General features: G+C 38.3%; 1 protein-coding gene and 1 long non-coding RNA gene across 6 annotated transcripts; one reads left to right on the top strand and one right to left on the bottom strand.

Moving 5' to 3' along the window:
* Positions 1-68,786: 68,786 nt before the first annotated feature.
* On the bottom strand, positions 68,787-77,316 carry LOC311440748. The gene is made up of 3 exons (XR_014695557.1): positions 76,748-77,316; positions 74,683-75,427; positions 68,787-69,325 (listed from the first exon to the last, which is right to left on the bottom strand). It is a non-coding gene; the product is annotated as an uncharacterized lncRNA (long non-coding RNA).
* A 20-nt stretch (positions 77,317-77,336) lies between these two features.
* On the top strand, positions 77,337-141,883 carry ATP2B1 (ATPase plasma membrane Ca2+ transporting 1). 5 transcript variants are annotated; one of them, XM_084527905.1, is made up of 22 exons: positions 77,337-77,472; positions 105,130-105,540; positions 110,335-110,532; positions 111,401-111,655; positions 111,737-111,862; positions 112,221-112,364; positions 115,260-115,298; positions 115,673-115,834; positions 118,123-118,337; positions 119,502-119,744; positions 121,693-121,934; positions 124,699-124,936; positions 125,838-126,017; positions 126,098-126,185; positions 126,432-126,538; positions 129,369-129,560; positions 129,758-129,971; positions 130,120-130,331; positions 131,990-132,097; positions 134,177-134,359; positions 134,700-134,786; positions 138,969-141,883. In XM_084527905.1, the coding sequence occupies exons 2-22, from the start codon at positions 105,336-105,338 to the stop codon at positions 139,278-139,280; spliced, it is 3,750 nt and encodes a 1,249-aa protein (XP_084384031.1). In that variant the 5' UTR covers positions 77,337-77,472; positions 105,130-105,335; the 3' UTR covers positions 139,281-141,883. The 5 variants fall into 5 exon arrangements, with proteins under 5 accessions (XP_084384031.1, XP_084384029.1, XP_084384033.1 ...); XM_084527903.1 differs by lacking the exon at positions 77,337-77,472 and adding an exon at positions 78,538-78,692; XM_084527907.1 differs by lacking the exon at positions 77,337-77,472 and adding an exon at positions 78,538-78,692 and having other exon boundaries at positions 134,700-134,851.
* Positions 141,884-144,179: the final 2,296 nt, after the last annotated feature.

Genomic DNA, 144,179 nt, shown 5'->3' with positions numbered 1-144,179 from the left:
ATGAGTCACAATATCCTTCTTCCAATTCTCATAAAAGTGGGGTAAACTCTCCTGTGACAAAATCATTCTGTACAGGCAATTATCTATCAAAGATATTTTGATATTTGATCAGTTCAGATCACATTCTAGTTACTGTGTCAAATGAACCTGCAGTCTGGAGTTGCAATAGAGACAAATGTGTTACCTTTTGCATGACCCTTTCAGTCAAGAGCAGCTCACTCATACATCTCTGTTTTCTGAGATCACTAACTGCCTAGAGCTGAAGGGAGGCAAAGCATAATTTTCTGAAACTATGCAGTCTAGAAGGATGACAACGTAAAATACTGGATGATGGATCACATTAAATCTCTCTGAAGATAAAAGAAGTTGCAAGAGCTGCACTTCCTTCAGGGTAGTGATAAGTAGGTTATAAACAACTTTTTGTATTTTTCAGTGAAGCCAGAGCACTGTCCACACCAAAGGCTTATATGATGATATCCCATGTGTGCATGGCAGAATTTCTCTGATTCTGATGACATATTATAGAAGAATCAGCAAACTAACGCAGTAGAGAGACAAAGAAAGAAGAGTGAAAGGAAGAATCAGAAACAAAGCCAAAACAAGTTCGGGGAGCTATTCTTCAGAAAGGCCTCAAAAGACCTTTGTGGGATGAGTATTCCCACAGAATAGCTTGGAAATGTCACCAGTGAAGACGTTTCTAACAAATTTCTAGTGTGTAAGGGGGAAGAGGACTTTGCATACTCCCTTTAAATAAATAGGATAGCCACAAAGATACTCTGTTCCACAGTGACTTAAAATTTATTTTCCTGTTGGATCCTATCCGAAAACTATTTTATGCCAGGAAAGATTACCAATGATTCCCATTCCAGTGGATGTTGTCCTTAGGTCCCAGCCAGGGGTTCTGCATTGGAACTTTCTTAATGGAACACTTGCAGAGGAAGATACAGGTTTGACTCTCACTTAACAGCAGCAGTCCCCAGAGATATATCAAGGAAACAATGACATTTCCTAACCAATTTTTACCCATAGAGAGGAATCTAGTTCAAGAATTATTTTCCATACAAACTGTAAAGTATTCTATGAGACAGATTTTGAAATCAACACATCGTTCTCTTTCTGTAGCTATAATTTCGTATTTACAGCTCTATCCAGGGTATCAGAAAGTGAAGTACTTACATACATGTATATCTTTAAGCAGAATAGTAATTCCATTAAATTAAGCACATATATAAGTGCTTTGCTTGCTGGTTCCAAAAGGTAGAATATTTAAAGAGATAATATATCTAATATTTGTCTATACTTCTAATAATATACCTAATACATAAAGAAATCTAATATAAACAACTAATGACAATACTCCAAATATTTAGTCTCCAGCTCAGAACTAAGCAAACTTGGAAATCTATGAGTAAGTAATTCCTGGGCTTGACTCACCTTTCCACTGTGGATTAAAGTTTTAGTAACACAGAGAGTAATGTAGAACAAGCAATTTGGTGTCTAATTTAGGAAAAGATGCCAGATGTCAGAAAAACATTTAAAGGGAATGGTGTTCAATAAACAAGGGTAATATGACAGATGATTTTGAGTCTTTACACTTTTTTTTTTTTTTTTTTTTATACCTTATGAAACTAAATCAAATTCATAGCAATGATCTCTGTTAGCTCTCTGCCCAACAATAGAATAATCACTTGCAGGGACTCAGCAGCACAGATTGAGCTCTGCATACATCACGAGAGGAGACCCAGCAGCAGACACGTTAGCAGGAGAAAGGCCCTTGCAGCTCCAAAGGAGCAGTTACATACTTCATGCCTGGGAGCTAAGTTGGATTTACATAGTGGGACCTCATAGCTCTGAAGGATACCATGTGTAAAGACAGATCATTTCAACTCTACACACTATATGTTTGCCAAAGAGGCTATACGTTATTAAAAGGAAAGAACTGGGAAGTACTTATTGTTTTGGAGGAGAGAGGGTTGTTTCCCAAGCAGCTTTTTTTTCAAAATATGAAGGCAGACATGAAAACCTTAAGTATTGCACTAGTCAAAAACAGCTAGGAAATTCAAAGTCAAGGCTGCCACTGTGTCCTTTCTTTGATGTCCTGGGATTGAAAAAGTTTCATCTCAACATGCGCCCTTGGGTATCATATATATCACAGGACTTACTAAGATGGTGCAAATTCTGCCCGCAACTCTACTGCTTCAGCAGATCTGTATCCAACATGAATTTGGTCCAAGGCACAAGTTAATGCCAGAATCCTGGCCTTTGTATTACCGGTTTGCTCTGTCACTAACCCTTATCATATCAGTAATGCTCAGCCTGAACTGATTCAAATCTTTGTTTATTGTGTGACAAGAGATGCAGAAATGATCTGAGAAACCATAAAGCAAGTGCTTACTACGATGCCTGCTGCATCTGACCTACATTCCACCCATCTGTTACAAACCTGATTTATGGAAAAACTGATATTTAAACACTTCCTGGAAAACTAAGCATTCTTAATTTGGCCATATATTGTCTAGTCACATGGGTTATTTGATACCTATCTGTCTTCTTACTAACCCAAGATACTCTAAGATACTTCCATGGAAGACCTAGAATGAAAATATTCCTAAAATACAACTGATTATCTTCTCTGATGTCCAACACGAGAGACATGTAGCAGCTTAGAATTCAGGGAATGGTGAAGCACAAAGTGAAAGAAATCACAGGCTTTGCTGTGTTGTTGCCAACTAGGAGCCTTAACAGGTCAGTAATCTGAGTTATTATTTATTCAGACCAGATCTGTGAGGAACTACACATCTTCCTGCTAATTTCAGCGTCAGAGCCATATGATGTCCTGTCACATTAAGGAAAAGGAGGAAAGTAGCAAAAGTACAGAAAAGCGCCTGGGAAATGCATCTCTAATAAATTCTGCTGCAATATGCCATCTGTTCCAATGGGAAATCTATGCTGTCATAAATCTCAGTGTTGTGGCTAGAGAGACTGAGGGTATGCAACCCAAATTTTTAGATACTGTGTTGTGAAAACTACATAATAGAGCTGAGACATTGATTTGATGAAGTCAGATATTTATTTATTTATTTATTGGTTTAGAATACTTATTGAGAATGTTATTCTCTCCCTTAATTAGTTCATTACATAAGCTCTGTAGGTGATTATGTTTGTTACAACCAGCTACCACAAATATTGACAAAGAAAAATTTGACCTGCATTCACTCATGGTGCCTAGTTACTGGGTATAGTAATGTGTTTTTTACTTCTTCTGGTGGGCAAAACTTTTATAATGGGAGGAGACTAAAGAAAATACCAGACTTCGGACCCTCTCTTGGAGAAAAGCTAAGATGCTTTCTTGTACCTTTCAAGTCCTTCCTGACTGAACAAGATTTAACAACAAGATGCAAAATAATTATTTACCTTTTATTAATAAACTTCCTGTCGACCACAAATCACAATCATGAACAAGAACTCCTTAAAGGTAGCAAAATAGACCAAAAAATGAGTCTTTGTTCCATGGAATGTCTAATGTTATCTCTTTATTTCTATTTTCTACTATTCTCATGTGCACAAAGTACCTGCTAAATGTTATGTAGAATGGGAATAATCACATCACAGGCAAGCAAATTTGAAAGTGGTTTCTGTCTTTTTTTTGTGTCTAGCAATGCCTTGTCCAATGTAACACAGACCAGTTTTAACACAAATACCAATGGTCTGTCAGCTTAACATTTGTTTTTTGTCAGCTTAACATTGATGTATACTTCAGACACAGAAATGCTGTGGAAAATCTTGATATTCCTGCAGAATTTCAGGGAGAAAAAAAAAAAAAAAGTAAGCTAGTTTTACAGAACACTATTCAGAAAACATTGTAGCCCACCTAGAACTGGAACAGGAACTAAAGACTATAGAGCATGCAGCTACTTTTGGCAGTTCAAATGTGCAAGTTTTCCCAAGTTCTCTTTAAAAAAGGCCTTCCTTTTCACATGGTATCAGTTTTCAGAATTTATAGGCCCAGAGTTTGAAAAATCCCTTATTCAGCCATGAAGAATCTTTTATTATATTTTTTATTATTATTATTATTTTGTGTATATACTCACCTATATTTGTTGGGACAAGAAATATAATAAATAACCCTATAACCCCATTAAAAATAAATGGGGTCCAAGCTAGACTTGAATATATAGACAAGAAGTATGCTCAGAACTTGTGCATACCTAGTGAAATAAAGTAATAATGTATTATGTGCATCTTTTAAAAGTCAGATAACTGTGTGCAAATGTTTGAGCATAAAGATCCACTAGTTCTTTCATGTAGGACAATTTTAAAATAAGGAATGTTGAATGGGCTGGAGATATAAGTCATGTTCTTCAAATACTGATGTTACCAAACTTTTTTCAAACACTACATTGCTTGTAAAGAATATCCTTTCTAGACTATCCTTATGGAATAAGCAAAACAGCAAAGTGTGAGTGTGTGAGTGTTACTGATCAGAAGTGGGTGATTCTCACATACAGTGGTTCTTTTGGATCAAATTTATATATATATATATATATATATCCAGATATATAATAGGAATATATATATATATTCCTATTCAGTAGCTGCCACTTTTGCATTTATTTAACTCAGGAACTCAGTATCATTAGGTTTTACTTACAATAATGCTCCAGAGACAAAGATGTCCTCTTCCATACATGGGTCGAGAGACAGGTCACTTACAGAAATATGAAGGAGTTTTTCTAGTTGTGCTGAGACTGATATGGACTACTGACCTGTGATCTGCCTGTGTATCTGAAGATCAATGTTGACATCTGTGAGTAGATAAACAATACATTGTTGAAACCAGACATGGGATAAACTTTCTCTGTTTACCTTTCCTACATCTTTGGCCATCAGGTAGAAGAATGGAGAGGACACTGTGAGAGGTGATGGAAGAACAGGAGGCTCCAGCAGTGTTCAGAGGAATGCAGGTTATAGCATCAGGGAAACACTGTGTAAAACATTTGGGGATGTTCTGCTACAGTGATCATACAAATTTACCATCTCCTCTGAAATGTATTTGCAAACTGCACAACCTGCAGTAGCTCCATGGAGTAGTTAAGAAACAAGTTGAAAGTAATCACTGATTATCTGATAGTATCATACTGAGATGGTCTCACACTGGCAGAAGGCTTTGGCAAGCATACAGTGAGTTATGACAGAGGTGTTGCAAACTTTTCCCTCATCCTGTAGAACCCATGACCTCAAAGAAAAGGCATGCCTTCCTGTAGCAAAGGGAAGGGACTTGTACACATATCCATGTTCCCAATATACATAGGTCAGTATAAAAAATCACAGTAGAGCCACAATAATATAAAATACCTGATAATATTCATCCAGATATTTCACCTAAAGAGATGAAGAAATGTTAAGAGATGCATGCATAGAAGTGTCTTCCAGAAAATTTACAATAAGACTTACAGTTAAAAAATGAACCTTCTCTAAGAGTTAAATAACCACACAGTCATATGTCCTTCAAAATCTAAAGCTGGAGGGTATGCTATCCACTGGGCACTCACTGAATGAATGGAGGCTTTTATCTGCCACCCTGACTCAGGCATCAAAGGTCCAAAGTGCACTCTGGCAACTAAATGGCACCTAAATCTGTGTGCTTGAAGATATGAATATAAATGAATACTTGAATGTGAATGAATATGAAGGTAATTTGGTTTCCCTTGTCTAGCAAGTCACTACATAGGAAGCCTAACTGCTACCACACTCAAAGCTGTGCGCTGTGTGCACCTCAGCATTGCTTTACAGGACATGGAAGTCTTTTGCTGAATTTAAATGTCCTGAGCCCTAAACTAATACTTTAAAACCTATTTATCATAATGAAACCACAAAAAAAAAAAAAAAAAAAAAAAAAAAAAAAAAAAAAGGTTTTTTTTTGCAGGTTTAAGTTCATTTTTGGAAGTCATTATCTGGCACTGAACATGGGTACTGTTTGTCAGAAAATTATTTCATTCCACTAGATCATATGATTTGATGAAGTGATGGGACAGTGACTGTTCATGATCTAAGAAATCATTTTAGTCTTTAAGAGAAGAACTCTGAGGACACAAATGATGGCCAAGTTATTTCCACTTTGTGAGAAATGCAGTATTGACTGGAAACACTCTGCTTACTGTCTTATTGCTGTTATACAAAAGAAATTGGGCGGGGGGGGGGGGGGGGGGGGGAGGGAAGAGGGGGAATATCAAGCTTGTTGAGAGTCAACATGACAGGCTGACATCAGAAATGTCATCCACCAACTCTCTCTGTAGTTTATATAGAGTTTCTCAAAGATATGGTACTTCAAAAAGCTAATCTCTGGCTAAGTAATGAGTTAGTAGATGTTGTACTATATTCCTAAGAGTCTTTATTCCCAAAGAGCTCAAGAAAGGATCTCACTGCTGTGGGTTTTCATGTTCCTATGCTGATGCTGGACTGTTTTTCTCTTACTCCTACTGGATCCATAGTTAAAGTTGAAAGCCTGTGCATTCCCTCTTAATATCTTGTGCCAAATTTAGTCTACAACACCTACAGAGAAGGTCAAAGGGAGATTGTTACATCTGACTCAGGAAGGAAAGACTGAATCAGCAATGCAAACAAAAAAAAAAAAAATCTGTATTGGGGGTAAAGAGATTGACCTTTAGACATAGCAACTGTAACAGAATGGAATAGTCATAAAGCTGTTCACCAAATGATTTGCTCTGACTCAAAATGAAAGAAACTCAAATCAAAATGAAAGATTTTTTTTCTTTCATTTCTTAAATTCATTGTTACTGAAACAAAATTAGCTTACTTAGACAAGGCTTTGTTAGGGAGCTACACAAAATGAAAAATACTGTATTTGTCACATAATAAATACAGACCTGTTTGGGGGTTGGTCTTCTCCTAAACTTCATTTTTCATATACAAATTTTGACAGTAAATCCTAGAATAAAAGTTTTATACTGTTCTTCATTGTGGTAAATGATCACAGGTTTGAAAATGTGAACTTTAAGCTAAAATGAAAAGTTCTCTATACACATCAACAAAAAATGTCCCAGCAGTTGCAAAGCTCGATCTTAAAAATCGAATTCACAAGTTTCTAGATTTTTTAGTGTCAACAGTATTTGGAGTGGAGTGCCCTTTCCAGGTAGACATACCCAATTTTGTTCCATGGCACTAAAACATTATACAGAGTCTGACTTTAACCTATTCCATATAAGTCTCTTATGATCTGAAAACGGGACCATATGATCTTGAAGGTCTCTTCCAACCTTAATGATTCTATGAATCTACAAAAATTAACATGGAAAGTGAATAATGAAATGAAAATGAACAAGAAAAAGGTCTGAAAATTTTCAGCATTGCACACACTCTTATTAGGCAACATCTGCTGAAAGTAGTCCACAATGCAAATAAACAAGATAGGGAATGACAGAAAGAGATATAGCATTGAGGAAGTGATTTGTCTAGAAAAGCAGGAGCTGACTGCAGTATAGCACTTGTCTCCCCTCACTTCACAAGTTCACAAGTTCAAAAGTCAAGTGTTTTGCCCATTTTAAAGACACATTTTTTGTCCAAATACAATTCTGATACTAACTTTAAAAACAATACCAAAAAATGATGGTGTTTACTTTTCAGTGAGTTCAAAACACCTCTAAATTTTTTACATCTCAAATCTTTTCACCTGCCCAGTGAGCAAGCTGTTTACAGATGCTCATGCTCCACCACTGGACCACCGGAGTGTCCTGAGTGTCTCTACTTCCAAGTGGCTGAATTATGTATGTAAAGAGGTATATATCCTGTCACCTGGGAAAGCTGTGTTCTTAAAAGACACATGCCATCCATTCATTTGGATGCTTTTTTATTTGCCAGAATACCAGGGGCCATTCAAACACTGGAACTTCCTAATATAAAAAGTGTGCAGGTAGCACAATGGACTAAGACAGCTTGTATTCTCTTTCTACCAAGGTACAGTGCAGAATGCTTTCAGGAAAGGTGCCAACCTTCTCATAATAGATAATTATTTTAGACTGTTCTGTTGCCTTCCAGTTCTGAATCTCATCTTAATGGCAGCTTGCAAGATCTGTGGTCTGCTACATAATAAGGCATTATCTGAGATGTTCATTCCTCTTTTTGTACTCTCAGTAGGCTTTGGGGAATAACAGATGAAGTCAACTGACAGGCAAAATTTTTACGTCCTTTCCCCTCCCTTTCCTCCCACAAGAACTGCTGGGAAGATATCCATTATCTCAGTCAGCAAACACACAAGCTCTTCTGTAACCACAGCAGGAATGGCAAGATGGCCATCTGAGCAAGACAGAGAAGAAATGCAAGAGCAGCCCAGGAGTCTGAAATATAAACTGACCTTTTTATGGCTGGCTACTTGGCAGAGATGAGAAGCTGCCTCTAAGGGACATTGGTGATATCTCAGCACCGTGATCTTTCTGATCATTGTCACCTCTCTAATGAATTGTGTGTTGGAATGCTGCTGTCAATGATTGAACTAATAGGTCCAGTACAATGGGGCTATTTCTGAATTACTGTCTCAAATCCAGGAGATAAATATTTTGTCCTGAACTTCTCTCTCCTTCTTAGTCTCTTACCTCTGTTCTGCCTTTGATTTTCAAACTCCTTCTGGCAAAGGATATTTCCCACCAAAAAAGTTTGTACAATGCCCAAGACAGATAGGTCTTATTCCTGGTTAAGGTCTCAAGTCTCTAACTTAATAGAATATCCAGCACTGAAAGTACTATCCTAATTTAAAGGGAAGCAATAAATGCTGGTTTGTTTTATTTTTGAGCATTTTACAATCCTTAAGGAAAGACATCAGTAAATATTATTGTTATATGATCATTTTTTCTAATACTCTAAGCTTCCAGGACAGTTAAAGGTGCTAGAGATCACTGTGGGCATGTCCCAAGCAATGCCAGCAGCACCACAGAAAGAAGCACGTGGTGCAAATCAGTAGAGGCTATTAACCAAGCCTCAAGGGCTCTTAACTGTGAGGAATAAAAGGCTGGAGGCATGATGTTGGAGGTGAGAAGGCTACTATTGAAGGCATCCTTGGGGATGATCTTTTGTATTCTCTGAGGAAATGAAAGACTTCCAGTGAGAGGAAACAAAAGACCTGAACAGCAGGAATATTTTGGGATTGGAGCCAAGGAAAAGAGTCAGTAACAAAGACTGGTAATTTTGCGTGAATTGCTGTTTTGTGTTGTTGAGCACCAGGACACAGCTGGTGTACTGGCGAACCTGAGGATTTGTATTAACTATATTGAAATGATAATGAAGTTTTTATTTTATGATTGCAGATGTTGGTGGATTATTGTTATTAAGCCTATTAGTGTAATAGTACAGATATGAGTTTCTCTTTGCTTACAGTCTTATTTGTTGTAGCTTTGTGAAATTAAATTTAGATGGTTTTTAAATAATGTAAAAGAGCATCAAAGGTCAATTGAGGAGGTAGAAGCACAGAGCTGAAGGTAAAGTAGTTCAAATGATTCAAATTCTTGACAACTTGAAAGAAACTCACTGCTTTCCACAGTTACACTCAGGACATATGTTTAGCCATTCAGCGATCCTAAGCACAACAGAAGCGAGAGGGAGATCTGGGGATCCCGGGTTATTTTATGAATCTTTGAAAGTAAAAACAATGTTTTGCTTTGAAAAGCAGGTTGTCACTTTGCCTCCTCTTAAAAAATAAATTAAAAAAATAAATGATAACTTGAGCCACCTAGATTTCTGCTTCTGAACACGGAGCATCTCAAAGCTGTCTAACTTTCAGAAAAAAGTCTTGAAAGGTTCATGCTTTCAGAGAACTAGACTTTGTCTGACTATCTCAGCTGAACACCCAACATAGTAACGGCATTTGAAAGTATTATCTTACCATATGAGACATTTTTCAGTCTATTCTGTATAGCGACCAAGTTTTGTTGGTTTGTTTGTTTTTGATATAAAACACATGAAATGAATGTACAATGACACTTGATTTGTTATTACAGTTTAAGTGTATATCAAACACATTAAGACAATTCACTGCACTTATGAACTTACAGTCTCTATGACTATTAGACAAAGGACAAGGAAAAGTGATTGCCTTTCTTGCCAAGGTTCAAGAAAGTACAATTTTTACTTTAGTCTTAAAACCTCACCCTGCTGACCAGCATATATTGCTCTCACAGACACTGAACAGGACGAATGGAAGGCTAAAATATGCACATCTGAAAACATGATTATACTGTGATCAGACACTTACCACTGATTTTATTAATTGTTTAATCTCTTTGTTGCTCAACCTCCACTTGCACGGGGCTTGTCCTTATCCCGGTGGTAAGCAAGACAAAAATTACTCGAAGCTGTCCAAACAACTCTGCTGCCTTGGCTGACCTGAGGGCACAGCAGCAAGTGTAGGTCAGAGAAGCATGGAGCCTGATGTACAGTAACTCATGCTGAAGAAACCTAAGAGAGTCCTTTCCCGGTGCTGCTGAAGAAAACTAAGAGTATTGTTTCCTGTGCTACTAAAGGCCACAGATTTTGGGCTTCTGCTGATGGAAAAGGGATCCTGAAGGAGGAGGGAACAGTTGGGGACTTTCCCATCACAGTCCAGTTGTTGTCTCTCCCTAAGCAGTGGAATTTTTTGAGACAACTCTTACTGCCAAGTTATACTTATGACTTTGAAGCCCTAGTTTTTGAGCATACCTCTCTAGGCTTTGGTTAGCAGCCCTTGGCAGACACCCAGCCAGTGACAGGTGGTGGGGTGCCAGAAGGCAGTCGTGCTGCCAGCAGGGTGAGGGCTGCTCTCTCACATGGAAACCTAACACAGGAGTCCTCAAATGCAGCAAGAGTGGAGAAAATCAATCACAAGGGGATAATTCTGACGCCCTGGGTTGGTTGAAGGATCTTGGATATATACCATAGCTGGGCCAGTATCTGCTGAAAGCCCTGAAGCACTGGCTAAGATACAACTTTCAGACATGCGTTGTGATGAGCCCCTGCTTTTGCTCATGTGCAGAATAGTTGGCTCAGCCATCAAATCAAGATAAATGATTTCTCCTTGGGGGTTACGAATATTAACACTCTTTATCTCAGCTGTGAGTTAAGCCTCTGCCTGAAAAGGAGGAATACACTGGATTTGAAGACCTTGGGAAAGGACTTTAAACTCCCATATATCTATGTGCATACTTTGAGATACATAAACAAAACAGACATTGAAAACTCAGTCCTTGTTAACCAGAAAATCAATATTTTCCAATTTCTTTTAAGCATAGTAATTGCAAGATTCTTCAGATGTTCTTCACAAAAAACTCTATCATGCAGAAACTTCATAATGACAAAAAATCTAGAATAACATCTGCTCTGACACAAGGTTTTTATTCGTTACTTTTTATTTATTCTTTCTTATTTTTCTTAATTCTTAATTTTATTTCAGTGAAGAAGTTAATTGAAGTATGATAGCAGTAAGTTGCAGAGAAAGGCCAATGAAATTGTTTGTTTGCTTGTTTGTTTTATATATGAATCTCAGTAGTAAGATGGGATTGAAGTGAGTCATTTACATGTAGCCTTATATGTGTGTTGTGCATATTTATATGTATATGCATACTATATATATTTGTGCATTTATACAGAGAAGCACACACAGACTTGTAGCCATTCTTCAAGAGGCTGTAGCATAGTTTCCTACTTAAATGTAGTCAGAATAAAATAACCATTAATCTCCCAGTACAGCCTAGGCAGTGACAGGGTAAGCTCCCATATTATGCTGCCAACAAGCTTCCTGGGCTGAGAAGTCCGTTCCTTTCTTGTCATCTTGGCTGAGCCTACCTACAGACATGCCAACAAGCAGTAAGTTATAGTGTTTTCTGTTATGACACCTGACTCATCAAGGTACTAAACCACCTGCTTGATTTCAAGCATGGGAAATATTTCGTTATTCAGACGCATTCTCAACTGCCATAGCTGAACAGGCATTGGATTAGTCAGAAAATGTAACTGGCAGCAGTCACTCTCTCATTTCACACAGACTACCAAATTGTGACAGCAAATAATCTCTGCTTTCCTGGCCTCTATCAGAGCCATCAGGCAAAGAAACATTTTCTATAAGTCCTGTGTTTTCAGACTTTTTACACATTATTTTTAAGTCAGGGGAAATTTCTGCTTCCCATATGTACAGGCAAATCCAGTTGCTTTATAAAATATAATATTTGGAAATACGGAAAAGCACTATTTGGTCACTGGTAATTTCCCTGTTTTCAGCATCAGTGATATTGAAGCAATGTTGTTAGGGTTTCTTAAGATGCGACAATATCCATTTTATTTCCCTGAAATAGTACTAAAGCTTCTTGCCATTTATCACAGTTCTAGATCAAAGCCTAGCAGTGAAATACTGCAATGCTAGTGAGAAAGTCATTTTAAAATGCAAGTGGAAATGGGAATGACCCTTTCCTTCAAAATAAAGAAAGCTAAATTCTCTGACCTCTCAAAAAATGTGAACAACCTGCACCTTCTCCTGAAGTATATGTCTGTCAAGAGACAGGTCTGAAAAAGATTGCATCAATTTGTTTCTTTTGCATGACTCAGCACTAAACAGCAGTGAAATGCTTAAAATGGTATCACAATCAACAGAACAGCTTATACTCTCCAGACACTGAAGAAGGCAAAGGTCAAAAAATTTGCAAAATAAACTGTAAGTAAAAAATTAAGTGCTTCTGTTCAGTATTTAAGGTTATCCTGTATTTGTATCAACAGAGTACTGTTGATTTAGTATGATTGTGCTTATGCATAATTTAGTTGATGGTAGCTTGGAGCCAAAAGTACCTCGTGATGTCAGCACATATCAGGGATGTTGAAGTAAGGCCAACAGAAGATTCAGATACTAAGCAGTTCTGAAAGATCAAATTATATTTGTTCATTTTGGATGCCCCAATAGACGTTCAGTGAAAGTTTGATGACTACTTTCAGAAGTTGCCCTTACATGAGTAGAAACTCTATGTCAACTTTAATATCAAGCCCATGTGTAGGTTCACTGGCATAATTTAAAATTATACTGAGAAGTGTAAAAATTGAAATCCTACAAAAAAAGTTAAAATAAGCTATTATTTTAGTTATTGTTCTGTTCGTCTGTTTTGGTTAAAGGTGTTAGAACAACAGCATGAATCTCAGTAGATTGTATGTGTAATTATTCTTATGAAAATACCATATTTGTAGACATAGTTCTACAAGATCAACTTGCCTAGATACAATCTTGTCTTGGGCACATGCCCAGTAGTAACTGAACAAGAAAAGGATCTGTACAAGAAAATAACTGTCATGAAACTACCTCTGAAAGCAGAATTTCCACAACTTTACACTGTGCCACAGAAATCCATAGACCGCCCCTTTGTTACACCTATATAGTTCTGCTCTACCCTCTTTGTTAGCAATTACTTTCATTCTGCAAAGGGCTTTTGTTAGGTTTTTCTGAGTGGTTGCTTCTGACAGAGTTCACTGCATAATTAGCAATACTATCTTCCGTAACGGAAATGGTGTATACCAGAGTATGCATTATTAACTACTCATTGCCCTTATAAGACCTGCTTGAACTTTTCAGATTGATGTTACAGCATTGTCTGATTACTAATAATTACCATGGAATGATTTTCTTTACTAACACTGCAAGAAGTAATTCAGTAAATTATAGCAAATTGTATTTTCTGAAAAAAGTACTTTAGGGGTCATTAGGCATTAACACATTTTTTTTTTTTAATATGTACTTAAAACAAGTTAAGGCTTTAATCTTAGATAAAAGTCAAGATTAACCTTACTTTTGAAAGAAAAAAAATAATATACTGCACATTCAAACACATGCAAAAGGGTGTTCTGTTTCACATATTACTAACAAATGTACCAAGGCAATACATGTTAATTACTTGTTGAAGTTGCTTGAATCATAATCTTAAGAAATACTTACTGAACATCCACATAAACAACCTATCAAGGGTTGGGGAAAAAAAAAAAAATGTTTTCTCCAAAGTTTACAAGAAAGATATAAAGTAAAAACTGGTTCTGAAAAATGTGCTGATAAATCTGGGTTAGAAACTGGCTGGATAGCCGGGCCCAAAGAGTCGTGGTGAATGGAGCCAAGTCCAGTTGGAGGCCAATCACTAGTGGCGTCCCCCAGGGCTCGGTGCTGGGGCCGGTCCTCTTTAATATCTTCATTGATGATCTGGACGAGGGCATTGAGTGCACCCTCAGTAAGTTTGCAGATGACACCAAGTTAGGTGCGTGTGTTGATCTGCTTGAGGGTAGGAAAGCTCTGCAGGAGGATCTGGATAGGCTGCACCGATGGGCTGAGGTCAACTGCATGAAGTTCAACAAGGCCAAGTGCCGGGTCCTGCACCTGGGGCGCAATAACCCCAAGCAGAGCTACAGGCTGGGAGAGGAATGGTTGGAAAGCTGCCAGGCAGAGAAGGACCTGGGATTGATGGTGGATAGTCTGCTGAATATGAGCCAACAGTGTGCTCAGGTGGCCAAGAAGGCCAACGGCATCCTGGCTTGTATCAGGAACAGTGTGACCAGCAGGGCTAGGGAGGTGATCGTCCCCCTCTACTCAGCTCTGGTGAGGCCGCACCTCGAGTACTGTGTTCAGTTTTGGGCCCCTCGCTACAAGAAGGACATCGAGGTGCTTGAACGAGTCCAGAGAAGGGCAACGAAGCTGGTGAGGGGCCTGGAGAACAAGTCCTACGAGGAGCAGCTGAGGGAGCTGGGCTTGTTCAGCCTGGAGAAGAGGAGGCTCAGGGGCAACCTTATCGCTCTCTATAGGTACCTCAAGGGAGGCTGTAGCGAGGTGGGGGTTGGTTTGTTCTCCCACATGCCTGGTGACAGGACGAGGGGGAATGGGCTTAAGTTGAGCCAGGGGAGTTTTAGGTTAGATGTTACAAAGAACTTCTTTACTGAAAGGGTTGTGAGGCATTGGAACAGGCTGTCCAGGGAAGTGGTGGAGTCACCATCCCTGGAAGTCTTCAAAAGACGTTTAGATGTAGAGCTTAGGGATATGGTTTAGTGGGGACTGCTACCGTTAGGTCAGAGGTTGGACTCGATGATCTTGAGGTCTCTTCCAACCTAGAAATTCTGTGATTCTGTGATTCTGTGAAATCTACATTGTACTGTGTTTTTTCAAGACACAGGGTTTCTCAGAACAGTAGCCAGGCAAACAAGGTGCTATAGTACTCAGTGATCCCAATAAGGTCTATATTGACTCTGTGACTCTGTCTTTTTTTTCTGAATAGAAATTTCACACACTGCATATGAGTTGTGCATTTAACAAACCTCTTTTTCTTAAATGAAATTCATTTTATGGTTTGTTTGTGTTTTTTAATATATTTATAAATTAGTATTTTCCAGCATAAAAGCTTTCCACTCATTTCACAGCAGTTCTTACCAACTATACCACAACAGTGGCACAAAAACAGCCAAACAGATGGCCACTACATCTACGTGGCATCAGATAGATGCTCCTCAGACCAAGCTTCAAACAACAGCTGAGGTGAACTCTCTGTGGCTTTTAATCTTTATTCTGAAAAACCATCTTTAGTTGGGAAAAAAAAATAAGATAATGTTCTATCAATTAATTATCGATTAAATTAACTCATTAATTTGACAATGACATTGCTCCTCAATTTTTAATTCTGAAGCTTTTTTGTATAAATGTCTTATCACCATTGCTTTAGAATATCTAATTTATTTCCAGGTATCCTATACATTTTTTCATATTATTTTCCTTTCTTCCAGAGACCACATTTACATAGAAAACAGGATATGGGTGAATTTGTCCTGTTTTCTTTCAGCAGTTTCTGAAGGTTGAGTTTATTCAGTTGACTGAGAATGTTCAAATGTTCCTGTCCTACATTAGTAGAGGTACTATGTTGTGCAGCTTTGTAGTATTAAGTCTAAATCCATTTGTGTGAAGGATAGATAGAAGACAAAATACAATTTCATTTTTTTAATTCGGTGGAGAAAAATTGTTACTGACATGGAGAAAAACATGAATTCATGGGAAGCCATTTTTACTTAAGCACCATGTGGGCAATTCTTCTTTCACTACTTCAGAGCCCTGTGAGGAAGTCAACATGCACCAACATTTAATATACAATTTGTGAACTATTAACGTTTAATTTAATATTATTCAGTATAAATTCATTTCATATCAACAGTAATGAGTGGTTTTTTTTCAGATTCTGGCAGTATTTGTTCTTCACTGTACACTCACTGTAGACTGATTGACAGTTTCAAACTAAATACCAGTAGCCCAAAATAATGTACTCCTACTCTCAGCTTGTGCTTGAATATTCAAATCTGCAGATGTAGGAGTGAAACAGAAGACATAGAAGTGGGGAAAAAAAAAAGAATATGCACCGAGATTCCAGATGTTGAATGTTTGACATTGGCTCACTTCAAGGAATATTTGTTTCTTCAAAAATTGGACCCTGTTACCTTCCCACAGAAAAGTTTCAGATCTTGCAAAAACTTGTTTAATAATAATTCCTATAGAGTGAAGCAATGAACTACTGAGGTAAGAAGCTTTTCTTACCCATTTCAGCATTGCTGTATTAAATCCTGAATATGCGTTTTGAAAAGATTTATATAAAAAAATAAATTTTGATTCTTAAAATCAGAAAGCTCTGTGAGGCTGGTGTCTTCAATGTGAGCTTTTAGACCAGAACTAAATCAGCAAGATTCTTTGTGTATATACCTCCATATGTTCAAATAGTTGCAACCACAGAGTTTAGCTTATATTAGTATGTTAATACTAGGCATTGTGTATATGTGCAGAATGAGTTTAAGGGCCTATTATCTCACTTGCATAAGCAAACAATTTGCTTGTGAAACAATTTAGCATCTGGCTTTACAGCCAGAACTGTTTATTCATTTTCATTAAGGCATTACTGCTGTGGAAGCAAAAAGGAAAATCTGCTTCAAAATGAAGACAATTCATAGTTACATCTTAACAGCCTTACACTGTTTTCTTAACACAGAAGAATCTGTGATACTTAACACTTCTGTACTGTAGAATGGAGTGTAATCAGAATGAGAAATGTTCCCCCACCTTCTATATGCAGTCAAGGCTGATACCTGAAGAAATGCCTTAACAGGCTTAAATTCAGTCATTCATGCATGTGGGGCATTAGTGTCCCCACTGAAAATTAATTAATAGATATTTTTCACATATTCATGATGTTAGGCTTCACAGAAAAGTGCAAGAAAAGTATCAGATGACTTTAAAGATTCTGCGTACTCTATGGTCATGCAACAAATACGGAAAATTTGGGTCATTACAGTCCTTAGTTAATCTTCTTCCCAGGTGATAAATGCCACTCTGTAAAGACAGGATAAGATTCAGAAAGTATAGTGAGGTTGTTATGGTTTGCTTCTCTGAATTGTTTTAATCATGTTATGGAGAAAAAGGAAAAAAGAAAATATCAGTATATTTTTTTGGTTCCACAAAGTATTGCACATTTATCATTAATCCCTTCACCAGGAAAAAAAAAGATGAAAATGCTGACCTGAAATATACACTTGAGATTTACTGGCTTCTTTGATATGTCAGTATGTGAGTAGAATAAGAACAGTTTTACAGAGAAAAAAAAAAAAAAATTATTTCCTTCCCACTTTCATCCTTCATGTAGGAAAATTGAATATTCCATAGAGAACAAATTGATTACAGGTCAGATTATCAGTATGTGTAGGCTGGCATAGTTTAGCAAAATCAAGGGAGTTACTCCAGTTTACACTAACTAAAAATCTGTCTCACAAGTAGGACTATGCAAATAATCGATATCTCTGGGTCAGTGGTAGAGAAGAAAACAAGTAACACATGTCAAAAGGACTAAGGGTTTTTCTCTGACTTGAGAAGAAACACGTAAAAATGTAATGAATTGAAAAGAAAGCTATTTCAGTATAGGGATTTTTTTAGTTATATTTCAAGACATCTTTCATGTAGAACTAAATGAAATTTGGAAACCAGTCTAGAATTATAAGGGAATGAAACAGAAACTCAGAAGAATAGGGAGGGGGCAAAGCTATTGATGTGATAACCCATCCTCTGCAGCCATGATGAGACTCTAAAAAACAAACAAGCAAGAAGCAGAAGTGGCCTAAATAGCAGAATGCCAAGATTTCTGATTCACCTCATATAAACAAAGGGACTCTTCTTTTTGTAATAAACAAAACTATAGTTTCCATGCCTCACAGGTATGCCCTGATTTGGATGATAGAAAAATGAGTAGCCTGGGTAGAAAAACTGGAGAACATCCAGGTTGATTTTTCTCCGGAAAAAGCTATGGGAAACAAGGAGATCTAATAAAAATGTAATGGTGTTGCCATAGAAAAATGCCAAGCTGACAGAAAGTTAACCATGAGTCACAACACAGCACAGAGTGTTTTATGTTTATAAAGGGATGTGTTCCAACCCTTGCAGACACACCTAGCATAATTTTAAACTTTATTTCATGTCCTAATCTCAATGGTAGAAGAGACCACCAAAAGCTTAAATGAGGCTGTAAAAAGACCAACCCCCACCTCGCTACAGCCTCCTTTAATGTACTTATAAAGAGCGATAAGGTCACCCCTTAACCTCCTTTTCTCCAGGCTGAACAAATCCAGCTCCTTCAGCCGCTCCTTACAGGACTTGTTCTCCAGACCCTTCACCAGCTTTGTCGCAAGTATCCAAAGTGATGATCTGTAGGAAGATGAGCATGCATGTCTCAGGAAGGATAGTTCCCAAACAAGAAGAATGAAGATCCATGGAGGCCTGCATATATAACTTTAACAAAGAGATGAGTATTCAACCCTTAAAGTCTAGATTTTTCAGTGTACTTTAATTCTTTGGTAGGAGCTTGCATCAACAATTTTAGAATACATGACATGACAATGGGTTTGAAAATTAACACTAAAATGTTATTTTTTTCTCTTCTTAAAAAATAAAAATTTAAAACTAAAAAAAAAAAAAAATCTGTCATAGTTCTCTAGGAAATGTGACCAGATGTCTTGAAATAAACATAATTCATCCTTATTACACTGATAGGTTGACTTTCTTAATGAGATTGTTAACTCATTTCCATGAGTCTGATGTTCTAAGAGATATCACATCTTTTCTTTATTTCATAGAACAGGGGTCATCATCCAATCACTGATACGTCCCACACATGGTTAAATTAGACTATCACAGATCTTTCTTCTATAATTATAATGCAAGGTAACTATGGTAACGATAGTTGGCAAATCTTGTCTTTTAAATGGCTTCTGTTGCACAGGTTTTTTTATCTTCTTCCCCCTCCCCCTTCCCACACACATTTTCTTCTTATTATAACAGGAAGATGTGGGTAACTATTACAATATGTATGGATTCCTGTCCTCAGCACTACCGAAGATCATCCTTTCATCAAGAATGGCAATTACTTTTACCCAATATCAACTTAAAATTACTTCATTTTTAAGTTCTCAAGACACATACAACCAGGGAGTTATGCTTCCTCATAACTTTTCAACATAAATTCAGATTTCACTTTTTCAACAAATTCTAGCACTTTCTAGAAAAATTAGTGAGCTGAATCAGCTTCAACCAAGGTTAATATCATGAAGCTTAATGCATATTTGACACCTCCACATTAGAATTAAAGCACATAGATATTCTTCTCTAAACTGTGTATATTTATTTTTACTCATAGTCTATATGAACTAGTAAATAGGAAGGCTACTCAGTTGCTGTAAAAAAAAAAAAAATATATATATATATATTGTTGTTTACTATTATTTTGAGCTAAAAGGAAAAACATGGTAGAAAACTGCTTGACTCAGAGGTTTGTGTTGTCTGAAAGCTGACTGTCTGTGTCTCTCCTCTTAATGTCTTTTTTTTCCATTGACTCACCTTTGATTTTTGGCAGATTCTGAACAACTTGTTCATTATAACATTGGCAATGTGATCATGCTATCTCTGGCACTACTTGCTTTATAGAACAAAACAGTGCTTTGTTCCTTTGACTAGTTTAAGATGCATTGTGTTTCTTCCATCTTTCAAATAACTTTATTTTAATTAAGAACAAGATGGCAAGGTATGTTTAAAAACTTGGGCTGCACGTTATTTGCAGACAAAAGTACAAAAATTCAAGGGCAGAGTTAAAGGGTTTTCTGTAAGAAAAGAAATATTGGTCTTCTAATTACAATATGCAATGTTATCTTATCAGTTATCAGTAAAATGTTATCAGTTCCTTAACTATTGGAAAAATAAGGTTATAAAATAGATAAAAAAATAGAGCTAGAGTTGCAGTATGTGGAGATATGGCAAAAAATAGGAACACAACTTCATCTGTTATCTTTATATGTTGTTTTTTAAAATGGCTTTAATCACAGTAATAAAGTTCCAGCAGGTTAGAAAACTAAAATCTACGGTCTAAATACAGCTCTGATATAAATCTAGAGCAATTCAACTGTGAGCAGTGGTGCTGTTCCAGATTTACACCAGTGTAATTGAGACCAGGATCAGCATCATTTATTAAACTGTAGAGGCTGTGTTCGTCTCTCAGTATGTTTATTTAAGTCTCATTAGCTACTGAGAAGGAACTGTATACCTAATGGACTGCTATGGGTAACAGGATTAAGAGTAAGGAAAGCAAAGGGATTTTTAGACCTCAGGAAATGCAGATTGTTGCCCAGGAGAGAGACTATTCAATTATCTTATATACAGATCCAAAGAAAATAGCAATGGACACATATAGGGAGATTATGAAGTCGCTATGATTACACTGATATATCCAGCTCATGCATTGCATTAAAGTGTAGCTAAAAGTTCTAGCTTGCTTTGAAAGGACGCAATCAGAGACTGGTGCAGCCTGGACTAACTCCATCTCAGCCAGTACAAACCCAGTACAATCTGAAATTCCATGTATCACGAAAGAAAAATAGCAAGTTTATTCTTGATTTGTTTATCAACATAATAGATGTGACATGGGAACACATTTTTCCTTCCTAGGCTTAGATTACTTTCTCTCAGTATTGGTCACTCAAGCTAAGAATCATGGTCTATTTTATTCTAAGTAACAACCTGCATGACCACAATGAGGATATAAGTGTATATTCATTGTGCATGAAAATTATATGTAGTCACATAAGCCAAAATGAAGTTTTACAGTTGCAAATTCTTTAAGAAAGTTTTTTATATTTCAAGTTCTATACAAGCACCACCACACTCCCCCAAAAATAAATAAATAAATAAAAATAATAATAAAAAAATCTGCTTTTTTAAATCACTCATATTGGTAAAATAAATAGATAGATAGATAGATAGATAGATAAATAATAGCAAGGAAATCTGCAATTACATAAAAGTACATAAAAATACATACGTCTTTTCCCTCCCACACCCATTATAAATGATGTTCCTGAGCAGTCAAAGTCTCTTCACAAGAAGTGGTAGAAAAGCTACACTTTCAGTAGTCTACTAGCAAGCTCCAGTGAACAGAGAATTCCTGAAAAGACCATCTTAATTGGTCAGTTCTAAGTCCTGAGTTAGTTGGAAAAAAAAATGTATAACTTTTTTCCTCCTATTTCAAATTTTGCAACAAGTACAATTCAGCTAATATGAGAGCCTGTCCAAACAAGAAAAGTAAAGGCAAATGTATTTTTAAATACAATTCTTCTTGACAAACAGAGTTTGTCAGAGAAAATATCTTTTTTGTACAAGACTTTCTTTAATTCAAAATCAGCATCATGCTTAATGCAAGCTTCTTTTTAGACTTTAAAAGCTGAAATGATATATAATAATGAGAAAGACTACGGATCTCTGTGCGACATATAAAAATGTCAAAGCTGATATTTTGGTTTTGAAATAGCAGCATGGTATCTTAGCATAAAGTTGGTGAGTCATCCACATGCTAAACATTTGGAAAGTCCAGATGCTCTTAGGATATTTGTTTTTAATAACAAGAAAGATTTGTTATTCTTTATTTTTTTTAGAAGAGAAGATGAGAGTTATTCCTGCAGGTTCTGAACCTTGTTCACTGAGTTGTTAAGTATTTTTGAAGATATCCTAGGCACCCTTCATCATGACTTAAGCATGAGCTGAAGTCATGCTGAAGTCTGCATCCCAAGTGGATTTTTTTTCACATTTGTTTTGACAGGAATGACATCAGCAGCCAGGTTGAAATAAAACAACATAATTATTTTGCTGTCCTTCCAATAGTATTGCTGCTTAATAACAGGGAGTTGTAACAATACCATTGCCCCTGGGGAGTGAATCTTCTGGTGTTACCTGCTACACTCTCACTTCAGTAGTCTGATTGATGATTTACTGCACACCTTTCACATTGGCAAAAGTATAATTGGAATACTGCAGGACACATAGGTGTTAAGTTATACTTATTCCATTCTTGTTTTCACAGTTTAGTCAATTAATATCAGAGATGCACAGATAATGAATGGTAAGGAATGAGATAAACTTGTTAACCTTGGTACCCACACTGTACTTCTGTTACATTCATCATTAATTATTTCAGCCTTCATTAATTAGTTACTTGAAGCAGAAACATAACGTACAGTATTTCGTGTGCGCAGACTCAATACAAGTAAGTAGGCACAGCCTCATAGGACTGCACTCAAGGCATTACACAACCATTGCGTGGCCTCCTCCAGCAACTCCAGGTCTACAGCTAAGAATGTTATTATATTATGTTACATGGCTGGTATGTGACTAGCAATGCCAGGAAGATAAATAAATTTGTAACTGAAAGGATTTTTTTTTTTTTTGGTATTGTATTTACCATGGAAACTGTATTGTCTGTATAGTAAATCATTTCTTAGATTACAAGAAAGTAGAAAATACTCCAAGAGGAGGCATATTTTTGGTCATATGGAAGCAGGACACAAGCTATCTAGCTTAATTATTCAGATGCATTTTTCTCTCACTCATAGCTAAGCCTTGATTAACATTAGCTTTTAAAATGGATGAAGGATGCTTTGTAATCACAGCCTGGAGAAACACTTCAAATTGTATTTCAGGATTTACAGGTATTTTATACTATTTGGAGGACAAACTTACAACACATTATGAGCTTGTTCAAATCCATTTCAAAAAATATAATGTACAAGTCTTTCAAACAACCTTCAGACTTTCTCATATTACAAACAACTATTTTGGTTAACTCTCCAGGAGTTAATTCAGTCACCTATTTATTAGGAAGCCAAGCCAATGTTTTTTAAACTTACAGCAGATAAATTAACCATTTTTAGAAGCTTATCACCACTCACCTTTTGCATTACCAAATTAGTATTTTGGAAATCAATGCAGAAGAGATCACCACTTTTATATAGTATCATTAGACTCAACTCTTTGAATACCAAAGATGAAATTGAAACCTTATCTGCCAGAATACAGTGTAAGTGATATCAGTATATCCTCAGTACCCTTAGGATACAGTTAGAGGAAATTGTTTTCTCTGTTAAGTATGAAACACAGTAAAGGTTAAATTGGTTAGTGACTTGAGGTGACACATTTTTCAGACGTTCTGGATGAGATCGCCCCTGAAATTCTATTCTAGAGGTCAAAGTCCTTCTTTTTTTTTCTGCTATGGTAAATAGGCAGTAACTAACTGAAGCGCAAGGAGAACATACAGGTTTATTAGGTGTTTCACAACTATTTGGAAAATGTTAACAGTTCTACTTTAAGTGAGTTTGACTGTGGCTGAAGCCCGTGAACAAACAGAGCCTCTAGTAATGCAGAGTGTGCTGTGAATGAATGTACTGAGGGGAGAACAGCGCTGGCTAAAACATAAGTGAATGTTTGTGATTCCAGCAGAGGAACTGCAGTCATCGTTTAGTCAATGATGTTTATTATTAACTGTGAAGAATAAGCTTCAGGCAGCAGAGTGGGAAATCACTGTGGGTGCAGCAGAAGTAAATGAAGATTTTTCTCCTCTCAAGAGAGGTTCTTATCCATTCAAAATAGATATTGATTTTTATCCTGAGTAGAATAAATTATATTAAATTCACTTTGGCTTCCTACAAACAACATAGCTGCTGTGTAGTTCTATTCCTTTTCCCTATCAGATTTTTATTACTCACAAACTGATATGAAAAATATCACTGATATAGGAAGTATATCAATTATGAAAAAAGAAAAAAAGTCCTGTTACTGCTAACAAAAGAAGATAAAAAATTCCCTGTCTTATGATGACACTGTCAAGAATTAACCACAATAGAAAGAAGTTGTGGGATGGTATCTTTTAGGGGTTTTTTGCATCTTTCCTATGCCATCTTCAATTTATGTCCAGTCCACTCCACTAAGTCTTGGAGGGCTCCCCAAGCAGTTCTGTGGAGTAAAAGCAAACCTACAACAGCAAAGGTTCACACTTTCCTCTAGTCTCTGTCCTTAGGAAGCATGAAAGTCAACTTGTGCCTGTACCTTATTCAGAATCATTTTTCTTTTATGCTCCATTTTACTCTGAACAATTTCGGTTATAATATGATACATTTGCTCAAAGTCAAGGTGACATAAAACAGTAAGCTTGTTTCATAACAGATAAATCCTGGCCACTGTAATGTCATATTAAAATTTTGGTCATCTACCTGAAGTTCAGGGACCTATTTAAAATGAAATGAACCACCTAATGAGACATTAATCTGTGGAGAATATCTATCAGGATCAAATATCGTTTGAATGTTTTTTGTTGTTGTTGTTGTTATAACAGCATTGTTATTATAATGATTTTACTACAATGTGATAGCATTATAGTTCAGATTCACATTGACTAAGAGAGCAGATATCAAAAAGTTGCACAAAAAAAAAAAAAAAAAAAAAAAAGCAGAAATGGTAAAGGTCAGTCTTAATTACCCTAAATATCTCAATTATGCATCAGAAATTTATTTAAATTGACCCAATGCTGTAGGTTTATGTAAACAAATGTTTCACTGACAGAAGCCACAGAGTTTGCCACAAAGTGCATTAAGTGTGTCTTAAAGCAGATGGCTTTTCTAACTTGCACCCAGAATCATATGAGTCCTCACGCTGGCATGTGGTTGTCTCACAAAAGAATAAAGCTGGATATTTATACAAAAGTTGGGAATTTCTTGCAGCCTACAGTTTCAGAACTCACAAGCTTTAGCAAGTCTTAATCTTTATAACAAACACATGATGACAATAAAAATATATCAGATGTTTCTTAAGCACGTGTTTGACAGGCACCATATGGGAAGTGGGCTCACCCATGTTCTCATTAACTTCAATGGGCGTTTTGGCCCTTGATTTCAATTGCAGTAGGACAGCCTGCCCTAACAAACGTGAGGAGCACAGACACAACACGTCCTTGGGACTTTGCTTGTTGGCACAGACTGGGGCTAGGAAACTGTGACCTGCAAGTGATGTCAAAAGCAGAAACAGGAGGTTTCTCAGTCACTGCAGCTGCTAATGAAGAACCATTGAGCAGACACCAAGGGTATGCAGTGTTAACCTTCTGTAGACCCATCACACATCACACAACGTGCCAGACTGGCAGCCAACTCCTGCCTGGTGATGAAATCTTCTGTGTCCCAGTTATGCAGCACAAAGCCAAGGTCTCCATTCCACTCCAACACACTGTGCCACTGCTGATCATCATGGTCTGTGGCTTGCTGAGCAGCTGCTGGTTTCACAGAGCAGAAGTATAAGATATATTAACCAGAAATGTGCTCATGCGCAAGGAATAGTCCTTGGAGTCACATGCAATGGCACATAGACCAAAAAGACTATGTGTACTGCAAATCACACAAGCCACTCCTATGTTATCTTCCTCAGATGACAATTCAAATTCAAACAGTCCTTTTCTCTCCCAAAACAGAAGTACAAAAGCTTGAGAAATTAGTATGCATAAAAAAGCATATCCCAGTTGTCTTTTGCCTAAAGGACATGTGGACAAGGATTTCAGTAAGAGAAAGGACAGAGGGTCAGGGGAGCCCTTTTAACTCTGGGAAACCAAGACAGTCAAAACCTAAAGACACTAGAGATGTGTCCAAAAGTCTTCTGAGAGGTATCCCTTCACCCTTAGAATAACAGATTTGCTTCTCAGGCATAGAAAGGTGTCCTGCAATTAAAAGAGGACACCCTACCCCATCTAGTACACACCTGGACACTTGGACAGAGTTCCTGGCAGGCAGGTGGCTGTGTGGATGCCACCTCATCTGGAGCCACCCATTAAATACAATGAGGTTTTCATGTTATTGAAGTGGAACTTTTTTTCTGTTTTCCTTTTTTTTTTTTTTCAGGATGCACCAGAGTGCCAAGAACTCTGGATGCAAACATTCAAAATGTGCCTTGAAATGCCAGCTTTCATTCCATCCATCAAAACATTGCGTATAAACAACTTCATGTTTTTTCAAGATGTATAGCTGCAGTAAGCAGAACTTACACACTATGCCAGAAACAGCTCAAAGCAATGAGAACAAAAGTGACAAAATATGTTCGGCATGAAAAACAAAGTCAAAGACTAGAGACCCTAACAGACCTACTCCTCTTACTAAGTGATTGTAGAACATAATTGCCTTATTTTATAAATTCTTCCAGGTATCAAAAACATTCTTCCTTTCCAGGAATGGTGCTGTTGAGCATATAGCTGCTAAGCATGTCTTTGCCTTTAGCTTAGGTTCTGAGAATTATTGCTCTAAATGTTGGCTAAACTAAAAAGACTGTCATTTGTATAGGTACCTAGTGTTTCCTTACAGCTGCTAAAGAACAGTTGATTGAAAATATATTGGGATTCATTTTATCTTGAATTTCATGTGCTTAACCCTTGTGTTTAAACATTGTGTGCATATGATTGTATGGGAAGCTTAGCTTTTACTGAGGTCTGGAACTGGCCATGAAACAGTCATGTTTTGTTGTTGTTTTTTTAAAGAAAAAAAAAATATTTTTTCCACTGCTGCTTATGTATTCCTGGGATTATACAAAACAGACCGAGTCAACTGTATGGTCTCTAGCCAGTTCTGTGCAGGAAATAAATTGGTGCAACAGAGGCAGAAGGGTTAGTAAAAAAGGAACAGAATCTATAGCATTTTGAGAGAACTGAGACAGCCACATTTACTTTCTGATACCTTCACTGGCTAATTTCCAGCTTCACCAGCTCAGGTTCTTAAAAGTCCTGCTTCTGCAACTAACTTCCTGGCCTGTCCTTCTACTGTCCCCTGTTCTCAGTCCCATATGAGAGTGTTATGTGGCAGGGGGGTGGGGGTGGGGTGGGGAGTTCTGGTCCACAGGCCATTTAAGTCCTGCTGTATTGAACTAGGGTGATCCAAGGCACATGGGCCAGACTGGAACCATACTACATTCTAGCCAGTTCTGCATTTTGAATAGTCATGGAGTAGCACACTGAGGACAAGACACAGCAAACACAGCTTTTGCACATGTATGGTTGTCTGTGTCACATGGCTTCAAGTCTGCTGCAGCAGAAAAGAAGAAAATCTTCAGCCGGATGGCAAACTTTGTGGGTAGCAGACAGGCAGTTACAGTGCAAAGGAGGTTTCTGGAAGGCTGCCAGCAAAATAACTCTGAGGCTTCTTCCTGTGCATGTGCTCCGATTTGCTTCCCACAAGGCAGTACAAGCAGGGCTGGATTAAGAATGAGCAACAGTGAGTCACTAATCATTGCCAATTCACTGATAATCATCAGAGCACCACTCCATGAGGACAACCTGGCACTGCCATTGATGCTTTTCTGTTGATGAGGGGATTCTTCAAAGGATTGCAGGCAGCTTCACTGCAAAAATCAGGTAGCTTTCTTTCGATGATGAAAGAGAGAAAGAAATAGAAAGAGCAAAAGAAAGAGCAAGAGTGAAAGAGGGAGAGAGAAAGAAAAAACAAATTAAGAGAGAAAGAGAGAAAGAAAAAGAAGGACTGGAGCTTTTTCTAGCCAAATACAATCCAATTATAATGAGTTCACTTTGTGTACCATCGATAAGGGAAGGAACAGTCTGTAATGCAACACATGCTGTATCTACTACTTAACAGCTCAAGATTTCTGGTTAGAGAGTCTTCTGATTTTGGGGGGGAAGAGGGTTGCTTTTCTTTTACCATAAGTACATGATGAAAATACCTCAATTAAATAGTTTTTAACAGCCCCACAAAGAATTAACCACTCTTTTGAAACTGGTTTCCTAGGATCCTAGCCTTTATCCATGTTGAATTTAACATAAACTCTAGTCTCTCTGATGTCATCTACTAAACAGTGTCAGGCTGGGTCAATGCTTTAGTGAGAAACTTCCAAGAAAAATCTAAGAGCTGCAGTGACTCATTCTCTTCCCTCTGACTCAGTACTAAATTGCTCTCCCAGGATGCTCCTGGATGTGTTGTCTTTCAGATGAGATATGAAACTCAGGTCCTGACCACATACAGAAAGAGGAGGAGATGTATGCATCTTTTTTGCTACATACCCCATAAGTTTTGAAAGAGGCTGGAGCAGATAAGACATTATCACTTCTACCTCAGCTGTTTGTTCCCACCTCTGCTGGAGGGTTTGCAGACAGAGGGATAGTGCACATGGTCCTTAATCTACTTCAGTCAGAGTGAGTTTAAAAAAAAAAAAAAAAAAACAGGAGTAGATGGATCTTAGCTATCCCAGCTGACTTTGGCTGAGTCAGATAGGGAGAGCACTCGCAGTTCCTACCACCAAAGGAGCTGAGGGCAGGATGACCGCCAATGCTCCTGGGCTTTGATAACAGTGCAGAGCAGTGAAAGATGCTGAGAGGCATGTGTCTCTGGAGTCTCCTGACTGCATCCCAGGAGAAAGATTCTATCATTTGTATTTATTTCAAATCTGCATCATGTCATTTTTGTCATTCCTTTGTGTGGCCAATCAGTGAACAAGGAGTAGCCTGATCAACTAAATCAGTCTGTAACTAAGTAGATCTCATTTTTGACTTGTCAGCCCACATGCCTTTCTACCTTACCATTTCTAATTTTTTAACCTTTTTGTCTGTTGAGCCCTCATAATAAGTTTTGCTACAAACCTGACTTCCAGCTCAGACCTAGCGAGCAGGATCACAGAACAACATGGAGCTGGAGTCTAGTGAAGCTTCCATTTCACGTTTCCATATATTTTCTTTAGAAATAAATAAATAAATAAATAAAAGAGTTATGCTTTTTCTCCAACGATCCCAGAGAAACTCAATAAACCTTTGGCCCTCAGAATTATGGAAAACAAAACAAAACAAAACAAAAAAACTCACAGTCATTTTAGAAGTTAACTGATATCTTTAATTGTTGCTAATTGGCTGAAAAACAAATGTATTATGTATTACCCAAGCCATGACAATAAGACAGTGGTGATAACGATGACTTTTCAACCATTGTTAACTAATCATATATTGCTGCATATGGGAAGAAGGAAAAAAAAATCTAGTACATTCCAGATTTTTTTTCTGCTTGGACAAGAGTTATAATTCTTTCTGCCTCCTTAAAGTTTTACCAGGAACAGCAGTGCAAGGGGAACACCTTGGTTCCTAGAGGCTGCAGTGCTTTCCAGAGAAAAATGGATGAGATGAAAAGACACTTTTCTCAAAAGTACCTCTGAGAGTACTCTCTGTACTCTCTGCCCCATGAAGAAGCCAGAGTATCTATATACCCTGCCTTGTGTGACTCCTCAGGTAGGAAGAAAATAGACAGCAAGCAAATTTTTGGCAGGGTAACAATGTCTTTTGCACCTCTCCCAGCTCAAGCTTGGTACCTTTGGATGCTGCATTACTTCAGTGAGTAATGAAGACTGTGTACTGCAAATGATGATTCATTTCTTAAAGTCTGCCTGGAGCCTTGAAATCTTTCATTAACTATGCAATATGCATTCAACAGATTAGCTAAATGATCTAAATATTATGTAATTAATCAGCAGAGTGCAGGATACCCCATTTGATGTTTCATTGGAAGCATTTAGTTGCTTGTACTTCATGGTCTGTTACAGGCAACCCGAAACAAATATTCACAAAGTGAATAAAATATCTTGCTTAATTAAAGCAGCTCTGATAAAACTCCTCATGTATCACATTGATTTGATGTCAAACAAAAGGCTGACGTGATATAATGGTATGCCACAGAAAACCATAGGTGCAAAATAATTGATTGTATCCAATGTAGAGTGATAGGAATATGTTTAGTTAAATACAGCTATACTACATGGGTAGGTAGAGCCTTACTTCAGCTCAGTATTAAAGTAAGCTAATAGTGTCTTCACTGGTCTCCAAGGAGCTCAGGAAAAAAAGAGTTTCATCTGTCTCTACTTTTTCTAAGTACAATTTTATGAATAATAGCCATTTAGGTTTGATTAAAAAATACTAGTTCAGAAACCAAACTTTTTTTTTTTTTCATTTTATGTTTTGTGAATCTTAAAAAAAATAAACATACACACACACAAAACCTTCAAATTAAAAAATAGATATCTTTACATATTGAAACAAATATCTGGACCCTTTTCATCTAATTTTTGGCTGAGATGAGTCAGTGAATTTGACCAATTTTACTCTCACAGAAATTACCGTAGAGAAATTACACACACACACAGAATAGTAGTACTTCCTCTCCTGCATTGTCTTTGAGTGGTCTACTGCTACTGAAAAAAAAAAAAAAAAAAAAAAAAAAAAAAAAAGGATAAAATACCAAATGTTCATCATATTAGATCCAGACACTTTTTTTTTTAATAAAAAGAAGAAAAAAACAAAAACAAAAACAAAAAAAAAAAAAAACATGAAAGATTTACTTTTCTCAAGGAGCAAGTGGTAGCCAGAATTAGCTGTTCCTATAACCCCCTGAGCCATGACCCACCTCTCTGATATTAGTTATTTAAATGGCAGGAAGACTAGTAAATAGATTTTAGTTTCCAAAGGGAAGCAAATTCCTTCACTGTATTTTGTCCCCTTCATTACTGAAAGAGGCAGACACTTTCCTGCACTATCTTGTACAGGTGAGTACTTAAGACAGCTTTTCAAATAATTGGCAACTAAAATTTGTAGGTGGACTGATGACCAAGGAAAGAGGACTTATCTCTGAGGACACCTGGTTTTGAAGTCTTTGAGCCAAAGACAGCTCACATAAGAGTCATCAGAAGAAGTGATCAGCAATGGAAACAGAAAGGCCACAGGCTCCATGCGTCACTTTGCTGTGCCAGAGTCCTGGAAGTCATACTGCCTGTGGCAGCCAAAGGATGTGTCAGAGCCTGCGGTGTGGCAAGGATAGCCAAGAGGAGTGAGGTGGCAAAAGCACTAAGCCCATTTCTATAGATTTTCCATCCTTGCTTTGCTCCTTCCTCTGCTGAACACCCCAGCCTGAGTATCCTTCTTATTCACAGCAGTTTTCAAATTTGCTTCAAGCCCAGAAACCATGACCAGGTTGCGCAGTAGGAGCCATGGATGGGCATGCGTTCAATGAAGCCTTTCTGAAGGTGCATTTTTTTAACACATTTACAGACCTAACTCCAAGAAAAGGACTCAGTTGCTGAAATGTAGATATCTATACAGTAAATATCCTAAACTGAGCTTTCAGTCTAGATAATCTTTAGAATCAGGAGGGAAAAACAGGCACTTGCAGAGTGCAATTTATCTCATCTGAGAGGAAATAAGTAAAATAGGACACTTCCTTCCCTTGACTATAAAATGAGTAACATGATTTGTTCAGAGTTGTCTACAACGTGGTTGTTTACAGTTAGGTGAGATGTCTCATATCTCCAGTTAAGAAAGGAAGATAGCAGAGTCACATTGATTTCGGTTGTTGCATGTTGTAAAAATCATTGATGTTCATATTCTCTTTCCATCTAAATGACTACAATAGCATTTCTAAACGTTTTCATGATCCTGTCCAGTCTAAAACTTTCCACAGACAATTCACAATGAAGAGAACAAGACTGCAACTGCTAACATAGACAGGAAACTTGGCCATCAAGCAATCAAAATATTCTCTGACATTCCTCCATCCATTTAAAGAAAAGTTACTTTCTAAATTTTCAGAATTATGTTCTGTTTTAAGTCTCTTAATGTCATATGTCATTTTAAACTTTAACCTGATTATTCAGTATCAGTTTATTACTTGGACCATCAGTCCATTAAGGTCATAACTTGCTGCACTGGAATAATTCTTTTCACTCAATTTCATTATAGAATTTAAGCTTTTGTTAAACAAGTACACTGTATAAGGAAGAGAAGTCGTTGGCAGCTTGCAGGAGGCAATGAAATAGCAGGATTTTGCTGAAGTATTATTTATAGTAAGTATTCTGGTGTTCCTTTGCTTTGTTCTTATCAGTAGGAACTAGCAAAGACTATCTCTCATTAAGAACAGGAACATCTTTATGATAGTGCACTAAATTTAAATGTTTTTCTTATTATGATAATGCCAGAGGACAAAATAAGATTGGGTCCCCATTATTTGTATGGTGTCTAGCTAAATGGAGTGCTCAGAGTTACAGTCCAAGCAGAAAATACACAAGAGAGGAAAAGTGTATATTATGCAAGCGGAGCCAGCAGCAATAGCAAACATCATGTTTTTCTTTCCTGCCTTCCTTCCTGCCTGCCTTCCTTCCTTCCTTGCTTCCTTCCATCTGTAGTAAAAAAGAAAATAAAAGAAAATAAATGGGATAAATAAATGCTGAAGGAAATAAACCAAGGGGATATATAGCATGTCAAGAAGGTAAAAGTGAGATAAGGACTGGGAAGACAATAGAGGGCAAGTATGGATCATGTCACCATTCAGTAGGATGAGGTCTCAGCAAGCATTTGATTTCCTTCTTCAGCTGCTCCTAGCGCATGTTGTCGTATCCATGGTCCCCTGCTTTCATATTTCCACCAGAGGCTTTAGTGGGAGGGGAGGTTGTGAAGGCCCCCCCCAGAACCCCAGTGCCTCAGGTTCTGAAGGGAGTGCAAGTGGGTAACACTGCTCCTTTCCCACCTAATGGAACAGTTGCTGATTTAATTGCTTCTGAGCAATTTCAGCAGGTTAAACGTAGGTATTTAACCAGGTGCCTGTTGGCAGGTTTGAGTACTTCAGCAAGCATAAATTAGCATATCCTTTCTGACATTACTACTGACATTAACAAGATGGGACTGATTTACACTCACTAAGCAGCTGAAGCTTTGTTTCCAAGTAGCCAGTAACACTCCCCAACCTTTCTGTAGAACAAAGAAGCTTCTCTGCAGGAACTCATTCCAACAGCATTTGACAGGAAAGAATTGCTTTGGATGTTAACAGTTCTGGTTTGCATTCAGAGCTGCAGGAAAGCATGATTAAGCAAAGAAATATATAGGATTTTTTTCTATCCTTGATATTTTATTGACTCTGTGTGAAAGATGTAGGTGATGGGGTTACAATGTCCTCATTGTCATGCTAGTTCAAATTAATGAGAATTCAACTTTTTTCAGAACATATGTCTCTCTTTTTCTTTTTTTTTTTTTTCTTTTTTTTTCCCACATGTTATAGAAACAATAGCAATTCTCTTCTTCCACTTGCCTCTCACCCTTCTTTTAGCACAGAAAAGAGTTGCAGCATCTCCCCACCTGCACACTTATTCCAAAAGGTGAGGTGTAATAACTGGCAGATTTCACAGCAAAAATTGTCATTGTCAGAACAAATGAAATGTTTTCAGAAACATTAGATGGTGAACCCCCAAAAGCAGCAAGCCACTTTTAGGCACTCACAGTATGAGTGCAGCTTTTACAAGCATCTCCATGCTAATCTTCAGAGGTTGCTCTACACGAACCATGCAGCAATGCCTGCATGAGGCGAACACTGTTAAGCAAAGATTCTGTTCTTTTTTTTTTTGTGCAGGTATAAGGGTGCCTTATGTCTACATTACTGTAAAAACAAGGAAGAATAAAGTTGTCCAGGTGTGGAGATAAGACTTTTAATATATGTATTACACTAACAGTAGCCCAACATGTTCCAGCAAATAATGATCTTTAGTCTTCCACAGTAGGAAAAAAAAAAATGCAGAGTGGTCTCATACAGTTATTATATTGCATAGACAAACACAGTAACTTATTAAAAAAGGCTCCTTGCCCATTAGTGTTGGTACTACACACACAAAAGCAACATGTAGAGACATTAAAGTTTAAAAACTCAAACACTCAAGGAGTCAGAGGGCAAAATAGTGATCCCTGAGAGCCCCATCCCTGGAGGTGTTCAAGACCAGGTTAGATGAGTCCCTGAGCAACCTGATCTAGTTCATAGTGTCCTTGCCTATGGCAGGGGGGTGGGGTTAGATGGTCTTTAAAGTCCCTTTCAACGTGAGGCATTCTATGATTCTATGACAGGGGAGCACACAGCACCTCTTCTTCATACCTTGGAAGTATATATGCCACTCAGTACTTTTTGCAAGTCCCAGAGATAAGCTCAGGCCTGGCAGCATTAAAATCTGTGTCACTGTGTTTATTAAGCCACAATAGTTTCCTCTCTCTCTGTATATTAACAGTTAGCATTTGGAAAACTCTTGACCACTGAGACTGTGTGTATGTGAATCTGAAGAGAAATAAACTGAGGACTGTCACTGATAGCTTCTAATTCCTCTTTATTCATGACAATTATTGAGTTGTCATGCTTACAGAGAAGGGAGGTCTAACTATGAGTAAGTCAGAACCCACCTTACACCTTTATGCTGTAAATTATCAGTCTAGTCCTTGTCAAATGATTATTTGACACTTTTATCACAGCAGACATGAGTTCCTCTCACTTTGGAGTCCATTCAAGTTATCCAAGGGGGCTCAGTGCTATGGATGCACATGTGCTTCTCAGTCTCACATTGCTCCAGCTTTATCTTTGGTACTTGCATACACATTCCATATGTGTGCACAAAGCAGGTCAGAGCAGACCTGTAAATGAAAACATTCAGTGTTTCACACATACCTCAAGCAGATCACTGCTTAGAGGTCTTGGCAGCCAGCCTGCTCCTTCCATGTCAGTCACACATCACACAGCTGCCTACACTGCTGACACCTGCCTCTCAGAAGTTGTCTTATCTCACTTCTGTGAGCTTGGCCCGTCACTGCAGAACCTTAGCCAAGAGTGCTGCTTGAGCGAAGGCATTTGTGTTAATAGAAAATTCATGTATGGAGAAGTATTGTTCCCATATCAAGCTTTCATCATTAAATAGACAACATGACATTTCACAGCCTGTAACAAAATAGGTGTGTAAGCAACTTGTTTTGTGGTCATTTCCTACAGCAATGTTGGAAAGCTCTATCAGTTCATTCAATGGCTTTGCAAAATATTCCTCTATTGATTTAATCAAAAAAAGGAAAGAGTTTTCTTTGAACACAAGTACCATTATCATTGCCACTGTTTCAGCTATGATGAACATTTGCTATTTGTATATATGTGTGTGCATGTTTATATATATATATATATATATATATAAATTTGCTCCCTACATTTAGAATAAATCAGTCATGTAAGCTTGCATTCCTAAAGTGCATTTTTGCATATTTTAGGACACCTCTGCAATTAAAACTCCTGAATCATATAGAAATTACTGCTGGGATGCTGCAATTCATCAGTCAGTACTCACTCCACTGCATCTAGCATGCAGTGTTTGTGTCTTCTTGCTTAAATCATTGCATCATTTGGAATTTTTACAGCCCACATTAATCAAACCAAACTGTGCACCCACAGAATTTGAAACTGCACAGGACACTTCTATTAAGGACTGCCATTACTTTTATCTAACTGGGGGGAAAAAAATGGAAACTTTTTATCACTATATATCAACGTTCTCAAAGTACAATAAATGGATAGCATTTTACAGCCACACCAAATTAGCAAGTACCAGCAGAGAATGAGACTGATGGTTTATAACAGACCACAAAATTTTGCTTCATTAGAGGATCCTTGACTACCCAGTCCCGAGTGACAGATGTTGAAGAATTAGTTTGTCCATCTGCACACCATTATTTTTTTAAGTGTTCATTAAGGGGAAAATAGCTTTCAGTGACCTGAAACATTATAAGCAGAGTTCTCAACTACCACTTTGCTAAGAGAAAAGGGAAAATACTTATCTTCCAGGCTATCAAGGTGTGGTGTGGTTGTTACAGTTCAGACAATTCCATGACATCAACAATGATGTCTCCTAATCTAGTAGTCTTAAGTCTCTCCCATGTACCTTATCTACCCCAGTGAAAAGTCAATCTGTGATATTCCCTACCAACCACTTCCGTATAGCCTGACAGAGTGGAAGGGTTCTCTCTACTCAGGATAAACAAGCTGGGAAGTAGCTTCCCATTGGAATGAGACATGGAGGAGTCAGTTCGTAGACCTTCATGGGCAGTCTTTGGAACTTCCTTCATGAAAGCTTACCAATTTTATCTTCAAATATTATAAAAAAAAATTCTCCCAAACACTAAGTGCAGGTGAAATCCTTTAAAATCCTTTCCATCCATTACTGGATGTGGTAGGGAACATGACTATTGAGGATAAGGCTCAGATTCTCAATGTGTTTTTTATATTTGTTTTTAATAGTCACACCAGTTATCCTCAGGGCACCTGACCTATCAGCCTGACCTTGGTGCCAGGGAAGTTTATGAAAAAGATCATCTTGAGTGCAACCACACAGCATGTGCAAGACAACAAGGCCCAGCCAGTATGGGTTCAGGAAAGGCAAGTCCTGCCTGACCAACTTCATCTCCTTCTATGACCAGGTGATCCCTGACTGGTGGATGAGGAAAAGGCTGTTGATGTGGTCTACCTAGACTACAGCAAAATCTTTGACAAAGTTTCCCATAATATTCTCCTGGAGAAACTGGCAGCCCATGGTTTGGACAGGCACACCCTTTGCTGGGTTAAAATCTGGATGGACGGCCAGGCCCAGAGAATGATAGAGAATTGAGTGAAATCCATCCAGCTGGTTACTGGTCACCAGTGGTCTCCAGGGGTCAGTGTTGGGGTCCATCCTCTTTAATATCTTTATTGATGATTTGGATGAGGGAATGGAGTGCACCCTCAGTAAGTTTGCAGACAACATCAAGTTGGGGGGAAGTGTCGATCTGCCAGAAGGTAGGAAGGCCTTGCAGAATGACCTGGACAGTTTGGATCCATGGGCAGAGGCCAATGGGATGAGGCTCAACATGGCTAAGTGCCAGGTCCTGCACTTTGACCACAACAACCCCATGCAGTGCTACAGGCTTGAGGCAGAGTGGCTTGAAAGCTGTGCAGAGGAAAAGGATTTGGGGGTGCTGATTGATGGCACACAACAGTGTAACCAGCAGGACCAGGGAGGTGATCATTCCCCTGTTCTCTGCTCTGGTGAGGCTGCACCTCAAGTACTGTGTTCAGCTTTGGGCCCCTCACTACAAGAAGGAGATCAAGGCCCTGGAGTGTGTCCAGAGAAGGGCTACGAAACTGGTGAAGGGCCTGGAATACAACTCCTATGAGGAGCGGCTGAGGGAGCTGGGGTTGTTTAGACTGTAGAAAAGGAGGCTCAGGGGAGATATAATTGCTCTCTACAACTACTTGAAAGGAAGGTGTGGGGAGCTGAGAGTCAGCCTCTTCTCACAGATAACTAGTGATAGGACAATGGCCTCAAGTTGCACTGGGGGAGGTTCAGGTTGGAAATTGGGAGAAATTTCTTCACAGAATGAGTGGTTAGGCGTTGGAATGGGTTGCCCAGGGGGAGTCACCATCCCTGGGGATGTTAATGAAAGGTTAGAAGTGGTACTCAGAGATGTGGTTTAGTGGGTAATATAGGTGGTAGGGGTATGGTTGGACCAAATGGAGGTCTTTTCCAACCTTAATCATTCTATGACAAATGACTCCTGTTTTTTAGATCTATTTTAGATTCACTTACAGGACAAGACCTAAAGCTAATGAATATCAGTCTGCTCTAGATCAGTACAGATGTTGAAATCCTGGGATGTCATCCTACCTTCCACTAGATCAGGTTGCCCAAAGCCTCATCCAGCCTTCCAGGGATAGGGCATCCGCAGCTTCTCTGGGCAACCTGCTCCAGGGCTTCACCACCCTCTTAGTAAAGACTTTCTTCTTACTTTCTAATCTAAATCAACCTTCTTCTAGTTTCAAATCATTCATGCTTGTCCTATCACTACACTCCCTGACAAATACTCCCTCCCCAGTTTTTCCATAGGCCTGCTTTAGGTACTGGAACACTGCTGTAAGGTCTCCCCTAGGCCTTCTCTTCACCAGGCTGGACAACACCAGCTCCCTTAATTTCTCTTTATAGGAGATCCCTGATCATGTCCCTGATCATCTTTGTGGCCCTCCTCTGGACTTGTTCTAACAAGTCCATGTACTTCTCGGGATTGGAGCCCCAGAGTTGAACATAATACTCATGAGAGCAGAGTAGATGGGGAGAATCACCTCCCTCAACCTGTTGAACATGTTTCTTTTGATGCAGCCCAGGACACAGTTGTCTTTCTGGCCTGCAAGTGCACATTGCTGGCTCATATTGAGCTTCTTGTCAACCAGCACTCCCAGGTCCTTCTCCTCAGGGCTGCTCTCAATCTATTCTCCACCTAACCCATATTTGTGCTTGGGATTGTGCCAGCCCAGATGCAGGACTTTGCATTTGGCCTTGTTGAACCTCATGACGCCCACCTCTCAAGCCTGTCTAGGGCCCCCTGGATGGCATCTCTTCCCTACAGTATGTCGACCACACCACACCACACAGCTTGGTGTCATCTGCAAACTTGCTGAGGCTGCACTCAATCTCACTGTCCACATAACCAACACAGATATTAAACAGCACTGATCCCTGAGGACAACCACATGCTATTGATCTCCACCTGGACATTGAGCCATTGACTTCAACACTTTGAGTGTGATCATCAAGCCAATTCCTTACCCACTTGAGCAGTCCATCCATCAAATCCATGCCTCTCCAATTTAGAGACAAGGGTATCATGTGGGACAGCATCATATGCTTTGAGGATAGCTTTATGTAAGTACCAGGTATTATGCTTTTAGTTACTAGACAACTTGTATAATAGGTAACTTTGTTAAGCAAAAGAAACAAAATAAATTATTCTTTTTATTAAGCCACCTTACTGAAAAACTTGACAAACCACATTTTATTAATATGACTATACGAAATCTAAAATTCAACTGCAAAAATAATTGCTTTAGTGATATCAGCCATCTCAAAAACACAGGGCTGTTTAACTCATCTAATCATCTTGTCATACTTTTCAAACTGGAGCATTAGTAGCTTGATCAAGAGTTTGAATGCAGCTGAGACCTTCAGCCCTGATTTAATCTGACTCCCTGATGACATTGAATGGAAACACATAAATCTTATTAGGCTTACAGTGATTTCCTTCAATCATGAATTTAATAAAGCTGGTTGGTTTCTTTCAGCGTGCCAAAACCTGTAAAGTTCTAAAAGCTAAATAGCTTTCTATTAAGTAAACAGAAAGTCAGTATGAAGGAGTATTAAAGTACATTAAACAACACCAAGACTGGAACTTGAGAGATCATTTGCAAAACCCTGAACCCATTATGAAGTTCACTTTTTTGAAGGGAAATACTTATGTCTTGGCAATAATGTCCTGTTATCATAACTGAAAAGATATTTTTTATTAACTGTGCAAAGTTTGTTTAAGATTAGACTGTAGACCAACCAACACAATTGTGCACACCATTAGGAGGATAGACACACATATTATATAGCCTTCTGTGTTGCAGAAAATAGAAGAAGTAGTGCATTCAGTGATCCTGTTTCATTCCAGTATAATGTGGGATGAGTTTTCCTCAGCTCCAGGTCCCTAGTGTCCATGTCTGCATAAATTGGAAGGCTTTGTAGAGATGCAAGATGTTAGCTCCAGCTGAGCTGAAATTTCATCATCTAACGAAAACCATAGCCACTCTTTATGCAAGCATAGCAGTTAAGAGACAGAGAAGTTACATTTAATATTATTTTCCCCTTAATCTCAGCAGAGAGTTGCTATGCATGTATCTGTGACCACTATATCAAGTAACAAAAGAAACTGATGCCTTTCTACTGCTTTATCTGCTACTGTCAAGGTTTCTGCTCACTTTCAACTGCAATTTAGGATTACTGTTGAGGTTATTTTCTGGAAAAAAAAAGAAAAGAAAAAAAAAGTTCTGAAACAAACAAACAAACAAAACAAAACAAAACAGCAGCACAGGTTAAAGTTAATCTAAAATTCCTCACAAGAAATTATTGAAGGACTCATTTAATCCTCAGGTACATCTTTGGAAGCTCCACTGAAATCAGTCTAAGTAGTATGTTTGTCCTAGAGTAGAGCTGTATTCTTAGCTAAATACTGATTTTACTTTCCAGAAGGAAAGATTTGTTTAGAGAAAGAGATTTATTTGTTTTATTTACTGTTCTATAACATAAATGGGAAATGAGTAGCTCAGAAACTTCTTCAGACTCTTATCCTTTTTTAAAAAATATATATGTATTAGTTTTCATGATGTGTTAAGCCCACTACAATCATACAGAACTAGTTGAATGCTATTCCAAGATGCTCACAATATAACAGCCAAGAAGATGAGAATGAAAGGGAGGTGGAAAGAAGTGTGGCTTTAAAGGGAAATTTAGTGATCATATAAAAATGAAAATATTTTTGTTACAGTGATATCGCATAGCCTGTTTCACCATGTATATACATGTAGGTGTCTCAACATCTAGAATCAGTAAACAAGCATCACTGACACAGACATCAAAGAACGCAAGATGATATATAGGCAAATGTGTCTTCAAGTTACTACAAAGAAAATAAGAAAAATCTCATTTACTTATCTACTGTGAGGATTATATGAGTTGTGCTGTTATATTAGAGAGACTATATAGCCAGACTCAGGCCCACAGCTTCTCTGACACAGGTACAGTTTGAAATACTGAGAAAAAAATAATAATAATAATAGCCAGCAACTTAAATGGGAGATGCAATATGGAACATGAATAGATACAGTGTCTCAGTGATTAACAGTTTACACCATATGCACATTACACACACACACACACACCATGTAAGCCTAAGGCCAGATCCTACTGCAGCAGCCGTGTGCATACCATCAATCACCACACCATTTTATTCCCAAGGCATTTCACAAACTGTGCCCATCAGATCTGTGTGGGTAGTCCATGTGGAGGAGGTTCTTTTTCTTCCTAGTTATTGGTATGGCAACAGTTAGTTATATCTTAGTTGCATTCAGAAAAAAAAATGATAGAAATTCTTTGGCTGCATCACAAACAGGCAAAAAATGTAACAAATGTTAAAAAATGTTTTTATCAGACCATTTTTAATTGGATAATAGCCTACTGCATTATGGCAGAGAACTATGTTTTTTCTTCTCAAATGGGTTTAACTACTTGTTAACTATTGTCATCCGTGCGACAGCAAAATAAATGTCAGCTTTGTACTACTGGCTTTAGAGCTCCTGTGATAAGATTTACTTCATGTGGATTGTTTCTTTAAGATTTAAAGAAAAAGAAAATTAGAAAACTTCTTCCCCTTGAACTTTGACTCTTCTTGGAAACCGTGGAAGAGAGCATCCAAGTCAAGTAAAAGCCAAATTTCTGTTTCCTTCCCTCTTCAAACACTGGTGATGGTGTATTAGGGCACATCGAAGAATTCCAATGGTATAAAAGGCAGAACACTTTTTGTTGGCCAGCAATATCATAAAAATCTTCACAGTCATAGCAGATATATGGTTCATTAGTAAGGTCTCAGAAGGAAGCGTGTTGTGTGTCTCATTTCCTGTGCAGAAGTTCAGAGACTCTCAAGCAGTCTTCTGACTGTCCCAGTCTGAGACAACAAATTTAAACACAAGACCACTATTAATTGTGATGGGACTGAAACAAACATCCACAAACTCAGTAGAGCATTATACCTCTGTGGAGGTACAAATGCTATTATTGAGAGACAGCGATACTAATTTTTTTCCAGTTATGCACTGATATCCACATGTTTAGTTTCCTTTTTTCGCCCAATTGGGTTTATCTACTTCCATCGAATAACACTTAGGAAAAACGGACTGTTTTCCATTGATTACATCCTGAGTCTTGAGATATATCTAAGAAGCATAAGCATGTATGTGTGTGTAAGACATTTAATTTAAGTCCCACAATCTGTTCTCAAAGTCCTTCCTTAAGAGCATTTCTATCTGCAAGTAACTGCCTTTCTCTCTGATTCATTCTGTTAAACACATGTTGGCTAATCAAACTGTTGACTTTTATGATATGATTAAGGAAGCAGTTCTTTGTTATTTATGCCTAATAGCAATCTTTTTAGATGATACTGTAAAGTCTCCCCTCAGAATGAATCAGGATAGAGTGAGAAAAACACATATCTTCTGCAATGAAAATTCTTGTTCTGGAACAAGTTGTTTATAGTGCTATACTTCTTTTTAACTGTATAGCCTCCAGAAACAAAGGCAAATTTATTGTCTTCTTCAGTAACATCCAATACTCCACATCACCGTGTATATTCCAGGCTAACTGATACAGTTCCTTGCATGACTTCTGTGTTGGAAAAGATATTTGATAGATGTTATTTCCTTGAAACGGTGCCAATCTGTTGCAGTCAAAATCATAATCAATAATATAATTAGTGTAATTCCCATTTTTTTCTAGCTAATCTTTCCAACCTGTATGAGAAAAATAATAATTTTAGAGATATGTTCTTCAGCAGATCTGGAGTCTCAGAACATCATTGACTCAAGTAAAGAATCAAGCATCAACATCAAGCTCAAGTAAAGAATAATCTCATATTTCTGTAAGGTGGGTATTTAAGCCTAGGAGTAAACAAACTAAATAAAGCTATGTTCAGAGAACATTTTATTTCTTACAGAACTCTTGATAATCTGCAGTTATAATAATAATTCCACTGATCATCTGTAATGTTCTTCAAGCATGGTTTATACCGTATTTGTTGAATATATCATTGTTAATAGAAGACAGCAAAGAGAGTGGTTGGGTAGTGAACCAAAGAAGGCACTTACTCAGCTGAGTGGAAATCAAAAAGGAGATGACATTTCAGGTACGATTTTTCAGATTGTTAGATCTATACATACATAGTAACATGCATATATTTTCATGGAATAAGAAAAAGCAATTGGGCCAAAAAGCATTGGTCATACAGGATGATGTCCTTTGGGAAAAGTAAAGTGTTGGTAAGGTCTTTACATCCTTTTCACTTGGGAAAAAAATGTCCCCAGTTTACATGAACTTCAGTGACAAAACCTTAGGAAGGTTTTTAAAGTGATTCAGAAAAGATTGTTGCTGAAATTCTTGTTTATGCAACCCAAAGGAAAATCTAAAACACATTCACGTCTTATATTGTTTATAAAGGTACTCTGAGGAGCTCTACATCTGATAATGGTATCATTTTCCTAAGAGCTGTTTGAAAACAGTTTGAGATATTAGACATGTATCTGTTTTAGATATACATAGATTTATAAAATATTACTCCCTTATTCCTATTGAAACTATTCACTGATTGGTTTCTTGTAGATCTAGTTGGGAAGCAAAATTTTGTTCCACGCAAAATTAATTTCTACTTCAAAGCAGGATGAAAAATAGGAGTATCAAAAAAAAAAACAAAAAACAACAACAAAAAAAAAAAGTAGGACAAAAAACTATAAGTGTCAAAATAAAATTGTCACAGTGAAAAATTACCACACCTGTGATTGGAACAAGAGTTCCTGGGTAATTTGAGTTCTTTCTTGCTTGCCTTTTTTTTTTTTTTTTCCCTTGCTTGCTTTCTTTTTTAATTCAAATAATTATTTGGAACAGAAAAGTATCTTTATTTCAAACTGTCACCTTGAAATGAAGGGGGCTTTGTTTTGATTACCCCAACTGAAAAGTAAAAAGTACACATTAAAATTGACATTTTCCCACAGACGGTTCTTATTTCAGCAAAACCACATTTTCCAAGAGGAAAATTGTTCGTGTAAAAATATTTCAACCTGCTTTACTTACTTGCCAGGAAATATGAAGCTGTCTATAACTAGCATCTTACTAGATTTTTTCCAACATTAAAGTTATTACAGTTTTTCAGTCAAAGCTTTTAAATATTCTGTTGACAATGATAATTTGGCCACAGAGCAGAGCAGTGCTTATTATAAAACCAATGCACAGAAGTCAGTTAGCACACTCCATGACTATCACATGTTCAATTATAGTGGCAAGTTCTAAGCATGGGTCAAACACAAATAAAGCCAAGAGTTTAAATTTCTGTTTCTTTAAACATTCCAGATGTAAAAGTGTAATTTTCCATTTACTTCACCTCAGTCAACTGAGTTGAATGTGGTGGGATAATTAATCCACTCAAGGGTTTTACAAATATTTCAGTTGAGATATGGCTTTACTTCTTTGTGAATGTTGACTTACTTTCTAACAAAGATACAAGAAAAAAACAATTATAATCCAGTTGGCAGATGAGAATTAATATTTTTTAACATAAATAAATAAATAAACTAAAAATCAGAATGTAAATAACATACTTTACAAATATTTAGTGTTACTGTAACAAGCAATGATACATGAACAACATGAACAAGATTGTTACATAGTCTTATTTGCAATACTTTTCTGGACACTTATTCTAATTGAGCAGAAATTAGATGCTTTGGAATAGCTTGATATCAACACTGAGAAATTTTAAAGATGTTAGTTTTCCATAAAGTGAAGTGAAGAAGATCTTCTCTCTCTCCTTCTCTCTGTCCCTCCTTCCTTCCCTCCCTCCCTTTCTCTCTCAAAACTCACCAGTCTTTACTAACCTGTACAGGATAGAAATGCACATTTCAAAACCAAACTCTGCCATACAAATTCAAGCGTATTCTAGATTAAAAAGCTGCCTTTATGCCGTTTTTATATTTAAATACAACATTAAACAAGGGCATTTCTCATAGTCCTTTTACATGTTTCATGCAGTCCATGTAATTATACAGGGGAGTCAATCATTTATTCCTAGGAACAATATGTGTGATGAAGTGAGGTCCTGCCTCAGGAAACATCTTAAAACATGTATTTTAAGCAGAATAGGATATGAGGAAATGTTTTTCTCTCCAGATAAAGTCACTCTGTACCAATGCTTCCCACACAGCTACCTAAATTCTCTCTCTGCTATGAAGTCATTAGTCTAACCTTTACAATGTGAATAGAGGAAGAGGTGATCTTTGTTGGACACCAATAAAAAGCACAGACCTTTAATTTAAATTAGGCAGAGACAGGCATAGAAATGGAGGCGTGAAGCAACACTACAGGGTTAAGGTCAGTTAGTATCAACAGCATTCGATTTCTGCTTTCATAAAATTATGAACTTCACCAGTAAAAGGCTGGAAAAGCAATAGCAAGAAGTAAAGCATACTGAGGGGGGATGTTGGCTGTTTTATAATTGGCCTAGAAATGCTTAGAATACCCCAGTCTGGATCTTCAATGGCACAACAACCAATGTAAATTTTAGATACAGGTAAAAGAATAAGTTGTCCATTATAATAGAGTCAGACACAGTAAAATTGTTATTTAATTTGTAAAAAGTCAGGTCTGTAGCTGTTGCTAACAAGGAAGAATCAGAGCATGATCATCAACTGTGGCTTCAAACATGAAAGAGTAGGAGAACCAGCAATAAGAAGTTGAAGTATTAATGGCATCTTTTTCAGGGAAAGCCAGACACCAGCAGAACAGACACTTTTTAACACTCATTGTGTTATAAAAAGGCACTCTGACTTCTCCAAAGCTCTCCCCTGGCACCTTGCCTTCACTGAGAAGAAATGTCAATGTTTTGACATTACCAAGGGCCACAACTCAGATTTTTGACTTACACAGGAATGGCTTCTAAATATCCTTTTTGGTCTCCCCCAGTCTCAGACCATTTGGGGATTAAGATCTCTGAAATAAGTGTTTGCCCAAGGCTCCATAAGGTCTCAGAGGCAACAGATCCAGAAAGACAGCTCTGCCTGTCTAGAATCAAAAGAATCCATAAGGCTGTGGCTCAGGTTTCCTCATAACCCAACTCCCCAGTTGAAAGAGTTTCCTTAGGCAGAATCATGGGAACAAGTGCTGTAGAAGCTGTCTATTCCTAATTTAATATTTATTGGCTGTAAGGGAAATGGATTGTAAATCTCTAATAACAGAGATTTGACTGTACTAAGAGCACATTCCTAGTTGCCTTGCACTGCTTGCGGAGTTTGGTGTGATTGGACATGAGGCCAGGGACTTGACCTTGGAGAAAACTGGAATATCATATAATCAGCACTCTGTGTAGGTCCACGGCTTCTCTTCTCCCAGCTGTTTCACAAGCTTGGCTGACTAAGGAGGTACTTTGTGATTTAATATATTTTAAGGATTTAATAGGTACTCTGTCTTTCAAAGAATTTCATTGAATCACTTAGACTAACTCCTATTTATATTACATATTTACAGGTCCCAGGCTATCATCTATCTGACAACCAGTCTTCTTTTTAGAGATCATGCATTTCCTGTTGGAGTATAAACAGGTTTGCAGTTAATAAATAATGATTATTTTATAATAGATTTATTTACATAAATAGTTGTGCAAAATACATATTTTAATTACTCAGACTTTCATAGCTTTGAGCAACTAACTGAATATACCAAAGTAGAGCTTATCCACAACAAAAAGACAATCCTGGGGGAAAAAAAAAAAATAATAATAAAAAAAATAATAATTAAAAAAAAATAATAATAATAATAAAAAAAAAAAAAAAAAACAGAAAAAACAGAAATTAATAGAAAAATAGAATCAAATTTAAATTGCATTCCTTCCTACAATAAATATTTTTAACTTCAAATTTAAATTTTAATATTCAAAAGTAATAAAGAAAAAGAAAAAATAATAATAATATCAACCAAGATTATTATTAAGAATCATGCAGCATGAAAATTCAGTGTACTGCCACCTCAGTGGGTTATGATAAGGAATGTTTTCTCTATCAGCAATAGCAAAGAAACAAAGTACTTGTAGTTTGGATCTCATCATTAATTTCTCTTGATTGATAATTAAGTGTGCATATTCCACTCATCTGAGGAGATGAAAGGAGTTTATTGTTATAAAAAAATATATGTATATAAAAGCCCATTTTCCTAACAACTGCTTTGTTGCAAAATTACTAAATATTGTTATGAAGCACTTGCTTTAATTTATAAGGCTAATTTGGAGTACAAGAAGCAAAGAAACAATGAACAATTGTGGACCTAGTCAAACTTAATGAAAGTTTTGCATGTCCTAGTTAAAATCATCAGTATTAAGAAGGACAGGATGTAATGGAAGAAAATAAGAAGTGCGTGAACTAAAGGAATCTGATTCTTCTATTAGCATTCATCATTTTCCTCCTGCTATTATCAGCTACTTGTAGCCTTTAAATGATTTATTATTATTATTGGCAATGTAATGTTCTTCCCCAGGTACTAAAAAGAAATCAGAAATCTTAAGTGATTTCAGGACTAAACACTATGTGTTGAGCCACAGAGATGTCCTCCTCATGTGATCTGAGCTGTGTCACCTCTGTTGTTTTCCATATTCTCCAAAAGTGAAGCATAGAGAGTAATGCCTGGAGTACCTGTGTCAGTGTATTACTTCAGGATGTTGTTGACAGCTTCACATATGACATTTATGAATCAGTTCTCTCTCCAAAAATCATCCTGTATTATTTTTAATTATATATTTGCATTCTTCTTTCCCTTTCTTTCTGAGTCTTCAGGGTGAAACCATGGCTTGTTTTCAAATTTATTTTTTGAAAGAATGCTAGGAAGATTTGTTGTTCTTGTTGTTCTAAGAAAAACCAAATATCCCAGTCATTTTCAAGAATGACACTTCTAAGAAAACACATCCAATGTCACTCAGACCCATGATGAAATATTTACAATTGCCTTTGCTTTTATAGTAACACTAATTAGCTTCTGATGTCTCTTCTCACTTAGTCTTCCATTTCATTACCCCTGTGAGCTGAGATAGAGCTAAGAATAGGATTAAAATCCCTCTCTGTCCCCACATATCTCCTTTGTATAATTAGAAGGTATGCAGAGTAGAAATGACACATCAGTCAACTAACTTTAATGACTGATATCTCTGATCTCCAGTAGGCTACTGGACTTTCCCCAAATGATTCTTACTTGCATTACAGCATGCAGTTTCAAAAATAAAAAATATTTTTAAAATCTATAGAATATTTAAACATTTCTGATGAAGAATCCACCTTGAGAAATGATTCTGATATTTAATTACCTTTACTGAAAAATAAAATAAAATAAAAATATAAAATAAAATAAAATAATTCAAGATTGAATTTGTTCTACTTTAAATGTAGACAATGCATCTGCTAGACTGAAGACTGTTTTATTATCATATTTCTCTTTCTTCTAATCCTTTCACCCATTCTCAGTTTTCAATACTCTTATTGAACTCTTGAAACATGAAATAGACACACTGTTCCAGTAGAGGTTGCATTCACAAACACAGAGATGATAGAGCCTTCATACTCATAAGCTTTGTTTCTACAGTTAAGACCTGTATCAGTGCCTTTATCTACTCTGTCACATTGGGAGTTCATCTTCAATGTATAGTTTTCCACTCAAGCAAAGGCTCCCCAAGGAGATCAAAGTCATCTCCAGTCATTCTAATCATTTCTGCTACTTTCAGTGCTCTTAAACACAATATGTTTCTACTAGAAATTATCTTTACTTTGAACAAAAGCATCAAAAGCAACAAAATCAAAACAACAAAAGGTTTCCGGTTGTGGAAAAAGTGCATGTACATAAAAAAAAAGCTTCTAAATTGTAAGTGTTATTTTGTCCAAACACTCATTTGCATGAGTGGTTAATCTAATCAATCAGTTTGTACATGCAATTGTAACCATGAACTTAGGTAACAAATGCAATTGTGTTACGTTTCTCTTTGGTTTGGGTAGCAGCCATTCTTCAAACTGGGAAAGAAAAAATCACATTTGGTGTTTTGAATATTGAATGACATGACATATATTAGAAGAGAAACTCTACTGCACTGTAAAAACATATTAAGTAAACATTTACCTACTACCTTGCTTAGATGCCAGTAGTCACATCAGTAGAGTAAGTAGCACAAAGCTCAATATGTGACTCTTGATAGATAATTAGATTATTCTGAGCTGTGCTTTAATGATCGGTTTTAAAAGAATAGGAGCAAATACTTCCTGAGGCAAATAGAAGAAAACCTATTCCATGACAATGTGGCAATTCACAAGACAACAAAATAGAAGGTGTTATAGATCAGCTGTAATGAGAAGTAGAAACTCAACTGCAAACTAGGGTTTACTTAATCTCAACAGGCCAGCCCTTTGGGAGGAAGAGGACTTCAGTATTAAAGGTGGAAAAGAAATGGTCAGTATGCATACTATCTTCTGTTTCCTTGATGAAAGTACAATGGACAGGAATGCAGAAAAGTTGTCAGGTTATCAACCCCTAACACATGGACAGCTGAAAGAGGAATTAAACGACTCCATGTTGCAATGGGTAAATTCTTTTAGATATAGCTTTAAGAGGGTGGGAGGTGAAAAGGTTTTTTTCAATGAGTTTTGAAACCAGAAGGTAGCATGTATGAACCCAAAGTCCTCTAATGGATTAAAACCCCTAAATTCTACTCTAGTTATCATGTGTGTCTATAAGTAGACATCTAGTTAATCATGAAAACTCTTTATAGGCAAAACCATCATTTCTATGTGTTTCTTTCTACATAGAATGAGGCACCATTTCTCCTTCAAGTGCACATAATATTGTAATACTAAGCACACATAGATATGATTCTCATCCAGAACTAGAGTAATTTAAAAGCAATGTTTTGATGATAGAGCTACAGCAAATGAAATCTATGAATGATTAGCACAAGTTCTAAAAATGAATATGGTTTGATCAGCAAGGAAATTTCTATTGCAGGTTTAATCTATGTATTTTGATTTTATAAAATAATGGAATTGAAGCCTTTTCTATTAAAACAACAGATTTAGTTAAAGAATTTATTTATTTATTTATTCATTTATTTTCTGCAGGCTGTTGTGTACACCAGTGTTTATATTATAGAAACAGGGAATTCACAGCCTCTGAGTCCAGAGTCTTCACAGCTAAACTGAAAACAGACTGGGGGCCAAGAGGTCTGAACTATCTCACTCTGCCACAAGTTCATTGTGCAACCTTGAGCACTTAACGTTACTCTTACTTTTCTCAACTACCACATAAATACAGATGTTTGATCATAGAGAAATTTCCTCCAAGAAAAATAAAATAAAATAAAAAGGTACCAATGGATAAAGTTAATTTTTGATTTGGTTTTTGCTTTTTTTTCCTACGAAAATGAGGGCATTCCACATGCTTATATACCTTACATTTCTCAGTTGCCAGAGAAGTCTGTGATTGAAGTGGTAACACAAGTAAATCAGAAGGGCTCCAAGATAGTTTTGGAGTCTGGGAGCCATGAAGAAGGTCATGAGCAAATGAAATTTGAGCAAAGTTGAATATCACTCTTCAAGATATTTTATTCCAAAATTACATGTCCAGATTGGTATAATTCTTCTGCTATGAACAGGAAATTCCAGACTAACTCCAGTGAAATATAAATAAATCAACAAAGAAATAAACAAATAAAAAGTTTGTGTTTGGTAAAGAGTACAATAACTTTGCTGTTTTCCCTCTGTTAAGTCATTCTTATTTGTATTATGATATTCATTATTGACACAGTTCTATTTTAAAATATAAGAAACATGAGTTGCTTATGAAATAATAAAGATACAAGTCTTGAACATCATTTTGCATGGAGTGGGGCAAAACACAGCATGTGACCACATTTTCATTCCTCAAGGAGAAAAATAGACAAGGCAAAGCTGACCTACACATTACCAGTTGTACTGGGTCTGGCTGGAATGGAGTTAACTTTCCTTGCTGCAACCCATATAGTGCTGTGCTCTGCACTTGTAGCTAGAACAGCACTAGTATCACACCAGTGTTGTGTCTACTGCTGAGCAACACTGGCACAGCATCAGGACTGCCTTCAATTCCCCCAAGAGCCAGCAGGCTGAGGGGTTAGGGAACTTCACCAGGGCAGCTGACCGAAACCAAACAAAGGGATATCCCATACCATGTGATGTCACATTCTGCAATAAAAGGTGGAAAAAGGGAAGGAGAGGGAGGGGTAGGCTCTCATTATGAAAATATCTATCCTCCCAAACAATGGTTACGCATATCGAGGCCCTGCTTCAATGACATGGTCAAGCATCGCTTGCTGGTGGAAAGTAGAGAGTAATTTCTTTCCTTTCTCTCTGTGCTTCCACATGGCCTTTGCTTGGTCCCCCACCCCACCCCCTTTTCTTTGCACTTTAGTTAAATAATTTAATTTTCCCTTAATAATAATTTTCCCTTAATAATTATTTATCCTTTAATTAAATTATCCTTATCTCAACCCATGAATTTTTTTTCCTTTCTTCCACTCCTCTTCTGAGGATGGGGACTGAGACAGTGGATGTGGTGGAGTTCAGCTGTCTAGCCAAGTAAAACCACCTCAACAGTCTTTGTCTCTCTAATTTTACATGGTTCCCAACTACTAGTAAATATCGGGAAATTTAACACATCACATATAATATTCATGAAATTTCTCTGTGCATACTTATGCAATTAGTCTGTTCTGATATAAAGTCTGTTCTGATATAAAGTCTGTGCATACTTATGCAATTAGTCTGTTCTGATATTAGTCTGTTCTGATATATGTTTATGCACATGCAGTAAATGTGCATCTGCTCCATATCACATCTGCTGAACTCTCAAGAAATTCTTAAGAAAATGGGATCTGGTTTGTAAGGATGAGATATTCCAAAATTAACTTTAATTGAAATGCACTTTTTTTTAGCTTCATAATCACAGCTATAGCACAAATAATAGCAGAAGAGTCTCCCATTTTTCTTTAGCTTAAATAGGGCTGAATTTAAAGCTCAAGACAGTAAGTGTGTTCATCCTCAGAGAGTCAAAGAATCACAAAATTACAGAACAATTCAAGTTGGAAAGGACCTCAGGAAGTCTTTAGTCCAATTTCTCTCTTAAACCAGAGACAGCTTTTAGATTAGACCAGGTTACTCAGAGCCTTATTCCCCTGGATCTTGGAAACCTCTAAGCATGGAGACTACAACTTCTCTGGCCAGCCAGCCACTGCTTGTCTGTCCTTATGATGAGAAAGTATTTATCAGGTAGGAGCCCCTCTTGTTTCAGTTTATCCCCACGGTTTCTTGTCTACTCTTCTTCATACCTTATAGGCACTGGGCAGCATGAGGGTGGAGGGCAGCTATTAAGTCCCCCTGAAACCTTCTTTTCTCCAGGCTGAACCAGACTCAGTCTCTCAATCTCCTCTCACAAGACAAGTGTTCCAGCCCCAAATAACTTGGCAGTGCTCTGCTGTTCTTGATTAATTCACTGATTAATTGTACTGGGAGGCCCCAAACTGGATGCAATATCTAGATGTGGTCTCATGAGTCTCAAGTGAAGGGGGATAATGAGTCCATTGATCTACTGCCCATGCTCCTGTTAGCACAACCCAGGATGTTGCTGGTCTTCCTTGCAGCCAGGGCACACTGTTAGCTCGTGTTCAGCCCTCAACGGATTGAAGTTGCTGCATACATCTTAATCTGTCAGCCTGATATTTCTTCTTATATATGCCAAAATATATACGTAACTATGAAAACAAGTCTAAAGCACAGTTTTCCACCTTTCTGGTACTTGCAATATTCCTACTCTTCCCAGCACGAGTGGAGACAGTTCTGGTTCATGTAAAGCTAGGGACACACATGTAATAGGAAGTAGTTTCTGGTTGCATATCTCAACTAGCTGATATGAAACAGGATGGAGTTAGTAAATATAATCAACTGTTCTTAGGCTTGGGTAAGGAAGAAGGTAATTTCATCGGTAATAGAATTTTATTATTCCATTGGCTAGCAACAGATATCATCAACCAAGCTAGAAGCGATGAAAGCAAACATGGTTTGGTGAAACCAGTGTCCATCTACCCCTGTAGTTACAGTGTCAATCAGAGAATGGTTTTGTTGACATTTCCTGTTGACCACTTAACATCCAATCACTCACTGTTAACCCAGCCCAGTGATAACCTATCATAACATTTCTTTGTTCCTCTGGACTTGTAATTTAGGCAGGAGTGGTCAGATTCCCTTTTGGCACAGTTCCAATGAAATCAGCTATTAAGTGGGCTAAGGAATTTTTGTTTGCATGTTTAAGAGTAGTTGACACTTAATAGCTCAAAATGCAGACCACTGGAAAAAGACAGAAGAAAATCAGTAATGGGAATTATAGCTTTATATGAAACTCTAGTGCTCACACCTGTCTAGCATCGACAACATTAATGATGCTAACAGAAAAAAATAAACAAGGAAATCAGCATGAGAATTATAGAAGAGAGTACTGGGTAAGAACAAGACAAGTATTGAACTACTGTTTATACATAGGCCATATGGTGTGGACATAAACAGTGCAAGCTTACTTTACTAGCTTTATGCAGTCTGCAACCCCTCTTTCAGATAACTCCTGTCTGCCAAATGTGTTTCTTGTCTTTAATACTGTACATTCTATAAACATGAAGCCTGCATGCTTATATATACCAGATATTCAGTAGACAGATTTTCCTAACCATGCCCATTTTATGTGAGGAGTATCAGGAATATCTGGCTCGTCTTAAAACAAAAACCTCTTGCCACTTTTTTTTTTTAATAAAAAATATACTTTTACTGAACTGTAATGTGTATTAAAGGTGTAGATTTTATTCAGGGAAAAAAAAAAAAAAAAAAAAAAAAGAGAGAGAGGAAAAAAAAAAAAAAAACACCTGCAATTACAATGTAATCATTGCCAGACTTGATGCTTGCCATGGAATACAACTACAGGGACACATTAAGATTTTTATCTGGTATTACTATACCTATGGATTTGAAAGTCTATGCCCAGCTATTTGGCAGCCTATCTTTGATCTCTAGACTTTTGTTGCTAATTGGTTTTAATGGCTTCAGAAGACTCAAGGACTGCAGAATACTTTCAGGAGCAAATTACATGCCATCTCAGTCAAAATGTTGATAAATGTATAGATGATGATGAAATATCAATTGTTCTTAATGTAGCAAGCACCTGGCTTTAATTCTGCTATCTAATATTTATTTATTTATTTATTTATTTATTGTCATTAGCCCATCCTTTACAGCTCATTTTAGCAGCATATTGATACTTTGTAAAATTAACATAATTTAAAGATGTTATTTTTTTTCATTGGGCTGCTTGTACTTTTTTCCAAGAACCCTAGAAGCAGTGCTGATTTCTGCAAAAAGACTTTCATTTTCAAATGACAACTCCTCTATAAATCAACCAATTTCTATTTCAGTCAATGAGTGTTATGCAAAGTTGCACGGTTAAGGCCCTGCCGCAAAACTGTGCTTTTTAGGCTGTCAGAGAGAGGTCCTATGCTCTGTTTACTGTGCTGGTCCCCAGTAAGAATGACGGGATAGTTCTAGCAGAGTGCCATATCATTAGTCTCCCCACAGACAGGTTGACAATGCCTTCATCCCAGTTCTGGTAGCTGTACAGTTGAAGATGTCATGACAATCAGGCTTTCTCTGCTAGCAAGCAAATATTGAGGATCTAGTGAGGCTTTGTCCAGGCCAAACCCTCATAAATCAAAGCTAGTGTAGAAATACAGTTCTGTACAGAGCTCAGTACATACACACCCAAACCACTTCTATTCAGCTTTCTGGGAACAACCAACAAAGTTGTTAGTGACTTCAATGAGCATAAGAACAATCTGTGAATACTATTAGGATTTCCACAACGGCCTGTGACATTTTGTCCTGTTGCCTCATTTCCATTCCAGCTTCTGCCCCATTTGTTTCTAAATCACCAGCACATTGTTTGAAGAATTGTTATATCATCTGTTTCCAGGAAATTTTCTGAATTTTACATTACTTTTTACTCCTGTAATACACCATGGAGGGAGCTGAAATTCCTCCTTACAAGATACAGCCTTAACCACTAAACAGATGGTGAGGCACTTTTGCCAGAAAACTTAGGTTCCTCATAGTTTGAGGACCTCATCCATGTTATCCAGGTATACTCTTATAATACTTATTTTATTTCATTCTGCTTTAAAGAGTGCATGCCTTATTATAAAGCTCTAAGACTACACTACATTTTAAGAGAGAAATTTCAAAATAAATTTCTATTTCTTATATTGCTCTTTGTCCCCATTATTGTAAAGGTTCTGTCTTTATTTTCAGATAGTGAAATGCTTGTAAGCAGCTGTATTATACTTACTGCCTAAAAGTTCAAGTATGCTCTAAAGTTGTAGTGACTCTTCCTGGTAAATAAGCTCCAAGATACTAACAGTATTCAGGGACTATTCTACACAGTTTACATTTTGTGATTACAATTGTAAAGTATCTGTAGTCCCCCTCTCTGCTTAAAAATTCAGGGCCAAATCCCATTAATTCTCCAATAAAAGTACAGTAAGATGCAAAAGTTTTTTCTCATTTTCAGCATATAGAACTCTACTTGTTATTATTCCAGTAGTTTTAATGTCCTTTTTGACCAAAATCAGTAGTTATTCATTAAAACGTTGGTTGTTTATGTCTCTGTCGATCTATACAACAGTTTCTGGTGCTGTACATAGAAAAAAAATCACAAAATTTTGAGTTGATAATAACGTAAATCCATATGCCCTAACAGATATTATGTACTTGCAGCCTGTAACCAACGCAACAAAATAAGTTCAGTCAGTTTCTAACCACAAGTCTTAATTTATATTTTTAGCTTTTTTTAGAAGACAGGAAAGGTGTGGCCAAAACTGATCAAACAGCAGTTTATAGAAAAGAGTTCACACATCTGCAAAATTAATTCTCCATCAGTGTGTGTTTTCTCTGTTTTCTCCAGCACCAGAGCTGAAGAGTAAAGAAGCTATTAAAACTCCTACGTTCTTTGTATCTCTCTCTCTCTCTTATTATTATTATTATTATTATTATTATTATTATTATTATTATTATTATTATTATTATTATCAGCATGCAATGCAGCCGTGTTTTCATGGTGTTCCTCCCACATAGAAACTTGGTTTCCTCTCCCCTCCTCCATTCTGCCCTGGTGAAGGCCATAACTCGTGAAATTTATGGCTGATGTTAGACATCACAGATCTCATTAAAATCAAGAAACTGTCCTAGGTTAAATATGACTTATTGTATACTTTTGTAGACAAAGGCATATTCAACTTTAAGAGGCCACTCAAACTCACTAATCTATATTAGATCAAGTCTCATTTGTTTCTTCATAGCTTCTACTATGACAAGTAAATCATGCCAGAGAAGAGAGTAATGCTCCCCCTAGTACAGATCAATTAGAAAGAGTTTATGCCAGTGAAATGTAACTGCTATAAATATAGTTTTCACATTCTTTTGACTCCAGCACTTCTTTCCGACCACTCTTTCCTCTGAAGTCTAAACAAAATGATATGATCTCCTCAGAAATGCACACAGTAATCAGAATTCCCCTTGCCATCACAATACATGGCTTATGATGTAATTCTGAGAGCAGAGAAATAAACAAGCAATTAATAAGATATTAGATCCCCAGGACTAACATGGAAGAATACGTGCTGAATATGTACAACATTTGAAAGATTCTCTGATTTATTTGTTTTTACCAAACCTATCATTATTTAATTTGGCAATATGAGACAGTGTAAATCCAGTTTTATCAGCAAGTTTTCTATTGTTGAAAAGCAGTAGTCAGGTTGTTACATTAATTTCCACACCTTACTGCAGCCAGGGTGGTACAATTCACCTGCACACACAGAAAAATGTTTTAATTCACTATTAATACTTACTGGGGGGGGGGGGGGGGGGCGGGAGAGCAGGAGGAGTCTCTTTTTTTTTTTTTTTTTCCAGTCAGCTGAAGAGAAACTAGAGCTTCTTCAATACTCAAACACTGTTTTCAGGAGTATTCTTACCCTGTCATTGCAGAGGTATGAGTGCTGCTGTCAGACATTTCAGGAAAGCATGAGAGGAAGAAAAGCTGAGCTGCCGAGTCTGCATGTTACAGGCAGTCAGAGGGTTAGCTCACCACGAAACTGCTCATTTTAAGAAACAGGCACAAGATATCTCCCAGAAGTGTTAAACAAATAAACAGAAAGACATAATTAATGAACCAAGTGCTGAAAGACTAACAAACAAGCAAAGTAGGCACAAAAGGATGTTGGACAAAATAGATAGCTGGCTCAGTATATGATACCTCAGGTCTCATCCTGCCTTTCCATTTCCCCCCTCAAACACACACACTGAGTGGAAATAATGGCAGTGCTCTGCAGGGCATTAACTGCATCAGTTATTTAGTCCAGTGGAAAGACTGACCCAACAATCAATTCCCTCTTTGTCTGGATGCCCGGTTTTCTGTGTCTCTTGTGAAGGTTAATTCATTTATTGCCCATTTTTCCTGGCACAGAAAACCAAGGCTTCACTCAGCCTGACCTCTTCCTTTCCCTTCATTTTCTCAGGTCTGTTTACTGACACTATCGGCATTCAAACACCGGGCTTCTCGTAGCACTGATTAACTGACTGGGGCCCTGGCGATGAATCCCAAAGCACGGGCTTTTATTCAGAGGCTGGAGGAACCCACTGGCAGCTCGGCGTCACCACATGCCTCCAGGAGTGAGGGCAGTGCAGGAGAGGCTCAGCCTCATGCAGTGGGAGGCTCACCCATCCACCCTGTAGCTGAACCTGTAGCCTTGGGCCACTGCAGTCTGTTTTACAGCTCCTCGTTACACCCTTGATTTTTATGTATGGGCATAAAAGGCACAATGGAAAAACTCGCTCATGGAAAATTATGAAATAATTGCCTCACTCTATAGCCAGTCATTACCATGATAAACAAAATGAGCTGGAGATAGTAACTCACCTTTACTCTTTGTCTGAGATACTAATATTCCATATGCCTTCTTTTCTTTGGAAACAGTATTTATGATTTGCTTCTGATTCACTGCTAACCAATGCCAACTTACATCAGAATAGCTCCACTGACTTCAGGGCTGTTTTTCCAGTTTGCATCTGTACTTAGGTTTATTTTCTTTAAATTATTCTGATGTCTATCTATTATTTGCAGATAGTTATAAGAAGATTATTGCATGGATTCTGCCTGCAAAACAAATATATTTCCAGTGATAATCTAGGCCATTGTTTTTAATCCAGCTAGTTTCTGCATGAAGCCTATAACTTCTAGCTGAACTTTAGTATCTCTATGAAAGAGAAAATCAATCTCCTTTGGTAAAATATTCTAATAGTTCATCAGGTTTGCTTAATGCCTATTTCTAGCTCAGATCTCTCTATCCTGGACACACTTATGTTTCTAACTCCCTTTTCTTAGTTTATTTTACATCTGTTTTGAGGGTCACCAATAACAGCACAAGGGTGCTGCTGCAAATCCAGCCCAGAAGCATGCAGATGCCAGAACAGCGCCTCAGCAATCTGAGTGCCATCCAAAAAGGAGGATGGCAGAGAGGCTATGGTTATATAATTCTCAGTAATGTGAGACTGAATCAGATTCAAACAGCTGCCTTTTAGCAAGTAGGTGATATCTACCAGGACTATTCATAGATAAGAGGTGGTTATATGCGATATGGCCATAATGTAGAATAGGTGTCTCTCTCCAGTGCTACAGGTGGTGCTTGGTGAGCCAAAATCACCCTACGCAAAGAGTGGAAGCAAGAAGAGCTCTGAGCAGGTGGCTACTGGAAGGTGCAAGACAGAGACACCCTATGGTGTCTATCATACTTTTTTGGTATCGTCTGGCATTGCCTTCATAGTAGATGTGTCCAGTGCCACCCCACACTCTCACTCCTCTGCATGGCAGCTGGGACCACTGCAACCTTGGCTGATGAGCAAAGTGTAGGCTTTATGTCTGTGCTGCCTCCACCGCCCGCTGAATTGCTGACTTGGCTGGTATCATGAAGTTTCCATTCCCATGAACTCGCTGGGTAGCGATATCACTGAGAAGTGAAAAACTGCTGATTTAATTCTGTCTCTTGTGATTTCATTAGAAGAGAGATGGGGAAGTAAGAGGGAGGCAGCCCCTCCCCTTTCCGCTGTCCCCTAGCAAGACCTGCTTGCCAGCATGCTCCAAGCCACCCGACCAACCGGCAGTTGTGCTGTTGTGCAAGCCCTGAGCTTCCACCCAAATGGCAGCAACAGCCAGCAGCAGCCTTGTGTCGCTCATTCTGTTGTAATGACCACAAGGAAGGATCTGGCCCTGATTTGGGAACATGAATGTGCAAGCAGGTCTTGCTCGTGCTCACTATATTTCAAAATTTCAGCTCTAGGCAGCTTTAAGTTGTTCCTTCTCAGCATTCCTTCTACCTCTCCCTAAACCCTGAGACAAATTAAAAGGTACTGATTTACTGAAAACAGGAAAATCAACCTAAGGAACTACATGTACAAGCATTTTTCTCATTTAAATCACCAGAGTATGTTTCACCAGAGAATAAGTTCAGTGCAAACAATCAGAATGAGACGGCAGATTAAATCAGCTTCAAATGTTGATATCCTTAATGTTTACTATTAGCACCTTAGTCCATTGACCAGACCTAACATGATACTTGCACAGATTATTTATCCGACTATAACTGATTTAATTGAAAGCATTCACTGAGATCACTGGAGTCAGAAATCTGATATCACAAAACCCACGGCTTTTAAGCATCATTCACAATATCTGAATATATGCGTATTGTTCACATACACGCAGATATACTCATATCACACATCAATAAGTATTAAAGCTGTTATGAACTCCTGACTTCAACACTATTTGCAAAAAACCCACCTAGTTTAAAACGTAGAGGAAGCAGTATGCAGTGTAAACAAAGATGATGTTTAAGTATCAATATTTAATGAAAATGTAAAACCCACCAAGCCAAGTCTCAGATCAATGTATTTTTTCCAGCTAAAAGGGAGTTGTTATTCAGGTGCTTCGTAGCAAGTCTCAGATCTCAGTCATGTTCATTTTGGCTTCATGAACACATGGAAAAAAAGTGTTTTTAAGTTCTCTTCCACTATCATAATAGGGGAAAAAATAAAAAAATAAATAAAATTGGCAGTGACTAGTGAATTTAAACACATATATGAAAAAAAAAAAAACGTTTACTACATAGTTTCAAAAGAGAAAAGAAATCCTCTACTAAGTTAGATAACTGAAGAGATGGAGACAGAAAAAAAAAAGGTCAAATAGAACTAGAAAACTTGAAGTGACCATTTGTGTCTCTACACAGAATTTTCTTTTCTTTCTTTCTTTCTTTCTTTCTCTCTCTCTCTCTCTTTCTGCCTCTTTCTGCCTCTTTCAACTTTTACATTCTTTAATGTCTTTTCCTATGTTTTGAGTCTTCCCACTCATTGTCAGCCAAGCATCTTTCTTTGTTTTCAAGCTCTTATTTAAAACCCACTACCTCACTGCACCTTTACTAAGCTACTCATTTTTTGTTCATGCTTTCCTTTTCATCAATTCTTTTCATGTTTTATGTTGTCCATAGATGAACAAGGTTTCATTTTATGTATCTATTTATTTATTTTACAAAGTGCAGAAGAACAAACAAGTTATTCTAGCTTCAGCCGTCTGTGGTGCTTTGAGGGTTTCTTGTGGAAGAAGTCTGCACTCCTCACAGTAACTTCCTGTGTTACACCATCATGGCAATAAGGTAAGAAAGGAAGTGAACGCATGCAAATTTTGACAGGTGCACCATTCATTCATCCAGACCTACTAGCAACCTTTTTTTTCCCCACTTCTTTTCCATTGTTTTCCAACAAGTATGTTCCAAGATGGGCAAACTGACAGCTACCCTGTGGTCTTACCAAAGCCTTCACACAAGCTGTAAAAGGGATGGTTTTTGTTCTCTCCACACCCTTGTCTGTCTTCTACAACCATGTAAGGGAGAACAAGATTTGTTTCTTTCTCTTCTTCCTTCCTCCTATCCATATTAAGTATTTTTACAACACAGCTGAGAAAATACCTACAATGTGTTGCCAGAAATTAAATACTACTTTAGGATCCCACAAAGCATGCTTAGAACTTTTCTGTTTTCAATCACTCCACTAAATCTAGTCAGAAGACAAAAATACATAGAATAAGTGAAACAATGACACCATATATGGTGGTGGGGACTTAGCAACAAATAAAACTTGAAGAAAATTATTATAAAAAAAAAAGGAAGAAAAAATACAAGTCTACAGTACTTTGAACTTGGCAGAGTAGCAATAGAAAAGGTCAGTGACAAATAATTTCTCTGTAGACTAAACCTCCATTTTTAGGAATGTTATACTAAAACTTGAAGAAAAATGCCAGCTGAAATGAACTGAGAGTTTCCCCAAGAATATTACTCAACAAACAATAGCGAAGTCTAGTCATGTCTACACTCTGATAGTTCTATAGCAAAATATGGTTAGAAATGCACAGAAATAATTTACAGGAAACAAAAACTTAAAATGACATCAACAGATACATAAGTATTAAAAAATATGAAATATTCAGTAAAGGCAAGACAAAAACAAAGCAAACAGCAAAATAGACAGTCAATGTGTCACCAAAATAACGAGAGGCCTTCATCAAGCTTTCTGTCCTTATCATTCTATGTTCAAATACATTTTTATGTCATATAAGGTACAATAAAAAACACTGTGAAGTTTTTTTGTTTTGTTTTGTTTTGTTTTTGTTTGTTTGTTTGTTTGTTTCCTCTGGTCTAGGAGAAGCAGAGTGGACACACTCCACTCTGGCAGCGATCTTGAATATACATATGGCTGTATACCACTGGCAATACCTAAAATCTTGACTGACACATCTCCCCTACTATCAGTAAAGTTGGGAGCCATAGCATAAACAGAGCACAGAAGGCCTGTAATGTTTTAAGCAGCATTGATTAGGTCTGCATAGACAAAAATGTTTAAGATGCTGCTTGCTTTGTTTACCTCAAGATTCTAAATGATGTCAGCACCTGACCAACAAAACAACTGTTAGCAGCAGCGGGACAGGTTTGCAGCATTATCCTGTGCAGATGAGACTTAGATCTCTAGAAATGTTTGACCAGTCTCACCCAAGAAACATCTGCTACCAAACTGGAGAAGAGTCAACAGATCTTTCCTTTGTATCAGAGTGCATCTTCTCTCAGTTTCATTTTGCTTTTGAATTAATCAACTGACAACCTATTTGTATAAACAGCACTGAAACAACCAACCCATCCCAAACAATAGTTATATAGTAGAATGCTTTAAAATAAATAAATAATAATAATGAAAAAAAAAAAAAAAAAAAAAAAAAAGTAAAAGATCCTCTCCTCTTTACAGGAACAGAAGAAAGCCAGTTCTGCTTCTGGGAAATAAGGAACAAATGAAATCTCGTGTTCTTTGTGAGAAGAACTGATGAGTTAAAGAATTGACATAGACCAAGAAGAAGATGACCTCCTGAGAGAAGAGTCATAATGAATGTTCAGGTATTCACTGAAGCTGATGTGATCTTGGATGTTGTCTCACCTATGTGAACACTATGATTCCACAAAATGATCTTTTTTTCTTTTCTTTTCTTTTTTTCTTCAGAAGAGACTGCAAAAGTTCATTCAACCCAGAATATCCTATTGATTATCCTCAGACTTTCACCAGAAAGTTGCAGGTTGAAAACCCTTACGGAAGGAAAACAGATTCATGTGTTCCATCTACCAGGTGAGAGATTTCACCATCAGGGTGATAGTTAAAGAGGGTTATTCCAGCAACATAGAGTTTGGGGTGGGTTTTCTCCAGCTGGCCACAGCTGGAGAAAGCAAAATATCACAAAACTCTTAAGCAAAAAAAATATTAAAAAAATAAAGAGTGATGCAGACACATAATCAAGACATGGATGCCTAATTAAAACATGTTCATATAACAAGACCTGAATATTAAGACTAGTTTTAAGTCCAATATGCTCTGCAAGAACAGGCCTGTAACAGAGGCGTTTTCCACAGTTGAGGTAGATGGGTCCTGGCCCCATATATTTTGTCAGCCACCAAACCCTGTGAAGAACAGCAAACAAAGCTTCACGCTGTCCTTACCTAACCTAGAAAATCCATTTAAGTCAAGTTTCATTTTCTTTGCACTTCTATACTTGTCCTATTCAGTGATCTCAGCTATTGTGTTCATTCTGCCTCAAAGTTGTAAATAAGGAGTATGTCCTCCCCCTCCAATATGTTCAATCAGGCAAACCTTCATTTGGGAGTTCTTCCTCAACTTTCTTCTTCTGGACCCAGGCTTTAGACTTTTTCTTTCCCACCATTAAATACATACGTTACAGATATTTTACTTGAACTGGCATTGATCTGAAAGTAAGTTGTATTACATAGATGGATATAACATAACATTGAAGATGCATACAGTTATCATTAGATTTTTTTTTCTTTTTTTTTCTTTTTACAATGCGACAAAACTGTTGTTATTTTTTATTGTATGCATCATTTTACTTATCAATTGATTTTTTTACTGAATTTCATGTTCAAAGTATCATTAGATTTGCTTTACCCTCCTGTGACTGGAGGAGGCTATGCAGTATCGGTGTGTGGTCCCAAACCTCTATGGGTATTTTTCATGTTTAAATGTTTGCATGTTTGAATTCTGATAATTTTCTTTGTAAGACATTGTTTTGTAAGACATTTCTTAAGGCACTTAACGTGCTGATATATTTCTTCTTGGGAATGATTCACAAGCAGACTTACAGGAAGAGATCCTTGCCAGAGAAGACAGACCAAGAACATAACCAGCATTGTTCACCATCATAACGTCTAACAAAGCACCCAGCCCTGCACACTGTCAAGTAACTATGAGGAGATGCCACTGCTGACTTCCACATTGAGACCTCCACCTATGGACAGAACCCAAGTGCTACTTTTCAGTTCGAGTGTTACTCCAATTACTGGTAGAATATAGACCAACTATCTAACATTTCTCCTAAGAGTCAAACCTACAGTCCAGCTGTGTGTATGTAGGAACCAGTTCCATCCGCCACCGTAATTTAGACATACCCGTTCTCAGAAAGAAATACACAATAAGTATGAGCAACTGCACTTCTGCATGACCTTTTCAAGCATACAGTTTCATTTACTCATAGGAGGAAACAGAGATAGCTAGAGGTTGCTTTACAAGCAGCAGATCTAAATACAGGACTCCTAAGCCTATTCATCTTGAAAGCCCCGAGGGTCTAGCAGTCAGCAAGAAGACAGGAATATTTCCTCTTCCTTCAAGCAGCTCATGTAGACAATTTCCCCTTAACTAAGCTGTCAAAAATGAAAAATTGTACATATTTACTTTAGCTCCTTCTGTTCCAAACCTTTCAGTCTGTCTGTCAGACAATCTCCATCAGATGACCACAAAACCCTGCTGGACAAATCTGTTGACCAAGTAATCTGTACAGTTCTACCTCATTTCATATCAGCTAACTCCTACTTCTATGACTATGATATTGCAGTCAGCTAAACAAACAAACCTATCCAGATAATTCCACTGAAATTTTAGTTCACAAAAAGAGTGAAACACCATGGGAAAAAAATTTATGACTACACAACCATTACAGACAAAAATGGAGTTGTAGTCTGCAGCTGACTTATATTTATTATATACTGTATATATATATACAGCTATTATATATTATATAGCAGCCACAATATCAATCAACTACATATACCTAAATAGCAAAATCATCACAAATATGAGCTCATATATTTGCACTTGAAAAACAAGGCAGAGGGAAAAAAATGCACACAGATATGCACACAAAAACAAGCAAACAAAAACCCAAGGACATATATGACTATTGGAGACACTAACATAAAATGGGGATCCCAAAGGGAATTTCATAAGCCTGCAGATAGAGGAAGCAGCAGTGACAGTTCTCACAAAGGAGCACTGCTTATCCAATTTAGCAGTTCTATTGTATCTTGTAGGAAAACTGACAATCAACCTTTCTTGCAAAATTGTAGGAAAGGTAAAAGAATAATTCTTAATTCTTATTTTCATGCAAAAGCAACAAATGTGCACATCCAGAGCTGTTTGCTCTTTTCCCAGAGAATTGATCCTAGTATGGCTGTGACATAGCAACAACGTAGACATATTTGGGAACTGGCTAAAAACCAAGCACACAAGGTATCTTACTTTGCTTTGTAATCCCTGTATCTGTATCAATAAGAATATATAATTTCAGAATAGGTTTTAAAAAGCATGTTTACAAATACAGAGGTATCCTATTCAAGAATTAGGGATGCAAAACTCAGAATGAACCATATAATCCTCCAGATGAAAAATACAATGGTTTTGCCTCCCATGCTATCAATAAAAAAAAATGTTCAATTTTGTAAAATTATGTGTGAAGATATTTTTAGCACATTGTGGTGAGAAATATTTTTCATTGTCACTGAACTATTGTTTCCATGGAAATTTTCTCACTAAACTCCTGTTTTATTTGCCCTTACACTGAAGGACATCTCTTATAATGTCTAGTTATGTAGTTACAATGAATTTGGGAATCTCACTGAGTTCCCCAGTGGTTCCATGGACATAGAAGGACAGAAGAAGCAAAAGAAAGGAGGAAGTGTAGGAGGATGGGCAGAAGTGAGAAAAGCAGGTAGAGAAGGAGAAGAAAGGGAGGGAAAAAGGCCTTCTACTTCTGTACACACCTGATTAAGCTCCAACTTTTCTCCTCAAGAAAGAAAAAAAAAAAAAAAAAGTTAGCAGAGCACATGGGCAGTGGCTGAAAGAAAGCTCTGAACAAAGTAAGCAATGAGATCCTGAGACTCAATAAAATGCAGAAATTAAAAGTGAAGCCTAATGGGCACAGAGAGATAGGCTATATCAAGCGGTCTTTTACACTTCACCCTTTCCTCCTTTATCCGTTTTTGTTTACTAAGCTAGTAAAATCACACCACTGGTTAACAACATCCTAAGTCTATGGGTTTTGAGTACCTGCTATGCCTTGAAGTGCTGTAGAACAGAGAATGGCACTAGCGTGATTCAACAGCCTCAGTACAGACTCAGAGCATACAGAAGTTAAGGATTCTTTTGTCATACTCCTTCCAAAAGTCAGGAGAAAATAATAATAATAATAATAATAATAATCCTTATCACAGCCTGAACTGTGTGGTAAGCATCCAAAAAACTGGCATGGACCAGGCTAAAAGAGGGGACTGCTGCAGGGGATTGTAGTTCTTGGACATCTAGGTCTGTCATCAGCCTGCACCTTCTGCAATTGAGATGCTGGGGCAAGGACTGAAGCTGGTGGCTGGGAACATTTATAATGCCTTAAAGCACTGGAATGTTAAACAGAAAACAACTGTATCAGGCCAGAGATACATCAGCTACAAAGGATATATTTCCACATTTCTCTGTCTGCAAGGTGTTATTTTTTCAAGTGTTAAAAGCACCTCAATCATTTCAACAGTGGTTTTCTTTTTTTTTTCTTCCTTTTTTTTTTTTTTTTTCAACCTGGTACCACTCATCAGACAAGACATTTAACTTAAGAAAAGTAATCTAAAAGGGTTCCCAATAAGACATATAGGAACACAGGCAGGTCAGAAAAATGACTGAGAAGGTATGGTTTGTTTGTGTGTTTATTTGTTTGTTTGTTTTTAATTAGCAAGGAAATGAAATTAATCCAAGACAGTGTATCATAAAACAAATAACTTGAGAAGGGCTATTTAAACTGCTAGTATTTCACCAGTAAATACTGTGAAAGTAAAATGCCCTAAACTGCATTCAATATAAATTCAACATAAAAGTGCCCTAAACTTCATTCAATATAAATATTGAAGTAGTCTCTTGAACAAGACTTTTTTTTTTCTTTTCTTTTCTCTATTTTAAATATATGATGAAAAGCAACAAGGACATTATTTGTGTGGAAATTATAATGTGTGCTGATTAGTTAAGCATGTAATAATGAGGCTATGAATTCCCAATATGCTGACAGAAATTTAGGTGTATGAAAAAATATTGAAAAGATGCGGTTATGAGCTTTTCCTTCAGCTTCTTCTTTAATTTATTTTTTCCTATGATAACTGAACATATGGAGATTAATTTAAGTGTGGGAGTGACAGTGTGGTTGTCTAATTAATTGCCCTAGAAAATAAAAAATGTTTCTGCCTTACTCATAGGGGCCATTTGGCTGAGGTACTGCCTTGCATTACCAAAATCTGGAGGTAATATGCAGTATTTGATGTAAAAAAAAAAAAAAAAAAAAAATGAACAAAAGGCAGAAAAACTTAGTTTAGAACCTGGCTTAGTCATTAGCCAGGATTCCAAATTGGAGCAGGTAAGCTGTGCTGTCACATGTGTTGGTTACTGCTTGTCAGCTGCTAAAAACAATGAATGTGAACAGGGACAAGTGAAAGAATGACAAATTTATAAAAAAGCCAGTTGGTATGGTGAAATAGACATACAGGCAGCTTTCCTTCTGACCTTCAGCAGAGGAAGTTTTCAGTGTAGATAAGGCTGTGGTTTGTTCCTCTTACATGCCTCAAATAGATACTGGATTCACATTTCAAAGATTTCGGGCTTTATGCTTTCTTAATTCTTATTTTTCCCTACCACCAATTTACTAATAACACAAATAATCTGGCAGATCTCTTTTATAGTTATCCTGCAGAGGCATAATTCTCATAGGTTTCTAATGGCTATGAAAAACAATTTCCCATTCAAGTCTTCAGAGGCAACACCATTTTTTCTTCTGTGTTCACCTTTTCCAACAGAATCACCCAAGAAATCAAATGTTTTGAAAGCTACAAGCCTGACATTAAACATCCAGAGTTCAAGAGAACACATATATGTGCATTGAATAAGAGGACAAAAGATTGTGATGAAAAAGCAAATAGTTTCACCTAAGAATTGGCAGCAATTCAGTGGACAAAAATAAGAGGATATAATATATCACAGAAACATTTTGTATGGGTAAAACATATTGTTTAATTGCAAGGTATTGCTATCATTAAATAGGAAGTAGCAATTATATTAAACTATATTCATAAAATATATATCCCTATTATTATCTTGTAAAATAAGATTTAATGAATGAACAATGTATGAAACTTGGAGTGTACTAAAGTATAATAAATATTTCTTTGTAGACTAGATTTATCTTCAAAAACAATGATTGTAAACTTTATTAAGGAAATTGGAATTTTAAATTTTAGACAACGAATTGATCTTATACAGTGTTGATATACGTTTTCTTTCACTATATCATCTATTTCTCAAAGCAATATTAAACACATTGTTGGGATAAATATTAACTATGAAGGAAAGCAAATATCAGATAAGACAATAATAAAATGTGGTTACATTTACCTCAGCTGTTTTCTTTAGATTGTTAGAAGCTCCACTCTTCATCTTTATTCTGGATGAATAGTGCTTTATTATACACCTACTAAGCCAGTACTACCCAGCACTTAGCGAATTACATTTTCTAAAAGTTGTTGCATTGATAGCCCATTAGAAGACCATCCCCCCTTTAGCCACAATAAAAAGTTAACATATTGTCTTATTAATGCCCATGAATGCTATTTTAACTCATATGTATTCTCATGAACCTTCGATATGTCTTTCACAATTACACAAATACCAACTTTAACTCCTTGCACTTAATTTTAAAAACATGAAATTTAATCAGGCAAACCTGATTATATTCCAAACTTATTTTGTCTTTTCAATCAGATAAATAACAATTTATGCATTGCATGTATCATACCATAGGAGAAGAATACATGTATAATGGAAACACCAACTGCTATAAATTACTTATTCTGTATTAAAACTAACTAAATAAATAATAATAGTATATAGGAAAATATCTTAACTGTTCTAAAATGGCTGTATTAATTAAACAGATCCTGCAGCCATGAGCTGCAGGATTATGAACATTCATTCATAATCTAGAAATAACAATGGAAAAGCAATCCAAAAATAGAGAACAAATAGACATTATCAGGAAGGAAGAATATGTATAAGAAACATAGAGAAACCTCCTGAGTCATGCTTCAGACAAAACAAAACAAAAAATAACTCCTTGACTAAAGCCAAGCAGAAACAGATCATGTCACTGATGTTTATAGATTATGGTATAAAAATGCAAAATCTGTCCTAAACACTTTAAAAATAATAAAAAATAAAATAACACCATAATTTAGATAAAATTAGGTTTGTTACATCTCTTATTTCATTGATGGTTCAAAACAGTGGGAATACAGGTGAGAGCATCTTATATGGTTAATTATTTGTGGTTTTGTGCTCAAATAGTTCTTGATTCCTGTAGACCAGTACAGTAATGACATCCCTGAAAAACAGGAGAAGGATAATAAGCCCATGAAAGAATACCTACAGAGGCTCATATCTGAGATCCATTTCTTCTCTGATTTCTCCTTACTCTGAGCAATTAATAAATGTCTACTACAATAAGCCAACATATATTCTGTGGGAGGGATGTGGGGAACCAGGACCTTTTTGACTTTTTTTTTTTCTTTCTTTCTTCCTCCCTCCTACCACCTCTTGAAAGAGGTAAACAACAAGCACAGTACTTTGTCCTTTCCTCATGGTTGCCACAGGTAAAATCTGGGAAGGCTGAACAACAAAATAATTTGGACCTGCCCAGTGATTTCTATTGTAAAAATACTTGCTGATTCTTGTAACCCTGCTGAAAATGACACACATTGTGGAGTTCAGATCAGACATTTCTTTGATGTATTTCAGGAGTGCAATAAAGTTGAAATATATTAAGGAAAAAAAAAAAACAAACATTCTTTAGTCTTGTAACAATGGAAAATAAGTGCACATGTTTAAATTTTCAAGGGAACAGGCTGGAGTTCTGGCAAATGTTTTTTAATATTGCAAATGGAAAACAATGACTATACTGAGATACAGAAACTCCCTCATACAATGTAAGCACTATATTTCCTTTTCATGAGTTCCTTTAGGCAATTTGTGTCCTAAACCTGCAAAGGCATGCACAAGTTTAACGTAATCTACATACACGTTTCTATTTGGAACTTGCAAAATAAATTAGAAATCCTCATCTATCATAGGTAGGATATTTATATTATATTCACTGTTCCCTCTCACATTATTTTACTTACTTTTGTATAGTCTCAACCATAAAAACAAATATAAGAATTGGTGGAACACACTGAAGGAGGAAATAGGACTGTTGTAGCACGCTATTAAAAACACCTACCCCTCAACCACAAAGCAAAAAAATTTTGAGAAAAAGCTAAAAATGATTTGTTTTCTTTCCTATCTCAGTATTATGTCAACAAAGAAAACCCCCACACACCAAAAGTGCTGCAGTATGGGGTAAGAGTAATGTTGTAGCTCGCTTTCTGAATTTTCTGGCATTATGAGTTTAAGAGAGGTACTTTATCTTAGCTTTACTTGTCTGCCAACTTAATGTTTCGTGTAGCTTTTTTATCTAATTTAGAGAAGAGAAAAAGACCGGGGTCAAAAAATAAAACAAAACACCTTCTCTGTATAACAATACCTGTTTTTAGTTGTTGTTGTTGTTTGTTTGTTTGTTTGTTTTCTTTTTAGAGGCCTTAATTAACTCTTTATGTTTTTATTTCTCATGTTTTTATGTTTTATGTCCATTATTTTCCACTTGAGTTCTGTTTTTTTTTTTTGTTTGTTTGTTTTGTTTTGTTTTAAAAAACAAAGTTTTACATGGTTCTCATTTAATGTCATCATATAGACCCCTGCTAAATTTTTTCTAAAATGCATTTTTACTTGTCTTCTTAGCAATAATTAAATTGGGTGGTGACATGTATGAGGCCAGGAGAATTAATGAGGAAAGTAACATGTAAGTGTTAGGTAAAAAGATGGAATTTCTAATGCCAACAAAACTTACAGACACTTCACTGTTGGTTTATCACTTTTAAAGTTTTATTATTTTTCTAAATGTAATACTGGTTTGGAGCATTAGCTGGATATATTTTTAGATCATAATTTCCTTTTAAAGCAAGTTATCTTTATGTGTTTATTTTTGCATTTATTTATTAAAAAAAAAAATCTATTTTTGAAGGGGATTCTTGACACTTTTCTGACTGATAATATTTCACTGCACTTTGGCAGAGCACCAAAGACTTCAATAAAACCACATAGAGTTTGGAGGCAGACAAACATACAGTGATTAGAAGGATCAGAGATGATGTCTCACTGTCACTGAAGTCCCAGAGCCATTTTCAAAACAGACTGTGGTTGTGCTGGCATTACCACATCACATCACAAATCTTATCCTTAACAAACTCTGTACGCTATGTCCATTATGGGACCCACATTCATTTTCTTCCCATGTCTGGCTGGTCCAAATACAAAGTACCCAATCTCATGGGAGCTCATTCTAAACCGAGTCAGAACCACCACCTCCCAGCTCTGGAGGAACTGAAGCTGGCAGCTGTGTCCTGCAAGCCTTCCACATGTGAACATCCTTTTCCTCACAGATAGCTCCACAAGAATCAGACATACTTCTTTCATGTCAAGACATACTTCATTCTTGTCATTACTCAATATCATATAATTTACCTCATAAGGACTCAATTCAAGCTTCAGTGCTTTCCTAGAAGTTGCTAGCAAGTTGCATTAATTAAAAATTACTGCCAATCAATTATTTTATAAAGATGGCCCTAATGGTGTTTTTTGTTTGTTTGTTTGTTTTTCGTTTGTCTTCTCTGCATATGTTGTCCAGTTTATTGACCACTTGAAAGTAATGGCTAGTAGATTAGGAGGATCCATAAAACCATGCAGACTGAAAAAGAGGTTCAGCTCACTTAACCATTGTTAACCTTCTGTGAGTTGGATACTAAAATTTCAACTTTTCACTTTTGCTTTAATTAAATATAAATAAATTAATTAATTAAAATAAATTAAAAGTAAATTAAAATAATTAAAAGAAAAATAAACATTAAACTTAGACTGGCACACAGTGCTTTCTGGAGGTTGCAGCTTCTCACTGTTGACTATAAAGGAACCAGAATTTACTAGTACAAATCTAGATGTATCCCTTTTAGATGTCTCTGTGAAGACGTGATTCCCACCCAACTGACAAGGGAAGAAATACCACATAACATTGGCCTAAATGTCGCAAATTAATCATCTGATGCGTAAGGTCTATGTGATGTTTTTGGGTTTTGTTCTGTTTTGTTTTGGCTTGTTTTTTTTTTTTTGGTTTTGCTTTGTTTGGCCAGAATTGTGAGAGAGGTGTAACTTCGAAAAAAAAATACTTTAAGCTGAAAAAAATTGAAGGATGGAGTACATGACAGGAAAAGAGGTAAAGGAAGAGGAAGAGGAAAAAAAAAAAAAAAGAAGAGGAAGTTATGTAAGGGATCAAAGGGGATGGAAGAGTGTGATTCATGGAACAGGGCCTAGGAATGTCCTACAAAAAGATCTCTAGAAAATCCCAAATTACTACCTCATCTGTTTCTGAAACTGCCCTATGTGATTGAGCCCTTGATTGGTTCACCTTTGCATTTTGCCCCACATTCAGCAGACAAGTATAAACACATAGATCACCTCCATTATAAAATAAAAGTTTCCCCTCTACTACTCCGTGTCCAGAGCAGATGATGGAGAGAGGTGACTCTAGTTGAGCTTGATTTAAATCTCCCATGCCCCAGTTCCATTATAAGTGTTTCTGCAGCTACCTGTAGAGCACGCATTCCTGCAGAGGCTGATTCATAAGAGTAAGTAAATAACACCAGATTCAATGTATAGAGCCAAAACATGCACAAATGCGCTACAACAGGAAAGACCATTAGATATGCTGTCAAGGACATGTCATACATTTACTACTAAATGTAGTCCCACAGATCAGCCACGGGTACCCCAGTGAAATGCTCTCAGTTGGCTTGCAATTCAAAAGCCCTTGCAAGGATTTGAGGCTTTGAATGTGAAAAGCACTGAGCTGACCACATAGTGAAAGGGACTTGGTTGTGTTTAACATCAAGCTGAAATAAACACAAAAGATAAATAAGACTTTTATGGGATTAATTTTTAAATCGCTTTCAGTCCAAGGTATTTTTAGTACCTTAGGTGCGTCAGTTTTAGCAATTAGTAAGCATGTGCAACTTTTACTGAATCCAGTCAGAAATGAAGATAATAAATCTGTCAGTGTTTGGACTGCTACCATGTACAAAACGTTTTTATATCTTTTAATCCATTTCTGTCCTAAATCAAGCTGCCTTTTCTGCTGCATAACATGTCACAGCCTGAAAATAACCTACAGCGGTCCTCTTACTATATGTGTCCGTAACATGATGTATTTAAACTCTGGTGGTTCAATACAAGGCTTCCATGTTATCTAATTGACAAAAGGGAAGTTAGAGGAAAATGCTATTGATTTTTGTTCTACTAATAGATAACAGAAATATAGCTGATGTCACATTAACTCATTCAATTTTCCTCTGTTTCATGAACTAATAAGGAACACTAAATTATTTGCAAACTTTGTTCCTTCTCACCTTTGCCTTCATAGCTGTAGTACTACCTGATAACAGAGACAATACCCCAGTCAAGACTTTCCTTTTGTTATTAACCGTCATCTAATTCACTAAGCGTACTGGTTTTATGCACTAATATAAGCATCTTATGTAATGATTTTACTATAATTTGCACTACTATGTAGCACGATTAATATTAAGGGTTTAATACTATATATCTCATCCACACTTTTGCACAGATATCTAAATTTAGATCTTGACACAGATAATCTTTAGATCTGCAATTCATAGTCTAGAAACAATTATTTCTGAATAAGGCTCATAAGGCTTGTGTCCAAAGTTTTAAACTATGTATGTAAGATAGGTCATTATTATTATTATTATTATTAATGCAATTTTAAGCAAGTCGTACATTTTTGTTAGCATCTTAAAAACATCCAAGATGATTTAGAGCTGTATCTGGTCAACAAAGAAAACAAATAATTTATTCAAACATGTTCCGGTCACTGTTTCTCACTTGAATGATTAATTCTTGATTAAGGTAGTGGGAATAAGGTGGTGCATTTTTTTCTGATACAATCCTTGAAGGAAATTCAGAATGGGAGCTATTAGCTCTAATGACTCTTAAATGTTTCAAAACCATCTTGAACAATCGCCAAGGGGCAGAAATGCTAATGTTTGCTGAAGGAACCCAAGGCTTAACTGAATTATCTATTTTCTTATCCAAAGGACTTTGAAGAGGCATTACTAAGAGACAATTTTTTGTTCTACTCAAGACAATTACCCAGCACTGATGAGAGAGAGGAGGGGCTATATTTACTCTTTCTAAAACTAATTTCTGTGAGTCAGGAGCGTGAGTCAGACTGGTCAGTGATGTTGATGTTAGCCTCTGAGAGACAGAGCTTGGTTACCCCTGTTGCTTCTTATCTTTGGGGGGAGGGGGAAGGGAAAAATAAACAAAATAGTTATCATTTGATCACAGAGCAGCATATCACAACATTGCAATTTATGAAACAGATACTCAGTCAGCGTGAATTGGAACAGGCCCACAACATCAGTGAACTCAATGGAGCCTCACAAACTAACATCAGCTGACCATATGCTCTTAAAGATAAGACCCTGACTTATAAAGCAACACATCTTAAAGCATCCACAATAGGAAAAATCAAAGGAACTAACACTTTTTGTTTCAGTGTGGCATTGTACATACCATGAACGCCCCAAAAGCACTTTTGCACCTTGTTAATAGCAACGGATATTCCCACATTTTGCATCATGGGATGATAGGATTGCTGCCTGACAAATCTGTATCCATATCAAGGACAGGCGTGGAGGTAGGTGATGGCTAATAGCTCCAGGGAAATGGGTTACAGCAGTGTGATTTTTAACCAATCTTCCTAGTCAATTGGACCAAAATGCTTCCAGGATATACCTTACTCAGGACTTTTGCCATTCTTTAGGAATTCAAGCACGAAGTGTTTTGCCACTGGGGAGAAAGTAAGGAGGAACACTCCAAATTGGGAAAGCACCATATAGGAAATGTCCTGGGGGGTAGAGGTGGCTGGGTGGTCACTGTATGTATTTTTGCGCTCTGCTAGCAGATAATTTGCAGAACACATTCATTCACCAGATATTTATCACTTTCTAAGAGGCATCCATGGTCACACTGTCTCATCATATCCATGCTTTTTTTTTTTTTTTTTATGTTTTATCATGAAAAGCGTCCCAAACTTGTTCTTTTCTGCTCTTTATAGCAGTGTTAAGCATGGTTACCCTGCTCTCCTCTCTTTTTTCTTCTCTCTAATGCTTGGTCCAAGTCCTTTAATGGGCCAGATTGCAGGATTTTATACTTTGTTATTTTGATTCTTTGCATGTAGATGTTGTGCCTTTGTTCTCAAGATGTCTTTCTGCACTCTCTGGTCTGTGGCCATAATGCTGCTGTGTTGTGGCAGCACCTGGAAAGAACATGTAAAGAAGAAACAGTTAATGTATAAAGTTCAGTTTATACTTTCTGATATATTTCAGATATCAGATACACGAAGAAGGGATTTGCGCAATAGCTCTTCCTTCTCACATTCCTTTGTTTACTTGCTTTATCTTTCACCCTCCTGATCACGCACGTAAAACTAAAAGAAAAATATCTGAAGTGTTGTGAGGGAAATGGAATAGAGCACAAAGCTTCAACTATTTTGAGTTATATGTTTTTGCAGCAGGAAACCCATGATGCACAGTTCCTGAATAGTCAAGAGAAAGAACTGGGAACTGATAAGCACACAAATGTCAGCAGATAGGCCTCTTTCCTAAGTGAGAGGCAATGGTGATATCAGGATGAATTGAGTGCTTTGCTTTTGTTTTGCAAGGTCATTGCTAGACTGTAAGGGCTGATGGTAGAGCAATTTGGCAATGGTGACACCAAAAAGCTTAAAGAAAGAGCAATTGTTTGCTAGCATGATCGTTGCCTCATCTTTCCTGCAAGAGGTTGCTGGGGCTGCTCTGAGGCAGGATGCTGAGAGGATGCAGCGCAGCCTCAGGGGTGGTCTGCAAGGAGCGGTGAGGCAAGACAGAGCTCAGACAGACAGACAGACGTGTGCCAGCCACCAGCTGGCACAGAGAGCAGCCAGACCCAAGTGAATAACTTCCACTCATTTCTGCATTGACGCAGCTTGAACATGATCAGCTTTAGCAAGGTGGTCAGGAAAGCAGTTTCAAAACCAATTTGAGTTTAGATCCGTGCACAAAGTCCGTGTGTTCTCTACCTTCTTGTTCTGGGTCAAGCCCCTTATGCAATTTTGCCCAAAGGCTCCTAGTTCATAAACAAACAAACAAACAAACAAACAGCAAGATGGTCACTCAAACCTTGGCTGCCATACTCATATTTGACCAAGTATTGCAACGATCCAAATACACCAATTCATGTTGTGTTAAAACTCTAATAATAAGTAGATCAGATTCAGGCAACCCACTTAAATTCTCCATGACACATTTTCTGCCTCTGTAAAAATGTATGATATCGTTGGAGGGTTGGTCACAGAATGAGTTGAGCTATTGTCATTGATTTGTCAAGTCTGGCCTTTCCAAATTCCCTGCAAACCACGCTGAATTTTCCTGAAATGGTAATGTTTCCTCAAAAGATAAATGAAATATTTCCATAAATATTCCTTTGTGCATCTTGGTTTTGCTTGCTTGATATGACTGGTGACTTATATTACACGGAATGTTTTCTGTTTCTCAATTACATGCCTTAACCTTTAGAAATAAGACGAGTGCCTACTTACAAAAATCATGAAGAATATTGTAGCTTGAGGATTAAGTTGAAAAACATTTTGAAATTCCAAGGGAGAAGATTCTGTAGAGCCAGAAGAAATTTCTTCTTACTTTCAAGCAATGTGTTTATGTTTTTATACTGTCCTCGTACAAAAGATCAAGAGGAACATTAAATAATTATTTTGTGCCATGAAAAATATGTCCACTTGGAGCATTCTACTATAACAGCGTTGCAAAAAATGAATGTTGATGTATGTCCCTCTGACCATGGCTTCCTTCCTTCAAAGACAACCAAGGGGAGTTATTCCCATCTGGTAGGTGAAGAACTGAAGCACTGGCTACTTAGCTTCCCTGGAGAGAAGAGGAAGCAGGTACAGGCGTACCCAAACTGCAATGCGTTAAGCACATCATCTCCTTCTTAGCTGCACCAAAGCTAATTTTGTCTGCCCGAGAGCTGGCAGATATGACAGATCTGTGCACAACAACACCTCTTGTCAAGCTGTATGGAGAATTGTAGCTCCAAGCAGCCAGGGAAGCCTCGCCGAGCGCCAGCGATCCGTGCCGAGGAGGGTGCTGAACTGCGGGCAGAATGCACGAGAACCTGGCTCGCGTGTGCTCTCGCAGCCCCGTAGTCTCCTCCTGGGGAGAGGCGCAAGAACGAGTCTCAGCAGAGCAGCCTGCGGCGCTGCTCACCTCGGTATTTTGATTTTTTCAGTCGACCTCTAGATATGTGGAGGTAAGGCGGTATTTTTAGCACCATCCCAAACGGGCAGGAGCCAATTACTGCTCACGGTGTCTCTGACTGCCTCGCTTGAACGAGGAGGGAGATGGGGCAGGGACTCAGGTAGGGGAGGGGGGAGAAGGAGGCACGGCAGCCACGCCGCTAGGGCGACCGCTTTATCTGCCGGTGCTGCGGGCTGCTCAGCGCTGCCTTCGCCCTGCCGCCCGAACTCCCCCGGCTCTGCGGCACCCGGGGGTCTGCAGCGGCAGCGCTGGGCGAGGCGGGCGTGTGGGGAGCAGCACGACGTGTGGGGACCCGGGGGTGCTCACGGCCCGGCGAGGCGCCCAGCGGCGGTGCTGTGTCAGAGGGGACGGCACTACAGCTGCCTGACGCGTGGCGGTGGCCGTGCGGTGCGGGTGCCGCGCTGAAGCAGCCAGGCTGTGGTTTCATTCCCCGTTCCCCCCAGTCCTGCCCCGGCCCCCCCGGCTGCGGGCCGTTAGGGCGCCTCACGCGGTCACCCCCCCCCCCCCCCCACCTCCGCTCCACAACGGCTCTCGCAGGCCTGGGCCGCCCCCGGGCCCGCCACGCGCGGCCGGCAGGCGAGGCGCGCACACGCAGCCGGGCGCGCACACGCAGAGGCGCGCGGCCGCCCGGCCCCACCGCGCCGCGCCCCGCCCCTCGGGAGCCGCCGGTGGCAAAGTCACCGTCCCGCCGAGCCCGCCGGCCTCCATCAAACGCCGCGGCCCCGCCCCGCGACGTCATGGAAACAAGCGCGTCACCCCACCGCCAGCCAGTAGCGGCGCCGCGGGGGCGTGGCCTCCGCGCCTCGTCCCGCCCCCTCTCCTCCCCCCCCCGTTGAGGGGCCGCCGCGCCGCGGAGCCCCCCCCTCCCCTCCCCGTGCGTCACGTGACCGGCGGCGGGCACCGGCGGGCGCGGGGCGGGGCGGGGGCGGTGGCAGCGGCGGGTGAGCGCGGGAGGTGGGGAGGGAGGGAGGGAGGGAGGGGGGGGGGGAGGCGGCCGGGGGGCGGTCGCACCGCGCCGCACCGCATCGCCCCGCCCCTCCCCGCCCCGCCCCGCCCCGCCCCGACCGGCGGCGCCCGGCTCCCGTAACGGTCGCCGCGCGGGGCTGGGGCTCTCTGCGGCGCTGCCCGGGGCGTGCGGCAGGAGGCGGGCGGCCGGGGACAGAGAGACCGAGGAGAGAGAGGAGAGCGGGAGGCGACCCGCGGCTCCTGCCGGTGAGCAGGCGGCGGGGGCGGGGCGGGCGGTGCGCGCCCCCCCCCTCCCCTTCCTTCCCCTTCCCCTTCCTCCGCCCCCGCCTCCCCCGGCGCCCCCTCCCCGCCGCGGCTCGGTTCCCCGCTCCGCGCTCCCCCCGCCCCCTTCCCCTCCCCCCGCGGCCGCAGGGCGGGGGCGGCCGCGGGCAGGGCGGGGAGCGCGGGGACCTTGTGCGCTCGGCGGGCGGCGGCGGCGGCACCGGCAGCAGCGGCGGCGGCACCACCACCGCCGGCAGCAGCAGCAGCAGCAGCAGCAGGTTCACGGGCGCCTCGCCTCGTCCCGGCCGGCGGGGGCGGCCCCGCGGCGCCGAGGTAAGCGCGGTGGCGGCGGGGGGCGCCGCGCCTCCGCCCCGCTCCTTCCCTCCCGCCCCGCTCCGCTCCGCTCCGCACAGGCGCGGCGGCGGCGGCGTTGGCGGCAGGTGCAGGCGCTCGGCGGGGCCGCTCCGCCGCGGGGGGCTGCGGGCCGCCTCCGAGCCTCCTTCCCCGCGAGCCTCCCGCCGCAGCCGGTAACCGGAGCGCGCACCTCCAGCCGGGGCGCGCCGTGACCTTGAGGGCAGCGGATGCGGGGCTGCGGCGCGGCGGCAGCGCTGCCCCCCGGGGCCGCCCCCCGGTCGCCGTGTGCTGCGCGGCCCCGATGCAGCCGCACCGGCATCACCCTCCCCCCTTCACCCCCCACCCCCCAACCACCGCCGGGCACCGCGGGCCCGGCATCCGCCGCCCGGGGCCGGGATGCGGCTGGCGGAGCCGCCGGGGCGCTGTGGATCGGGAGTCTGAACGCGCGTCTGAACGCGCCGGCTCCGCTTCGCTTCCTGAAATGTGCCGCAGGGGGGTAGATGCACAGCGCCGAGGGCATTTCGGTGTCGTTTCGGCTCCCCCGGCACGGGGACCCCACCGGTGATGGTCTGTGCGTGCCGGCCGCCAGCTCCGCTCCTCGGGGTGCAGCCGGCGGCGACCCCCCCGCGCCGCGGCCGTGGGGACGCGTTGGCAGCGGCAGCGCCCGGTCGGGGGCGAGGGGCCGGGTGGGCATCCAGGGCACGGCCCCCAGCCCGTCCCCGCTCCGGGTCCCGAGCCGGGGGGAGCCGGGAGACGTGCCGGGCATCGCCAGCAATCTGCGGTCCGCACTTACCTGCTGCGGGAGCAGTGCGGCGCAGCGCGCCCAAAAGCTGCTGCATCCCCTAAATGCTCCTGGATCCCAATGGGCTGGCGTCGGAATGGGATTTTTAGGTGGTTAAAAAGGGCTCGCCTAGGTAACTCGCCAACCTCTGGTTCGTCATATAATGTATGAGAAGGTGGTAGCGCTGGCCATAGCTGATGGGTTTTTATTTTTCCCTCTTTGTTTGAGCTTTCTGAGGATTTGTTCCAAACACCACAAATAGTGAATTCCAGCAGAAGTAAACTTGTGTATCTTTAAACTATTGACTTTGTTGGCAGGAATGGCTTCCAACGTACTAGAGCTTTAATACTTATGGCATAATGAATGGAAACTCTCTTCGTGTCAGTGGAAAAAGTGGTCACTGAATTCAGTCAGGGGAAAAAAAAAAAAAAAGCTTGTACACTTAAATGTAAAATTTCTGGTCTGGAAGAGCATTGTTAGGTTGTTTGGTGTATTGCAGTTCTCTCTGTTCGTCATGGTAACCCACCCAGGTTGGGTTATTTGGAGAAAACAAGGGTCCTGTGTTACACACAGGTGTTTGTAGGTTTTTTCGGTCAGTATTGCTATCTTGGTGCTGAATTGCAACGTTACTTGTTCAGGTCGTTCAGAAGAGAATGCTGCTTGTGATAGTGGAAATTAAAATGATACAAGGCAAAAGTAATTTTTCTGTCAGCGTGGCCGTGCTCCGCATACACGCAGTGACTCAGTATTGCATATTAAGCAGGCGTTGTGTTTGGGAATTTCAGGCGTAGACCAGATGAGTGTCACTTCAGCATGGGTTCAACTACAGGTCTTGGTTCCTTACAGACTCGAGTTGCATACAGATAATGGCATAAGCAAAGGATCCCCACTTGCACTGTATGAACTCAAACTAATAATCTGGGACTGATTCTACCAATTAAAATGCTCTGCTGCCTAATGCTGGAATCTCATTTAGAAAGTGACTCTTTCATGGACCGCAATACAGAACCTGTGTCAGCTGTTGGACTTGTGACCCTTTAAATCGTGTTGTGGAAGCTTAACAGGAAGCACAGACAGGCTTGTAAATATCTTGCAGCTCGTAGTCATAAAGGTCTAGTAATTACTTTTTTCTTTTTTTTTAACTGCTTGAGATTGTTCAGAGAAGAATATGATAAAATGGAAACAGTCATAAAATGAAGATAGTAAGGAGGAAAAGAAATGTATCCACTGAAGCAATATCAAAAAAATGATGCTTTGGAAGACTTGACTTTGCCACCATTTAAGATTTTAGAGCTGGGAACTCAATATTAACTGATGAGTTCAAAATGGACTTGGCAGAGCAATCAATAACATGCTGTAGCAAGCAAGTCTCCCTTGACATAAGGGTGGACAAGATAACCTAAAGTATCTTCTAACTCAAATTTCTTCCGTTAAGGTAGACTAAATATTAATGGCACTGAGCATTCTTTACCACTGAAATGTGACCTCAGTGATGTCTTTCAGTGTTTGAACTGTTTATTTTAATATACATTCTCTTCTGTTTTTAAAGGGAAAATAATGCCAGTGCAGCAAGTATGCGTATTTTGCTCAAAGTCAGCTCTCAGTTAGCAAAATTTTATCTAATGCAGATTAATGAGCAGCCGTGATTAGCCCAGGGCACGCCAATGTAAATTTTATTTTTGAGAAATAAGGAAAACTACTTCAATCTATAGCAGATTATTTTGGTACAGAAACACATGCTTACTTTCCTCCAAAAGGATCAATAAAATTGTAGTCATGTTCTTAAATTTATGCTCTTAAGTATTCCTAATTTTTTCTAAAATGAATAATAAGGAAGAAACCCAAGCTTGTTAAAAGCTTCTGTTCAAGAGATAGTGATTTTTTTTTTTTTTTTTTTCGAGTATTTTAATTAAAAATTAGATAAAATCTAGGTATTGCAGTATTGTCTAAAAAGCTAAGATAAGCTCTTCTTCCTAGCTTGCTGTAGTCCAGGCAACAGTCTCAAGTAGGTTTATTTTTTGTATTCATCCTGTTGATGTTTTTCTTGAAGGTACCATTTTTGTTTCTCATTAAGAAGTTAACAGATTGTCTGCTGTACTCCTTGTTCTTCAAAAGTAATACTGTCGCCTGTTTAAAAAAAAAAAAAGTGAACCCATGATGATTTATGTAGAGGAAGAGTATTTCTCACGTGTGCTAATGATTAGTTGCTAATCTAACTGAAAATGGCTGGTCTTCAGGTTTGGATTTCTGTACGATTAAATAACTAATTTTGTTACTAATGTTGCTTTTTCCCTAAATTTGGGTTCAAGTAGTGGATAAGATCATGTTCATTGATCGCATGGCAGAGAAATAAAAAGTAAGAATCTGAGTTGATGAAACCCCCACCAAACATTCATATCCACCTGTAAAGAGCAGGAATGTGCCCGGCATATCTGAAAGGGGGCACGCGCATCCAGAAGATGGAAGCAATAGCGATAATTAGAGTAGAAGGATACTAGATAAGAGGAATTTCTGGGAGTTACCATGTACAATGAAATCAACCGGCAGAAAATTAGACGGACCCACTGTTGCACCTTTCCAGACTGAACACAAATACATGGAATTGTCCAGTTCCTATTTTACTTCTAAACTATCAAGCTTTCAAATGCAGTTTATAAAAATGAGTTTCTAGTTTTCATGACAGGTTTCGTTTCATGTGAACAGTAAATTTGAGGGATCTGCCTGTTCAAGCTATTCATATTCCAGTAAACATTATGAAAGTGATTTCTGCTGCCACTTATAAATCTTATTCTAAATGACAGATGACAGCGGGAGGTGTTATTAGTTTAATTTTGGTGAATTGCAAAGTAGGCATGAGGCTTTCTCAGTTGGTATTTCGAAGGTCTGGTGGGAGAAGAAATGTAAAGAAAATGTAGGAGGTGTTTTTAGGAAAAAAAAAAAAAGCCAGAAATGGCTCTAAAAATAAATCCAAATTCTTTTTCTCCAATAATAGATAAGATGTAAGCACATGTTACAAGACAAATAACATCTGCCCTGTCTTGGGGATGCATGGGGGAGAATGGATTGAGGGAAGAAGATACATCCTTCTGTTAGAGCTGTTGCCAACTGCAGTGTGCAGTTAAGGAGCGTGTAGATAAATTTTGAGGATGACAGGGTTGATGAGCTTTGCTGCTGGTCACAAAGTCTGGGTCGTTTTGTCATTAAAAGAATGATTGGTGTCTTCTCAGCACAAGGGGGTAATGTTGGTTTATTGATGGCTTTTTCTTTTTTTCTTTTTTGGTTCTGCTGTGGAAAAGAAACCCAAGTAAGTTCTTGCATGACCTTTCACTTACTGTTAACTTCAGTGGTCTACGTGTCTCAGTCTTTCAATATTGCTTACAAGCTGGATGCTGCCTTCATTCCCAGTAAGCACAGGAAACATCATGTTCTCAAAACGCACTTCTGCGGAGCCTATCGCTTGTAATCTGCTACCCTTACTTGTGCCCTTATATACACAGAAAGATAAGGTGGCAGTAGGGAATACAACACTATTAGGTTCTGACCACTTGGTGTACAGTGTCTGGACTGTGAAGAAGAGGCCTGAGATGCACCATGTTCTGAATTAGTTGGTAGTGTCAACCCCCTTCTCAAGGCAGACAGGGTGATTCAACCACTCTTATTGGTTGTAACAGAGGTACTAACGTGCCAACTCCTGTTCTTAGCCCTGCCATCACAGTGTTTATCAATATGGTGATAGGCACTGTACATAAAAATAAATACATGCACGCTACAGTTACTTTAAGTAGCCATGCAACTTCCTGGGATTTAACCTAGGATTCATAGTTGCGTGTTCTCTTTCTGACTCTCGTGTCTTTATTTAAACTGAAATTTTGGTATTTATTTTAAGGTTCTGAGTCTGAGGTGATCTTGATCATCTTTAAAGTACATGTACCAGTGAAAAAAGATTGAATGCCCTTTACCCTGGAGTAAAAGATGTGCCTTATAAAAAGGTCACACAGCCTTTTTGACATATTATTTGACAACTGACTATCTTGTCTGCATGGCTTTTTCAAGATTGCTGCTGTGTGTGTGCAAACATGAGAATGTGTTGCTTGTGGTTTCTACTATGGCTTCCTGAGCAACTGCATTTTTAATGAAATCAAGACTTCTTGCGTATTGCACGATAAGATTTCTCAAATAATAATAGCAATAATAATAATAAAAACAACACATGAAACCAAAAAACACCCACAAAAATACCCACAACCAAAACTCACCACCAACAAAATGAAAAGCAACAGTACATGACAAAATAAGTTTCATCTGCAAAGCCAATCACAATATGTATCTGGCTTTGAAACAAATTAAAAATAACTGATACCTCCTTCTGGAGAAAGGTGGAAGAACAGAGACATCAGCTGTGCACGATGGAATTTTTCTACCATCAAAAGGAATAGCCAGAGTGTTCTGCTCTTAATTGGTGTAAGGAGCTTAGCAACTAGCAGTTAAGAAGTTTTGTGGCTACTGCTAACTTTTTTTTAGGAAACCCTGTAGAATATAATAAAACATTAGGAGGATGGCCACTGTGACTCTTCAGAAGTTTAGAGAACACTTACATGGTAAGTGTTCCGAGAAATGTCTGTCAAGTTCTAAACAAAATACTTGCTAATCATTTCTATTAAGATGATTGATTAATTATATTTTTTGTTATTATTCTGGAGCTACAGCATCCTTGTATCATGGCCTTCTCCAGCTGCTGTGTTGATCATCATAATCAGAGACTGTGAGGACAGTGAGACAACCATTTCTGTTCTCTCCTCTTTAGCCTGTCACCACGAGTAGAAAGTTTGGTGGGGTGGCAGAGGTGATCAGGTGGCTGCATTGGTTTCTACAGCATTCTGAGTTGCTCTATACTTTTCTTCTCGTTTGTGCTACGCTGACCCTTTGGCTCGCTGCACCAGTACTTGTGCTGGACAATCCTAGTGCACAAAATAGGCTTCCCATGGCATGAGGTGAGAGGCACAGCTCACAGGATGGAAGCAGTGTTAGTATCTGAATAGCTGCTGTGTGAATGTTCTTACTTGTGTAGCTCTCAGGTGAAACTGCTTGCTAGAAAGTAGTAACCTTTTCACATAAAAGAGCTTGAAGTTACTGTTCTGATAGCAGATTGGAAAGTAGTTGGAGTGCCGGCCATGAACTAATGGCTTTCCAGAAAAGATTCTTTGGATCTATCCATAAAGATCGTTGCCCTAGGTAAAATATTAAAGAATATTGCAACCATTTGCTGTATGCCTCAGTGGTTTCTTATGCTGTAGAGGAGGAAATGAGGAACTGTTTGTCATACTGTGCACCTGGGCTTGCTTTCTGAGGCTTTGCTTGGATAAGATGGAGGGGATAGAAGCAAGAAATGAGTAGAAACCATGACAGGTATGGTTAGCCCTTATGTTATCTGAGAAAGGGTGGTATTTTCGAATCTCTCCTGGCTGTTCAGATGCAGTAGAGACTAAAGCAGAAGCTTAATATGCACCGTTGAGCAGGATTTTTTTCACTTCCCTATATGTGCTACTGCTATTGCCGTTGAGTCACTTTGTGCTTAAATTGTTTCACACTGGTTGGGTCTGCCAGTTTTGTCCTTCGCATGGGAACAAAGCTGGTACACAACTTTGAAACCTATGGATAATAATGCAAATCAATACTTAAATCAGTGCAGTATCTAGCAACCACACCCTGGTGAGTTTGTGTGAAACATAAAATAATTTAATCTGACTAGCAGTGTCTGTGCCAAACAGCTTTAAAATATATACATATATATGTATTTGGGAAGCTGGAGACTGACAGCTGGAGAGGGTAGGGGAGGCATTCCACCACTGGTAACGCACTGATTCCAGCTGTCTTTCTTCTGCTTTATTAACAGCTCAGATCACTTCAGCTTGTGTTCACCTACTTCAGCTCTGAAATCCATGTAGTTGTGACAGCTTCTTCACATCCCGCAATGAGCTTGCTTTGCTGAGTGAAATGCCTCAACGTCTTCATGAAGTCCTGTTTCAGCAGTGTATTTTGATAGCAGGTGCATCTGGCTGTGGTGACTGCAGATGTAGGGGCTCATTTCTGAACTGAATCTATACATCTAAAGTGAAGTTCTCAATTATCTCAGTAAAGCACTCAGTTATCTAAAATTTGAGAGAAGCATGGTCTATTGTTTTTTTTTTTGTTTGTTTGTTTTTTTTCTTTCTTTATATTTGGTTTCTGTTAGTGGAAGCATTTGTAATGGATCTACCCATAAAATGGAGATGGCTTCTCAAAGCACACACTGTTGTACAGGAGCCTTTTGAAATAGTGCATAGCCATTGAATAGTGCATAAAGCTGTCTGAGTATGAAATAGTGTATAAAGCGGTGGCATGGATGTCATCTACTTATGAGTGAGCAGTTTGTGTGGATTTCTTTCCGCTGTCCAATAATGGCATTTCTGACTTTGGACAGCAGCTTTGAGAACCACCTTCCAACAATTCCTCAGAAAAGGTTGTCTGCATTGTCCTGACTATGTGAAGTTTGACATCCTAAAGCTACAGTGTGAATTCTGGCTGCTTCAAAGCTTAGAAAATAAGTTCACCAGATAGAAAAATACAATAGGTGGAGGGTATTAATTTTTGTTTTCTGTTGAGATAGTGCAGTAGCATTTTAATTGGTGGACTCATCAATCCAAAAACTGAATTGCTGTATTTGTATGGACCTGAAGTTTTATATTCCCATTCCATTGCTGAATGTAAGGCTAAACAAATGAATATGGGGAATAAAGCTATATTATTAATCTTAGTCAAAATGGTTTGAACTGCCCAAAGTAAATACAGTGTAATTTGGTCATAAAATAGGCCTGTTGTGAGCTTCTGATAGGTGTTGCCAAAGGTGCCTCCTGAACACGATTGAGCTGACAAAATAATAACACTACTGAAAGACCTTCTTCCCTGCAGTGGTTCAGAATAGCTGGAAATGGTGACATGTGTCCAGTACTGGGCTGAACTAGCAGGGCTCCTAGGCAATCCAGATCCCTCTGGGTGAAGGCAGACAAAGTTGGGGCTGTCCTGGGCGTTGCCCATGTCAAGTGGCTGCCTTGCTGCAGTGGAACAATGCAGATCCAAAGGAGTAGACTGTGTCCTGGTGGTATAAAACGTCTCTGCCTTGAGAAGCTCAGCAAAGATGCACATGATGCCCTGCACCTTGAGTGCAGCTGCTCTGTGTGGCAGTTCAGGTCAAGGGCCGTTTGGTTAGGGAGGAGGTCTGTGGGAAAGGTCTCGGGCATCTTGGGCATGGTCCTATCTGGTACCTAAAGGAGACCTACAGGAAGTCTGGGGAGGGATTGTTTACAGTGAGCATTGTGATAGGACAAGGGTAATGGTTTTAAACTATAAGAGGGTAGATTGAGATTAGATATAAGGAGGAAATTCTTCACTCAGAGGGTAGTGAGGCCCTGGCACAGGTTGCCCAGAGAAGCTGTGGATGCCCTGTCCCTGGAGGTGTTCAAGGCCAGGCTGGATGGGGCCTTGGGCAACCTGGTCTGGTGGGAGGTGTCCCTGCCCATGGCATGGAGTTGGGATTAGATGGCCCTTCCAGTCCAAAGCATTCTTTGATCTTTCCAGACAAGTGGGTTTGGAGTTGGCAGAGCGCTTGTGTGCTGGTGAGGACTAACCTGTTGAGGTTTGTGCTGCACTGGGAGGGGACAGCCTCCACCAGCATGTTGACCTTCAGAAGGAGCCGCATGCATTGTTTCTGTCTTCTTGTCACTAATTCTCATCTAGGTCTGTTCCCTGACCTTGTGGTCAGGTGAGCATTAGAGCCAGCACACGCCAGGGCACAGGGCTATACCTTCTGGCAGCAGCCTGCGTTCAGATATTCCTAAACTAACTGTGAAACCACATCCTTACTCTCACATGTGCCTGCTTTTACATGGTAATGTATCTGCTCAATATGCTAATTCAGCGAGCTGGCTGCCGTTAACATTGGTAGCGCAATCCTTGCCCCTTACATAACCACCTCAACAACTGAAACCAGTCACTCCAGGCCTCTTTTGCTGCTGAGCAGACATAAGTACTTCCAAGATGAGATTCATGTGACTATTTTAGATTGTGTCCTAGATAGCTTCTGCTGAAAGATTAAATTCAGCTCTAATTTATCCATTTCCTATTTAAAAGGAGAAAAAAAAAAGCAGCCTGGGGTTCATACTTCAGATAGAATTGTTACCGTTTGTTCAGGTGGATCTCACACATGGTGGTAAGAAAGAACAAACTTTTAACAAGTGTAATTCAAATAACAGACTTCAATGCATCTGTCCCCTTGGTGAAAGGAAAGTGGGATGGCGAAGGGCAAAACTTAGGAGTTGTTTTCTAAAAACTAAAATTTTCATCTGCTACATGCTGTCTTTTACTAATTAAGTACTAAATTTAAGAGAGTGATTAATACTGGAATCAGTAAGTGTTCAGCAGTATACTAAATATAAGGTGTTAAGCATTTCAAGTTAAAAACAGGTAACTAAACTTCTGCAGATACTTAAATATAGCTACTGTGATTTTAAAATGTACATTTTGGAGTTTGCTGTAGATACTTATCCAAGAAGAAAAGTACTACATACATACAAGTGTTTTATTATTTCAGAGCTTTTTTTGCACCCCATCTATTTCACCAATGGATAACATTGTATGTTACTGATTAGAATGCCAGTCTGAGTCGTGCAAAAGGGTATTATAAACACAAAGATGTGCTACTACTAGGATTTTAGGAGTAATACAGAAGCTTAGGTGAAGTACATTCAGCTGTCAGTGAGACAGTCTTTAGTCCCTTCAAGTCTTCCTTTTTCTTATTTGTGTCTCTTTTTTAAGATACTAAATATTACTAAAGATATTATTACTTTGGAGCTTAATGAGACGCCAGTTGCAAGTTGAAATACAGTTGTGGTATTATGTTAAACAATTAAATTGCTCTGTGAATTTGTGGCATTAACCTTGCTTATACCAGCTGTCTGACTTCATAGACATATAAATTCAGTAATGTCTTTTTTAAAACAGCTTTTCTGAGAGTATAGTTTCACATTTGCTTGACTTAAACAGGTTCTGCATAGCTCTGTCTCCCGTTTTGAACTGGCACTCATACGAGCTTATCAGTGTAGTGAGCCTGGTTATAGATCCAGTCTGCCTGAAACCTACATTTTTCCTGTATTGATCAGCTTCCTAATCAAACTTGTTCTGCATCTGCCAAAACTCTCCACTTTCATGAGACAAGAGTAATTTCGGGAATGAAAGGATAATCAGGGTGGTTGGGACACATCTTGATCCTTGGACATCACCTTTCTTGTGACAGAAGAGGCAGCAATTTTTGTGCTGCTACAGTGTGCTGTGCATCCTGACCACAATCCTAGGAATAGGATAGTGAGAGCAAAAAGGAAGTGGTGCTTGAGCCCTGAATTTTGAAAGCAAAACTATGGCATGGTCCTCAGCCATACAGGAGAGGAACTGCAGTCAGCTGTACGATATTTAACCTTAAGCTTGTTCTGTAAGAGAGGAACCCATTTGGCCCACAATGACTTACTCATTTAACAAATCTGTAAAGGAAAAATGAAGCTGAGAAGTGGATGCTTCTTTTCTGTAGGACGTGGGCAACAGAAGCAGCCATCTAATTTACTAAAGGATGGTTTTTCTATTTTTAAAACCTGAAACAAGTGAACGGTAAATTCCATTGCTCTAGGGGCATTCTTCTTCTTGGGCAAGGTAGTGATTAAAGTCTAATGATTGAAGCTGTCAAAGCTTCTTAAACTTGATGCGAAGTTTAAAAAGACTGAAATTTACTTTCTTCGGGGGTGGAGAGTGTTTTGCTGCTTTTTGTGTTTTTTGTTTGCTTGTTTATTTGTTTTTAAATAAACTTTTGAGATTAAACAATTTATCACATTCATGTGAGCTCTTCATATACTAACTTTTAAATAGTGAAGGTTAGAAATAACCACCCAATGAAATGTGATAAATGCTTAAGATTGGCCTAGAGCTCCTGAGATGGCAAAAAGCTATCAATCTGTCTTCTTAAAGCCTGTTCCTCTTTCAAGCCATTTCCACAACAGCTGCTGTGTCAACACCATTCAGTCATAATTGCCAACTCCACAGCAGGCTGATCAATGGAAATGCTAAATAGAGCAGCAGAGCTCTTGCTTCAGAGGATGTGGAAAACCAGATTTGCAGCTAGGTGCATGCCTTTGGGAGCTCCAGCAGGAAGGCTGAGCCTCTTGTTGCATTCCAGCCCTAGTGATGCCCTGCCTTTCTGGCTGCTCTGCCAGTGAGTCTGAGTTTTTCTGCTCTCTGAGATCCATGTGTGCTGCTCTTTAAGATTTGAAACTAGCAGGGTTTAGCCCTTCAATAAATAAGAAATGGCAGAATCTATACTGTTGACCAGCTGAAACTGTAGGTACATATTTTTGACATGTTAAGGTATCAGACTTAAGGTGCTGGTCATTATTGTTAGAGTTGCTCCTGACACTGTCAGATGCAAGTCCTTGAGACATCAGTGTTAGTTGCAGATTGAAAACAAAACACTAACTCTGCTGGCCATTGACATATGGGTTGTGAAAGCCAGAGGAAGTTCTTGTCTTGCTTTAAACTAACTGCATTATGTTGTATGCAGTTCTTTTAGTGCTTTCTCACAAGGTATCTCTTCTACAGCTGATTAGTAAAATGATGTCTGTACTCCCTCTGCTGGCTCTGCAAAAATAACTTAACTCAGACCAAATAGCTGAGTAGTACCTCTCAAATAACCGTATGCAAAATGCTGACTTATGAACAGCTTAATGAATGGAAGAGGGGTTTTCCTGAAAAATGGGTCAACAAATAGTTACTGAAAGCTAATCAGGTGTCTCAGATGCTATCTCCTGCTATAATGGTAAACACTGGTGTTGTATATACCTTTGTAATTGTAGCATGGTCTGTTTTTGTGTGTCATTGATTGGATGGGGCTATCCAAGCCAAGATACTAAATACTTCTATGCCTAGACATATATTTGATCCCTATTTTTATAGTTATTTTTTCACAATTGTTGTACACTATGTGTACATAAATAATATCTGGAAGCCTCACATGGGGGAGCAACTTATATCCTTCCATGAAGTACAGCGGTCTGTATGTTTGTTTGTTTATCCTCAGACTATTTATTTGTTCCCATGAAATACCAGATACTCAGCCAGGGTGAAAGAAGGGAGTTCAAGGAGTTCAAGACCTTGAACAAGGTCTTAGCGTATATATCATGAACACAGTGAAAGCAGTTGCTCTTGAAAGTCATGGACATCTTCACATGCCAGTCCAATCTATTCTGCTTTCTTGTTTTTCTGATGTTATGACTATCACATGACCTTTCTGGTTGTCTTTACTTTCTGGAATTTGGGGCTGGTGTGACAGTTCTGGAGGACTGAGAGAATAAGCTTCCCTACTATACTAGTCACTAAAAGCTCTGAAGCTGGACAAATGGCATAAGAAGCAAGATTGCCTTTTAGCATTTATTAGTTCAGGATATCTCTGAACAAGAACCCCTTAGCCTTATAATGTGGAGAGTCTGGCTTCTTGTTGCTGAGTCTGAGGATATAATCTGGCTTTTCATGCCTGCAAGGTACATTTCCTGGAAAGTACAGAGTCTTTTGTCCAGGCGTTTGGTAGTGTAATTCATGACTGTCAAATGCTTCAGAGCTGTGAGACTACTGTGCAAACCTGATTTAAGAATTCATTGCAGTCAAACGTTCTAGCTCTTCCAGTTAGACATCTCTTTTGGTATACCTGGGGCTGTCTGCAGGTACCTTTAGGCACTGTTATACTTGAAAGGGACTGCTTGGCTCTGTGACAGCAGGCGATTTCTTCGGCTTTCACACAGTTAGAGCAAATCTTCTAGTAGTGACTGTTCACCCTACCATATAATATCCTGCTCTTCCAGTTTTTCCCTTTGGGCATGCAGTTGTGGGCATAGGTCCTGGAATTTAGCCCTATGACTTGGATATCCTCCACTTATGATCAGAATTTAGTTTCATGCTCATGCTGAGTCACCGTTGGTTTATTATACAAAGATGTGTTTTAATAATGTTCATGTTAACAAGTAAACCACAACTTGCTGACCTGCATAATACAGGCCATAAAGTTTAACTGAATGCTTTGCCTTGAACCCAAGTCTTGTCAAGCAAGAGCAGCTGAGAAGTCTAAGTGCACAAGGAAATGCTTTGTTTTTCTACGAAAGCCTAGCATGTTTTTGACTCCTTAACTTGGATGAATCTGAGACTTCTCAAAATGACTTAAAATAATAAATTATCTTAAAATAGCTTGGTTTAGGATTTTTTTCAGCAATTTTACTGTGAGGAAATGAAATAATTGAAAATAGTTGCTCTGTGGAAAATGTGTTTTTTTTGTTGTTGTTGTTGTTGACAGCTAATGTCTTATTTTAATTATAGTTGCTCAACAAAATGGTAATGTTTTAGTAAGCACCTGCTTTATTGAGTTCTAAGGAAGAAAGCTGTCTCAAAAGCTAGGCTGTGTTAATCGCATGCATGAGGCACCATGCATCAAACTAGGTTCTGGTCTTGACAGACAGCTGTGTATCTGTCTAAAATTGTTCCTTTGCATTTAGTTTGAGTCTGTTCTCTAGCTGTATAGTGTTTGAGAACATTGCACAGTTCCTTTACTTGGATAACTGCTCCGAACTGTGTACAAATAGCGGTAAAATAAGATATTTTTCCACCCTTGCTCCCCCCACTCTCCAAAAAAAACAAAACAAAAACAAAATCAAAACCAACAACGACAACAACAACAAAACACCATCAAAAACCCCAAACCACCAAATAATTTCATGCTGCTTTGCTGAGAGGGAAGGATTCCAGTAGGAATGGATACACATGCAAAACTGCCTCCTGTAGCAGGAATAGCTCTGTAGCACACTGAGAATGGCTTGCTATTGAATAGGCTAGAGAAAGACCTGCATGTTTGCTGTTGGCATGAGTCTACTGGTGCAACGTACAGAAGTGCACTTAAGCGTTCAGTGTAAACAGGCTTGTTCTGAAGGTGAGCTGGAAGAATTTTTTATAGGTTGTGCTGCTATAGCTGTGAATGCTAAACATGAAGGATATTCATGATCTTGTTGGTATAAACAGAGGCCTGTTTTAAAGTACCCCTTTGCTTCAGAAAAGGAGGAAACAGCAGTATTTTAAAATATTGGAAGTAGACTGAAGCTAGGAATTAAACTAAACATAGATGCCAATGTAGAAACTAGGTTTCAAACCTGCTTGATACAATGTACAGACCTGAATGTGCATGTAATTTAAGTGAGCTACGTCATAGCATAACTTCAAAATGAGGAAACACTTCTAGAATGATTCTTAATTAGATTTCAGACATGGCCGCTTCTTGTGCTTTCATTAACTCTATTTCCCAAAAAAAAAAAAAAAATCGCTGTTAATGGACTGAAGTAATTTATTTTTTTGGAAAACGGTCTTAGCATGACTGCTTCCTAGCAACCTATTTTCTCTTCTCCATTGCACATGGAGACACTGCCCTATGTCCTTCAAGTTAGAGGCTTTTGAATGTGCTGAGAAGCCGGTGGTGTCCTGGGAGGAAGGCAGGAACACAGGAGGCTGCTTGGGAAATGTAGTGGAGCACCATGCAGCAGTGGGGAGACTTACATGCATCTTCCAAAATTACCTCTAGAAGTACCAACTCCTTAAGGGCAGGAGCTTATGGCAACTCATGTTACAACTCCTGTGTTGTGGTGCTGTATCATTCTTGTTTTGTGATACTTTGGTGCCCTCCTCAATCATTTCCCTCCTGTGGGGAAGCAGTCATTTCCCTGTGTCTCACTGCAGGCTGGAGGCAGTGCTCAGCTTCTCCACACCTGTGTGCTGCAGAAAGGGAAGCTTAGGAGCTGCGAGGGTTAGATAAAAATATAATTTAGCTTTTGGATTTTCAGAGCTGGTCTGTGAGCCACAGCTGGTTGTATGGGGAAAGAAACTTGGTGAGCTGAGGTGTGCTGAGGTGGCTTGCCAAGGAAGTTCACTGGAATCCATGAGCTGGACATACAGATGTGGTTCTTGGAAGCATTTGTGCCTTCAGCAGTGGCCAGCTGGAGTTAGTCTAACATGTAAACTTTTGCAGGTTGCTAGAAGTAAATCACTTGGAGGACTGATACTGTCCGTCCCGATTCCCTTTCTTCAGATATACTCTTATGCTGTTGCTGGAAATAATCTGACTGCAAAAGTTGCAGAATATTACTGTGCACCACTGCAAACTAAACCCTTGTGGGAAGTAGCTGTATGTAGAAGGAACAAAACAGGTCTGACGCAGCTGAGTCAGTGATGATCTGTAGCCTTTATAGATGAGTAGGCTCTTGGCCCTTAGGGTAAGCTGCAGCTGAGCTAATCATGCTAGGCTTCTGATTCAGATGTCCTCTTTTGGTGAGAGCTATATTACCCATATACCTACACCTAGGAGTTACTGCTGCAGGTTCAGAGCAGCCTTAGTGTGAGACTGGTGCTTCAGTGTGGACATCGATGGGCAGCTACACTCTAAGCACTGAGAGTGCTGCCACTCTCTGCCCTGTTTCTGAAGGCCTTGTGCTGCAGTTGGGGTGGGAGTGAGGGAAGTGAATGTCCAGTCCTCAGCACTGAAGAGGCCCTGCTGATTGTTCAGAAGCATTTCAAGGTATGACCTTTCCCTGCTTGAAGCATTGTATGCATTGTACTGGAGCTAAGCAGGTACCAGTTCACTTCCTCATCTGAATGCCTGCTCTTATTTACTAATCTATATGAGCTGCTGTTTGACAGTAGCTATGTACTTCAAGCAGTGTCTGGCCTTGGTAGCAAAGTGATGTATTACATGATTTGTTTAGTGGCATGTCACTTTGTCTCAAATAACAGAGGGAAAACCAACCTTTCTTTAATGGAGATAAATGTTATCTTAAAGGTGGCAGCAACATAATAGTTCTATGAAGGAGCTGCTCCCAATAGTAGCTGATTTGTATGTCCATCCCTTAAGGTTAGTGTATCTATGCGGCCTTTATGACTTCCAGAAATAAATCATCTGCTGGAAACACTTCTGAGGAATCTGTTGTGGTAACTTGTTTGGCTAGTAGTAGAAACTTTAAATATTTTTGGCTTTGTTTTGTTGCTGTGGAAAAAATGCTTTTTGGACAGCTGCTTTCTGCAGGCTGCAAATATCCCAAATTTAGACTGAAAAGGACTGTAATGTATGCCTACAGTAAGTTCGGGTGAGGGTGGAGGCTTGGGAACATGCATGGTGCTTTTTTGGGATTTTTTTTTTTTTTTTTTTTTCTCTTTGCATCCAGAGGAAATGATCCTGTTGCTGGCAAAAATGAAAAATAAAAATAAATCTTAAAGTTCATGGAAACGGTGGCACTAGAGTGGAGAGAAGTCAAGAGTGGTAAAGGAAGAGGTGCCAAAACTGCTTGAAGTGCTGGGTGCCCCATGGCAGATGGATTTAGTACAGGACCAAAACAAGGCTGAGACACAGTGGAAGGAGTGAAAAGGTGCACAAGAAGTTGCCGTGCGAAGCCCTGCATTGATGTGGTGGCAGGATTTTGCATAGTCTATTACTCATTAATGGTGTTGCCAGCAAATGTAGGTTGCCTTTCCTTGTGTGAAAGGATAAAGATAGCAGAAATAATATGTCAGAAGGTGAAAGTTGGTAGAGCTTTTAGTGCCAAAGGAGAGCTGTCTCTGTGGGTGTAAGCCTTACCCTTGGTGTTGTAGCACAGCTGTACCGTTGGTCATCTGAGGATGGTGAGAGGCTTGCTACTTGGCTTGTTAGACCTCATAAATTGCTCTGATGGGAATTGCAGCTTTGAGCATCTTGTTTACCAACAGTTCTTACACACCCCCTGCCCACGTTGAAGAAATAAACTCTTCCAAAAAAACTTCTTTCCTTATATTTAATGATGGACCATTAATTGTCACATAGCTCTTAGAGATCACAAAACATTTAATTCATCATTGTTCTGTGGACACATACCAATAGCTATACTGTAGTAACGCTTCATTGCATGGAGGGGATGGGGTAGTGGTGGTGAAGCCAATCTGGAAAAATGAGAGAGCTGTTTAAAAGTAGCTGAGAGAGCAGGATAGTGCAGGCAGCATGAGAATTTAGCCTTTAAATAGCTGTCAGGCTCCAGAAAGACCAAAAAGTATAGTCGTGAGAAAAGAGCAGTTCTGAAACTGGAGAAGTGCCCTAAGGATAAAGCAGTATGCAATGTCACTGAATGGTAAAACATACCAGGTAATGCAATGAGACTTAACTTACTAAAGCTACTTCTTAAACTGTACCAGAAGGGGAAAGCCTGCTAGAATGGCTTAGTGAACTAAGCTCTCAAAATTTATCCAAATAGCTAAAGGGATGCTCAGTATAACCATAATGAAGTTTGCAAAAGATTCCACAACATGGTTTCTGCAAAGCCATGAAGTGGATTCTCACATTCAAATGTTAGAGGGGGAAAAAAAGGGGGAGGGGGTGGATGCACCTCCATCAGGAGCAGCAAACTTGTGCAGTAATTCAGGAAGAGCTACATAAAAATCATAACTGGTCTACCCTTGAATTAACGAACTTTGTCTCCTTGGCAATAGGAGATGGCAAATGTAATGGCTTTTGAAAGGGGTTTTCTCACAACTCTTCAGCCAGTTTGTCTGGTGTATTTCTGGCAGGCAGGGATTAATATGGCATACAGGGAAAGCTAGCATTTTTCAAGAAGCAAGCTTTAAGAGTAAGGGTAAGGATGTTCTTGTATTTCCAAAAGGCTTTTGAAAAATCTCAAGATGAAAGCTCTTGAACTGGCATATTACAGGACAACAGGAAAGCTTCTTAAATGTGGGCTGTAAGAGAACAAAACAAGTATTCCACTTGGCATTAGTGTCTGCTCATTGAGATAGGTCACCAGAGCTGGGCTCTGTGTTTTGTTTGTGCTTTTATATTTTTAGTTCCAAACCATCACTTAAGAGGGGTGTGGGAGAATGATGGTTTTGAGGGTTATGAATGGCCATTTGCTACATAAATCTGTCCAGTTCTATATTGTTCTTAGAGTTCAATTATCATATAGAAGAATATTTATTTCTACTGTTTTTACAGAGCAGTAAGCTAGTCCAAGGTAGCAAAAAACTCTTCAGACTTTTCCAAATTAATTTTACTGCCCTAATTGAAAGGAGTCAGTCATATACAGAGTGACTTTATGGGAGTAATTAGGTTTAATCTCATTAGGCATAAATATTTCCCAGTACTCCTAGGACTAATCTGAAATTTCTCTCTAGGTTTCCTGAACATAGAAGCAATCAGGTGGGTAGCTCAGGGCTTTTGGCCCCTCTTTGTTACCAGGAAGCATGGTTACAATCAAAAAGCCACAGCTCTGCTTAAGTGGATTTAATATTCTTCTAGAAGAAGAAAAGGGGTGTGCATATCAAGGTGAAAGGAGAAACGTCTTGTTCTGGCTGAAATGCTATATACAATTTAAATTGCCCATGTTTTAATATAAACGGGGGCATCGTGCTCTGAAATGAGGAATTATAATTTCTGGTGTTAGGAACTCCTCCAAGATGATTTCAGCTTCAGAGCAGAGCAGTTTTCACCTTTGCTGCTTACTGTCTTATGAGAAGGGAAGAAAATCATTGCTCAAATGGAGTAAAGCAATCATAGTGGTATGCATGTTTAGTATTGTGGGAGATAAAAGATGGAATTAAAAATAGAGGTAACGTCAGAATTGTGTGTTTAGCTGAGAATGTATTAGAAGTAGGTTTAGGCAGCAAAAAATAGAGACTCGGAGTAGGGGGTTAAAATAAATAAAAATTACTCAAGAAAAGTAATATACCTGCGGGAATAACTCGTATGAGGAATTCACAGCCTGTTTTGCTCTGAGTCATGATTATTGTCAAAATGGACCAGCTGGATGCGTTTCCTACAGACATGTGCTAACCTTTAAATACAACAAGTAACTAAAATCCAGGACTCCAGTTCCAGCTCTGTTGGATGAAGTTTGGCACAGTTTCCGTCTCACTTTCCTTTTACTTGAAACTTGGCTGTGTATAGCAGTGTCATGGGCTCAGGATATGCCTCATTTAACACATGCCTGACAGGTTTTGTGACTGGAATGCATCTTGTAATTTGGGAAAGCAAGCAGGCTCTGTTGTAATCAAATGATGCCTAATTTTAATTAGCACGATGTCATATGTTACCTTCTCTTTTATAGAAAAAGTTCAGCTTCTTGTGCTGTAATTTTTGCCAATGATATTCGGGTAAACCCAGAAAAGTGTTGTAAGTTGTTCTTGAGCCTATTAATGTGTATATATGTCAGTGAATGACTTCACTGGGCCTTCACTATCCCTCCCCCCTGACTTTTAGGGCTATATATTAAATTATTAACATGATAGACCTGTTAATAGAACTTAGATGACAGCACAATTATCCTGAATAAACATTTTCAGCCTGGACTGTGCAGGATTAAGAGACTTTAAATCCTCAGTCATCTATTCAGGGCCTGATGGATCTGAACTAAAGTAAGCGATTGGGCATTAGGCAAGCAAACTTTTTTTTTTTCAATTTCATTTTTAAACTCCAGGAATTTAGATGGGAATCCTGTGATATCCCATGTCTGCTTTCAGCCATCAGTTGCCTAAGTCCAGATTTTGGGAGCTCTGCTCATCTCAAGTTATCTGAGGAAGCTAACGCACACAGTAAATGCATCTTAGGTACTTGAACATACTAGAAATAATGCCTAATAGGACAAAGTCATATCTAGAGGTTAAAACTTATTTCATGTGGGATTATAGTCTTAACTTGGAATTATGTGGCATTATAACCAGTCCTGTCAAATGTAGCCTTTTTGTTTTCGTTTGATGTCACTGCAGAGCAAAAAGGAGCTGAGATCAGTAGAAGACAGTACTGACAATTGTGTTTCAGGCCCTGTGGGTGGAACAGGGAAAAAGCCCTTTGAGTGTTGGTCAGGGTGGTGGACTGCAGGAGGCCCCTTGACGTATTTGGAACAATTTGTGTTTTTAGAAAAAGCAATTGAGTAGTTAAAAACTCAACTCTTCTGAATGTGTTTGGGGCATGAAGTGTTACCAGTGTGGAAAGAAGTATTTGGCATCTTGTGGATGACTCAGCATCGTAACATGAAGTAGGAAAATAGGAACACCTAGTGTTTTAAATACCTGGAACACTGGATGCTTTCTGTAATTTGACAGGCTGATGACGGCATTGACTTTATTCTCTAGGGCTTCCCAGTATGTCTGTCTGTTGTTCCTTGGAAATGTCTGTATGTTTTTCTAAAGCCCTGCTTGTTTGACCAGTCTCTTCTTTCTTCTATTTAGTTTTCTTGTTAAAGTCAAAATACCTTCAGAAAGCTAGTGATTAGTTTAGGCTTTTGATAAAACAGCTCATCTGCTAAGATTACTCTATGCAGTACTTTCCAGACTCGTTTCTTAATCCAGCTGTCATTGTAGCTGGAGATGACTTGCTTCATGACTGCGGAAGTGCCAGGACTTGGAAGAGGCATGGCAGTGCAGATTGGCCTGGTGGTATAAAACCATGTCTGCTCGCTTGCTGGGCTCCTTGCAGAGGCTGCAGAGCAAGCTGCTTTGTAGGAAAAGGTCATGTTCTTTGTGCTGTGCATGACCATTAATACAAAGGAAAACTTCTCAGCAGCTCATGTTCATGGTAAAGAGATCGAAAGCCACTATTACTAGTTGCCTAATTGCTCACCTTTATGACTGCTACAAGTTTCTCTTACTGCCCTGTAAAATAGGGAGGGAATGATGTGAGAGTCCTTCGCATGAACATTGCTAATTTGTCCTGCTGAATTTACATCAGGCTACTGAAGACCTAATTTGCTAGGTGTCATTTCAATAAGAACTAGTTTGGGGTCTTAAAGCAAATCAAACTGTATTAGATGAAATGGCTGCTACAGAGAGTCACCAGCAATCCTTTAGGTAAATGGTAAATTCCAGTGTTTACATCCACTGCAGAGTATGGAATGGCAGTCAGTTTTATTTCAGCTAAGTACATCTGCCTCCCAGGAGATTAAGCTTCAGAACAAAATAAAATTTCTCTTAGAAAACTCAACAAAATTCAGAACCCTTGATTAATTTACTGCTTAGAAGACAGGAGCTGTAATAAACAAAACTTGTCAGAACAATGCTGCTAGGCACACATAGGGCTGGAAGATGATGTGTTTAAAAACTCTGTGTTGCTGAGCATCTCCTGTGGCTGTGCATTCGTGCTTAGCTCTTCCATCTTCCTTCAGCTGCCCCTTCAGAAGCCAGGCTCTAAGACACCTACACCAGAATGGCAGCAGCATGCCACGAACCAACTTGACTCCTCTACATGTTCACTTACGCATGTTTTAACCTGCGGGATCGTGACCTGTAACTGCCTGCTGTTCTTTATGAGGCTCTCATTTAATTTGCAGTTGCTCTCATTTACTGTGAAGTAGGTGATGAATTTCTGTAGTATTCCAAGCTGGTGGGAAGGTCTGTCTCTTTAAAACAGAAAACTGACCCTCCAGAGCAGAAGACCTCAGACTTTTTCAGCATGCTCTCTAGGTCAATTTATTACAATTAATTTCCAGTATAATAATATTATGGACAACTTTTTCCTCCCCTCTCTAATCATGCAATAGCTTGAGGCTATGGAATATACCCAGTACTGTGGATTTCAACCTAACGTATGCAAAGGCATATTATATTTTTCAGTGTTTAGAAAGTGCTTTTATAAAATGTTAAAAACAGATTAAAATGACATGACAACTGAAACATATGGGGACAGTTCTTATCACTGCAGCCTCTTGGTATGTAGATCTGTCCGGTCTTCGTTGAACTAATTAGATTAAACAAAGGCTTTCCTGAGATAATCACTTTGCAAGCCTTTTCCTATATTACAGCAACCAGCTTTACAGTGTTGTTGAAGGTCAAATGCTAGTACCAGCTAATGCTTAAAGTCTGAATGCATAGTGTTCAAGCAGATGAATAAATAGAGTAGCACAGGATATGTAATTGTCAAAGCTTTGACTCTTGAGATTTTGCTGGAGTTTTTAAGATTTAATTTTCTTAATGCATATTAAAATATTTCCTGGAGATTGGTTACTCCTTGGTGAAGCCAGTATTAAATGTGAATTAAATAACTGGAAAGGTTTGGGTAGGTCTTTATTGGTATCTTAGGTCCTGTGTGTCCTGGCAATAGTGATTATGCTACATCAGACTTCTGCTATTCACATTTTAATTGTGTGTTTCCACTTCAAACTATTACTGCAAGATGGTTTTAATTTTAACAAATGTAGAAGAAAGATTATTGCTTGCTTTCAAATACAGGTATTTAGTATTGCTTCTGCCTGTCAAGGACTACTTGTAGAGACCCTTTCTGAAACATGCTCAACTTTCAGGGCTGTCTTGATAGCAGTTTTGTTTTGTTTTTCCTATTTCTATTTAGGGTGTTAGAACACTGCACATAACATTCCAGCTTTTTCTGGCTTGGTCAACGCACTGTGTTCTGGTGACACCAGATAGAGTTATAGGCTACAGGCTCATCATGCTTTGGTAAACATCTCCCCATGCAGGCTTTTGAGTTTGCCTTTTCAGTTCCGACTGCAGAAGCCTGTGAGGTGATACAACCTCCAGCACTGGTGGAAATATCACACCTTTGGTTCAATGATTTTTGAATTATTGTCTTCATCTCATAACAAAGCACACTGATGTTTTTCAACATCAGTTTGATTTGGGTATGGAGTTCAGGATGCAGTACTTGTGGTAGGCACCCACAATGACATTACGTATCAGCGAAGCCATTAAAGTCAGAGAACCGTGGAGTCCTTTCAGACTTGCACAAGTATCTGAATCCTGCCTACAACAGTATCGACTTTTTCCATCAGGTGCCTCTTCAGTGTAGGAGTTTTAGTCACTTGAGTGTGACAGACAATACCTCTACAGTTACTGGTAGTCCAAGTGATAAGGAAACAAGGTTGATGTGCTGAATGGAAGATTGACTTCTTCCTGGTGATCACCAGGTGCACAGCTTTCAGTTGAACAGTGACATACCTTCAGCTGACTTAAACTTAAAATAAGCTACAACTTCAGTAATGGCTTGCAAGTGACTGGTAGTTCTGATAACTGTTACCTGATTTTAAAAATTGGGATATTAGCAGATTGGAAGTTTAAGGTGAATTGCTTCAGAGCTATAACTCTATAATGCTTTGGAGCTCTTGCTGCTCAAATAATGTCTCAAATGGCTGCTGCAAGAATTGAGTTTGGAACTGAAACACTGATCAAAACAAAATAATCTGATACTGGGAAAGATAAATATTATTAGATGACCTGTGTGGCTTAAGAAATACGCTTTCTTTTGGTACTGGAGTTTCAGTGTTTACAGTTTCATTATGCATTGCCACTTTCTTGTTACAGTGGACTGTTGGAACTTGCTGTAACAGGAAATGATTGAATGTTGCAAGGCTTGGCATTGAGCCTCATAAAGGGTATTTCTTAAAAGACATTTGTACTGATTTTTTTTTTTTTCAGTACAAATCAGCAAAGAAACTAGGTTAAGATACACATCCAATATGTACTCATATGCTTTTATACTGTCTGAAATATCTGGTAAAAATGGGCTACTGCAGCAGATTCTTTCTGATCTGATTTGGTGTAACAGTTGCTGATGTTTAAACAAGGTTTCATGTTTTGGAGCAGAACAGGTCTTGCTCAGTATTCAGGATTTGAAGATTCTCTTCCTCTGAATTTTCCAGAGCTATTTCTGAGCAGGGACACACAGAATAGCCTGTAACATTACTAGAATTGATATGCAGAACTGTGCCGTTTTTGTACTGTTAATGTAAATTCTTGAAGCTGTCTGGGAACCCTAAGTATTGGATCTGTTGGTATGTTAGAATATCAGTGAGGTACTTCAGAATACCGAAAGGGCTTCTCAGGTGTAACCTGTTAGCAATATGTAATCACTACATTATTACGTCTTAGTGAAAATGGATCTAGATGGCATAAAAATGATAGAGAGGAGTATTAAGCGTATGAGCTACTGATTAAGAGATATTATTGCTCTTCTGATGACTATGCATGAAAACAAGTCTTGGCATGGCTCATCAGTACTCCATTGCAAAGCTTTTCAGTAGGAAGTTAGCAATGACTGCAGCTGTAGCTTTTCCTAACCTCATATCTGTACTTGGATTTGGGAGTATTTGGGCCTAAAGTGCAAAGCTACTGTGAGAGGCTTGAGCTGAGCTTTTATTAAGGCTGGCCAGCCTTAATTAAATTTGAATTAATTTTGATTATAATTAGTTGTGGGGCATTCTGTTTGTTCTATTCTTGCACAATTAGCAGCTGCTGCATCCACTCCGTAGCTATACAAACTCATTTGCCTGATCTGCTTCTTGTTACCCTGTCACAGCTTGTGATCAGATGCCAACTGATAAATCCTAGGCTCCCAGTTGACCAACAGCATCTAGCTTTTGGCCTTTAGTTAAAGATGCAGTGTGGCTTTAAAGAGCACTCTTTCATATATGAGCTTACATGAGTTTCTTCTCTTACAGGATACTGTAGCAGAACTTGATAGAGTCAGCTGAAGAATAGTTGTTAATCAAATGAGTGCATCCTAGAATGCAGCTTAACACCACTGAAATGGGCTCTTAAACTACTTTAATCTTTTTTTTTTTTGGTTTTGTAGGATGTGGAAGTTTTATGCATATGAATATTGATTGCTTTGTGCTCTTTATCTCTTCCCAGAAAACAGCCATATCTTTTCTCAGAATTTTCCAGTGATAGGACTAGAAGAACAGCTGTAGTAGTGACGCAATCACTCCTGCATCTTTTAGTATCAATGGTTGTCTTCAGTGCAAATGCAGTATTGTGTCCGCGTGCTCAAAGTGGTAGATCAGCTACAGATGTAGTCAATTGTTTCCAGAGCAGACAACTGAGACTTTCCTGCAACACTGACCTTAAATTTTTGGTTATCAGGTGCTTACACCTAGACATGGACACAGTTGTTGAGCCAAACAGTACTCTGACCTGGCAGGGTAATAGCCAGAATTATTTTTTCCTATGTGATTCTGCCTTTGCAAATCAACATAGTCTGGTAACTGCTTGCCTTTGCTAGGCAATGACTATTTGATGCCATGAGTATTCAATACAACAATAGCAGTTTCTAGATGAGTTTGACTAAATTTGAATGTTTCTTATGGCCTGATGGGGGTGGCAAAGGGGCATATGGCACCTTGGGGTCTTGTTGACCTGGAAGTGCCCAGGTTATTTTTTTTCATTTGAGGCTGGCAGCCTTAATGTTTCGCAGATGAATATATGGTTACTTGTGCTCACCCTGCCATGTTGATAAAGCTGACCTATGTGATCAGACTCCTGTCTTTTCTGCACACAGCAGATCTTTATATAGACATGAAGAGTTTGTGCATTCACTGTGAAGTGGATACATGTGTATGTTAAAGAAGCATCAGCTGAGTGGGGGAAAAAAACATAGAGTGCCTGTGCAGGTTGAGAATCCTGTGGGTTGGGGTTAATTTCTCAGCTACAGTGCTCTCATAATCAGATGGAAGAGCTGGCCTTAGTCTCCTATATCCCTTCTGTAGGAGGATGGTATTATGCAATTTTTTGCTCTATGCAAATAATAAAATGCAGATGCTGTGGGAGGCTTCAGCTGATGAAATGGGCTGGAGTGGGGTGCTAAAACTGGATGTGAAAACGTATTAAGACCTCGGTCTGTCTGAGGATATAATATGCTTAGTTACACTGCAAATGTAGTTCCTGCGCCGGTTAGCTTTGCATTGAAAAAGTTTTCCTTGAGGACTGCAGAAATGAGTTTAAGCTAATGCACAAAAAGCTTGCTCATCTTGAACGCCAAAAGCTTCCTGGTATGTTGGAAATAATTTTTAATTTGAGCATATTCTTACCACATGTGGTGCCCATGGTGGATTTTCCAAACTCCATTTTCCTGGTAACTGGCTTACTTCCAGGTGTTTGTAAAGGTTTCCTGTTGATGATGAACCACAGGGATGTACCAAGTAGAATTTAAGACTTAAAGGCTGCAACTCTTCTTAGAAGTTCTGAAGTATAATAATGCAAGGTTATTTTGGGACTGGAAACATCCATTTTATGCCTTGTCACTTTGCCAGTTGAATACGGACTAAAAATATGATAGGAAATATGAAGAACTTGTTGTTGGGCAGAAAAATATTCTGTAATCTCAATACAAAAAGAAGGATTGTCTTACAATGTACTATGTAACTGAATGTGTGTTTATTCTTTCCCCAGATCGTACCTGTCGCTTGGCTTGGAGAGCACAGCTCGCCATGGGACGGCCTCAACAATATCTCTCCAGAAGGGGTCTCTTACTTGGGTGATGTGTCTGCTGTCCTGACTGTCTTCATACCCAAAGGATTTATTTTCCTTTTGGAAATATTTTAAATTGAAATCTTGTTCCTTACTGGAAACTGTGTATACTAAAGACTGCAAGCATCATGGGTGATATGGCAAACAACTCGGTTGCATATACTGGTGTAAAAAATGCTGTCAAAGAAGCTAATCATGGAGATTTTGGAGTCACTCTTGCAGAGCTCCGTTCTCTTATGGAACTTCGAGCTACAGATGCACTGCATAAAATACAGGAATGCTACGGAGATGTACAGGGCATCTGTACAAAATTGAAAACTTCACCAAATGAAGGTAAGTCAATTTTCATGTTGCTATTGAGGAAATTCCACTTATGAAAAACTTGAGTCAAGTAATTTTTATTTTTTAGAAATAGCTTATAAAGATTTATTAATATTATAGTATCTGAAATACTGTCTCTTACTCCTGTAAGACGGGATGATACTTCAGTGATAATAAATAAGCAAGGGTTTTCAGCTTGCCTAACTGCATGCACCATTTTGAACTAGTGGCAAAATTGCACATAGGAAGGAACTTCGATGTAGGAATCCAGATATGAAATGAAATAGCAAAACAACATAGCAATGTTTTTTTTAACTTGGTGTGAATGTTTTGTGAATTGTTCACGTGACCTGTAGATCAGAATTTAGATTATGCTGTTGTAGAACACAAGGTTTTTATAATCTAATGGAGAGCTTATTAATATGTTGCTAATTGTGTGTTGCTACCCACTTCTTGCGTTCCTTAATGCAGCAATTCTCAAACTGGTGTCATCTGTTTTGTTACTGTACTGCAATGAACTCATAATAGCCATATCTAACTTAAAAGTCTACCTTAGATCAAGTAGAAATTGCAGAAATACACAACTGTCAATGCAGCTCTAGGCACTAAGATGTACTGTGACCACTGGGAGAAGGTATGCGAAGTGATCATGCAATCTCCAGAAATAAGCATCTTCAGAGAAGTTTTTGCCATTTCAGGCTCAGTGGTGGCCTCTGAATGTGACTATAAATGTAACAGGTCTCCTTCCTGAGAGCCTTCCAGAAGTTTTCCTTAAGGTCTAGTCATCTCTTCCAGGTGAAATAAAAGCTGTGAGCTTTGATTTGTGAAATAATAGGTTCAAGTTATATTTGCTTGAGTTAATGTGAAGTCCTGCTGTTGCTTGTGGTTGATACCGAGTACCAAAGTCAAGATACTGGCAAATTCTGGTGTCTCAGCATTTAAGTGCTTCCCTAGCTCTTAACCAGCTTCATGTTGGTGGCAGTGAAGTACCTTGAGAACTGTTCTTTCTGTTCTTCAGAAATGCTATGGAAATGTTTGCCTCCTTGGCTCAAGCACAGCCTACTAATGCTATAAGATACCTCTTGGTACATCAGCATGTAGCGTGTTTTGGCTTGATCTGCTTTTGAAGCCAGACGTCTTACATTCAGAGTCCTGAAATGATTTCAGAAGGTCAGCTGGCTTTCTCTTGCCAAAGAGCAGGTAGCCAGCTCATATGCCTGACCTGCCAGTAGACCAGTTCTAGGCTGAAGAAGAAACCTGTAAAACAAAACCTGGGGAGTTTGAACTTCGTTTCTTTGCTTCATCTGTTTTAAAGCTAGAGCACATGCACGAAGCGCTGCTGTGTGCAAGCAGCATAACATGGCTTGGGTAAGAGCAGCAGTCTTCTATTCAGCACCCCATTGACCTGCTGAATAGCATTGAAAGGCAATTTCTCTTCTCCGTGGAAAAAATCCATAGTACTCTACAAAGAGGGCCTGAACTGAGGGTGAAATCCAGTTCTGCAGTGGTCTGTGAGGTTTAAGGCCCATTATTACTGCGAGCTAGAGGAGCTTGTGATTATAGACAACCAGGATGAACTAAGCACCACATGCCTAGCATACTGCAGGGTTCACTTTGTTCATGTCCCATAAAGTAACTGTCAGATTAATGCATGGGAATCATGAGTGAGAATATATTAAAAACAGAATAGTTAGATGCCCTTTCCCACAGATTGATTCTGCTTTACCTGAGGACTGTGTGATCAAGGCCTTTCCTTTTTAAGATCTTGACATTTAGATATTTTTAACTGATTACAGTACAGTACAATTGCTAACTTGATAAAAGCCTTTTTTGATGTGTGAGAGCAGCTCATAAATGCAGCAAGGCTTCAATAGTCAAACTTGATAATTAGCTCAGAAAAGATTAAGATGAGTTATAGAATGGTGTCTTCTGCAAAGACGCTGTTTTTGTTCTAAATTACTACATGAATTTTTAGAGAACAATGTTTTTAAGGCAAATTAATCTCTCACAGAGGTGTTGGTGTAGAATTAATGTAGGAGAACTATGTCTCTTCTTTTGTCAAATTTAAGTTGTAAATATAGAAACAAATTTCTAACAGAAAATCTATGCAGGACTATGAAGGCTGCTTAGGAGATGGACTCAGTGATCTTTGTTGGTCCTTCCAACTCAGGATATTCTGATTCTGTTCTGTGCTATTAATTGTACTCGTTCTAATTCTTGGAGGAAGTCTTGAGTGTACATCTGCAAGGCCCTATGGCATTTCTTCCCATTCAGAAGGTCCCTGTATGATAGGAAATGCTGACTTGCATAACAGCTAGTAGCTTCACAGCTAAAGTACATGTAGTTTTGCAATATTACACAGTGAACAAGTTCAGTTTGTGTAATTTCTTGCTTTGGAGTTCTTGACAATGTAAGACAGTATCTCCTTTCAGAAATGCCTGGCATAAAATGAGAAATGGGAACTGTCCTTTGCCAGTATTATTAGGAAAGACACTTTTTTACTGCTTAGTATTTAACACTTATGTCTTTTGTATGTATGCAAGTTCATATAAACGTGAATAAATGAATGTTTGACATATCTGTAATAGCAAAATCCTGTGTGTTCTGGGGAGGTGGACTACCACTGGTTTTTCCATAGGTCTACATCATTTTGATTTTCTAGTAGTTCCTGCTTCTAGATTTCTAATATTTTTTTTCATAAAGCTTCAGCTAGGCCCTTCCCCAATAGTTTTCAAACTTAAACCTAAATAAAAGAAATTATCCTAGTTAAAATACATAATGAATAATGTAGTGTAGTAGTGGGCCTGTAGATTGTGAGCTATGAAATTACTAACATGTGGTAAATATAGCAGGTTCAGTAGCTGTTCACAGTTCCTAATGGTGAATACTAAAAATCCAAATGCTATTTACCTTTGTTAGGTGTGTTTACTAGTCTTTGTTTAGTGATGCTGATAGTAGCTTAACTTTATATAGCTTTGTTAGAAAATGCTTGTCCTTCTTAGGAGACTTCTACTGTATACTTCTGATATTCTGCCTCCTGTGAAGGGAGGAGGGAAATGGTATCACTGACATCATGTAAATCATCTTCCAAACACTGCCATAGTAAACAAAGAAGAGACAAATTGTATCTCTGGTAAAACAGAAATATGGTGCAACCTTTTTGGAATGGCCAAACTGTCCAGGGTTTCTCCAGATACACTCATATAGATTAATTTTGAAAACGGTCTTGTTGTGTCCTCTTAGTTTGAGAGAGAAGGTATGCAGCTCAAAGCTTGAACTTAAAGAAGCATAGTGTTACAGCTGACCAGTAAAATTGTTCCTGTGTTAAACCTCCAAAGCTGTGAGTTCAAGGTGAACGTTATGATAGAATAAACCTAACTTACTGTATAAACCAAGGACATGTTTAATTCTGTTTGATTTTGAAATGATCCACAAATGATATTTCTGCTTTTCAGTTAGGTGATTACGTAGTAGTTTTTGCACTTAAAACTGAGCTTTGAAGTTCAGTAGTCTTTGCAAAGTATCTTGAAATACCATGTAATGGTTTGGTTGGAAACGTTAAATACTTCACTTAATATGAAAACCAGTTTCATACTTAGCATGTTTTAATCCCTTGTTATTCCTAAGCAACTGGGTAGACAGTTTTCTGAATAGCAGTTCTTCAGGAGTTGTCTTTAAGTAGGTACTGATAATAAGAAAGCTTGGGATGATAGGGTTGAAGTGACTGGAGTTCTGCTCTGAACACATTCAGAAATTTGGCCAAATTGCCTTTAAAAGGAAGCTAGTGGTGGATATTTAAACTTGCTGTGGAGGGTTAGGCAGCTGGAAATTGTTGAAGTAAAGGTGTACTTATTAAAGACCTTGAGTTCATGACCTTGCACTGAATATACTTGGACTTGGTATTCCTTTATTTTTAAGGACTTAGCTAACTGTTGAAACACGTGAAGTGTTTTCTAGTGAATGCCCCTCACTCTTAACCACTGGTGTCCCTTAAGGGCGGTGCAAGAGTTCAGGTAGTGAAGAGAATTCAGAAAGAAATACGCCAACTTAGAAAGAAGGCAGTTGAAAGAAAGGCAGAAGGAAAGCTGAGGTGACAAAACTATAAGCACCACTTGCGCAGTGCCCAAGACAGACTCTGTCTGTGTGAGAAGGGATGTCAAGAGACTGAAGCTTCAGAACAGCCATCGGCTGCTGCCCGGGCCGAGGCAGCATTGTTAGGTGGCTCCTCTTTCCTCATTATGCCCAGAGAGCTTTGCCAGATTTTCACAGTGTTTTATATCATAATTAAATAGTACATAATACAAATACTATGGGTGCTGTATTTATCACACAATATTTTATTAATTAGATGCATTGGATTAGAATTAGAATTGTGGGAACATAGGGTGCTGTCTCTGAATATCCAACCCCTACCAGGAGAACCAGAGCTGGCATCACAGCCAGCGGCCATCCCAAATCTGCGTGGTGCTGCTCAGCCTCTACAGCAGTGACTGTGAACAATCTCATCTTGTAAACCTGTTTGCTTTGTACAAGAATGTCTGTTACTGTTACTCTGCTGCCATGCAATGTTGTGTTCAAGTCGGTAGGCCTTAATTTTAATTTATATTGGCAAACTGTGAATTATGAAATATAGCAAGTCTTGTTTAAGGATGATTCTTATGTAATTATACTTGATAGATGTCTCTTCTGTATTGTTTCCAAAAATATGGAGTGGCACTTGACCCTGTGAATGGGGAATATCAACCACTTCTTGCACGAAGGTGAAATGCAAATGAGTGTTGCTAACTTTGTCTTCTTATTAAATAGGTTTAAGTGGAAATCCAGCAGATATAGAAAGGAGAGAAGCAGTTTTTGGGAAGAACTTTATACCTCCTAAAAAGCCAAAAACTTTTCTTCAGTTAGTATGGGAAGCACTACAGGATGTTACACTAATTATATTAGAAATTGCAGCCGTAGTATCCTTGGGCCTTTCTTTTTACCAGCCTCCAGGAGGAAATGAAGCATGTAAGTAAATATTTGAAAAAGTAGTTATCTATCTGTGTTACACTTACGATTTCCATGGTCCAGCATGCTTACACTGTAAATTTGATGTGAGATAAGTCTGGAAATGCAGCCGATTGTTTCTTATTAAGACAACAATGCTAGAATTCTACCTTGACTTAAAAAGGCAAGACTTCCCTGCTCATGATCTGGGCTGATTCTATCCAAAGCAATGATAAGGGTGAAGTGCAAGCAGCAGGTCCTAAGTCCTGTTTTAGATTAGTCAAGCTTCTGTGCAAGCAACTATCTTGGTATCTTTGTCTCAAATACTTAAGCAATTTAGGAATTGTCAGTGCTTTCTCTGGGGAGTCAGCATGTCTTACCTTCTCCTTGATTTGCATTATGACACTGGTAACTTTTCCAGTTTAAGAAACAAAGCTATGTTTATAGTCTGAAACTGAAGGTTAAGGGATCTGGCGTTTGTTAAACTAAACTTACAGTTGTATGTGGTTTGTTAAAAGAAAGATAAAGTAGGAAATGTTGACAAAGCAGAAGGTAGATAACCAGTTGTTCAATCTGGCCATTTTATCAGCCATCATTTAACAAGATAATATGGACCAGGTAACTTCGTATCAATTTCTCTTATGCTCAAGGGAGCAGGGCTGTGAATTCTAGGTGCTTTAACATCATTGAGCTGTTATATCTTTCAGGTTCTATAGCCTCTTTGTGTATTACCATTACTGAAAATGAATATAAAATTGTGACAAAGGCTAGCAAAGAGAATGTTTAGCAATCTCTAGTAGTTTCTTCTGTTTGGGAAAATATTTTTTAGTGAAATAACTATGTAAACTTAAATCTCTAAAAAAAAATCTCTAAAACTTGTTTTCTACAGTGTGTGGGTCAGTAAATGTTGGTGAAGAGGAGGAAGAATCTGAAGCAGGCTGGATTGAAGGAGCAGCAATCCTCCTGTCTGTAGTTTGTGTGGTATTAGTAACAGCTTTCAATGATTGGAGTAAAGAAAAACAGTTTCGGGGATTGCAGAGCCGTATTGAACAAGAACAGAAATTCACGGTCATCAGAGGTGGCCAAGTCATCCAGATACCAGTAGCTGACATAATTGTTGGAGATATTGCACAAGTGAAATACGGTAAACATACTTTTAAAGTTGAAGTTTTGTTTTATTTGTAAAGAAGGATTCGAAGTCAACATGCCTAATCATCTTTTGTAGGTGATCTTTTGCCAGCTGATGGTATACTCATTCAAGGAAATGACCTCAAAATTGATGAAAGCTCGCTGACTGGAGAATCCGATCATGTTAAGAAGTCTCTGGACAGGGATCCTATGCTGCTTTCAGGTGTGTAGCATTTGGCAATTCTTGAAGAAAGTGGTTAGTTTTCTATGGGGACTGGTTGTTTTAAATTGCAAGATTAAAATCTAGTGAACTGGACCATATCTAGGCTGGTTCCTAGAAGTATTCTGAAACCACAACTTCATCAAAACTTGTTTGAAGTGAAGTAACAGTTGAACAACATTTTGTGTGTTTGCCTATGGCTTTGTTTTCCAGATAGCTTTGGCACGTATATTACTATGTTTTAAGAGCTCTATATGCATAATCTTATGATTCTGTAAATGTGATGTTTGAGAATGGATTTCCTTTGTGGTCTGCATACAACTGTTTAAGTTTCAGTGGAAAACCTGATGCCTTCTTCCAGGTACACATGTGATGGAAGGCTCTGGGAGGATGGTTGTTACTGCTGTAGGTGTGAACTCTCAGACTGGAATCATCTTTACCTTACTCGGGGCTGGAGGAGATGAAGAAGAGAAGGAGAAAGAAAAAGAGAAGAAGGACAAGAAAAGTAGGCATAATAATCTTAATTTGCTGGAAAACGAGGGGTGAAATCCTAAATATTATTAGATGCAAAAGTGTTTTAGTCATCTGGAGCCAGAAATCTTTAAACGCATTATCTTTCAGTAGGTTTCACAGAAGAAAGGTTCAGTAACCTGAAATGTATACCACTACTAAAAAAAAGTCTTGCCATATGGATTTTTAATTAAATTTCAGATCTTATTGATAAATTAGAGGTTGGAAAGTTTATAACTCTTAGCCACCCTTACTTGAGAAGGCAGTTTAATAATTTATATATGGTAACTTCAAAGTACACTTGTGTCTCATAACAAATACTTGTTTACGGCAAAGAGGTTATCAACAATAAACCAACTTAATGAGCATCTAGTTCTGATTTTGACAGTGTTAGGTTCTTTCCATTCTTGAATGGAAAAAGTCTTACTTGAAGTGGAAAAGCTTGTATCATTGATAGCACTGAGCTTGTAGGTATCTGAAATGTATATGACCTATAAAGGTGAGCAGGCAGTTGTTTGTGCGAGCCTTTTTCTTCCAGAGCTGAAGATCTGAAAGCTGTACTCAAGACAAAAACCTAATAGTGCTTTCCTGTAAACTTTCTACTTGGAAGAATGAGGACATCGTAACCCAGAGCATTTTAGAGTCTTTCATTGAAGTGTGAAACATGATATCTTTTGTATTTTGAAGCATTTGAGCAGCTAGAATTATAGTCACTTATCTAAGCCATAACCTTTATCCTGCTTAAGAATCAAAGCTCAGAAATGTTAACTGGTAATGTTTTGATGCTAGCATGGCGTGTTCAGGACTGAACTTGATCACCACTGAATTTTTGTTGAAATTGTTGTGATATTAACTGGATGGGACAGGGTCTGTGAAGGTTCCTCGTGGGAAAATGTACCATTTCACCAAAGGAACAGGAAAAGAGTAATGGGAAGCCATGCAGAAATGTGTTTTGGAATCTGTGGCCTTCAAGTGTCAGTTGTTGGAATGTGTGTGCTCTGTGCAGGGGTTGAGATTGAATTGTGCTTTTTGGCTTGTTGGCCTAACCTACAGACATTTCTAGCCCTTCTAGAAACTTGCTTTGAGTTCAGCATTAGATTCAAGATCAAGTGGGATAGCTTAAAAGTAGAAGCTGACTTGGAAGGAAAAAGAAACAAGCTACTAGATGTACTAGCTACTACAGGAGATATGGTGACAATCAGCTTTTTAAATATTCTCCTAGTATGTAAGCAGAAGTCTTTTTGACAAGTAGTATTTTGGTGTATCCTTGGGCCTGAAAACCTGTTTTACTTTTTCCCTTTGCCTCTTGAGATAAGCAACTTCCTGTTTCCCTTAAGTTATGTGCCTGATAAGATTCTCCTTGGTAAAATTCAGGTTAAACTAAATTAGCTTCTCTGAACGTTAAGGAGATTAAAGTGGCTATTTTTAGTTGTCTGTATATGCCGTGGTTCAGAGTGAAAGCATATGTATATGTATATGCAGAGAGTTAGAAGTAACTCAAGTGTAGAACTTAGTTATCATCTCCTACAAGAACAAGGAAAGAACAAATACTAAATTAGCAGATAATGATGACTTCTTAAGAAGTCTGAAGTGACATCTTCTGGAGAAGATTAACGTACTTTTTATTTTCTCCTCAGCTGTTCTGAGGATGCTTGGGGGAAAAATTTTATATGTATTAAATCAGACTGTGTCTACAGTAATAGTGCATTGGAGGTATTAAATGTCATGCAAGACAGACTGCTTGACAACTTGATTTTCTTCTAGCTAAGTTCTGTTCTGAATTTTTCTAGCTGTCATATACTTCGGTCTACATACTCTTAAGGCAGAAGATAAAATGAAATAGCAATGAGACTGAAAAAAACTGTTTTGTTCTATGTTCTTCCATTTTGTTCTTTAATTTCAAGATATTGCTAGTAGTAATTATAGCTTAGCTTTAGCTTTCTTTAGGTAGGAGAAAAGCTGTCAGTTTGTCTTTTGCCTAGATAATATCTAAACCTCCTTACCTGAAAACCCAATCAAAAAAGAAAAGGTAGTGACCTTATAATAAGCTACATGTGATGCATAGTTTTAGTTGCATTTACTGTTCAATTCATAAATTTCATTCATGAATTTATTTCATTATTCTATTGTCCTTCTTCCTGATCTTTTTCTGATCTCCATTTCTGAACAGAGGTAGGAATGAAATTTTGTCAGGAACGTAAAATATTCTCCTTGTGCTTTAATGTTGGTATGTTGCCAACAGATTATGTTCATGCTTGCGTAAATAGGGTTAGCATAGATCCAGTAATCCAGCGCTGTGCCTCCATTAAGCTTTGGTGTGGATTTATAAATATTTTATATTACAGTAACTTCTGCAATGTTGTGCAAAAGCACTGACTCCGGAAGTGGAATCTGATCTTACTGTTCATTACAGTAGTCAGGTACAGTTGACAGTGCTGAAAGAACAGAGCAAGGCTGAGGCCACCAGAATCTCTTTAGTGTTACAAATCTCTTTCTCAGAAAAGGTTTAAAAATCTTTCCTCACTACCTGCTTCAACTAAATACACTCCCATAGGACAGCTGTCTGGCCAGGCAAGGCCTTCTGCTGTGTTTCTATTTACTTGTTTATAAATGTCTATATCAGTAATTTGTGCAAATTTGACTATGGTAGGATAATACTACAGCAGTCTTGTATGGGAAAAGTGAAATCCAAAAGAGTGATTAAGTTGCTTTTGTGAGTTAATTAAGACTTTAAGGGTAAGTTATGTCAGCCTTCTGTCTCCCAGGTTGTTTTACACTTTCTGAAATGCAATCACTTGTCTCAACAGATATTATTGTATCTGTTATATAAACCTTAACACTGAGTTGGACTCTGCACAGCCAATTTAAAACAACTTTCCCTCTTTGACAGGTAAAAAACAAGATGGAGCTGTTGAGAACCGTAACAAAGGTAAATGCAGTTTCTATGGTGCTTTCTCTTAAGTCCTTATTTTCTGAGTGTATACAATGAATACATACTTTACTATGAAAATGCTTATTGTGTCCTGATATTCAAAGTAATTAATGCTAAACATAGCGTAAGTGAATCTTCCAAAAACAAATGCTTAAATGAACTTGGCAGTCTTAAGTAAACATAACTGAAGTCTCCTTCTCTAGTATCTAGATATCTTTGTTTAAATATTCAAGGATAGTATGGCGTCTCTGGGTAAGAGGTACTACACAATACTTATGTTCAGCTGGGCCTGATATGTAATCAAGCTTTGTAAGTACTATTGATTTCAGGGACTCCAGAATGTCTAAATTTTATTTGCTTCTAACTTCAAGCTAAAGCCCAGGATGGTGCAGCCATGGAAATGCAACCACTGAAGAGCGAGGATGGTGTGGATGGAGATGAGAAAGACAAGAAGAGAGCAAATTTGCCAAAGAAAGAAAAATCTGTTCTCCAAGGCAAACTTACAAAGCTAGCTGTTCAGATTGGCAAAGCAGGTATGCCTTACCACTGTCCTCTTTTTGCTGATGTCACACTTCTGAATAAAGTAGCAACATGCATAGTTCATGAGGAGATAAGCTAGTCAAGGTTAGCTGCTGAAGTATAAAACTCCAATGCATGTAAGTGTACTGATGGCTTCTGAGACCGCATAATGTTGGTGACCTTTTTAATTTTGTCTTTATCTAAATATATTCAAGCTTTAAAGTATAAGCTCATAGGACAGACAATTCCAACTTCATAACATTGGACAACTGTTATAAGAGATGTTTTTAGGTAAACATAGCTTTTAGTGATGCACATAGAGAAAAACAAGTTGACATAAGTCTGTGGAAAATGTGGTAGAGATGACTAGACTATCGCTGGTATTTCAAAAGGCTTAGGAATTTCCACTTAGCACATACTTCACTGCTAAGTAATAAAAATTTTATTGACTTGCTGCTATCCTTTAGTTTCTGTTACTTTTCTTTCAGCTGGTTCATCAAATATTTGATAAACTGTTGCTTATAAAAGATAAGCTAAAATAGCTCAGGGTGAATTTTAGGCTTTGTTGTCTAGTATGTAGAAGTTTAATTTCAGGATTTATTCTGGTGCATGTGAACCTAATGAGGTTCAACATGTCTAAGAGCAAGGTGCTGCACATGGGTTGGGGCAATCCCAGGCATGAGTACAGACTGGGAGAACACACTGAGAGCAGCCCTGCAGAGAAGGACTTGGGGGCTCTGGTGGATGGAAAGCTTGACATGAGCCAGCAGTGCGTGCTTGCAGCCCAGAAGGCCAACTGCATCCTGGGCTGTATCACCAGAGGAGTGGCCAGAAGGTCAAGGGAGGTGATTGTCCCCCTCTACTCTGCCCTCGTGAGGCCCCCATGGGAGTGCTGAGTCCAGGTCTGGGGCCCCCTACACCAGAAAGATGTTGATGTGTTAGAATGGGTCTGCAGAAGGGTCACAAAGATGATCAGGGGCATAGAGCACTCTCCTATGAAGAAAGGCTTAGATAGCTGGGGCTGTTCAGCTTGGAGAAGAAAGAGCTCCAAAGAGACTTTATTGCAGCTTTTCAGTACTTAAAGGAGGCTTATAGAAAAAGTTGACAGCAACTTTTTGCTCAGTCAGATAATGACAGGACAAGGGGGAAGGGTTTTAAAATAAAAGAGGGAGATTTAGATCTGAGGTTAGGAGGAAATTTTTCACTCAGAAGGTGGTGAGGCACAGGCTGCCCAGAGAAGCTGTGGATGCCCCATCCCTGGAGGTGTTCAAGGCCAGGCTGGACGGGGCCCTTGCCAACCTGGTCTGGTGGGGGTGGTCTTTAAGGTCTCTTCCAACCTAACCCATTCTATGAGTTGCTGAGTTGTTGAAAGAGTTAAGTTAAAAGCAACTTCTGGAAGTCCTGTAGTCCAGCCCACAGCTCAAAAGAGCAATTTAAAGCATCTATGTCATAAGATAGCTATGGAGCAAAGAACAATTAAAAATTTTTAGCTTTAGCACTTCATAGTTTGTATAGCAATGATAATTTTTCATTGAAAGCCGAATAAAACTTCCATAATGTTTAGTGTAATACATTATTCTTCTCAAATAACTTCTTGACGTTACTTTGTTTTTGAAAGAGCTCTCTTCCTTTTTTTGTAGCCGTTAACCTATTCTAATTCCCCACATACCCTTAATGCTCATCAACTTCATGCATGCATTTTCTGTCCTGTTTCTCAGGGGTGGTGCACACACTGACATATTTGTATATAAAAAGCTGACACTTCTGTGATTTCTGTTGCTTTATTTCATCCAGGTCCATTTTTTCCTCCATTTTGCTGGGGTGTCTTAAATGTGCCACAGAGCTTGTTAGCATTAGTTTGAAGTTGTCTTCCCAATTATTCCTATTTCACTGAACACTGCTTGCCTGCTATATTTAATTCCAGCTTTAGCAGGAAGTAAGGTATGAACAGTTACCCAGTTACCATCTCTCTCTGCTGAGTAAGTTATCAGTATAGCCATGGAAGGCCTATTGAGCTCCTTCAATTATTTTGCTGCTTAGTCAATTTACTTTGCATACGGGTCTCTACTGTTCATAATTAGATCTATGCTTTTCAATCAAGTGAAAAGAAAAACAAGATTTTAGAGGCTTTTAAGTGAAATTCATGAGGAAATACTTGCGCTGAAAGTTGGTATCTCTCTGAGAACTACCTCTGAACTGTAACTTCTGCAAAGGCAGGAGTATTTGCACTTAGCCTGAATCTGTATGGTCAAATATTTAAAAAAAATAAATTCTAAAAACTGTTTGTTCTCTTTTTAAAAAGGTTTGTTGATGTCTGCAATCACGGTCATTATCCTTGTGTTGTATTTCGTAATTGATACCTTCTGGGTTCAGAAGCGTCCTTGGCTTGCTGAATGTACACCAATTTATATTCAGTACTTTGTGAAGTTCTTCATTATTGGAGTTACAGTCCTGGTGGTGGCAGTACCAGAAGGTCTTCCACTTGCAGTCACTATATCGCTGGCTTATTCTGTTAAGGTAAGTGGATAGATAGGGAGCAGATTTGAGAGATAGGTGGGTGTAGTCATCAGCTGTGAAATCTCACTTAAGATATGCTGCATCAGGTACACCCAACAGACTGAGGAGAAACTTGCTTTTCTTGCTTCACTGAACTGCGTAAGAAGTCTTTCGCAGTATTTTTCTTAACCTCCAAATGTACTAACATGAATGCTGAGCAGTGATGGCCTGTTGTTGCCAACTAATGATAAGTGCTTTTAGCTGTTAACATTCTAGCATTAGCATGTTAGAGTTGGATAAGTTAGTTTGTTATTTACAAATTCTTATGTCAACTTGTACTTATACCTCACCAGCATGTTAAGCAACAACTGCAAAAGCTTCTCGATTGAGTCTCCTTGAGGGATGAATATTGTAGAAAATAAGCTGTATAATAAATGGCTACCTGTTTTTTTTTTTTAACTCATGGTTTTTGTTCTTTAACATTTATTACTGCTTCAGCAAGCTGGGCCTGGTTATTGATCAGAAAATCTCATTGTGGAGACAATAACTATGTAGGATGTGTTCTAAAATTGAGTAACATAAAGTACTAATTACTCGTGTCTTTGTAATTGTGTTACTTGAAATTACTCTGCACCTTAAAGGTTAAAACACTCCCCAAACCTGTTAAGTAAAGATATCTAAGCAATGCTATACCTGTGAAACTTGTGTAGTCCTCACTCTCTTAGCTGAAAAATTAGGCTCTTAGTTTGTATGTAATGTGAAGTTTGACACTAGCATCCTTGAAAATGTCATATGACATTAAAAGTCTGTGGCGTAATTTAAATGTTCCTTCTAATAAGCAAAAAACAACAGATTTGAGCCAGTGAACAGAGCCTCCCTTGGAAAATATATTTTAATATTCTATTGGTAATGCTCAGTCTGTACCTCTAATATATTTCTAAATATAAACATAAAATACTTCCTTGTAAGTCTGTGACTAGTATCAGTCAGTCTGCCATGCAGATGTGGAAGAATGGTTCCTGTGTTTAGGAACCTTGTTCAAAATGGAGGGGAATCCTTACAGCAGCCATCCGGATAAAGCTGAGTGTGTTCTGCAACTGCTCTCTGAGTCTGGACACCGTAAGTGAAAATTTCTGAAACATGAACTGATAGTTAAGGATAACTGAACTGCTTTTATTTCTGTAGAAAATGATGAAGGATAATAACTTGGTGAGACATCTGGATGCATGTGAAACAATGGGTAATGCAACAGCTATTTGCTCAGATAAAACAGGAACATTGACCATGAACAGGATGACAGTGGTCCAAGCCTACATCAATGAAAAACATTACAAAAAAATTCCAGAACCAGAAGCTATTCCAGAGAAGATTATGGGTTACCTTGTCACAGGGATTTCTGTTAATTGTGCTTATACTTCCAAAATACTGGTAAGTAGATTTTTTTTTCTGACTAAATAACTAAACATCTTCCTCAAAACATGAAAAGTGATGCCCACATGATAGTCAGTAATTAAATGTTTGTGGCAGAAAGCCGTGTAAAGTGTATTGTACGCAGGGTGAATAGCTCAACAGTTCATTTGAGGCTGAACTTCAAAAATGGTTTTCTGCTGATGATTCAAAGATACAATCTCAGGAAACTAATTTCCTTGTAAGTTCATAAGTGTGTCTAAATTTGTTTTTATAAGGAGGGCCGTTTACCATATTTGGAGAACAAATAGTTTGATTTGGGAGCTACTTCAAAGCAGACATGTAAGGGTAACATAAGCTTATGTAGAAAGTAACGCAAAAATGCAAGTACGGATGATGCAGTTAATGGATTTTTTTCAGATACTATTAATGCAAATTTGTAGGCTTTGGAATTGTAACACCTTTCCTCATAGCTTGAGATGTCCAAAATATTTTGGAATAAACAGAATAATGGACTGTTATGCATTACAGGGACTCAAATAATACTGTTACTGTCTCTTCACAAATTCCTCTGATACATAGACAATACTCAAATCTCCCTTGTGTGCATCATATTTTCTGCAACACCAGAAAACACTTCAGCTTCCATGCTGAAGTCATTCCAACATGTTACATAATTTAGTTTGTTTCAAGGCAATAAAAATACTAAGTAGGTTTTATTTTTTTTTTTTTTTTAATAATTACACTTCAAGACTTAGTGGAGAATTCTCCACTAGGAATGCTTTATACTTGAACAGAAGTAAAACCATGTGACAAAAGTCACTTTTCAGCCTATAAAGATGGTAACTCCACAAGAATTTTTCTTGCTAGCAGTACGCAAGGGGATACATCAATATAACAAGCACCTACTTCTCAGAAATGAGGCTGAAATACTAATCAGTTGTAGCATGTGGAAAGTTTCACAGTCTCATTCTTAAAGAACCTTTTATAGGAAGAAAAAGTAGCTGTTTGTAAGCTCACCCAGTCCCTTAGTCGGGTATTGCAGTCCATTCGTATTTGTGGCCTATTGCTGGACTTGCCCCAAGTATGCTCATCGTTCTTGTTCTGGGGAGCATGTTAAACTGAACAATTTAGGAGTGTGAGTTTTTAGTACTGTCAAAATACAAGATCTTGCAGATCTGAACAATGAAAATGGATCACTGCCTTATGATTAATGTAGTTGTGATATAGTTATTTGAGGCCTGTCAGGCTAAGTACTTCCGCCTTTTTCGCTACAAACTACAATGCAATGTTATAGCTCTATAAGCTCAGAAATATCTTCAGAAAAATACTCCTTGTAGCACTAGTCTGTGCATATCCCACATTACTGAGATAAAAACTTGTTCTGGTATAAAAGGGCTGGATGCTGAAAAGAGTTCAGAAACAAGTTAAATAGGCCATGGCCTGGAAAATGGAACTTGTAGTGAGATTTAAGAAGCTTAAAGACTTAGTTTCTCCAATAGAAGGCTAACAGGTGATTTGATTTTATTCTAAGACATTGAGTAAGAGCTGTTACAAGAGAGGACACTTTAATTTAGCAGAAATAGTGGCATTTAGTATGTTTTAATCAGTTTCCTTAAACTTATCTATGTGTTTATTTTGCAAAACAATTATTCAGGGATCTACTACACACAAGTGATCCAGGCAGATATTTCAAGCAATGGGAAACTCTAAAAAGAAAGGTCATCTCTGGATTTGATACAAACTTCATGGTGATTTTTGAGCCTAAGAAATAGATTGCAGAAGTCACTTATAAAGGTCAGCAGTATGATCTTGTGACTTACGAATTTATAGATTAATTGTTGCAAGAGTGAAACCTCTACATCCCAGAGCTAATCTTGGACTTAACCTTCCTTGTTTTCTAAATGCTGTACTCCAGTGGTTCATAAGTTAACCTCCTCATCAGTGAAGGTTCTTGTTCTTCTTGCAGCCTCCTGAGAAAGAAGGCGGCCTACCACGTCATGTTGGAAATAAAACTGAATGTGCCTTGCTGGGATTGCTCTTGGATTTAAAACGTGATTATCAGGATGTAAGAAATGAGATACCAGAAGAGAAGTTGCACAAAGTGTACACCTTCAACTCTGTTAGAAAATCTATGAGTACTGTGTTAAAAAACTCTGATGGCAGTTTCCGGATATTCAGTAAAGGTGCCTCTGAGATAGTTCTTAAAAAGTAAGAACAACTACTATTGTACTTTGGCACTTCTAATTTGGCTAAATGTTGTGATAGGCTAAGAGTCTGTAAACTGCTAAACAACATTATGCCATAGACTGCAAATCATTTCTGTAGCTCTGTTCGTGAACAAATGCAACAGTCCTGTACCCCTGGGATAGCTCCCTGGCTTCTCTCTCTCAGTTATTTGACTTTATACAGTGAGGTGGGCTGGTAGCATTTGGGTTACTTTAATTCTAGCCCACTAAAAAATGTAAAGCAGAAGTACAGCTGGTCATTTTTAATTTTAACATGTAAAATCTGCACAGATAAAGGAAAGTGTTTGATTAGCACTATTCTCTAGTTACTAAACCATTTTAGTTTTAAGTTGGTAAAAATACTCACCCATGTTCCAGGAAAGTCCTGACAGCTGATCCACTTAAAATCTGGGTAGGATTTGTGACTTTGCAAAAGTGATCACTTTAAGGTCACTTTGAGATTGAGAAGAGTGTGTAAATTTGTGCCAAAGTTGATTACTTTAACAGAAGATTGAACTTTACCAAGAGTTTTTTTTTTTTTCCTAATCTGACAAAGCAAGTTGTTTCCTTATGCATCTGTAGAGGCTTTTTGTTCTAGCGATTAGACTATTAGTGAGCAATGTATCACCATTGGGACAAACCTTAAAGTGTGAAAAGGCTGTGGTAACTCCTAACCAGGTGAGGAGAGAAGGCATGCATGCATCCTGTAGTCTAGAAACAGCAGTTGTAGCTGGTCTGTTTTCAGTCTTAACTTCATACTATTTGTGTGAGCATAGCACGTAAGATTGCGTTCTTTAGTTCAGCTTAATTTTTTGCTTGCTGCCAGCCCCCAAAATCACTGCTTAGGGATGTACTAATACACTAAAGAGAAAAGATGAATTTTTTCCTTCTTCATCAATTTAGTACTGACAACAAAAAGTCAGTCTTTCAGGGACTTCAGTTCCTTTTGATACAGAATATAGATTTAGATGTGAATTACTATATAGCTAAATTTTAAACCAGTCTTCATCAGTGAGTAACTGCCTGTTTTTGCCTTACTTCTACCTTGTTGAGTAACCAAACTGTAGATGCTAGAACTCATTCAGTCCGATTCCTGTGGTCCATTTAGGTTCACAATTGAGATATAAATAATAATGGTACCTAGGAAAGAACAAGAAAACCTAGACTGATTTAGATACTATTGGTATACTGTAATCCCAAAGCTATTTGAGCAGCACTGTCTAAGAAAGTCTTAGCACCCTAAGCCATTTTCTTTACCTTCTGCCTATGCTGTGCAAGAAGTTAATCACAGAGCTGGTAACATGGTTTGTCAGCTGTGCTGTTCATTCTTTACTATCACATGTATGACTATTTACAGAAAGTTTAAATAGGGATATATATATAATATGTATTAAAAGATACAAAGAAATCGCTAGTAAGGGTAGAAGAAATGCTGCAAAAAAATTAAAGCAGAACAGTTTTTTCCTCTTGCCTTACAATCATGTCTCGAGTAAATACTTTGAAGTGAGTTTCAATTAAACCTTTACATAAAACTTACTGGTTTCCATGCATTTCCATCTTGGAATGCTTTGAAATCATTACAAGCCCTATGATTAGAGTTAATGCAAGGTATACTTAGTGGTTGCTGACATTAGAACAGATAACCAAAATGAAGGACAGACTTCAAATTTCAGTTTTGATAAATAGCAAGAAGTGTAAAGGAACTGCTTCATCTTTGTTTCCTGGCTGCAGTGGAAACTTTGTATGTATTGCACCTGAGAATTTCCTAAACCACTGGACTAAAATATTTGTATGTAACACTAGTTGTCTGTCAGATCTACCAGATGTTTTTAAAGTGTCAAATTCTTACTTTTTTCAGTGCCACATCAGTACTGATTGGTGAAACAAGTGCTTATGGCATTGAATTATGGCAAAACTTTAGTAAGGATACAGATGAACAAAATTACATTTATTGTTAAATGCACTTGTTACTGTTATATTCGTGGCATCAATATATGCTCTCTATGAAAGCAGTGGCATCTATGGCATGAAGAAATAAACTAAAAGCGTGAGTTAAAATGCTTGAATATGTTATTTCGAATCTAGCCTCTTAAACTTTTCAGTCAGTTTTAAGCATTTGTTTTTAATTTAATGCTCCACATTAAAAACTCTTTGCCAAATAGCCTGAATTTTAAATGTACATTTTGATTTATTTATTTTTTTAGACTAGTAAAGTTTACACCCAATGATAGGATTGGTTCATCATACCATCAGAGTTGGGTTTTAGTGCTGTAAGCTTAGTGCTTAAAGCTGTTGAAGCACCATGTGCATCTTCTGGAAGTTTATTGTACTTCTGCGATGATTGCAGCTGCTAGCAAGGTGGGACAATTTGTTGGGACAATGTGAAACTAGATGAACTGACTCCAACAATGTAAGCACTGCATTGATGTATAGTAGAGAAACGGTTACTTCTAGGAAGCAACTAGTGTCTGTTTCCTCAATTCAGGGGGCATTATTTTCATCCGAGGACAGACAGCCATCTCAGTTAACATTCTGCAGATGGTATGTTTTACAATTAGGAAGAGATTAAGTGCATATGGAGACAATTACCTTAGAGTTGCTGCTATTGTGTATTTTTTTCTTGTGTGTGAGAGAGTCTAGTGAAAACAAAACTTGTGGAAACTTACTGGAGCTGGCTAACAAGCCATTTTCCACAACAGGCTGAACTTTGGTAAACATCTGATAACTACTTAAACTTTCCTTTTCAGGTGCTTCAAAATACTGAGTGCTAATGGAGAACCAAAGGTATTCAGACCTAGGGACCGAGATGATATCGTAAAAACTGTAATTGAGCCAATGGCTTCTGAAGGTCTCAGAACCATTTGTCTGGCATTCAGAGACTTCCCAGCTGGGGAACCAGAGCCGGAATGGGACAATGAAAACGACATTGTTACTGGTCTGACGTGCATTGCTGTTGTTGGGATTGAAGATCCGGTGAGACCTGAGGTAGGATCACTGAGTGAACTGCAGTGACTATTAAAGCATATCCTGATTCATGCAAAGAGTACAAGAAACTGAATTACTATTGTTTGTCTTAAGAATAGTTAATAGATGAAAATCTAATTTCTTGGGGGGAAAAGTTAATGGAGCTACAAAAGCAGATTAAAACTTCTTAACGTCACTTATGCTGTGTTACTGAAGCTCTGTACAAACTAATGACTTAAGGCGCTTACTAAGCAGTGTGTGTCGGTAGATGGAAGAGCTAGTGGTTTTTTAACCACTAGGAATATTAGGAATATGGGTTAGGATCATATTTAGCCATTGCGTTTGCTGCCAGCTTCTCATGGGAAGGAGGGTTTGTGATCTATGAAGTGAGCGAAGGAGTTCTGCTTGTTGTTGAGGTCCATGGACGGCAGTAATTCTCAACAGTGAATCCTATAATGCTGCATGTAAATGGGACTCCTTTTTGATCCACATTACTGTCACTTAACATGAGAAGTTACGGGCTGATGAGTATTGTGTGAATTGTATTTTATATTACATAATCATAAATGTAAAGCCAGTATTTGGTACCTTTTAGCTACTACTACACCCTGTAGTGTATTATGGGGTTTGTGTGTGATATTTTTTGAAGACTGCAATAGTTGAAAAATGAAGAGGGTAAATAAACGGGGAGGTAGGGTGGGGGAAAGGCAACAAAACAGAAAAGAACCACCCTTTGCCAGAATAGCCATTTATATGTTTTTCAGGAAAAGAATTAAGGTGACTAAACTTTTTGAAATGTTCCATAACAACAGTATTGATTTTAAAATAAGAATTATCCTTGTTTGAGCTAAAGACAATTCATTCACGTATCTATATTTTTTTTAGCAACTGTATAGTCTAACTGTCATTTTTTTGCATATAGGTACCAGATGCAATAAAAAAATGTCAGCGTGCAGGCATAACTGTGCGTATGGTCACTGGTGATAACATTAACACTGCTCGTGCTATTGCATTAAAATGTGGTATTCTGAATCCTGGTGAAGACTTCCTGTGTTTGGAGGGCAAAGACTTTAACAGGAGAATACGCAATGAAAAAGGAGAGGTAAGTACACTGACTACTTAAGTTAAATCAGCAGCTCTTTTGTTAAGGCACATAACTGCAAAATATCTATCTTTTTGTAGATAGAGCAAGAGCGAATAGATAAAATCTGGCCAAAGCTTCGTGTTCTTGCAAGATCATCTCCTACTGACAAACACACTCTAGTAAAAGGTAAATAAAAACCATTTGAGCTTCTAAGGAAAGTTCTGTTTATAGAAAGAATAATATAGGAATAGTGGGAAATGCCAATGACTACCAGCTGATCTATTTACTAAGCGAGGGGGAGTGGGGTAACCAACACAATCACAGACAGTCCTAGTGTTTTTGACTCTGAGGAAGGTAATGGTTTTCTCTTTCAGCTTCAATTTTTTGTTGTCTGTTTTGAACTATTAACACTGAAATGTCATTTTATTTTAGGTATAATTGACAGCACTGTCTTTGATCAGAGGCAAGTTGTAGCAGTAACTGGTGATGGTACCAATGATGGTCCAGCTCTGAAAAAGGCGGATGTTGGATTTGCCATGGTATGACTTCTTTTCCTTCAGTATTTTGAGTACTATTTTGATAAAGCAGTTTATCTAATCACTTGGAAGAAGATTGAATAACCTGGCTTATTTCCTGAGCTAATATGCAACTAAGTTAAGGGTGACTTCTCATGTTTAATACTGATTAGTTTTTCTTGTTTCTCACTCTTCCAACTTAACCATCTTTTTATTTGATTAAAAATGTCTTTGTGGCATTTGCCATTGAATAAAGCATACGCTGCAAAACCCCAGTCATTTGTAAATAAAAACCTTTTTTAAAGCAAAGACTTGTTGCAAAATGTAGCACTAAAATTACTGATACTGAAGATTCCTGCAATCAGTTCTGTTCAGCATATGGCGGAATGACTTTAGCTGGTAAGTAGCATACTGTGTTGATGTTCAGTAAAGCTTATACATGATATGAAATGAGCTTATTCGTATGTTTTCCATAAAGTGATCCAGAAGAACAGGGAAATTAGGATGAAAGAGAGTCCTAGCTGATGTTTAAAATTACTTTGGAGGCTGTACTATGATATCTCTAGTACAACTGAAATACCAGCATTTTGTGGTAGCCTAGATTCAGACAAATCTGCATTTGTCTGAATGGCTCCTCAGTCTACCCTGCTTTCTCAATTTAAATTCTCAAACACTCTTTGATATGGGAGCCAAACCAAGTCTTAAACAGAGCTCATGAAAATTAAGCAGAATGTCTTAGCCTATATTTACCTTGTGTTAAACACTTGTTACAGAGTCCTAAGCAGTCTATGGTGGCTAAGGAAATTGCATTGTCATTTTGCTCTTCCTGGGATGACCTGAAGGAGTTAGGAGACAACACATCAGTTCTCTATCAGATAATAAATGATCTTTAAGAAGACACAAAAATGTTAATACTTGAATGTGTCTCCCAGAGGCAGGGGTTGTAGTGTTTTAGTTTGATTAGTTGTTTGTTTGTTTTTTGACTTGTTGTGGCTTATGTATTTGTTCTTGCTGATGCAATTGTCTACATGGTATTAAATATTTGATAAACTACAGCTATAAAGGTAGTCCCTGAAAAACCTTATCACTGTCAACCATAGAATGGAATCAGAAAGTCACAGAACAGCTTGGGTTGGAAGGGACCTTAAAGACCATCTAATTCCACTCCCCAGCCTCCCGACAGGGGCAAGGACACCTCACACCAGACCAGGCTGCCCAAAGCCCCATCCAGCCCAACCTTGAGCACTTCCAGGGGTGGGGCATCCACAACTTCTCTAGTCATCCTGTGCCAGTGCCTCACCACCCTCAGTGGTAAAAAATAAAAAAAAATAATAGCCTCTTCACATCTAAACCAAATCTCCCCTTTTAGTTTAAAACCATTCTCCCTTGTCCTGTCATTATCTACCTGAGTAAAAAGTCAAGCTCCAAGTGACTTTCAGCATTGAATTTGACTTAAAATTCCTTATTCTGCTTTATAAATCTGGATTAACATTTATGAAAATTGATCTGCCATTATATAGAGAGCCTTAGAATACTTGCTTGCCTATCAATTAGAGTAGATTTAGCCTATCAATTAAAAACCCTTTAAGTGCTAATACTAGACAGGCTCATACCTTAAATATTGTAGGCTTCAGCTCTCTTCTAACTACTTCAAAGCACTTTAAGACGAATACTTCAAGCTTCTTCTTGCCTCAAGATTCCTCTTCAGCCTTAAGCTGACAAAGTACAATCTGGTGCTAGTCGGTCATGCTAGTCTTTAAAGGCTCATCATTAACCTTTTGAACTGGGGGGGTGGTTGGTGGTGTGGTGGTGGGATGGGACGGATACCTGAAGACCACACTTTTACTACAACATACAGATGAACTGAATTAGATTGTTTCCCAATAGATTACTATCAAGAGAAGGAAAGGCTTCCATGCCGTTTTCAGAGTATTTTCAAAAGCATACATTACAAATTTATGCATGAAATGTTCTCTATACTGTAACAGTCTTGTTAGGATAAATGTGTTTTCTGCTATTTCTGCTGTTGTAGACCGCTGCTGTAGTTGGTGTTGTTGGGGATGCTATCTATGTTCATCTCTTTTCTTTTTATAAGAAAAACAAAATGCCACCAGAAAAAAACCCATATGCCAACACATCATCTCTAACTAATTATCTAAAGATCACTTAAAATACCTACTACATACTATTTGAAGGTATCTTTTAAATTGTACACATAGTTTTACAGGTAACTTAGCAAAATAATGATCATTCAATTTCTTGTTGAGTTACTGTCTATGGTGTTTTGAAAAGCCACCCTTGAAGTAAGTGTTACGTATAATACACAACCTAAACTTTTTAAATAGTCTCAGCAAATTCCAGTTGCTCAAAACCTAACAATGTCCTTGCACTGCAATGTTACATGTGATGATAACACGTCTTGCTGTTCAACATCAATATGTTTCTGCAAAAGGATTTTGGCAATGTGTATTGCTCCACCACGTACACATGTATTGCCCTATTGGTTGGAATCCATATAGCAAACTTGGGAGATGGACTAACCTGTAGTGCTGCACCATCTGGTGGTCTTTAACTTGAACATGGGGAACTTGCACAGTGTCTTTTTATTGTCAGCTTGAGATTTGTTTATTACTAAGGTGTGTATACTTTAAATGACTTTATAATTTTTCATTCTGCAGTAGAACTTAGAAGCAAATCTTGCTTCAGTAGAGCTTTGGGTTGCTTACATTAAAGTAATCCAAAAGACATGGTACATCAAAGTGAATGCTAAAATGCTGACCAAAGATATAATTGCTTCTACTGTATACAACAGTGCATCCTGTTATATTTCATAATGTTTCTCTTTTTCTACCAGGGAATTGCTGGAACAGATGTAGCTAAAGAAGCTTCTGATATTATCCTTACGGATGACAACTTCACAAGTATTGTTAAAGCAGTTATGTGGGGACGAAACGTGTATGACAGCATTTCCAAATTTCTTCAGTTCCAGCTTACAGTCAATGTAGTAGCAGTAATTGTTGCTTTTACAGGAGCATGCATAACACAGGTATGTACTGGTGATGGGTAGTTTCAACTAAAAATGTTGCAAATGTCACAACTGCCATGTTTTAAAGAGCATTACATTCTTTGGACTATTATACAACTGAGTTTGAATTCATTTGAGTCAATGTCTTACAATAAATACCTTTTAATAGCTGCAGTTTGTTCACTTAAACTGGAGGGTTTACATATCTATCTTTATAGGATTCTCCACTTAAAGCTGTGCAGATGCTGTGGGTAAATCTCATAATGGACACACTAGCTTCTCTTGCCCTGGCAACAGAGCCACCAACTGAAGCTCTTCTGCTGCGAAAGCCTTATGGTAGAAACAAACCTCTGATTTCCCGCACAATGATGAAGAATATCTTGGGTCACGCATTCTATCAACTCGTAGTGGTCTTTACACTCCTGTTTGCTGGTAAGGATACTTAGAACTTTATCATAACTCTGTAAGTCTATGTTGACGAAGTCTTTAAACCTAGTTTTTTTATTCTATTGAATGTTCTGTCTGTGTGTGTGTGTAAAGTCACCAACTTAAGCTGCTGATAAATGTCTTTTATACACAGGTGAGAGAATTTTTGATATCGATAGTGGAAGAAATGCACCTCTGCATGCCCCTCCTTCAGAACATTATACTATTGTATTTAATACATTTGTGATGATGCAGCTGTTTAATGAAATTAATGCCCGAAAAATTCATGGCGAAAGAAATGTTTTTGAAGGGATCTTTAACAATGCTATCTTCTGTGCTATTGTTTTGGGGACATTTGTTGTGCAGGTAAGTAACTTCTTGCTTACCTTGGAAATGCTAGCCACCTAGGCATTTCATTTCTACAATGTGAAAAATCACCAGTCAAACACACTGTAAAACACTTGGAAATCCTGCTTGACAGGGTCTTCAGGTAAGACCTATTTGAAATTGTCAAAATTGAAGTCAAAATTACTTGTATTTAGTATTTGCATTTTCTAGTCATTCAATTTGATCTTGGTGTTTTAGTCTCTTAAAATGTGAAGAAGCTGTGTCTTTCTCAATAGAAATCTATTGTCTGTACAGGTAATATTGCATTAGGTCTTATTTACAGTGATGACTAGTGACCTTTAGTTGGCGCATCTAGGCAGATTTGTTAGAGCTGGTTAGTTAAATCTCTCTTTACTAACAAGATGAATTATTATCTGAAATTGATCAGGTCAACACACTGAGAAACACAAAGTTTATTTTAAAGAAATAGTTTACACAAGATAGTTTCACCTCATTAGCATTAACCTTTAATTCATTCGTACCAGTGAATGTAGTGAAATAACCAACAAAACAATATTACATTTTAATGATTAACAAAATATCATTTTGACTTACATTATTTTAGACTTAAGATACATCACACAACTTAAACTACTTCTTAGCCTTTGAATTTCAAAAGATTGACCAAATACATAGCAGTTCAAGCAGTGCAAGTGTATGCACCTCTACTTCATGTAAAATTGATTCACGTACTTTCCCAGTTTTAGACTTCTTCAGGTGGCAGTTTCCCAGAAGTTACATTTTTTTTTTAGGCTGGCAAATGCAGCAGGCTATTATTTTCCAACAAATCCAGATATGTAGAAATTACTCCTGCCTACAACTGTGTTCCTTTCATAAACCTAATGGACAGATGCCTTCCCAAATAAGCAACTCTTGAGTTGTCTTAGTGTTTTATTCCATGTTAATAAAATAAATTACTCTTGGACCTTCCAGTTGTCAGGAGTCTTACTTAGTGGTCAGTACTGTTTCCTTTTGATGTTTGCCCTGCTACTTGAATTTTTATTCTCCAGGGCAGAGTTCCATGCATATTATTCCTATGCAGTGGGGATACCTTGCTTATTAGGGCCTGCACAGATTGTTGTAATAAGTTAGTCAGAAGGAGCTCATTTAACTCTTTTTTTGAGGTCTTGACCACTCTTCCCCCAGGGTTTTACTACATAAGTCATCATAATGCAACATCTAAACTGACATTTAACACTGAGATACATAGTAATAGTCTGAATGACTTCTGAAATGTTCACGTCTTGCAGATCTAAGATTTGTGTTAATCATTTAGATCAGTTCATTCAACTTTCAGATGGTTGTTAGTATGATAAATAAACACTGTAAATTTGTAGCATCAAATATATGCTGTAAATGTCATATGAAGAGGGAAGACTAAGCACGAAGAAGTAACCAACAGGGTTTTCTTGAGTGTACCATTTGAAGAATAACTAAATAGTTATTGGAAAAACTGAAAAGCAAGAGAAGATTGCTCATGTTTGGAAACAGTTCCAACAGCTGAGACAGAAGAAATACTTTCTTAATGGGATGGTAAATCCTATGTGCTAAAGTAACGTTTTCTATAACAATCTTTTACTATGGAATTTTCTAATAACAGATCACTGATGTATGTTCAATAATACTGCTTTTCACAGATAATTATTGTGCAGTTTGGTGGAAAGCCTTTTAGTTGCTCAGAACTCTCAATTGAACAGTGGCTGTGGTCTGTTTTCCTGGGCATGGGAACACTACTTTGGGGCCAGGTAAACTAGCTTTTTTTCAAAATGTCAGCTATTTCCTTGTGTGTGTTTGTGTTTTTCATGTAAAGTATTTTATCTTAAGTACTCATATCTTTCAATGGGCCTACATGAATTTGTGGAGATTAACAGTAAATACTGCATAAAATAGTCTAGGTCAATAGCTAGCAAGTCCATAGTTGGTTATTCCTTACTCTGACTAGGCTGAGTAGTTGTAATTCCTAACTAGATGCTATGTCCAGTTTATGCTCAGCAACTTTTAACTAGGAGTACCTGTAGTAACTACTTAAACAAGAAATTGTCTTCAGCCAGATAAGTACTAGAAGAACTTCTGTAACGATTCAGATGCAATGCTAATGTTTCTATATATTTAACTTGGTGTTGAATAGTTTTCTTGACGAATCAGGACTGTAGCAATACTTGCTAGTATTTTGGTATTTTAGGACTTTCTGGAATAGCAAAACACAGCAAAACTCAAAACAGTTTTCTCTTTAATCTTCTCCAGTTGCACAGTTATGAAGCATAACTAAGCTACTGCATCTTTTTTTTTTTTGTATTTCAATACTATTGCATGCACAATAATTGTAAGCAGCAAGCTTATTTACACGAAACTTCAGAGCTACATAGTTTGTCATTATTTAATGACATAGTTGTCTAAGTTTTTTTTATACCGCTTGAAGAGTTTTTCAGTACAGTTTCTTCCATTCCATTTTGTAAAGAACACTTCAATTTTTATATGAAAGTGGCAGGATTAATTTTACTTGTGAATACATGCAGAAATGCATATTTTAAAAGTGGCTATAAGACTATAAAGAAGGCTCTTGGAAAATGTACTTTTTAAAAAAAAAAAAAAAGTTAAAATCAAATAGTCACTCTGATGTTTACAGGTAGCCTAGAAGAGAGAATTGAGATGGCTTGAAATACCTTTGATCCAAATTATCTTGCAGGGCCTACAGTTCATGCTGCTGTAGCACTTCATTAAAGCAAAAGACTTTCGACTTTCTGAGAACAGTAGAAACTGAAGTGTAAGCTGGGAGCATTCATAGTAGCCACATCAGTATGAAGGGCAGTTTATTTTGCTTTTGGAGCAGTCTTTCTTCTGCAGCTGCTGAAATAGTCTTCTAGGTTTATAATGCTCAAGGAAAACAGGCTTGGAACTGATGTGGATTTACTAGATTGGATGTATCAAAATACATAGTCCATAGTTCAACAGAATAACTCTGAAGAAAGTGGGGATGAAAAGGAAAGCTGGAATGTACATAGCTTTTATTTATCTTAAGCTAGATGAATTAGTTTAAATTAAGTAGCAATTTAATAAAAACAGATAGCAATTTAATCATTTGGTATAAGGATTTTGAGATATCACTCAATATGACTTGCAAGTGGTGTTTTCCTGGTGTCAGAGGAATGCATGCCTCTTCTGTATTTCTGAAAAAGATGTAGCTACTCCTAAGTAAATGTAGTTCTTCTCATATGAGGCAACACGTTATGCTTATCACAGAATCACAGAATTTTCTAGGTTGGAAGAGACCTCAAGATCATCGAGTCCAACCTCTGACCTAACGCTAACAGTCCCCACTAAACCATATCCCTAAGCTCTACATCTAAACGTCTTTTGAAGACTTCCAGGGATGGTGACTCCACCACTTCCCTGGGCAGCCTGTTCCAGTGCCTCACAACCCTTTCAGTGAAGAAGTTCTTCCTAACATCTAACCTGCTCTAGATACTAGTACAGTCTACAGAATTAAGGGCTTTTCTTAGGTTTGATACTGTTCCTTCATGGCATGGTCAAGTAATTATAAAGTGGAATCTTTGTCCCTACTAAGGATGAAGTCTTCGAGGTTTGTAGTCCAAGTTTAATTTCACATCTCAGTTGAGGTGCTATGGAAACACACAGCTTTGCAACTATTCAGATGGAGTGATGGCTCTACGTTGATGCACTTAACCCGTGTATATCTTTATCTTTTTTCCAACTTTGATAATTGTATGCAGGATTTTATGTTAAGGCTTGCATCTGTTAGTATGTTTATTCTTTTTTTCCCCTTAAAATAATAATCCTGTTTCATGATTTTCATTCACTGTTAGTTGATTTCAACAATTCCAACCAGCCGCCTGAAATTCCTTAAGGAAGCTGGTCATGGAACACAAAAGGAAGAGATTCCTGAGGAAGAGCTAGCAGAAGATGTGGAGGAGATTGATCATGCTGAGAGAGAATTACGTCGTGGTCAGATCTTGTGGTTTAGGGGCCTAAACAGGATACAAACTCAGGTATGGTCTTGGAGAAGGTAGGACACAGTGGGTGTTATGAGGGAAATCACTCCTCTCCATCCTCAGTCTTTTGAGTGGCAATTCTAAATGGTGTGGCTGAGACTCTCAGAGGGGATATGGATGAATGTATAATCCCTCAGGGTTCTCTGTTTTCTTCAGCTCTAAATGCAACTCTTACCTGTGTTTCTGCTGTATTAAAAAGAAAAGTGCCTTTTTTCTTTACTTCTTGTGTATTATAGATGGGATAGTCCTCTCTCTCTCTCTCTCTCTCTCTCTCTCTCTCTCTCTCTCTCTCTCTCTCTTCTCTGAGCAAGCTGTCACAATCTCTGATTCCTTGCAGATGGATGTAGTGAATGCTTTCCAGAGTGGAAGTACCATTCAGGGGGCTCTAAGGCGGCAACCCTCCATCGCCAGCCAGCACCATGATGTAACAAATATTTCTACCCCTACACATGTAGTGTTTTCCTCTACTACTGCTTCTACTACTGTGGGGTGTGAGTGTGTGTTCCTAAAGTGCATGAAATTAACATTTCCTGATTCACATACCTAACGTTTCTCATTTTCTCCTTAGTACTTAAAATCATCGTTCAGGCTTTTCATAGAGCTTTTCCACAAAGTGGAGTCCTCAAGACTTTTTTTTTCTTAGAGGGCTGAGAACAGGTGGAACAATTGCAACAAAAGAGTTTCACGTTAAAGCTGTGAGCCTGCACATCCTGTGCCTTCATCCATTTGTGTACAGAGGGTTATTTAAGATAAAAACAGGAAAACTGTTGTAAATTTTCGAGTATATGCCTCTTAGGGTGACTTATGCTGAATAAATGAATTAAGTGTATAATTGTAGAACTAGGTCTACTAAGTAGTTGTCTTCATTCTATATAGCACAAATAATACACTAAAAGGTAAACAAACTGATGGAAAAGCAATGGTATTTTGAAAATATGAATGTAGTTAGAACATAGAGCACTAAATGCATTTTCTTTGTAGCCTGTGAGGAACTTATGAATCTCTGCTTTCGTTGGACTTTTTTACTGAATAACACAACTTTCTCAACATCAGGATTCAGGTGGCGAAACAAGGCTTCTTAAGTGCATACAAGTCAGAAGAAACATTTATTTAGCTAATCTAAAAAGGAAAGAATATTTAAGCACTCAGTGGTAAAACTTTCATGTTTGAAGGATTTCTTTTCCTTTCTAGGTTCTTCTGGCAGCAGTTCATAAGCCATCAGTGACAGTACAGTTCTTGTCTCTAACTGCCCTCTTGATATTGTGATCTAAGTGGCATTTTAGTTTCAGCCTTTGTCTGTAGAGGCTAAAAATTTAACTGCTCATGTATGTAGGCTTAAATTATGGATTCTGAAGATGTGTAACAGTTAGATATTAGCTATCAGTATTCAACTATTGTTGAAAGTTTTCTATCTTAGTAATATATTATGCATTTAACTTCCTTCTCTAATTTCCTATAGAATGGTTAAATAATTGTTTTTTAAAATAACTTTGAGAAGGCCTCTTTTTTCCCCTTCCTGCTTTTTAAGATTTCAGATTACCAGGTGGACGAAGACCCTTAATTTAAGGAGCTGCCTTAATTGTTCTCTTCTGATTTTTTTCCGGCTTGGCCAGAATTTGTGCTAGTTTGCACAAGCTAACCTGTTCTCCGTTGGTGACACAGATATTTTCCTACCTTGCAGCATTATTGAGAAGCTCAGCTCACAGATTTGCATGCCTAAAGAACACAAAATGAAAAGTAGATTTACCAGTAAGGATGTGCAGAATTGCATCTCCTACTTAAAATGCTAATGAGTAACCTGTATCCCTAACTACACTCAAGAAAATTAATTAGACATTCAGAATTCTCTAGAGAGCAACTTCATGCCATGCTGTCATTTGAGCAGAATCTAATGGGCACTGCAGCATCTCATTACATCAAATGACCAATGCTACAGTAGTGCAGAAGTAGTTTTTGAGTCTCACTGAGAAGTACAGCCTTCTGCTACACCCTCCAGGAGAACATCTTTTGATAAGTAATGTATATTAATGGGAAGCAGATGTGTTACTTCATTTTTCTCTTTTTTTGGAGCTGTTTGCTGGAAGACAGTTCAGATGTTCCTGTGAAGCGAGGTTGCTGCTCTAAGCAGCCATCTGGCCAGGAGGATTTGGAGTGCTTACTGCATTCCTTACTATTCTGGTACTAATATGAGAAAGGCCTGATGACAGTATAAATTATACATAACAAATTGTCTTGTTTGCTCCTCACTTATGATATTTATTTATAGTTAGCTCTCTTGTCTAATTATCTTTAGTAGCTAAAAATAAAGCTTTAAAAATTCTACTTTTTACCTTTTATTACTTAAAATGCTGTTTATCTGATTTCTGCCTTCATGGCTGACTTTCTAAGGGTCCTGGGTTCACAGGAGTGTCCAGATTAGTCTTGATTCACATGCACGGAAATAACTTTATTGTGGATATGTTTATATTCATATGATAATTACAGCTGTCCTGTTAAGCTTAAAAACTGTTTTCCATTACTGCTTATGTTCTAACTTACCATCTGTAAGCAATGAAAAACTATTCCCATGAGGCAATCATATTTCATTTTGCCACAAATTGGTGGTGGGATGCAACATGCCAAATAAAGGAATTGCAAACTTTCAGTTTGGCATTGTCACTGCTGACTCTCTTGGAAAGTGCCAAGACAGCTTATTCAGCATGCTGGACTTGTTTAAAGCTCATGTAACATGCAAACTCCTTAGGAGCATGCTCAATTTTTTTTTTATTTGATGAATAGTAAAGTATTAGATGCTGCTGTAACATTTTACTTCTCAAGCACATCAACACTATTTCTTGTCATCCCTTTATTGAAAGTTGCATGTCCTCCCTGTCACCTCCCAGTGATTTCCACTGTCATTGGGTCTCAGCTGTATACCTACAGTATAAAAATGGGGACTTTATAGGTTTTTAGTAAAATTCTTAGTGGAAATGGGTGTTGGGGGGTGGGAACAATGTTATTTCTAGAGATCAAAGAAAGTGGTCAGAACCTGTCACATGTCTGGTAACAAACTTGACACATTGCTTTTGGGGAGTCCTTTTCTGCTTACTACAAGGGTGTTTGACTTCAAAGGAGTTAAGATACACCAATGTTCCTGACCTGCTCAACCTTCCAGCTTCATTCCTTCACCTGGAATTGCTTTATGTTTACTATTAAGGAACTCTGTGCATCCTGTATGGAAGCAGTAGTCCTGATAAACTTCAGTGCTTGCAACAAGTCATCTTGGATGTGCAAAAAAGAGTTGTCTTAATTTAAAAGTCCTCTTAAATTACGACTTACTGTTTTGTAACAGTAAGCTATTCTTGTTTACTAGAAAGTTTTGCTCTGTTTCTTATTGTACAACACAGGAGCTTTTGGATTGAAACTACTTCCCTGAAGACTTACTTGGATTGCTTAGAGATGTTGAGCATTGAATAGACTACTAACAGAAGGGGATGCTGAACTGTATTTTGATTAAAGTGTTAGACAAAAGGCTCATTGACTTCTGATTAACTATATTTATATCAATTCAAGAATAAATACAGAAATTCTGTAGTTGGTCAGGGAAACATGGAACATAGGAGAAAGAGGTGTATGGCAGGTGATTTCATCCTTCAAATCAAAATTTGAAAAGCGTAAGTTGAAGTCAACTTGGACATGCACAATTTGCAAAATGAAATTGTACTTCACTGTATCCAATTTCATATCCAATTCTATTCTGAAATGTTTATTCATGAATTCTGTAAACTCAGTATTCTAATTTGAAAAATGTTAGTTAAGCTGTGAAAAGACTTCAGCCTGGGAATTTTGTCAATGAATTCAATGGAAATTGAAAACTCAAGTAAGCTAAGGCTGATCACCTGCTTTTCTCATACTTTGTGCTACTTCAGTAGTGTCTTCAAAGTTAGAACCTGTCATGACTACATTTTAAGTGTATAATACAGTATTCAGGTTCCTAGTTCTGGTATTAAGCTTCCAAATCATTACTAAGTAAGAAACTTTCTCTAGTGTGATAGAAGGGTATATACTCGAATATTTACAGCTGTTACAGTGGTATCCTTTTTTGCATGACTTCATAAACGTCTGGTCATTGTGACATTGGCTTACACATGCTTGGCTTTTTCATAGTCAGTTGACATCCTAATTCCTAGCATGAGAATTAGTAACCCTTTTACCCTCTAACTTATTTTCAGCCCCATTCTCCCTTTCTGCCCGCCATCTCTCCCCCCCGCCCCCCCAGTATTCAATAAAACTCACTGAAATTTATTTAATTTGTGAATAAATAAATAATTGTTGGCCTCACTTGAAAAATGCTTAGCCCATGTTAAGTAATTGAACAATTCTAGTGCCATGTCTGAATTTTTAGGCCCTTCAGCTTCTTGCAGTACTTTCACAATTTTTATTCCTCTTGTGTAGACTGGCAGTGCTCTACTGAAATGCTCTTCATTTTACAGTTTATTGCAAGTTCCACTGCATCACATATAAATTCGATTCACTCATGTCTAGCTGTTTGTGGATTCAAACTCATAAGAACCATACCATTACCAGTAGATCGCAGCGTTTTAACAACCTTTTTCTTTGTTTACAGATCCGAGTGGTGAATGCATTTCGTAGTTCCTTGTACGAGGGACTAGAGAAACCTGAGACACGAAGCTCAATTCACAATTTTATGACGCATCCTGAGTTTAGAATAGAAGACTCCGAGCCTCATATTCCCCTTATTGATGATACTGATGCTGAAGATGATGCTCCAACAAAACGCAACTCTACTCCCCCACCCTCTCCCAATAAAAATAACAATGCGGTTGACAGTGGAATTCACCTTACAACAGACATGAACAAGTCTGCTACCTCTTCATCCCCAGGGAGCCCGCTACATAGTTTGGAAACATCACTCTGATTGTAAGCTGAATGTTAATACACTAGCTGCATTGTAAAGAAATTGAAACTGGGTCTCTTCACACATTATGATGGACAAGATGATATTCTTGTCTTGGACTTCAACAGAAGACACACTTGTACGAATGTAGATTTATTTTTTTAAAAAAAAAAGCTTTCTGCCAGACTGGAGGGTGCTTTTCTGGGGGTGGGAGTAATAATGAACTCTGACAGATGAAGAGTAACTCAGCATAAGTGACCTGTGGATCATCTGTTGTACTTAAGAATGGTCCTGAACAGTGTGTTAGCAGAGCTTTAGTTTATCTTGATCCTTTTTTGAGGGGAAGGCTGGGAAGGGCAAGGAGGCCCTGGATTGTTGAATTGATACTTTAATTTCTGCTGTTGGCTGTTAATAATTTGGATTATTTATGTTTATAAATGATACAGATCTGTTTACAAGGTTTGTAGATACTTTTTTGTTCCTGTTCATAGATGGGAAGCTTCCTTATAAATGATGCAGAGAAGAGAAAAAAGAAAAAAAAAAAAAAAGAAAAAAAAAAAACTAGTCCTTCAAATACTGCTGTATTTTCAGGAAAAGGGTGTTTCTATTGAAACTGTACTAAATTTTGCCTGCAATTTACCTTGTTAAATATTGTAGATAAATTGCTAATACTAATAGCCAAATAGATAACACTAATGCTTTGTAAAAACATGAGCAGTGGTGTTCTAATGAAGTTATGGCCTCTGTCCTAATTAGTTTCTTAAATACATTTACTACTTAATGGTTTTGAAACAACTGTTTAATTTTTAAAAATTTTGAGAAACTTACTGAATAACTTTTGTTCAGAACTTAGTAGGATTGTTTAATGCAGGACATCAATATGTGATGGAACTTGCTTGAAATATTTCTGTTATCTCGGGCAAAATGGATTAAATCGAAATACATCAGAATCTTAGTCCTTTGTTTTTGTCTAAACATGTTAGTTTAGTGCTGTCTTGGTGAACTGTGAGTGGAACTGTGATTTTTTTCTAATCTATAGAATCCTTCATGCGGCATGAGGGCTGTTGGCATTTTGAAAGGTTGTTAGTGGGTAGCATACATGTTCTCCTTTTTGTTTTTGAAACTTGTTTGTAAACATGAATAAATCTGCCCTTTTGTTAAAATAAAATTGCAGCAATGGTTTATTACAGATTTTTTTTTCTCCTCAGCTCCTTCACAGGAAACATTGAAAAGTACTCTTTTGTATTACTGGTTAACTTTAAATTACAATTTCAAGATGGTAACAGCCCCACTAAAGCAGTACTTTGGGTAAATGGAATTATGGTGGCTGCCTCATAATGAATGTAAGCTTAAGGTACTCAAAAGTCTTCAATGAGCCCCAAAAGTACTTGGAAATGAACAGGTCTGGCTGGAATTCTAAGATGCACTCTGAGTACTGCATAAGGACTATATTCCTGACCACCTAAATGAAGAACTGACTGATAGCACCAGTGAAAGTATATTTCTCACGTTCATGTACCAAAACGGACCTATTAGTGATAGACTGAAAAAGCCATGGTCTGCCTCATCTGGATTCTTGAAACAGTTAAGGATGGTGGAGCAGTACTTGAGCTGGTACTTCCCATGTCTTCTAGGTCCACTACTGTTCAGAAGAGCATGAATTTCATACTATTTTTCTTTTGACAGCTCTGTCTTCTTAAACATAACACTTCTATAGGTGTTTTTTTTTTCCAGAATAATTCAGAAATTTGGAAAATTTTTAAATGGGTCCCTTGAAAGGAATTAAGTTTGTAATGAGGGAAGAGATAACACTAGAGCAAACTGCAGAAATGAGCAGGTTAGGAAGATGAGCTCCAGCATCTTTCCCCTTGTGGTGGGATACCTTCATGCTTGGGTTTGTTCCTCAACGGCTAATGTTGGACATAGAGCACTGTATCCCACTGTCAACCACTCTGAATTCAGTCTTTTCTATTGTACCTAGGTAAATACACTGAATTCTAGGCAGAAGGGGTAGGGGGGGGATTGCACTTGACACTTTGTATAATAACTTTTCCCACCTTTCTAGAGCACTTCCCTCACTTCAGATTTCTTCAGCATGCTTGGTGGAGTAATTCTTTTTTATGTAAGCTGTTTTTTTTTTTTCTTCCCCTATTACAAAAGTCAGACAAGCATTGGCTTAAAATGCGGGAAGTTTATCCATAAAGTACACTACCATGTGAGACGATTCAATGCATCATAACTTCATTTGAAAACATAATTTATTTTTTATATCTTCTAGTTGTGTTCATGACTGCATTGTATCATTTTTTTGGAATAAATTCTACACTTAAGCCTTTTGGAGGGACAGGGGAGTTGAATGTAGGCTTTGTACATCAGTGGTCCCTCTTGATTCTGTTAATATCAGTGTGCTGTTCTTATAGGAAGTGTAAGTGAAAACTAAATAAGGAAAAGTTGTTGGGGGGGGGGAGTATGCTTTCTTTGTGATCTCAAGAAATTATAACATGTTGCCTAGATTATGAAATGGTTATCACTAAGCTAATGAGGCCTTCATTGCCTTTCTGGTTGTAAGGTTTACTTACTTGTCTTTCTTGTAACTGAAATAAATAAATGTGCTGTTCATCTCAGTCTGTATGGGGACTGAAATTCTTGAATGTCAGTACAATGCTAATTTAAACCTGAAATGTGTGCTAATTCTATAAAAACTGCTCTTACAGCAATGACTTTAAGCTTGTTCGTTTTCAAGAAGTTACAGTATACGTGGTATTATGATCAAGCAATACCAGCATTAACCTAAATACCAGCATTAATCTAAGTACAGTTCTAGGTTTACTTCTGTTTGAATTCTGTGCCTTGGGTAGGATATCTAATACACTTCTGTATAAGACAAAAAGTAGGACACCTAATCTTGGTTTTGGGGGAAGGGGAATGAAAAGTTAACTGTTATAAAGAGGATTCATTTTTTCTGTATTGGTCTTAACAGGAAGAGGAAAGCGCTGCATCATGGAATATTCTGAAGAGAATAATGGATACAAATGCCATAATGCCAAACCAATGATTGGGGTCTGTAGCAAATGTGAGCATCCAAAAATGAACTGACACTCCCAGGCATTTTTTTTTTTTTTGAACAATAGGATGCTTTCCAGTATGTTTCAAGGTGAACAAGCACATGTAATATAAAGGGTTAACTAATGTATGTCTGACTGTATTGGGAAGTTGTTGCAGAGGCCTTATATGTTCAGCTTTTGCAGGGTCCAGATCACATTAAGCCCTGTAGAAATTAAAGTAGAATGTTTTAACGTCAGTTCTGCTTTTATGATGCAAAATGCTTGGTTCTAAAGAGCTGCTTTTTCCACCCCTTCCCCAAGCAGTGCATATCTTCTGATCCTACAGATTCCAAGCCCTCACTGAAATACCTTAACTTTGTTGGATGAGCCTGACCAGCATGGAGAGTCCAGCTCCGACTTAAAGTTATCTTCGGATGGATCTGGTCTGCTTATTCAGGGCCATGTCACGAAAATATCTGGGTCAGAGTCAAGAGCCTGAGCGCTGCTCCTGCTTACCTTCTCCCCTGGACTGTATACAGAACTAACCAACTTCTTCAGGAGACTGCAGCATCTATCCAGGAGTTGGCTTATACGGTGTCTAATCCAAAAGCCTCCTACAGGTACTACTTGCCCTTTTTGATCAAAGTAAGACCTAAGATGAGGATTTGCTTATGGGATGGGTTTAAATACCTGAAAGAATGCAGCATGAAATAGGTAACTCACTAAGAGTGACAACACTATTCTAGTTGCAATGCGTAAGAATACAGTAAGAGATACTTATGCTGCAAATTTGGCAAAGCAGGGACTATTCCTCAGTAGGGTAAGCAAATTAGATATGCCTCCTATGCTTTTAGTACCTTTGTAGCATTAATATATATTATCATATAATAACAAGAAGAGTGACATGGTTTGTCCAAAATACTAAGAACTGCAAGGAAGCAAGCAGACTTCTGTTGCCTTCTGTGGAGGAAACAGTGTACTATGTTCTGTGTCTCTACAATTTTATGGCCACTTCATAGCTTGTTAATCTTATGGATATATTTGTAGAAAATGTGCATAAGGATGCCCAGTATTGTAGAAGATAAATGATAATTTGTTTTCAGCCATTCAAGATTTACTGAATTCCTCTAATCCCCTACTCCACTGTTAAACTCATCCAACAAGACTCCTTTTATATTAAAAAAATATATATTTTTTAAAACGTCAAACTGAAAAAGGTTCTTTGGCATGCCCCTGCTGGAAGATGGTAGGAATTCAAGGTTGGTAGGATACTAGCAAAGGGATTTCTGGAAAATGAACTTTTGATTTTAGTGTGTGCTTAAGAATACTGAAACATCACCTGACGCCCCAAATTCTGGTGTTCTGACAAGGGACAGTCCAACCAGAAAACAGCAGTTGTTCACTGAAATGCAAGTATGTATTCTGTAACCCTTTGATTCATCACAAAGCTAGCAATATCTTAACAGTATTCTGATATCTTCATCTGCTTCCCTAAGATGCCTCTCTTCCAGGGTATGAAGCTGAAGTATGCTGAAAGGCTGCAAGTACAATCATAATCATACAGAAAAGCCTTCTATGGCTTCCTCCTCCTCATCAAAGGCACGATCTTAACTTTGCTTTGATAGTTGATAAGGCACAAAGTGAGTACTAGTGTTTCCTATTTAAATCTTTGAGTGACCATGAGTGATACTTGGCATTAGCATGGTTTTGGAATACACACTGAGAGGATGTTTTTTCCATCCTTGTCTAAAAAGGAGGACATGGGAATGAGCAGGTATTTTTTTCACTATATGAAAGTGAACAGAATGATCTAACTTCCTGGGTAAAAACCCTTTGCAGAATCTGTGAGATCATTATAGATGTACTGTATCTGAAT

This window comes from Aythya ferina (assembly GCF_964211825.1).
Source record: "Aythya ferina genome assembly, chromosome: 1".
NCBI lineage: Eukaryota > Metazoa > Chordata > Aves > Anseriformes > Anatidae > Aythya > Aythya ferina.
The sequence above is the reverse complement of the archived record's forward strand: the minus strand, read 5'-3'. Positions and strand labels throughout refer to the sequence as shown.

Bases quoted from the DNA above. Each gene is read 5' to 3' on its own strand.
- ATP2B1 (XM_084527905.1), top strand. From the start codon at position 105,336: ATGGGTGATATGGCAAACAACTCGGTTGCATATACTGGTGTAAAAAAT. The intron at 124,937-125,837 runs GTAGGATCACTG...TTTTGCATATAG, and splicing joins AAGATCCGGTGAGACCTGAG to GTACCAGATGCAATAAAAAA. The intron at 134,360-134,699 runs GTATGGTCTTGG...GATTCCTTGCAG, and splicing joins TAAACAGGATACAAACTCAG to ATGGATGTAGTGAATGCTTT.